The sequence below is a fragment of the Sciurus carolinensis genome, chromosome 5 (genome assembly GCF_902686445.1).
Source record: "Sciurus carolinensis chromosome 5, mSciCar1.2, whole genome shotgun sequence".
Taxonomy (NCBI): Eukaryota; Metazoa; Chordata; class Mammalia; order Rodentia; family Sciuridae; genus Sciurus; species Sciurus carolinensis.
Window position 1 is genome coordinate 139580347 of NC_062217.1, and position 144179 is coordinate 139724525.

Below are 144179 nucleotides of genomic sequence, written 5' to 3' on the forward strand. Positions count from 1 at the left end.
AGGAGAAATGGATAGTAGTATAACGATAGTAAGAAACTTAAATACCCTGCTTTCAACAATGGATAGATCATCAAGAGAGAAAACTAGTAAGGAAATAGAGGACTTGAACAACATTATAGATCAATAGACCCAAAAGACATAACAGAATATTCCATCCAACAGCAGCAGAATGTGCATTCTTTTTAAGTACACATTCTATGAACTTTATTCAGGATAGATTATATGTTAACACCACAAAACAACTCTTAAAAAATATAAGGACATTGAAACTATACATGTATCTTTTTCAACCACAATGGTATAAAATTTGAAATTTGGAGGAAAATTGGGAAATTTACAAATATACATACAAATGCCTGGGGGAAGGGCATAGGGAGGGAAAGGGAGCAACAAAGAAAAAAGGAAAAAAATAAAAGATCTCAAATAAGCAACTTAATTTTAAATCTCAGGGAACTAGAAAAAGAACAAACTAACCCCAAAGTTAGCAGAAGGAGGGAAATAATAAAGGTAAGAGCAGAAATAAATGAAATATAGACAAGAAAAATAAATGATCGATGAAACTAAGAATTGGCTTAGTTGGCTTAGTTGAACAGATCAACAGCAATGATAAAACTAAGAATAAAAAGGAGGAAGAGACTCAAACAAATTGTAAATGAAGAGCAGACATTATAACTGATACCACAGAAACATAATCACAAAAGAACTATAAATGATTATGACAACAATTTGTATAACTTAGAAGAAATGGAAAAAGTCCCAGAAACATAAACCCTACTAAGACTGACTCATGAAGAAATAAAAACTCTGAACAGAATAGTAATGAGTAGAGATAATGAACTGGTAAACAAAAACCTCCCAACAAAGAAAAGCCTAGAACCTAATAGCTTCGCTGGTGAGTTCCACCAAACATTTAAGGAAAATTTCTTTCTCAAACAATAGGAGGGAACATTTCCAAACTAATTTTATAGGGCCAACATTACTGTGATAACAAAAGCCAGACAATGACATTTTTATAAGAAAAGAAAGTTACAGACCAATACAACTGACAAACACAGATGCAGAAAACAAAATACTAGCAAATCAAACATAAAAGCACATTAAAGAGATCATTCACCATGATCAAACAAGATTTATCTTTACAATGCAAGGACAGTTTAACAATATAATCAATAAATGTGATATATGACATGAACAGAATGAAGAATAAAGATCATATAACCATCTCAGTGGATGCAGAAAAAGTATTTGGCATGCTTTCATGATGAAAACGCTCAAAAAGTCAGGTACAGAAGGAGGCACCTTAACATAATAAAGGCCACATATGACACACCGACAGCTAACATCATACTTTAAAATAAGGAACAAGACAAGGGTGCCCACTCTTGGCACTTCTATAACTTAGTACTTGAAGTCCTAGTCAGAACAATTAGGCAGGAAGAAGGCATAAGTCATCCAAGTTGAAAAGGTAGAATTAAAATTGTCTCTGTTTGCAGATGGCATAATTTTATATATAGTAAACACTAAAGACTTCACCCAAAACAGCTTAGAACCAATAAAAAATTCATTGAAACTGCAGGACACAAAATCAACATACAAAAATCCATGGCATTTCTATAAACTAATGATGAACTATCAAAAAATTAATCACATTTGTACCACTCCCCACAAAATAAAATTACCTTGATTAAAACAATTTAATCAAGAAAGTGAAAGTTTTGTACACTGAAAACTGTAAAAACTATGGAAGAAACTGAAGAAGACACAAATAAATGAAAAAATATCCCATGTTTATGGATTAGAAGAATACTGTTAAAATGCTGAAGAGTGATCTTCAGATTCGATCTCTATCAAAAATCCAACAACATTTTCCACAGAAATAGGAAAAAAAAACCCCTATGATTTGTATGGGATCACAAAAGTCCAGAATGGTCAAAGTAATCTTTGGTAAGAAAAGTAAAGCTATGGGCATTGTAATACCTGATTTCAAAATAAATCACAAAGCTATGTAATCAAAACAGTATTATTGGCATAAAAATTATAATCTATATATCAATTAAACAGAATAGAGAGTCCAGAAATAAACTCATTCATTTACAGTAAATTGATCTTCGACAAGGTACTAGGAACACACAAAGGGAAAAGGAAAGTCTCTTAATAAATGGTACTGAGAAAACTGTATATCCACATGCATAAAAATGAAATTACCATATTAAAAATACCAAAATAAAAAAGGTCAGGTCAGAATGGATTAAAGACTTAAGTGTAAAATCTGAAACTAAAATTACTAGAAAAAAAATCAATGAAGGTCTTTTTGACATTGATCTGGACAATGATTTTTTTTTTTTTTTTGCTTGCATAAACCACAAAAGCACAGGAAGCAAAAGCAACTATTGACAAGTGAGATGGCATCAAACTAAAAAGCTTCTTCATGGCAAAAGAAATAGTAAAAAGTGAAGAAACAATCTAAGAGAATGGAAAAATTATTTGTAAACAATACATCTGGAAAGGGTTTCACATTCAAATTATATAAGCAACTCCAACAATTCAATAGCAAGAAAATAACCTGATTTTTACAAGTGGGCAAAGGATCTGAATAGATATTTCTCAAAAGACAAACAAATACATTTAAAAATGCTCAGCATTACTAATCGGCAGGGAAATTAATATTAGTCACTATGGAAAGTAGTATAGGGATTCCTCAAAAAATTATAAATAGAACTATATTATAATCTAGCAATCCCGTTTTGGGTATATATATATCCAAAGGAAATTAAATCAGAGAGATCTGTACTTCCATGTTCATGGCAGTGTTATTTACAACAGTTAAGATAAAGTGTGATACATACATACAGACACACACACTTCATCATCACCATCCAGCCCTTAAAAGGAAGAAAATTTTCTCATCTGGAACAACAAAAATGAAGCTAAAGGACATTATGCTAAGTAAAATAAGCTAAGTGAAGTAGGCACAGAGAGATAAATACTGTATGATCCTCAGATGTAGAATCTAAAAATGCTCAACTCATGGAAGCAGAGGTAGGGATTGTTATACCTCGGAGAAATGGGGAGATGTTTGTTAAAGGGGGTCAAGTTTCAGTTAACTGCAGGATAAATAATGCCTTATCCCTTTTCTGACTGCCATAACAGAATATCACAGACTCAGTCATTTATAAAGAACAGAAATTTATTGGCTTGGCTTACAATTCTGGAAACTGGGAAGTCCCAGGTCAAGGTACTAGCATCTGGTAAAGGCCTTCTTGCTGCATCATCCCATGACAGAAGGTGAACGGGCAAGACAAAAGGGAAGAGGGTGAAAGGAGGAAGAAACAAAAGGGAACCATTGTAAGAAATGTGCACCAAAATAAGAGCATTCATCAATTCATCTGTACCCATGAGAGCCCTTATGGCCTCATCTTCTCTTAAAGGTCCCACATATTAATATTATTAATGGTTATTAAATTTCTGACACATGAAATTTGGGAGTTACATTCAAACCCTAGCAAATAAGTTCTGGAGAGCTATTGTACAACATGGTGTCTATAATTAATAATACTGTATTTATTGTAGGCTTGAAATCTGCTAAGAGTGTATATATTAAATATTCTTATCACACACAAAAAGGAAATTATGTGAGGTAATGGTTATGTTAATCAGCTTGCATGTGGTAATCATTTCACAAGATATATGCAAATATCTTAAAGCATCACATTGTTGGGAGGCTGAGGAAGGTGGATTGCAAGTTCAAGGCCAGCCTGGGCAGCTTAGCAAGACCCTGTCCCAAAATAAAAAAATAAAAAGGGTAGGAATGTTGAGCTCAGTGACAGAATCCTCCTGAGTTCAATCCTGTCCTGCAAAAAGCAAACACAAAATCACACTGTGTACTTTAAATCTAGACCTATTTATCTATTATAACTCAATAAAGCTGAAAAAATTTAAAATTAAACTCCAATACCTGATGTGTATGATACTGTATGATCCTCAGATGTAGAATCTAAAAATGCTCAACTCAAAATTTACTAAATTTACTAATGAAACAAAATTTACTAAAATCTTTCCAGAATGCATTCTATCAAAGAATTATTATAATATAGTAATATTTGCAGAGCCCCAACAAACATTCTCTGTGAACAGTGCATTAACAATATTTGTTGAGCCTATGAGTCAGGAAGTATGCTAGTGTTTTAAAAGCTGGGACCCTTTGAATCTATCCTCAAAAACCTTGAAATGTAAGAGCAAGTACTAGCCCAACATGCTTATATTTGGCTTCAATCTTAAAAAAGAGTGATTATTTCAGTATTTCTAGTAGAAAATGTTCTGTTCAAATGTTGAACAACAGGGAGGTACTTAGTAGGCCTTCAGTAGCAGTCCTCTATTTATAGCCAAATCTACTATGGGTTATAATATCCTACATAGTATACAATGATATAATTTTGAAAGGAACAAATTATACATTCATTTCTGCCATAAATATTTATTCAGCAACTATTCTGTGCTTTGTGGAGAGTTAGGAGATGAATCTGAATGGTTTACTAGATACAATTCCTTAATTTCCCCATATATAAAATGGGGATGAGTCCCCACTCCATAGCAATACTCATAGGTTTCTGAGAATACATAAGCCAATCCAATAGAAGTGCTGAGCACATTCTTTAGTACCCACTAAAGTTCATTAAGTTAAAATGTCCCATAGTTCACAAAGCCCTTTTGTATGTTTTCTCATTTTCCCTCACAACACCATGTAAGGGTAAGGAAACTAACTTAAGAGTGATTTTGCCAAAGCCACATAATTAGTTAAAAATCAGAAAAGCCAGAACTGGAGCCTATTTTCATGGTTCAAAAATTTATTCTTTCCAATAACTGAAGCTGAAACTTAGAAACATATTTTCTAACTGAAAAAGAAAGTTTGTGCCTTTCATAAAGACCACTGCAATTCCTGAAATACTAACCATAGAATTAAGATAGGAAGACAAGACATTTTACTTGATTAGGATTGTGCCTTAAAACAATTGCTTAAACCAGTAGAAATCAACTACTTAACCAGTTTATGGATTAACCAAGACAAAAAAAACTATGGGCTTATGTTCGTGTGTGTGTGTGTGTGTGTGTGTGTGTGTGTGTGTGCATGCACATGTGCAAAGTGTAACAGTAATGTTCTTAGCTACAAATGACAGGAAAAAATTAATATGGATTTAAACAAGATAGGGATTTATTTGACTCACAAAACAAGCAATCCAAATATAAGCAGCCCAATCTGGTGTGGCAGTTCTACGATTTCAGGAATGTTCCTGATTCCTTCCAAAGATTGCAGCACCATATCCAAACATCATATTCTCATGTCAAGAAGAATAATGACAGAAAATGTTTTCCTTACAACACTAAACTTTTACCTCATTGGCCAGAATTATGTCACATGAGCATCCTTCCCCACAAGAAAGTCCAGAGAAGAAACCACTTTTAACTGACATCTTTGCCAAGTTAAATCAGAAGTCTCTTAATAAGGCAAAAAGGAAGAATGAATAGCAATGTCTGCCATACTGATTTGATGTTTTCAGCAACCTTAGAAAATATAAGCAGGCATTTCAATATTTATTGCTGTTAATATGTTCTTCCAATTTAGGTTGTATCTCCATAGCACTGAGCACAAGATGTGTTAAAAATACAGTTTGTTTGACCCATAAATGCAAATATATATATACATATATGTATATACATGCAAGTATATATATTATATATATTTTATATATATATAAAGTTATTTGATGTTTTAGGCTTGTTATCAGAACTCTTTAAGATCTGTTCTCATTACTTTGGTGAAGATTACATATATTCTGAAGAATGACATTAAGAAACAGTGAAGCTCATCAATTAGGGTGCCACTAATTTGGAGGTGTTCTTTTATAGTTGAGATGCAACTCTACAGCTGTGCTGTCCAATTGTGGATATTTAGATATAAATTAAATTTTAAAAATTAAAAATTCAATTCCATAGTCACAATAGCTACATTTCAAGTACTCCAAACCACATGTGATTAATGGCTACTCTGACATAGTAGAAATATGGAACATTTCCACCATTACAAAAAGTTTTATTGAAAGGATTGCTCTATAAGATCAATATTTTTAAGAAGCAAAACCAGGACTAAATCATATGAATGAGTGTAGTTCATCACTCAAAAGTATTTTTCTAATTCTTCCTTGAAAATGGTTTCTGAACCCCCTATATTAGTCACATTAAGTAAACATCATGTTTCATGTATTCTGAGTTTACAGTGTGCCTCCTTAATAGCACATTCCAGGTCATACGCTATTGGTGGGGTTTAAGAAGTAATTGGACATGTGCTTCCCCTCTACGCCATGACTTATTAGGGGAACGAATGACTAAGATGCAATGTAATAGGCATATAAATGGAAGTACATATGTGTTGTGGGAGCAAAAAGAAAAAAAATGATTCTAAAATTAGGACATTATGAAATTCTTTGCAAATTCAGGTGAATGCCATACCAAGAGGTTGGGCTTTTATGGTAAGGACTTTGAAAAACTATTGGAACACTTTCAAGCAAAAGATTGGCAAAAAATATATATGCATTTTCAAGGGGCCATTCTGGTGGCAATTAGAGCAGGTAAGAAAATAAAGGCAAAACATGCTTCAGGCTATGGAAATAACCTGGGTTAGGGATGCCAAAGCCTTGATGAAGTCAATGACAATGGGAATCCAGATAGAGAACTGACTGAAGAGAGTTCTGCTTAAAAATTCAAAGCTTGATGAACATCCACTCTACAATCTTGATTCTATATAACATTACATCATGCAATTTAAAAAATTAATCTTCTAAAGATAAAGATTTATCGCATCACTGGGCATATTCTAAAGAATGGGTTGCAGAGATTCAATATAGCATTTCAGTATGTTGTTTTTATTTTTTTAAAAAGGAAGGAACTACTCGTGTGTGTGTGTGTGTGTGTGTACAGCTAAATAGTTATGGAAGATTAAGATTTTGTAAAGATACAGACCAGGGTATTAGTGCATACCTAAAGTTGGGTGGGTTTATAAGTATTTATTTTCTTCATTTTGCTAATCTGTATTTCCTATTTTTTTCTGTCATGACAATATGTTGCTTTTTTAAAAAATAAATAAAGGTTACTTTTAAAATATGAATTTCAAAAAGTCACAATAATTATATCTAAGAAAGTATTTTCACAATGTTATTAACAATGCCAACATGGCTAACATAAGTATACTATCCCAGGTTTACTACTTTAGGACAACACTCAATTGAAATGCAAGAAAGATGTGTTAAAAAATGAGTTGCACTATTTCATAACTGTATCTCCCATAATAGTTATAAACCATTCTTAAATGATTTGTCAGAGTCTACTTTGCTATTGTTCACCACATTAGTATTACTGTATGTAATCAAAATAGAAGTTATCTACAATTTCACCTATTCCCTTTTAATTTGGTCTTTCATTTTCTTTTATGGAAATGATTTATCTAACTCCCACTGCTACCCTGCAAAACCCTATTCCCCTGAGGTATTTCATCTTCCTAAATTCATCTGGGATACCTCACTGTTTAATGATTCTGGTTTTCCCTCTGGACTAAGAAGGTACAATGCTTCTCCTGTCTCATCTTCATTTATTACAAGGCTAACAACTTTATACTTGGATGCCACACTTAGCAGAGCTGAAAAGCAACTTCTCTACATCTTTGTACAGAACAGTCAAAGCTCTCTGTATGTCCTGCTCCATAAACATCTCTTCTCCCTGCTAGGGTCCCAGAAGTACCACAGTAGCTATTTAGAATGGGTCTCTCCAGCCCATAAGCTCCCTCCTGAGCTATGACTCTAAAGCCTCTTCAATCCCAATCCTGGATCATGTATAAAGGAGGGCTGGGGTGGTAAATTGAGAGCAATATACTTAATAGGAAGTAAAAGCAAACATCAATGAGCTAGTTACAGGTGGTAATGGGCTTGTACAGAAATGGGTTGTCTACTCTGGTGCACTGGAAGAAATTAACACTTTTGACTTGCCTTGTTTTGTCAATATTTAAGCATTTGTTTTATTGAATGTGACTACTTGCACAGACACACTTTTGTTTAGTCTCACACATGAAAAGTGAAAGCATAAGGCATATAATCCAAATGGTTTCTGATCTAAGCACTTTTGTAGCAAATTACTAAATCTAGCTCAAAATAGTAGAAAAGATAATATCTTTCCCCCTAATATTTGTTCTATCAACCCAGCCTCAGCAGCACAGAATATCTTGAATTGTACTAAAAATAAAGGCTTCACTTTATAAAATAACATTTGAGTTGTTATTTTTTCAATGATCAGCATGCCCACCTGCTCAAAGTAGAAAATAAAGGCATGCTCCTCTCTCCATGGGTGAGCATTTCAGATTTAAGATGGAAAGTTCTGAAAAAAACAAAGAAGGTGGATGTTATAAAGTAATGGGTGTATACATCATTTCACTCCAAAAAGAATTTGTACTGAAATGCTTTTGCTGGTTCTATGACATGGATTCCATACCTTTTGTTAATTAACGAGGAAACAGGCGGTGACAACAATTATATTAAAATTAGAAAGTCTTTTCATAATTGAAAGTCAGCTTCTATCATTTTGAAGACAATATGGAATACTATTGTATTCATTACATTGTTTGCTTCAAGATCGGCTTGTTACAGATTCTGGATTTGAAAAACATGCGATTCCATTTCCCCATGCACTGCAACTAGTAGTTATACTAATAACTGCATATAGAAAACAACGGATAAGTCAAAAATCATCTTCGGACTTTGTTTTAGAGATATTTTTCATTCTCATATTTGAATCTGAGCATCCTTAATCAGAAAATTCACTCGACCTTAAGCAATGAAATCTCACCCTAAAAATCCTTAGACCTGAATGTCGAGAAATTCTCTATTTTTAATAGGCAGCACAGTCTTTTCTTACTCCCTCTCTCCTCTCGGATCAGCAGGTGTCTCTACGGCTCCAGTAGACTGAGAAAAGGAAAAGGAGGGGGCGATGAGAACGGAAAGGAAATTGTCTACGTATTTTGGTGGTGGAGGTTGGGGGTATTTTAATATGATTAAACTCTCCAGTTTTAACGTTCTTAACCATATTTCATAATGATCTGCTATTAAGGATTATGAAGCAGTTTGGGTATGTCCATCTGTAACTTATAAACGGAAAGGAACAAGGAATAGGAGGCAGCGCAGGGATGGGGTGGGGGAGAGCGAAATGTAAGCGCGTGGGGACGGGAAGGGAGAGGCGGATTTGGCAGTCATAAGGGGAACGGGAGGAACAGAAATGGAAACTGTGGCCCGGCTGTGCTGCCCCATTGTGTGTGTGTGCAGGGTTGGGGCCCACAATGTCGCACTCCCCTCCTCCCACTCCGGGCTTTTCCTTTGCTGGTCGAGGCCACTGGAGAACGTACAAAGGGTCAGTCGCTAAGAAAGGAAAGGCCATCTCCCGAGGATGCACAGGCTCTCGGCCGGGCGGGCAGGAATCAGCAGGGCAAGCGGCGGTCCCAAGGCGCACACGGCTTTTGGGGCGCTGGGGAGAAGCAGCCCCGTGACCCCGAGCCCAGACCCCTGGGCCCACGGCGTCCGCCCGGCCTCGGTCCCCCTAGGCGCCGCACGTCAGGGCTGTCGTGAAGGCGGAGCTGTGCGTCCACCCGCCCTAGGGTGCCACCGGGGCTCGCCTCATCCCCGCCCGACCCTTTGCAGGGCTCGCCTGGTTGCCCCCGAGTCCAGGCCCTCCAGTGCCGGATCCCTTCCTTGTCATTTCGCGCGGGAGTCTGCAAAAAACATGGCGGCCGGGCGTCGACCGCGGCGTCTCCTCTCTGGGCCCTCGGGGTTGACGAGGTAGCTGCGGCCGGCGCCCGGGACCCGCGATGGGCAAACCTGGGAGGGGCGGGGGAGCCGGGGCCAAGAACTGGAGGGAGCCGCGCGTTGCCGAGTCCGCTAGCCAAACGCGCGGGGGCGGCAGGAGGGGCGGGCCGGTCCGGGCGCGCGGGCTCGGGCGCGGGCTCGGGCTCGGGCTCGCGCGCGGAGTCGCGGACGCGGGCGGGGGCGGAGCGGCAGCGGTGGTTGGAAGCGGCCGCTCAGAGCCCTCTCGCGGCCGCTCAGAGCCCTCTCGCGGCCGCGGCGGCAGCAGCGCCAGCCCCAGCAGCAGTCCGGCCGCCGCCGCCGCCGCCGTCGCCGCCGCCTCGCGCTCTTGCCATCCGGCCAGACATGAGTGAGGCGGATCGGGCGCCTTCGCCTGCCGCGCCGCCGGCGGTGGCGGCGGCCGCCTCTGAGGAAAAGAAAGGGAAGGAACCGGAGCGTGAGAAGCTGCCACCCATCGTGTCCGCCGGCGCCGGCGCGACGACGGTAGGTACGGGGCGGGGGCCGCGGGGAGCCCCGACGGCAGGCGGCGGGAGGGCGGGAGGGAGGGAGGGCGGTCGGGCGAGGGGCGCCCGAGGCCCGCATCTCCTCCGGGGTCCTCGGGCGCTGCCCCGGTCGCTGCACCCTGGTTGCCCTTCCTTGGCCGAATTGAAAGAGTTGCGCCTCGAGAACAGCCCCGAACACTTCGCGAGCTGCATGCACCTTTCACGCTCTGGAAATGCTGGGGGTGGCGGGTTCCGCTGGACCTTTTTGGTTATTTTGGGGGCTTAACCCCCTCGCCCCCTGCACACACACACTCCTCCTCTAAGGGCATGACCCGCATCCTGGAGTGGAATTGTCTGTTGGACGAGCATAGATGTCAGGCGAGCGGGAGTGGGTTTTCCACGGAGGTGAGATTTCGCTCTTTTCTTGGCTTTTCTTTCCCTTTCCCCTTCCCCGATGGAACAGGCTCTGCGGCGAGTTTCCACTTAATTGTGACCTTTCCGTTGCTGTGAAGATAGTGGGAGGTAGATGCATGGATGATGGTTTTATTTTTCATATGGTACAGACATGTGACTTAAGGGGGGAGGCTTTTTGAACCTTTTATTTAAACTCAACTTGTCTATGCTTGACAGGGATGATTTCCCAGCCGGATTTTCGGAAGGGTTATTTGGAGAGCGCTCTCGGGCTTCAAACTACATATTGCCAGATGATGTCATGGGACAGCCCCCTCTATCCCTTTTCCCTATTTGTACTGGTGGTTTTGACTCTGGTTACTTTTGAACACAATAAAAAATTAACCTCTCGTTTTGAGATTTATGTTTGACATAATATTTAAATACTTTTTGAAAGTTTGCCTTGATATATTCGAAGATTATGACTTGTCATGCAACTGTGCGTGACAAAATAGTAAAAGTTTAGTGAACATTATACATTTTTTATTCCTACTTGCAATTAGTTTCTGAAAACCTCCCTCTTAAATGACTAAGAACTTACTAAAATAGCTCACTCTTCTTTAAAGTATTAGTATTGGAATAATGTTTTGATTTGATAGGTTTTTCAAAAATGTCTCAGGGCTGGGAAACTAGAAATTGTCAAAAACAACTTTTTTGTGTTAAGTCAGTGCAGCAAACTGTGAACAGTAATGGTATGCATTTAAAAACATAACTACCATTGATAAAGTGGAGCTGCAATTAGGAATTACCTTGGGAAATGCTTTGAAGGAAATTGTCATCCAACTTCTTAGAGACCTGGTTCTTTCTGGTATGCTAGGTTTTTAAACCTTATATAGGAAGTTCTTAACTCAGTGTTCCAGCAGTTCATTTCTAAGGTGATTTGTTTAAAATAATAAATGCATATGCTTCCACAGTTATGTGAATGGGTTTAGTCTCTGAAGTAGACACCTTTCCCACAAACCTGTTTATTTCATTGTAACTGAATTTGAAGGTTTGGAATAAAAATTTACAGAAATTGATAAAATGTGGATGCAGGTATAATATGTGTTATCTGAGGCCCATAGGGCTTTGGAATTTCTAGGTTTTCAGATTTTAGGAAGGTAATTTGATATATATACCATGTATAATACTCACAGTGAGGCCCTGCTCAGCTCCCTATAATCAAACATGTTAAAAACTGCAGGAAAATGTATGTGTGTTCACCCTAAATCGGATAAAATTAGACTCATGTCAGTTTAGGTCAGGTTCATGCTTTTGCTACCTCAAATGATTTGCAAAAACATTTCCACTTGAAGAATTTGTAAAATTTAGGAATTGTAAAAAAGGGATTATGGATTTGTACTACTAATCAAAAAGAATAGAGTTCAAGAAAAACATTTGTAAATCTTGAATTAAACTTTGAAAAGACGTAAGTTGGAGAAGAAGAAGATGGAATGAACAGAAAAACCTTAGATTCTGAAAGCAGTTTCTGGCAACTTATAAGGACTTTCAGTGTTGGTACCATTGGGTCTTATTTTGTTTTGTTTTGTTAATGACAGTTTAAAAACAGAATTTATGAGTTTACTGCAGATTATGTGTTTGTCTCAAAGAGATTGTCAGAGCTGGAATTCTGAGTTATATGTGCCAGTGAAAAGCCTGAGCCAAGAAAATACATGCTTGGTTCTTCCAAAAGTCAGGAAAGCCAGGATAACTGGGTTGCTGACTGAAGTTTATCAGTGGGTGGGGTGATCCTGATGGGGTAGGGCAGGCAAGGAAAGACAGCTTGTGGCCTGTTAGGTTGTTTTTCAGCCTCCTCCTAGATTAAATAGAGCCTCTGGAGGTTTGTTTAGGAATCTAATTGTCATTAATAACTTTCTTTAAGCCATTTTAGTGATTCTTCCATTTTGTCCCAGGTTAACAGCTTTAACCTAGAGAAGACTCTAAGTTGAGTTTTTTACCTAATTCAAGTGGCCCTGTAATAATGGTTTTTTCCAAAAATCATTGTATCACATTTACAAGAATAAAAAACAATTTGGAGTGAAAGCTCAAAAAAATAGATAGTAGGCCAGATTATGTGGACACATCTTGAAGGTTTAGAAAGGTATGGGTAGGAGAAAGAATACTGGAGAGGGCGGTGATAGATTCTAAAACCTTCTAAGTATAAAGGAAGTTCATTCTAACCAGGAGGTTCCTAACATGGGTGGTCTCATATCTGACCAGAGGGTTACTTTGCTGGCATGTTAAGGTCCTGATTCTCACATCTCACCCTACTGTACTAGTTTTCAACTGTACTAGTTTTCAACCTTTGATGCACATAAGAATCACCTGGGGGAACTTTTTAAAGATATTATTATTCAGACCCAAATACAGGCTTTTAAAATCAAATTTTCTGGGAATGAAGCTGAGGTATTAAAAAACAAAACAAAACAAAACCCTGGTATATCTTAGATTGAAAATTGATGCAGTATGTACTAAATCTGAAGCTCCATGGGTAAAGCCCAGGAATCTGTATTTTTAGCTATAGCCAACCACACCTCACCACACACATGCCTCACAAGTCTGTTCAGTTCATGGAACAGCATTTGAAAAGGACTGGGGAAAGGTTTGGATTAAGTGAATGAAGCATAGCAGAAACCAGGTACAGTGTGGGAATTGAAAGAAATGGCAAAATGGTTCTAGTTAGAGATGCTCAATAGGCTCAAGATAGAGAACCCTCACAGAACTACCAGCATTTGAGATTTGGTCTTGCTATTGTGAAGAGGTGATGCAACTCCACAGAGTCAAGGAGAATAAAGAATTTGAAGTAATATATGTGTGTGGAAAAACTGGTGATAGTTAAGATTTGAGTGGAGGAGAACAATATGGATTAGTTGCTGATACAGATGTTAGGGAATACAGATGTACAATACAGAAGTTAGGGAAAAGTGGTGAATGGGGTAGGAGAAAATGCTCACCTGGGCCAGAAATAACAGTGGCAAATGAGGACAAGTTTTGATTGTTTGTTTCAGTGTTTAATCAGGTGATCAGGAAAAGGTAGATTCTCCCAGGAATGAAGTGGGTTCAAGAAAGAGGTACTTTCAGGGCTGGGGTTGTGGCTCAGTGGTAAAGCACTCGCCCTGGTGAGGCCCTGGATTCGATCCTCAGCACCGCGTAAAAAATAAAATAAAGGTATGGTGTTCGCCTCCAACCAAAAAATATATTAAAAAGAAAGAAAGTGCTACTTTTTACTTACCTCAGAGAGGTGAAGGCAAATGGAAGAAACCAGTTTAGAGTGTGTGCGGGCGCGCGCACGTAGGTCTTCGGGCATATGCTCTCTACCACCAAGCTATGTCTCTAGCCCTAGCTTAAGAATTTTAAAGGGAAGTTTGCCCACAAAGGGATGATCAGGAAACATGTCAGGTAGCTGCCAGGTGAGAGGAGCTTGAGTGAAAGTGTAAAGGGGATTTGATGGGAATTCTGTAATGAGAATGGAAAGTTTGTATACTTTGTTTCAGTTGTATAGACATGGGGTTGATGGGTCTCTTGAACCAAAGTCTAACTACTAAATTATTGAACATCTATTATGTTTAGCTTTGCTCAAGATGTTGCAGAAAAGTTTTTTAAAAAAGGTCCCTACCTCAGGGTATGCAGGGCTAATGCTTGAAAAGCAAAGCAGCATTTAAAATCACAGTGAGCTATGCAAACAATTTGCTCTACAGGAGATCAGAGAAAGGAGATCAGTGTTTGTAGAACTGTGAAGAAAGGCCTTGAAGTGAAGGTAATTATTTAAACTGGCTGGCCATTGAAGGATGATAGGCTTTGGATGGGCAAAAGAAAGTGGGCCAAGTAATCCAATGGGAAAAACAACATGAACAAGCCTTAAGTAGAAAAATTAGAGAGCCATAAAGCAAGCCCAATGGAAGCATGCTGGGAACTTGTGGGAGGTAAGTAAAATTGCATGGGGGCTGGAGCCAGATCACTAGGCAGAGAAATTTGGATTTTTTCCCCCTGTGGTTAATGGGAAGCCATTGGACTTCTTTAAATAGAGGAATAGCATAATGAAATCAGTGGTAGTGTATAGTTAAAGTGGAAGAGAGAGGAAGAAAGTGAAGAAAGGAACTTTGTAGTTCATGCCTGTGGTGATGAGTATGTCCCCTAGAGTAGTGACCAGAGGATGAAGGGTGAAGCATAAGAGATGGAAGAATACACACAATATGGAAACTAGCTAGATAACAGAAAAGAATTCTTAAGGTCTATTAGAAAAATATTTATTTAAAAAGACAGTCCAATGAATAGCATTTCAAATCTGTGTGTGTGTGTGTGTGTGTGTGTGTGTGTGTGTTTAGATATGAGGTGTCCCCCAAAAGCTCATGAACCAATGCCAGAATTTTCAGAGGTAGAATGATTAGATTATGAGGTATGCCTAATCAGTAGATTAGTCCACTGAAATGGATTAACTGGGTAGTATCTATAGACAGGTGGGGTGTGGCTGGAGCTAGTAGGCCACTGGGACATTCCTTTGGGGTTTACATTCTCTACTTCCTTGTCACCATATCCTGGGCTGCTTTCCTCCGAAACTCCATTCTGCCATGGTTTTCTGCTTCACTAGGGATCCAGAGCTATGGACTCAGCTGATTATGGACTAACCCTCTGAAACCATGAGGCTAAATAAACTTTTCCTTCTGTACATTGTTGTTCTTGTCAGGTCTTGTGGTCACAGTGAAACAAAGCTGACTAAAACTCTGTGTGAGTATGTGTGTGTGTGTGTTCTTACCTAAACCCTTCCTAGACAGGTCTTTGGAACAATCTTGCATATGGAAAAACCTGATGCCCTTTGTCCATTGTGTTCTAAATAAGAGGAGAGATAGGAAAGGATGCATATTATGATGACAAATATGTTTTAAAATATTTCAAAAATACATGTGTGCATATGTGTAATAATAAATAATAGCTGTTGAGTACCTACTCTGTGCTAAGCATGTTCCATGTGATCTGTCATTTAGTCAGATAATACAGATAACAACAATCACTCAACAACCCCTTTTCACAGAAAGGAATCTGAGAGTCAAATTACATGTTCCTTACCAAAGGATAAAGTGGCTCATAAGGAACAGAAATTGTTTATAATTGAGATATTTCTGATTTAAAAAAAACATGCTCTTTCCCCTATTCTGAACTCTATCTGTGGTCATAAGTATAAGAACCATGTGGTGCAAAGAACCTCCACTTATAGCAGTATTTCTAATTCAGAAAAAAGGATGTGGTCTAGTAATATATTTGTTCAAAATTTTGTTACCAGAGTTAGAACTATTATGGAAAAGAAATAAATGTTCTGGGATATCTGATCATTTTGGTTTTAATATTATAGTATGAATATATAGCTGAATTCTGTGTACAAATTATCTGATAAAGTAAAAAACTGAAATTCTTAAGAGATAAAAAGGGAGGGCTATAGCTATTTATGTACATACCCTGAGTGTGTTTAATTTTGGGTAGGTTTTAAAGTAAGTTTTGTGGGTTTTTTTTTTCCTAGCTGCAAAGCCATATGCAGTTTTCTGCTCAGTCTCCCATTAATTATTAATCCATGATGTTATCACACAAATAATTTGTATTTAACAATGGGAGAAAGTGGTCATTATAAATTATGAACCAGAGAACCTCCAAAAGTGTCAAACATGATACTGCTTTGCTGTCGTTACTCTCTTTCTATAAAATGAGGACAATAACAAAAGAACCCACATAGGTTCTCTGAGGGTAGGGTAGATTTGAGGTCTAAATTAGTTAATACACATAAAACATTTAGAAAGTCTTGTACAAAGAAAGCCCCTCAAGTGTTAGATGATGTTATTACATGCAAACTAACATCTATAGGTAAAAAGCTGTTTTAAGTCAGCTAGCCCTTTCTGCTTCTGTCCTGTGGCATTGGTACTTCCCTTCACAACCTTTTATATCAAGCCTTAGGCCTTGTGTATATTTCCTTGTTTTTTTTTTTGCAGTGCTGGGGATCGAACCTAGGGCCTTGTGCTTGCAAGGCAAGCACTCTATCAACTGAGCTATCTCCCCAGCCCTCCATTTTTAATCCATCTCCTCTGTGCTATCCCCTACCCCACCATCCCATCATTATACAGAATTAAGGAATGTCACGTACTCTGAACTCTTCAGGGTTGGCTTATATCTGGTTTCATATGAATTTCTTTTTGAAGAGGGAAAAAAAAACTTCAAAGGGTTATAACTACTACTGACAGTAGCAGTTTCTTTTAGCATTGTGTTTGAAAATTAACTTTCTTATTTTTAGAGTTAAGAGAAAGATCAACAGTGGATGAGTGAAGAAGTGGGTGGAGCTGAGAAAGCTCTGGGAAGTTTTGATTTTCCTGTTTTTTTTCCCCCCTCACATTTTGGTTGACTGTGGGCGTAGGACCTCTTGTATGATATAATGTTACACTGATGAGCCTTATATGAATAACTAGTAGTTCTTAAGATGATATTTGTAACAGGGAGGATGTTGAACAACATTTTAGATTTTAGTAAGCAGTCAAAAATATTTTTTGGAATGAATATAATCAAGTGACTATACCTTTTAAAAATCAATATTATTGAATTTTTGCCAATTCAGTTGAATTGAAAAGTCAATCTGAAAGTTGTCTAGTTATAAAAGATTTCAAATTAACTTGATTTTGATTCAGATTTTTTTTTTTTATTTAAGAACAGCAAGAACCAGGCATGATGGCGCATGCCCATAATCCTAGTAACTCAGGAGACTGAGATAGGAGGATCATGAGTTCAAAGCCAGCCTCAGCAAAATCAAGGCTCACTAAGCAACTCAGTGAGACCCTGTCTCAAAATAAAATACAAAAAAGGTCTGGAGATGTGACTCAGTGGTTAAGTGTCCCTATGTTCAATCCATGGTACAAAAAAAAAAAAAGAAAGAAAAAAGGACAGCAAAATTCTTAAATGGTTGCAAAATTGTAACTGCATCAAAGTATGCATTCCAAAAGTAGTATTTACTATAGAAGCATAATCTCTTGAAACAGTTTCATCTTTTTCTGTGTTATAAAATAAACGAATAAAATCTCTAATGCCATCTGGTCTTCCTAATGGTAAATGAACACTGATATTTCTGAACTTCAGGACTAATATATGTCGGCTTAATTATTAGTTATTGCTAAGATCAACTGCATTATGACTTTTTTGGTGACAAAATTTTATGTCACAATTTACATCCTTATTTCATAGTTTCCTATGAAAGGTATGGTTTATGATATTTAAAGAAAGCAATTCCACTTGGGCTGGTGCTATTTATAGTTTGGGAGGGAAGTTCACACCTTGAAAGTAGCTGACTTTTCACATCTTAATAGAAGAATATATGGTTAACACTTTTGATTTGATAACCCAGAATCCTAAAAGGGAACTATGAACAAAATATATATAAGAAAAGAAGATATCTGTACCTAATAACAAGACTAAAACAGTTACTTTTGTGGATTCTAAACACAGTTGAGTTTTCACATCTGATGTGGCCTTGACTGTTAGTTTAGATCAGTTTATTTTAAAAGCTGGGAAGTGAGGTATCTTAAAATTTTAAATTTTAATTTAAAACATATATCCGTGTATTTGTTCACCAGTCTTTTGCTTAGTATCTCAAGAAACTATACACACTTTAGAAAAAGTAGTTTTTGTATCCATCATAAATAGTTCCTGAAATTATTGGTGGATTTTGCAGGCATAGAAAGTCAATTTAAAATATTTTAATCGAGAGACTCTGAGGTAATGAGATATTCTGGCTTTAACCAAGGAAAAATACTTTAGGAATTCATGGGGATATTAAAAATACTTCAACCTGGAATAGTAAATAGTAGCATTGACTCTAAGCAGAAGCTGGCAGTGAATTTAAACTCAATAAGTTCAGTACTGTGAGCAGCATAAACATTTTATGTAGTAATTACAATAACTCATTTTTCATTTTTCATTTTATTTGTTTTATAAGTAGTGGAATTACCACTGCCAGAATGGCCATTAATTCAGAAACTGGCGAGGGGCGATGGGGAATTGAGAAAGACAAACAAACACATGTAGAGAGAGAAAGCTGGGACCAGGTGGAACACTGACCTCCAATGGAGGAACATGACCCAGTGCTAGCTCAGCACATTTATTATATAGGTTTTATCATCAAAAAGTTATTTGTGGGTAAGTTTCTGTAAAACAGGCAGACTGAAGGATGCAGCACTGGCAAGACATCAGGGTTATCTTGTTATGCTCTGAATTCTCTATACCTGGGATCTGGTCCTGAATTCAAGGTCCAGACTGATATAACTCCATGCTTTTGCACACAGTTTCTCAGGCAAGGCATCATCATAGCAACTAGGTAATCTTGATCTGTACCTTTGCGCAGGAAGTTTTCAGTACAAATGCAGCTCAGAGGCGATGAGAGATCATGATCCAAGTCACCACTCTACACATGGAATTGTCTTTCATTTTCATTATGCTTCAAACTTATACCTGAAATAGCTTTTGGCCTTTTTGTCCTTACTTGGTCCAGGCTGCCATTCTTCATTCCCTGTAACTGCTGTCTCAGTTCAGGCTTCATTTCTTGCATTAGAGCTGGTTTAGCTTCCAGTTTTACTCCTTTCGCTATATTCCCTAGACTGCTACTAAAATGATTTTTTTTCTAGGATAGAGATAAAAGTATTGTGTGCCACTGTCTTGCTTATCTCTTTTCAATTTTTTCTCTTACCTTCATGAGTCTGCATTATAAATTTACTAGAGATTGGAACTGATAGTTGTTGAATAACCATTACTTTAGTTGAATTACTTACTTATTTTTTATTATTTGGAGATTTTACAAGTGAACTAACCAATATTCTTTTGGAACACCTTTTATTAAGACAAGGCAGAGGAAGGAAGAGGGAAAGAAAAGAAATAAGTCTTTCTGGATTGCTCGGACATCAGAAGTTTTTCTAAAGTACACTTATTTTTTTTGTGCATGTTTCTTCTGGTTAGGTGAGTTGTTCCTAAAACTATTAAGTATCATTCAGCAGTAGTACATCTATGAAGGTAAAGAAGATAATATCAGCCACAAAGGGTTGTTATGAAAATAAACTGATGTAGTTAACATACCAACCAATGTTAAGCCCTTAATGAGTGATAGCTACTATGTCTGGAGACGCCATGGATATGATAATTTAAGAGTACTGACTTCATGGTCTTCAGCCTGGAGTTTGAATTCTGGCTTCCCAGAATTGAGGTGCAATGCCCTCTGAACTTGGGCATTGCATGTCAATTTCCCCATCTGTAAAATGAGGTATAAATAAATATCTCATAGGAATATAATGTACTAATATAGTAATAGAGATACAATAAGTACTCAAAAATGACTTGTAATGTGTAGTTATCATTGTAATAATTGTTAATAAAGTACCCATTATGTTGTAGATTATGACCCAGATCCTAGATGATACTATGATTCTGAGATTTCAGATTTATATCCCACATCTATTAGAAGACTACTTCATTTCAGTTGGGCAACGTATTTTACTTTTATAGACTGAATTATGTAGACTAATCCTAACATAGAAATATTACCTCAGACCTCACTGAGATGAAATCTAGTCAAGAATCAAGAAGCAAGCAAAAGCAAATAAAACAAGTAGCACAGATAGCAACAAAGTCTATGAGTAGCCAAAGATGTCACACACACAAAAATAAATTTGTATCTATATACTTTACTTATGGAATTATCTCTCAACTTCTCATTCATTGTCCACATTTGTTAGCCAAGTGACTTTTGGTGAGTCTTAGACAATTTAAACTTCCTCATCTATGAAATAAGAGTTAGCTTTTTTTTTTTTTTTTCTTTTGGTACTGGGGATTGGACCCAGAGGCATTTATATTTGAGTTACATTCCTAGCCCTTTTTATTTTTATTTTGAGACAGAGTCTCACTAAGTTGCTGAGGCAAACTTTGAACTTGCAATCCTTCCGCCTCAATCAGTTCCTGGGATTACAGGCATGCGCCATTGTGTCTGGCAAGAGTAACTAATTTTTGAAAGTCTCTTAAGTCTAGAAACTTTTAGATTCTGGGTTCTTTTCTATATTAATCTTTTTAGAAAAGAAAATTGTAGTGGGTTTATTTTAGAGTGCAGAACCTATGCACAGTATTCACTGTCAAACTCTGTGATAAATAAGGAATTTCCAGTGCATCCTGACAGTTACAATTTCTGTGGAATCATTTAAGTATTATAAAAATAAATACGAGTGATTGGTTTTGTAGAAATGTGAATACCAAAAAAAGCTTCACAGTGAAGTTATAGGTTATGCTGAAGTTATAAATTAGCCCAAAGTTTCAGTGTCTGAAAACTGTTGAGGTTTTTTATGGTATAACCTAATGTTGGACAGGAGTGGCTATGCTTCACAGTCACTGAGGTATCCAAACTGACAGATCCTTTAGCATCTCAACTCTTAGCCACTGTTGTCACCATAGAAGAAAAAGAAAAGAGCTGGAAGTTTGTCCACCAGTCTTAAATGCATGGGTTTTTCCTGGCCCATAAATGATAGATATTATTTTTTACTTGTATCCTATTGGAATTTCAGATGACTCTGTAAGAGTGTGGGGAAAATGGGAAGAGCACATATATATTTGGTGAGCATAAGTGCTTCTGCTCCGTGATGTACGAGCTGATTCTAAAAGGGTAAATAGAAGTCAGCATGGTAAATGAAGAAGTAGGACATGAAAAAGAAGCTCTTCCTCTATTGTGAAAGTGAAGAAGTTACATTTAGAATAAAAATGTGGATATCAAGCAAGAAGTTAACTACTGTGTTCTTGAGTCTGGAAACTGGAATATAAATATCTGAGAGCTGAAAACAGGTCTTGAGGCAGCTGTATAATTCAGTTTTGCACTGGTTTCATGATTTTATTTTTATGAATAAAATTTTATTTTTATGAAATACAGATTAATTAAATATGTATTATGAATTTTATGGAGTCGTTATTTTGTGGAAAATGTATTAATGAACAGTTTATGTTTTGTAAAGATCGTTCTGTGGTCTATTCCTAAGAATTCCTACATACTTAGAAATATGTTTTTTAATCCTGATATATCCCAAATATAATCATAGTTCTTAGAAAAAATAATCTCTAAAGGGTTTATTTTTCACCTGAATTTTTAAAGTTGTATCAAACAACAGGAAAGCCTTCAGTTGATCAAACTGCATAGTATCATATATGTGTAAATTATTAAAAATTATTGTTGTAGAGGGCACAAGATAGTATTATCTAAATATTCTTAAATACTATTATAGTTAAAATAACAGTTAACATTAATGGAATGTGTGCTGTGTATGAGAAGCAGTGCTAATTATTTTATATGCATTACCTCATTTAAACCCCACAATAACTCTGTGAGGTAGGTACAATTATTACCCACTTTTTCAAGCTTTATCATTTAGTAGGTAGATTATGTGACTTCTTTGTACTTAAGATAATTTGGTTCTAGCAAAGTAAGTCAATTATACATACATCATTTTATCTATCTGTTATCAAATTTAAATCTGTATTACAAATGTTATTTTATTTCTGCCATAAAATGATTTACGTATAGGTAATAGAAATTATGCTACAATTGTAACTTTTTTTGTTTTTAGGGTTTGGACAGAGGAGACAAAGGCCAGATTTCCACTTGCAGCAGTTTTGTTTCAACTGTTAGCCAGAAGAAAGAAGCCACTGAAAATAGAAGTTCACCTGCACATCTTGTTTCTCCTAACGTCAGGGATAGTAATGGTCAGTATGTCTTAGCCAAAAGTATATTACAGTATTAAACTCTTTAAAAGGTAGATTTTAATTTTCAGAATTGTCCTGGTAGGTCTAGTTAATACAACAAAAAAATAGATAAGCTATGTAAGTATTTGCAAGAAGAAGCAAAATAATTATTTTTAGGTGAGTAAAAAAATGAAATAGAAAACTCATGAATAATAAAAAATAGTGTGATTAGAGAACTATATACAATATAAATGCAATAAATATGTGTATATAAAATACATTTTATATATGTTTACTATACAATGTATAAATATAAATATTTAGTAGATTTCTTATGTTTGAGCAGTTACCAAATAAAAGACTTTATGGAAAATGCATGAGATACTTAGAAATGAACCTAAAAGGAAGTATGCAAAACCTGTAGAGAAAATATAAAAATCTTTCAAAAGATTAAAAGATCGTTTGAACAGAAAGACTTATAAATAATAATAAAGATTTCAGGTTCATCCAATTTATTCCCTATATTTAATAAAATTTTCAACAGTTCTTTGGGGGAAAATTTAACAAAATGATTCCATATTTGATTTTTAAGAATTCTTATCTGAGAGGATATAAGACAAAATAATGAAGGAGTACATTCCTTTGTAGTGCCATTTGTTATAAATCTATACTACTGATAGTTTTGACACCAGGAAAGCCAAATAAATAGAGATAAATCAGCAAAAAACATTTTATGTAAGTGGCATTAAATTATTCACAAAAGTAGAATTAGGTCAACACATTTCTCAAAAATAATGAAGTTAGATGTTTTTAAAAACTATAGAAGTACTAGAAGAGTATGCAGTAGATTTTTTAAAGTGTACATACTTACTGACCCTGTAACTCCATTTGTAGGAATTTAGTCTAAGGAAATAATGTAGCATATGTGCAAAGATATAAGGAAAGAATGCACATTATTCATAATAGTATTTGAAGCAATCTAAGTGAATTGATAAATTATGTTCATCTGTATTATAAAAACTGCTTCTATTAATAAGAATGTGATATGTATTTAAAGTGACTAGGACAAATGCTCACAATACATTGTATGGTACTTTTAAACTGTAAAATTTTAAGAAACCAAATTATACAGTTATTTGTAGAATTTGACTTCAGTATTTTTTTCTTTCATTGAAGAAAACCTTTTATACTCTGAGCATGAAAGGGTGCCCACTAATCTGCTAATGGTTTTCTCAGGGAGGTAGGATTGGGTGTGTATTATTAATTTTGTTTTTATGACTTTGTATTGCTTAATCACAGGAAACATATATTACTTGAATACTTTTAAGTGCCTCTTAACCCTGTAAAAAGACAAAACGAACCTGCAAAGGTTTGAATGCCCCTCACATTCTTGACAAACATCTGGAAGTGTTTAAGGATGTAGTTTCTGGTAGATTATCTGTGTCAATAAGCTACATGTGACATAAATTATTCTTATGCAGATCTTCTCTTTGAAATTGCAAGCTAAGGCTAGACCTATTCTATAGTCTTATAGGTTATTATCTATGTCACTTCATTAATGAAGCTTTGCCTTTGATAACTTCTTTCTTCCTTCTTTATTTACACACACACACACACACACACTGCATCAATTAGGTCTTACTTGAGGTCCCAGTGCCCCTCTGTCACAGTCCCTCAATCCACAACTCAGTAAAACAAACCTGTAATTGTGGTACCATTATAGAAACAGAGAAATAAAGAAAATAAGCCTATTTGAAGTGCAAGAGGAGTTAAGAGAAATGATTTGTTTTAGACATTAACTAGATAATAATTAATGACTTTTGTATAATAATTTATAGAAAACTTTCAAGTATGTTATTTAAGCCTCACAACAATCACATAAAATAGAACAGACATTAGAATCCTTATTGTGTTTGTTTTCTATTGCTGCATAAAAATTTTCACAATCTAGTGGCTGAAGAACAATACCCATTCATTAGCTCTCAACTCTTTAGTTCAGAAATCCAGATGGATGTGACTAGGTTTTTTGCTCAAGGTCTTACAAAGTTGAAATCAAGGTGTTGTTTGGTCTGGGCTATGAGCAAGAATCCTTTTCCAAGTTCCTGCAGGTTATTGGCAGAATTCATTCTTTGCAGTTTTAAGACTGAAGTCCCATTGCCTTGTCTGACTGTCAACTAGGGTAAGCTCTTAGAGGTCCTACACAGTTTATTGCCACAGGCCTTATCACAGGATATCACACAATATGAAAGCTTATTTATTCAAGACTGTCAACAGAATTCCTGTGTTGAATCCCCTTTATGATTTTAGTCCCTGACTTTGTCTTTTTCAACCAGTGGGAGAAAACTGTCTGCTTCTAAAGAACTTGTGTGATTAGGTTTCGCCTACCTAGAGAGTATCTCTCTTTTTTTAAGTTTGCATTAGATTTCAAGGTTAGGACTTCAACATATCTTTTTTGTAGAGGTAGGGGGAAAATTCAACTTGCAACAGAGTTTTAGGATCCTTAAAAAAATTGAAATGTATACTGCAGAGAATAATTGCTAGTCAAAAGAAATGATAGATGACCATAAATTTGGTTTGGACTGTTTATTTAAATACTTTAGCCTTTGATTCTACCTTTGATTTATATCTACTCCATTCTGCCTATATGAATATCTTGATCTCTGAACTTAGCTTATATACTCAAAAGTTTTTGAGAAAACATATTGACTCTGGATATGGTCCACCTACTTGAATTGCTGCCACTTTTCTTTTTCTCTCTCATCTGGGCCAATCTTGTGAAGTTTGGACTTAGCCCCAACCTGAACTCGGAGTATTTGCATATACCACTGGAGATGAATAGACCTTTCAGAGACATCTTTTACATTTTTTACGACTTCTAGAGCCTACTTCTCCTACCTTTTCCATCTGGAAGCTACCTGACTTCAGGTGTGTTTATATATATTCACAAAAATGTTTTAAATAAGACTGAAAAGAGGCATAATAACTTTTAAAGGAAAATATAAAAGAGTAAGAGAATGTAGTGCCACATAAAGAATTCTTTTACTGAATGGGTATTTAGACTAAATCTTCCACATGTAACCAAGTTTATAATTCCTTGATCTTTTGAGAAGCCTTTTTTACTTGCCAGTAAGATTATTTCCTCAAAAATGCATCATTCTTGGCAGTTATTACAATTTTCCTCCTTCTTCTTTGGTACCAGGACCTATGCTGGGTATTCTCTTAACAGCTTGTCTCTCCTTCTGATCTTCAAGTGTTATTAGAGAAGCTGCAAAAGCCCGACGTGGGTTTACCTAACAGCTGAGGGATGCCTTTCCTCCCTGTAGAATCACATGGCTAGGTATGCCTGTCAAGTTGGCTGTCCTTTTAAAGATCTGAGAAATGTAGGAGTTTTACGTACTATAACAGCTGCTAGAGATGATACATCTTCAGAGAAACAATCTAGAAGATAAGTAATGTAGGAGTTGGGGAGTGTGGTGGTGGTGGTGGAGTAACACTATATTTCCTCTTACTTTTTTGTATTTACCTTTCTAAAGTTATTATGCCCCTTTTTCAGACTAACTTAAAACATGTTTAAATGGCACAGAACATATTTAAAAGAAACAAAGCAATTCTTCCTCAAACCTTTTAAAATACCTTCTTATTCTTGGTACTTCCAAAGAGTAGACATGAACTCTGACATTTACCTTGAAGGCAGTGTTTCATTCCCAGCTCAGCCCATTTCGTGTGTACTCTACCAGAGCCCTGATGTGACATAATGAACTCTGCAGTTTTTATACACCCTGGAGAAAGGTGTGTTTTTTTTTGTTGTTTTGTTTTGTTTTTTTTTTGCTACTCTGAAATAGTCAAGGGAAGAACAGGGTGGTCTTCAGCTTAAAGAGTGATTGGATCTGAATGTGGTCCTGTGATATGTTTGCAGGTAAAGTACCACAGGGTTTCACAGTTTCTCTAAAAGCAACTTGAGGGACAGACAGGGAAACAAGCTGTTAGAAGAAACCCAGCACAGGGCTTGCTATCTGCTTACTGTCTGGGGAGAGCAAAGGACTTGCTGCTTTAAGATTCCTACTCTAGAAGAATCTCCAAGACCTCAAATGACCCTATCTCCAGGGTTCCTTGGAAAAATGAACTGATTTTAGACTAAGTCTCCAAAATCTTTCCCTCAGGCAGAGTGAGTACCTTGGATTTGGCTTTTAACTATTCCTAGTGAGAGGTGTATCTATATTTATTGGTGTACTTATCCATTTCTTCACGAATCTGTGCACTCGTTAACTTTTATTTTGGAGAGGGAAAGGGCTATCTTTTTTAGTAGTAAAGTTAATTTGTTGAATATAAAAATGTCTGAAACATACTGTCACATTCTTTCCTGCTGTCCCTTGTATTCTTTACTGTGTTTCTTTATGCAAAGGCAAGCAAATATATGTGTTCCCATTTTCCTCCTTTTCTTAAAGATAAGGTAACTATGTATATACATTTTCTATCACCTTGTTTTCTTTTCAGTTCTTGCATTCAAGATATTTTTGCATCACAATTTTTTTGTGATAATTTTTCACAATTATATTCCATTTTATTAGATGTATTATAATTTATTTACTTGGAGCCCACTAAAAGAAATGAGTCGTATCTGTTTTTTTGTTATTGTAAACAAGACCACAACAATTTTGTTCATCTGTAGGTATATCTATACGATATTCCTGGATGTGGAATTGTTGGGACCAAGAGGAAATGCATTTACAATGTCCTTGAGTTTTGAATCCTTCTGTCTCCAGAACCTAGCATGCATGTAACATGTAGTATGTACTCAGTGAATAATTTACTGAATGAGGAAATTCTGGGTTTCTTCCTGTTTACCTGTTGGAATAAAAAACCCAACTTAAGGCTGTAATGAATTCTGTAAGATAATCCAACATAAAGTATCTATTTCATTAAAGATAACCTTCTATAGAAACGTTTGAATATTTTCATAATTAAATCCATAAAAGAACATTCATTCATGTTTTATGAACACACACATCACTGAACTTAGTAAAAAGTCCATCTCCAAAAACGAGTGAATGTAGTGCTTTACTTGGCTCTGATGGTTTTAGTCTTATGAGTCAGAGGCACCCCCACACACACACTTCTTCCTTTACCTCTCCCACCTTCAGTTTTATTTTTTGCTAAATGTTTGGAAAAGTCATCCTATAGACAGTGATGTAAACACCACCTGTTATGACTAATTCACTCTGGTTTTTCACTGTTTCAGCTTCCTGCCACTATTGAAGTAGTCAAAAGCAGTACCAAATTACTCTACTGATAGAGAAATCCTTAAGATTGTTGTCTATTTATTATCTGCCTAGTACTCAATACATTGTTAGTTATGATATCAAATAAGAATCAAGACTTTAAGTCAGCTACCAATAACTGTGCGACCTTAAACAGCTACTTAGAGGACTTCATTTGCCCATTTATAGAATGAGGAAACTGGGCATGATGAGTTATATAATATCTTCCACATCTAAGTTTTATTTAAAAGGTTAATTTTCCAATTTATTAATTTTACTTAATCCCCCATGAATATGTTTGTTTTCATTTTTTTGGACATTTTGTAGTTTACTAGTTCCAACTTTGTGATAGAATGTTTAAGGCACTGTTTAATAGTGGGAATAAGTTTTGTAACTTCTTAGTTGGGGTTCGAATCCTGGCTCTGTAACTTATAAATCGTACCATGCTAGAAAAGTAACTTAACCTCTCTATACTTATTTTCCTATCTGTAAAACAGTATAGTTAAGAAACTGCCCTGGCGGGTGTGGTGGTGCATGCCTGTAATCCCAGCGGCTCAGGAGGCTGAGACAGGATTGCAAGTTCAAAGCCAACCTCAGCAACTTAGTGAGACCCTGAGCAACTTAACAAGACTCTGTTTCAAAATAAAAAAAAAATTTTAAAAATGGGTCGGGGATGTAGCTCAGTGGTTAATCACCTCTGGGTTCAATCCCCAGTACAAAAGAAAGAAAGAAAAAAGAAACAACCAAGACAAGTAAAAAAAGAACTATCCTATAAGGTTATAAGAATACATGAAAGAAGAGCATTTACAAAGGATCCAATTCCATGCCTTATAAAAGTTAGTGATTATGTAATGTTAAATTGTATTATTTACATAGATTTTATGATTTATATAAATTTATATAATATATATGTAAATTGGGGGAAAGGATTATGATGGGCAGGGTTTCTATTTTACCACATGAGGAACTGATGGCATGGGTTTTTTAAAATTTTAAATGTGTCACACATTTTGAATGTAATCAACATTTCTGTATGTTTCAGTAATAATAAAATTCAAATCCGTGAACTCAGCACTCAAATCAAGAAAAGAACACTACCAGCATTTTAAGAGCCTCAATGAGCCCACCCCAATTGCACTTCCTTATTCTTCTGTCCAGAGGAAACTACTGTTCCCCTTTATATAGTTACCTTGTGAGTGAATCCAGGGAAACAAAGGACACCTACTGGGACATCTGGCAGAGCTATAATTTGATTATGCATTAGATGTCTAGCATCGGTACTCCAGTTTTCTAGGGTACTGTAGGTTAGACCTGTGAGGGAAATGACTGTCCTCAGCTGATTCAGATAACAGAGCAAGAAAAGGAGAAAAGGAACTTGCCCACTGGCAAGTTCTTTATAAGAATAAAACCTGGGCCAGGCTTATTTGTTCATTCTATCTTCAGATGAAAAAGAATAGTACAAAAGGCAGTCAGGATCTTGGTGATAACAGACATCTAAGATGACTAACTCTCAGGCACTCTGTTCTGTTCTGGGCAGAGTGAAATTCATCTTTGGCCACCATGATTCCCAATCCTTTGACTATGATATATGTCTCTGCCTCAGTCTCTTTCACTTACTGTCTGGAAATTTGTGGATCTCTTTTTGTTTTGCAGGGTTTTGAAATTGCACAGTGATGTGCCTTGGCATGAATCTGTTTTTAATCCCATGTGCCACATACTTGGTAGGCTCTCTCCATCCAATAGCTCATGTCCTTCATTTCCAGGAAATTTTTTAAAACTATTTTTTATGACTTGCTCCCTTCTGCTTTTTCTATTCTTTCTTTCTGGATCATCTGTATTCAAAAGCATGACCTTTGGACTTTTGTTTTTCTTTTCTTTTTCCCACTACTATTTTTTTTTCTTTTCTCTTTTGCTCTGTATTTAGAGAATTTCCTCAAACCCCTTCTAGTAAGTATTTTATTTCTACTATCATGTCTTTAATTATCAAGAATTCTCTCCTCAATATTTCCTTCTTATAGCATCATCTTACTTCATGTTTGTTCTGTCTTTTATCCCTCTGAGAAAATCAGTTATATGTTTTTAAATTTTTCTTCTCCCTTCATGTTTTTTGTCTATTTGTTTTGGTCTCTACCTTCTATTTTGAAGGCTTCATCAGAAGTTTTATAATCCTTGCTTTTCTACCTATGGTTAATAGTAGGGGACCAAACAGATGATGGAAGTTGAAGCCTAGTTTGTTGACCATAAGCTTCATTATAGGACAATATGTGTGGGTTTGGGGGAACTCTGAGGTAAGTATCTTTAGTTTTTTTTCTTCTTGGACTCCCAAAAAAGTGTCATATTCCCCAAGAAAGTGTCTTCTAATTTCTTGTTTGGGAGCAGGGACAAGGTAAATGATCTGTTTACTGGGGGAAGAGGGATGGAAATCTCTCTTAACTGATTGATCATTTTCAGTATTCAACTAATTAGTTACTTACTGCCTCATCTCCTGTTACAGTTTGTTCTTGTAATTTCATCTGTGTCTGGTATTACTCTAGTCCAAAGCACCTCTGTTTCATCATCTCCAAATATTATAGATTTCCAGACTTCCTCTGGAATAGGCATGGAGGGGAGAGATAGTGACCCAAGGACAGAAAATGTAGGTATCTAACTTCTTCTTTAGTTTTCACCTTACTTCTTATTTTAGCCTCCCCACTTACACCCACAGATCCAGATTCTGTCTCCTTTAAGAATTCTGCAGTGTAAAACAAGTTACTTTCCATCTTTCCTTGTTGAGGCTTGGTGTTTAGCTGTTTCAGGTCTTTAAAGTGAGTGTTAACAGTTGTCTCTGTTTTCTAGCTTCCTTTTACCTTATCTATCATAATTATAATAAACCATCCCAAAACTTAATGACTTAAAACAATAACAACATTTATTTTATTCACAATTGTGTAATTTGGGTGAGGATCTGTGGGGATGGCTCATCTTTGTTCTCCTGAGCATTGACTGAGGTGACTTGAAGACTGAAGCAGCTAGAATCACCAAGGGCCTGCTCACTCCTATGCCTGACCATTGATGCTAGCTGTAGGCTTGGACCTTAGATGGGTTTAGGGCTAGATCCACCTACATTTGTCCTTTTTGTGTGGCTTCTTGACTTTCTCACAGCATGGTGACTAAATTCCAAGGATAAGCATCCCAAATAAGAGCCAAGAAGAAATGTTATTGCCTTTTAAAACCTAGTCATACAGCATCAATTCTGCCACATTTGTTTATTAGTAGGAAACAATTAAGACTGGCCCATATTCAAAGGCAGGAGAATTAGACTCCATCTTTTTATGGAAGGAGTATCAAAGAACTTATGATCGTATTTTTAAACTACTATATCTGTGAGTTTAATATATAGATCCAGGAAGAGAGTTTTTTTAAATTTATTGAACCTTTTTAGTTATATGTGACAGTAGAATTTATTTTGATATCATTATATAAGCATAGCATATATCTTTTTCTAGTTAGGACCCCATTCTTGTGGATGTACATGATGGTGGGATTCACTGTGATGTTTTTATGTATGTACATAGGAAAATTATGTCAAATTCATTCTACTGTCTTTCCTTTGCCTGTCTCCCCTCCCTTCCCTCCAGTCCCCATTGTCTAATCCACTGAACTACTTTTCTTTCCCTTCCTCCCCCTTATTGTGGCTTAGTTTCCACATATCAGAGAAATATTTGACCTTTGGCTTTTGGGGACTGGATTATTTCACTTAGCATGATAGTCTCCAGATCATCATTTATGGGAAATGTCATAAAGTCATTCTTCTTTATGGCTGAGCAATACTCCATTGTGTATATATACCACATTTTCTTTAACCATTCATCTGATGAGAGACACCTAGGTTGGTTCCATAGATCACCTATTATGAATTGAGCTGCTGTAAACATTGATGTGGCTGCTTCCCTGTAGCATGCTGATTTTAAATCCTTTGGATATATACTGAGGAGTGGGATAACTGGGTCAAATGTTGGTTCCATTCCTAGTTTTGTGAGGAATCTCCATACTGCTTTCCAGAGTGGTTGCACCAATTTTCAGTCCCACCAGCAATGTGTGAGTGTACCTTTTTCCTCACATACTCACCAACATTTATTGTCACTTGTATTATTGTCACTTGTATTCTTGATAATTGCTATTCTTACTGGAGTGAAAATTAAATCTCAGTGTAGTTTTTGATTTGTATTTCTCTAATTGCTAGCGATGTTGAACATTTTTTCATTGTATTTGTTGACTATCCTATTTCTTCTGTGAAGACAGAGCTTTTGACTCTTACTTCAGAACTTTTCTTAACAGCATATAATAGGGCAGAAATATATAACTAAAATGAGGTTTTTAGATGACTTATACATTTTAAGTTTCCAAGTTTCTTCAGTTTTTCTCTTACATATCATTTTATACATCACTGTAATGGGGAATCTTTTAAGCTTTTGATTAATTTATTTAAGTCCTGTCTGTTTTGTTCTTGAGTAATCACAGTTTTTTTTTTTGGTAGGAAAAGGTTATTTTTAAAAACAAACAAAAAATTAAAGCATCAATATATTAAGCCGAGAGAAGCTGAGCTACGCTCAGCAAACCTGTTCCCTTAGCACTCAAGTTGGCCTTTAAAGTTCTTCTTCAAATCCTTAAGAGAAATTAACTTAAGCTTTTTGTTTCATTTTATAATATCAAAATTGAGACCCAAAGATTCAATGACTTGCCTAGGATTCACAGATTTAAAAACTCAGACACCAATAGGACTTTACTCCATTATTTCTAAGGCTGGTATTTTCCATGACATATGAAACTTAGGGTAAGAGTATCTTACCAGCTGCAAACCTTTTTATGTTAAGACTTCTTCTCCAGCAGTAGAGGAAAAGGTTGTCCTACTGAATACTCAATCTACATAGTCTCTTGTTTACTCTGATTCTGCTATTGCCATATGTGCATAGTTTCTGGCTATTCAGTAATGATCTTCAGTGTCCTAATCATGTGGCCAGTTAAAAATGTCAGTCTTCATTTTGGTGACTACAGTTGTGGAAAACAACATATTTCTAGTGTCCAATCAAAAGTCAGACTTTGAAAACAGTGAGCCAGCAAAATTTGGCTAATATTCTTACACCCTTATACGTAGTCCTATTATGATCTTCACATTTTTAGATAAACCGTCAGCCAGCACCACAGTCCTTATTCTTACTTTGGCTTCAAGTGTTTTACTTAATGTTTCTAAGCAACCAACTAAAATTGGCAACAGTATATTAAAAGAAAGGGAAAATGATTACTGCTTATCAATTTAGCACAGAGTGTTCCCAAGTATTGACTGAATGAAACCTAAATGACAGGTTTTCACTGATAAATATATTATTTGCTTTTTTCAGTGTATTACGATATCCTATAGTACAGAAAAAGTTGCATATAACAGAACAAAGACTTGCTTGTTCTATTTATGGTATTAATTTGAGATTTAATTAATCTCCATCACCATAGTTATTGATTTTCTCTTTAAATTAGATTTTAATAAACCATCTGTGAGAATAGGCAGAAAAGTCTGTCTCTGGAAACAATGCTTTGATATTCAGGGACATGAGAGCAGCTGTGAGCTGTTATTTTTCTTTTCTTAATAGCTGAATGTCATATCCTGTAGTTTGACTTTCATTCACTAATGTGAGCAAAGTATTTGCCCTTTCTTTCTGACTCAAGTTTCATTAACATAGTATGTTAACATTCTGCATTATTCTTCAGTCCAAGTTACCTTATGAACCAAAAATAGATCTGGGTCTCTGGTCCTAACCTCACAATATAATCCTCTAGGTCTTGGCATTATTCTTTCTCTTATATAAGACTCTCCCCATTCAGACTCTGCCAAAACCCTCTTCTCTTACTAACTCAGGTTTTACCCTTCTTCTACTTTATCATGGTATTAATAAAAATGTGTGGGTATAAAAAATGTGTATATGTGCTCAGTGAGTGAATAACTTAATTTATATTTGAATAAGTCTGTTTGTATCTAATAGTGGGTGTTTATAGCTGGTTGGGAAAGGTGTGTGGGAAGGGATAGGAAAAAGGAAGAAAAACTGTAGAGGAGCCATAGAGTTAACAATGACAAGACTGGTGTTAAAGAGAGGAAAACAACTATCCATTTATTTCCTTCCTGCTAAAAGGTCCTTTTCTTTCTTATTAATTAAATTTCTAAATATAATCCATAAGATAACATTTGTGGATAAATTGAACTTATATTCAATTTATGCTTACAGTACAAATTACTGATATTTACATATTTAGTAAAGGACATAAAATCAATTATAAAGCATAATTAAGGCCTATTATAAAACATAATCCTAGCAACTCAGGAGGCTGATGCAGGAAAATTACAAGTATGAGACTATCCTGGGCAGCTGAGCAAGAACCTTTCTCAAAATTATATGAAAAGGGTTAGTGGTGCAGATCAGTGGTAGAGTGCTTGCTTAGCATGTGCAAAGCCCTGAGTTTAATCTCCAGCATCAAATTAATTAATTAAATAAAACATAATGAAGAAATTTAATAATATTTTCTCTATTATTGTCATCATTATCCTCTCATCTAAAACTATCGAATGGTGTTTCTCACTGTGGTTCGCAGACTTAGCAGCATCAGCATCACCTGGGAGCATGTTAGAAATCAAATTCTTGTGCCCCACCCCAGCCCTGCTTATCCACAAACTCTGGAGAGGGCCCAGTAATCTTTGTTTTAACAAGCTTTCTGGACAATTCTGAGGTACAGTAAAGTTTGAAAACCATTTCTGTTGTGTGTGAAAAATTGGCCTCTCTAAACTATCTTTTGATATAAAAGTTAGTTTAAAATATACCCAAACACTAAAGAAGATTTTTTTTAGCCTGTTGAAGTTGATAATAGATCCAAAATAGATGCTCTAAGTGGGAAGGAGAGGAAAGAAGGAAGGAAGACCTTATAGCTATGTTACTGTGCTGTGATTATTGATATAGCTGTGCTTACTTAGTTAAAAATATATCCCTATAATGTTAGAATAGAATTAAGTTCTATATATGTACATTTAATTATTGTAGAATTTCAACTCTATAAAATATTGATATTTTCTATTGATTTAGAAGTACTAAGAATATCACTAAACAAAGTAAAAAACTGAGTGGATGGACTCAACCTCTGAGTGGAGAAGACAGATTTGGAAGATAGAATAGAAATTACCAAATTTTAAGAGTAGAAAGAAAGTAGACTAAGAAAAAAAAAATTAAGAGAGTCTCAGAGACCTGTGGTAATACAACAAAAAATGTTACATTCCTATCATTAGAGTACCAGAAGGAGAGGAAAAAGAAAATAGAACTGAAAAGACAGATTGACTAAAAACTTCATACATTTGGCCAGAGACGGTGTGAAATAAGAATCCAACTTTATTTTGTTTCCTTGGTGTTAACCATATTTTCTTGTCCTTCCCTTTTTCTCCTGTAATCTGACATATTTAATATATTGAGGTTTCATAGATGTCTGGTAATGACTCTGAGTTCTCTGTTCCATTAGTTGATATATCTGATCCTGTGTCAGTCAAACACAGTCTGAATTACAACTTCAAAAGTTTGGATATCTGGTGGAACACGATCTCTTTTTCTTCTTTTTATTTTTCCTTTTTCTTAGAAACAGTATGGGTTATTCTTGCTCCTTTGGTTTTCCATATAACTTTTAGAATGAGTTATCAAGTTATAAAATATTGCTGGGATTTTTATTGAATTGCATGGAATCTGCAATTGCCAGGAAAAGTGACTTCTTTATGGTAGCATTTCTAGCCATGAACATGGTGTGTCCTCCTATTTACTTAGGTCTTTACTGTCTCGACAATTTTGTTTTGTCTCTGGGGAGCTTTCATTTTTAAAAATTTATTAATTTTAGTTCAATATAACACCAGGAAACACCCTGACATGATCACAAAAGCTTGGAACACAACCTGCTCCAATTCAGCTCCCAGCACTTCCTTGCCACCCCTCCCTTCCCTCCTCACTCCTTTCCATCAACTCTTCTCTTTCTTTTTCTCTCTCTCTCTCTCTCTTTTTTTTTTTTAATTAGTGTCCTTTGAATGCACCCAGTGCCAGGACCCACTGTGCCACATCCATGCGTGTACATACGAAAGTTCAGTCAGATTTATTCCATGTTCTTCCCTTATTCCATCCCTTCTTCCTCTTCCTCAATCCCTTCTTCTATTCCACTGATTTTTCCTCTATTTAGATGAAATTCCCTCTCCTTTTTTTTTTTTTCCTTTCTCTCTTTGTTTATTTTACCCCTGGCCCCTTATTTTAGATCAGCTTCCACAAATCAGAGAAAACATTCAACCTTTGACTTTTTGGAACTGGTTTATTTCACTTAACAAGATAGTCTACAGTTCTATCCAGTTACTAACAAATGCCATATGTCATTCTTCTTTATGGCTGAGTAATACTCCATTCATTAGTACTTAGTGCAAAGAAGTCAGAATTATATCCTTGAATTTACATTTTTTTCTGTTAAATTATGTTTTCTACTTTTTTGTTGCTGGTATTAGAAGTGCAGTTGATTTTGTGGATTTTTTTTAATCTCTCTACTTTGCTAAACTCTGTTATTTCTAATTATGTGTCTATAAATTCTTTTGGATTTGCCTGTCTATAAAAGATCATTTGCAAGTGACAAATGATATTTCCTATTTTCTAATCCTGTGTTTCTAATATCTTTTTTATGCGCAAACTGGGATCTCCAGAGCAGTATTGAATGAAAGTACTGATAGTGTGCTTATTCTTTTTTTTTTTCCTTTCTTTCTTTCTTTTTTTTTTTTTTTTTTTTTTATAATGGAGATTGAACCCTGGGGTACTTAACCACTAAGTCACATCCCCAGTCCTTTTTATTTTTTATTTCAAGATAGGGTCTCAGTTGCTAAGGCTGGCCTTGAACTTGCTGTCCTCCTGCCTCAGCATCCCAAGTTGCTGGGATTACAGGTGTGTGCCACCATGCCTGGCATTATTTATTTATTTTCTTGCTCTTGTTTAAAAGGGGATGCTTGTAATATTTTCTCATTAATTAGGATGTTTTTCTGAGACTAACTTTATAACTTTCAAATAGAAGATTTTAAAAAATAAAATTTCACAAAATAAAAGTTTTATAGTCTATTTTCTCAACTGAAATGTCAAGAAACTAGAACTAATAATAGAAATTTGAGAATAGTGGTTTTAAAATGTTTTAAATAACTTCTTGATTTCTAAGGTTAAAAAAATGAAAGTAAACCTAAATTTTTCAGAAAAAACAACTATAAGAAGGCTGCATCACAATTTATGGGATAAGGCTGAAGCTATACTCAAGTCATAGCCTTTAATGTTTTCAGTATGAAATAAAGAAGGGAAAATTAATGAAATAATCAACTCCCTGTGTTGGGTTTCTTCATTTAAAATCATGGACATCATTTACAATAAAACTAGCTGATAAACTGTTCACATAAACCCTAAAAGATACCAGGACAGGGCTGGGGATATAGCTCATATAGCTCAGTTGGTAGAGTGCTTGCCTCGCACTCTGGGTTCAATCCCCAGCACCGCAAAAAAAAAAAAAAAAAAAAACCCAGGACAAATCACCAAAACTCTTTTAAGTTTTCCATGTGTTAACTTCTGGGCAGAAGGCATCAGAAAAAAGCCCCCAGGTCTGTGTTTTGGTGGACCTTAAAACAGGAGAGCTTCAGAAGAAACAAAAGCCGTGGACTGGGAAGTTCAGGAGAATGATTTGAGAACAAAGACTGAAATCAGGCATTATTTCATCCAGAGCAGATGAATGCAGAAGTCTCATGCTGAGGACTAAAGGAAGCAATAAAACTCTTGATAATTCTCCAGACTAACTAGTGCTTCCTTCCAATTCAGGGCCCCATACAGAGCTTAGAATAAAATTTGAGCAGCACAAGGATCATGGAGTTTAAAGAAGATGTCTGAATGAAAGTGGAAGGAGGGACATAGGGTCTGGAAATCTCATAAAGCAAAACCACTATATATTTGAATTCTACATAAAAAACGAACGACAGAGGTAAACCAGTTCTTTAAGAATAAATATTATTGAAAGGACCATGGTCAAATTCTCTAATTTTATTTTTTTTTTTTGTCATTGAGAAATATCACACTTTATTTGCTAGGGACTATTTTTTATTGTTTGTTCCATTTAGTTATACATAACAGCAGAATGCATTTTGATTCGTTGTATACAAATGGAGTACAACTTCTCATTTCTATGGTTATACATGATGTAGAGTCACACAATTCGTGTAATCATACATATACATAGGGTAATGATGTCTGTCTCATTCCACCATCTTTTCTACCTCCTTCCTGCTTCCCTCCTCTCATTTCCCTCTACACAACCCAAAGTTCCTCCATTGTTCCCTTACCCTCTGGCCCCCCACCCTTCCATTATGTGTCAATATCCACTTACCAGAAAAAACATTTGGCCTTTGGTTTTGGGGGATTGGGTCATCTCACTTAGCATGATATTCTCCAACTCTCTCCATTTACCTTCAAATACCATAATTTTAGTAGTCTTTATGGCTAATATTCCATTGTGTATATGTACCATAGTTTCTTTATCCATTCATCTGTTGAAGGGCATGTAGGTTTGTTCCACAATCTAACTATTGTGAATTGAGCTGCTATAAACATTGATGTGGCTGAGTCACTTGTAGTATGCTGATTTTAAGTCCTTTGGGTATAGTCCAAGGAGTGGGATAGCTGGATCAAATGGTGGTTCCATTCCAGGTTTTCTAAGGAATCTCCATACTGCTTTCCAGAGTGGCCGCACCAATTTGCAATCCCACCAGCAATGTATGAGTGTACCTTTTTCCCCACATCCTCACCAACACCTATTGTTGCTTGTATTCTTGATAATAGCCATTCTAATTGGGATGAGATGAAACTGTAGGGTAGTTTTGATTTGCATTTTTTTAATTACTAGAGATGATTTAAACATTTTTTCATATATTTGTTGATCGATTGTATATCTTCTTCTGTCAAGTGTCTGCTCTGTTCCTTAGTACATTTATTGACTGGATTTTTGTATTTTTGTTATAAAGTTTTTTTTTAGTTCTTTATAAATTCTGGAGATTAGTGCTCTATCTGAAGTGCATGTTGTAAAGATTTTTCTCCCACTCTGTAGGCTCTCTCTTCACAATATTGATTATTTCCTTTGCTGAGAAAAAGCCTTTTAGTTTGAATCCATCCCATTCATTGATTCTTGATTTTATTTCTTGTGCTTTTGGAGTCTTGTTAAGGAAGTCCAGTCCTAAGCTGACATGATGAAGATTTGGGCCTGTTTTTTCTTCTATTTGGTGCAGGGTCTCTGGTCAAATTCCTAGGTCCTTGATCCATTTTCAGTTGAGTTTAGTGCAGAGTGAGAGATACGGGTTTAATTTCATTTCACTGCATATGGATTTCCAGTTTTCCCAGCACCCTTTGTTGAAGAGGCTATCTTTTCTCTATTGTATGTTTTTTGCACCTTTGTTTAGGATGAGATAACTGTTTTTATGTGGGTTTGTCTTTGTGTCTTCTATTCTCTACCATTGGTCTAACTGTCTATTTTGGTGCCAATACCATGCCGTTTTTGTTACTATTGCTCTGTAGTATAGGTTAAGGTCTGGTATTGTGAGGCCTCCTGCTTCATTCTTCCTGCTAAGGATTGCTTTGTCTATTCTGGGTCTCTTATTTTTCCAAATGAATTTCATGACTGCTTTCTCTTTTTCTGTGAGGTATATCATTGGGATTTTAATTGGAATTGCATTGAATCTGTATAGCACTTTTGGTAGTATGACCATTTGGACAATATTAATTCTGCCTATCCAAAAACTTGAGAGATCTTTCCATCTTCTAAGGTTTTCTTTAATTTCTTTCTTTAGTGTTCTGTAGTTTTCACTGTAGAGGTCTTTCACCTCTTTTGTTAGATTGATTCCCAAGTTTGTTTGTTTTTTTGAGGCTATTATGAATGGGTAGTTTTCCTAATTTCTCTTTCAGAGGATTCATCATTTACAAATAGAAATGCATTAGATTTATGAGTATTGATTTTATATCCTGCTACTTTGCTGAATTCATTTATGAGTTCTAGAAGTTTTCTGGTGCAATTTTCTTGATCTTTTAAATATAAAATCATGTCATTGGCAGATAGTGATAGTTTGAGTTTTTCTTTTCCTATTCATATCCCTTTAATTTCTTCATCTGTCTGATTGCTCTGGCTAGAATTTCAAGGATGATGTTGAATAGAAGTCGTGGAAGATGGCATCCTGTCTTGTTCCAGTTTTTAGAGGGAATACTTTCAATTTTTCTCCATTTAGAATGATGCTGACCTTGGGCTTAGCATAGATAGTTATTACAATGTTAAGGTATGTTCCTACTGTCCCCATTTTTCCTAGTGTTTTGAACATAAAGTGATGCTGTATTTTATCAAATGTTTTTTCTGCATCCATTGAAATGATCATAATATGAACTTTAAGTCAGTTGATGTGATGGATTACACTTATTGATTTCTGAATGTTGAACCAACCTTGCATCCCTGGGATGAACCCCACTTGATCATGGTGCACTCTTTTTAATGTTTTTGTATGCAATTTGCCAGAATTTTGTTATGAACTTTTGCATCTGTGTTCATCAGGGATCTGTGTTCATCATCGGTCTGAAGTTTTCTTTCCTTGATGTGTCTTTGTCTGGTTTTGGTATCAGAGTGATACTAGCTTCATAGAATGAGTTTGGAAGGGTTCCCCCTTTTCTATTTCATGGAATAGAATACTTTAAGGAGTATTGGTATTAGTTCTTTTTTGAAGGTTTGTAGAACTCAGCTGAGAATCCATCTGGTCCTGGGCTCTTCCTGGTTGGTAAGCTTTTGATGGCATCTTCTATTTCATTGCTTGAAATTGATCTGTTTAAATTGTGTATTTCCTCCTGCATCAGTTTGTATAGATCATATGTCTCTAGAAATTTGTCAATGTCTTCAAGATTTTCTATTTTGTTAGAGTATAGATTTTCAAAATAGCTTTTAATTATGCTTTGTATTTCAATAGTGTCTATCATGATATTTCCTCTTTCATCACAAATTTTAATAATTTGAGTTTTCTCTCTCCTGTTAGTGTGCCTATGGGTTTATCAATTTTTTTTCAAAGAACCAACTTTTTTGTCAATTTTTTGAATTGTTTCTTTGTTACAATTTCATTGATTTCAGCTCTGATTTTAATGATTTCCTGTCTTCTACTTTTGGTGTTGATGTGTTCTTTTTCTAGGACTTTGAGATGTAATATTAGGTCATTTATTTGTTTACTTTTTATTCTTTTATTGAATGAGCTCACTGCAATGAACTTTCCTCTTAGTACAACTTTCATTGTGTCCCAGAGATTTTGATATGTTGTATTGGTGTTCTTATTTACCTCTAAGAATGTTTTATCTCCTCCCTGATGTATTCTGCTATCCTTGCATCATTCAGTAGCATATTATTTAGTCTCCAGGTGTTGGGGTATTTTCTGTTTTTTATTTTATTGTTGATTTCTACTTTCATTCCCTTGTGATCTGATAGAATGCAGGGTAGTATTTCTATTTTTTTATATTTGCTGAGAGTTGCTTCGTGGCATGATATATGGTCTGTTTTAAAGATGGATTCATATGTTGTTGAGAAAAAGTGTATTCACTCATTGATGGATGAAATATTCTATATATGTCTGTTAAATCTAAATTATTGATTGTGTTATTGAGTTCTGTGGTTTCTTTGGTCAGTTTTTGTTTGGAGGATCTATCCAGTGGTGAGAGGGGTTTGTTAAAGTCATCTAGTATTATTGTGTTGTGGTCTATTTGATTCCTGAAATTGAGAAGGGTTTCTTTGATGTACATAGATGCTGTATTGTTTGGGGCATAAATATTTACAATTGTTATGTCTTGTTGATTTATGATTCTCTTAAGCAGTATGAAATGTCCTTCTTTATCCCCTCTAACTTTGGTTTGAAGTACACTTTGTCTGATATGAGGATGGAAACCCTGACTTTTTTACTGAATCTATTTGCATGATATGTTTTTTTCCCATCCTTTCATCTTCAGTCTATGGATAGTCTTTTCCTATGAGTCAAGTCTCTTGAAGGCAGCATATTGTTGAGTCTTTTTTTTTTTTTAATGCAATCTGACAGTCTATGTCTTTTGATTGATGAGTTTAGGCCATTAACATTTAGGGTTATTATTGAGATATGATTTGTATTCCCAGTTACTTTGGCTTATTTTGGTTTTTAACTTGACTTGGTTTGATTGGCTTTTCCTTTAGTGTAGTTCCTTCCTTTGTTGACTTTCATTGTTGTTTTTCATTTTCTCCTCATGGAATATTTTGCTGAGAATGTTTTATGATACAGGCTTTCTATTTGTAAATTCTCTTCATTTTTGTTTATCATAGAAGGTTTTCATTTTGTCTAATCTGAAGGTTAGTTTTGCTGGATATAAGATTCTTGGTTGGTTTCCATGTTCTTTCACAGCTTGGTATATATTGTTCCAGGACCTCCTAGCTTTTAAGGTCTGAGCTGCGAAATCTGCTGATATTAGTATTGGTGTCCCCCTATATATAATCTGATATTTTTCTCTTGTAACCTTTAAAATTCTATTCTTATTTTGTATGTTGGGCATTTTCATTATAGTGGACCTTGAGGTGAATCTGTTGTAATTTTGTACATTTCGTGTCATGTAAGCCTCTTGTATTTGATTTTCCATTTCATTCTTCAGGTTTGGGAAATTTTCTGACATTATTTCAATGAATAGATTGTTCATTCCTTTGGTTTTTATATGTGCCTTCCTCAATCCCAGTAATTCTTAAATTTAGTCTTCTCATGTTATCCTGTAATTCTTGGAGATTCTGTTAACGATTTGTTACTACTTCTCTGTGTGATCAACTTTATTTTCAGGATTAAGTATTTTTAATTCATTGTGTGAGGTTCTGCTTTCCATTGAGTTTTTAATTTAATTTATTGTTTCCTTCATTTGATTATTTTTCAGAATCTTTGTTGAAATAATCTTTTGCATCCTGCATTTGCTCTCTTATATCAAGCTTTACTTTGTGAATCATTTTAATTATGTACATTTGAACTCCTTTTCTGACATTTCTTCTACCATGCTGTCAATGAATTCTATTAATATAGTATCTTGTTTTGTTTGGGGCATTTCTTCCTTGATTTTTTTATGTTGTTTGTTTATCTTGCCCTCTAGCAGTTCAGATCCAAGGTATTACAGTATCTACCCTATAGATTTATTGTGTTCCTGCAGGTTTCCAATACCTCACCTTTAAGGGGGAGATCAATATTAATAGCACCCAATGCAAACAATATGCAGCCTTAAACCAAATAGCCACTATTAAGACATTAACAGTATTGTCATAATAAACAGAGATGATATGTTCCATTATTATCTACAGCATAAACAATAGGTTTGCAATAAGGTCTACAATTTCTAATGGTGAACAAAGAAAAGACAGGGAAGGTGTGTAGGATGTGATTTAATGAGTTAGGAAGTGAGAATATAGAGGCACTAGATTATAGGAAGAGTGAAAGAGGACTCAAAAGAAGTTGGTTTTTAGCAGGAGAAAAGAGAGGAAGAGACTCTGAGGAAACAAATAAATAAGAAGAAAATAGAGTGATTAAAAAAAAGAAAAGGAATGTACAATAAACCTGTAATACACTATTCAAATGTCCCTGTCTTCATTAGCCTGATGCATGAAAAGTACTTGATTTCAAAGATGATGGGGAATAACCCAATCAATAAATGGGCTAAGGAACTGAGCAGACACTTCACCAAAGATATACAAGCAGTCAACAGATATTTGAAAAAATGTTCAGCATCTCTAGTAATTAGAGAAATGCAAATCAAATCTACCTTAAGGTTTTATCGCACTCCAATTAGAATGACTGTTATCAAGAATACAAGCAACAATAGGTGTTGGCGAGGATGTGGGGGAAAAGATACACTCATACAATGCTGGTGGGATTGCAAATTGGTGCAGCCACTCTGGAAAGCAATATGGAGATTCCTCAGAAAATTTGGAATGGAACCACCATTTGACCCAGCTGTCCCACTCCTTGGCCTGTACCCAAAGGATTTAACATCATACTATAGTGATGCAGCCACATCAATGTTTATAGCAGCTCAATTCACAATAGCCAGATTGCAGAATGAACCTACATGCCCTTCAGTAGATGAATGGATAAAGAAACTATGGTATGTATACACAATGGAATATTACTCAGCCATAAAGACTAATAAAATTATGGCATTTGCAGGTAAATGGATGGAGCTGGAGAATATCATGCTAAGTGAGATAAGCCAATTCCAAAAAACCAAAGACTGAATGTTTTCTCTGATAAGTGGATGTTTTTTTTTTCTTTTTTGTTTTTTTTTTTTATTGTAAACAAATGGGATACATGTTGTCTCTCTGTCTGTACATGGCGTAAAGGCATACCATTTGTGTAATCATAAATTTACATAGGGTAAAGTTGTTTGATTCATTCTGCCATTTTTTCCCTTCTCCCCCTCCCCTCCCACCCTTCCCCTCCATCTATACAGTCCTTCCTTCCTCCATTCCTGCCCCCCTCCCTAAACCCAACTCCAACCCCAACACTAACCCTTCCCACCTCCCATTATGTGTCCTTATCCACTTATTAGCGATATCATTCTTCCTTTGGTTTTATGAGATTGGCTTATCTCACTTAGCATGATATTCTCCAGTTTCATCCATTTGCCTGCAAATGCCATAATTTTATCATTCTTTATGGCTGAGTAATATTCCATTGTATATATATACCACAGTTTCTTTATCCATTCATCAATTGAAGGACATCTAGGTTGGTTCCACAATCTGGCTATTGTGAACTGAGCAGCTATGAACATTGATGTGGCTGTATCTCTGTAATATGCTGATTTTAAGTCCTTTGGGTATAGACCAAGGAGTGGGATAGCTGGGTCAAATGGTGGTTCCATTCCAAGTTTTCTAAGGAATCTCCACACTGCTTTCCAGAGTGGCTGCACTAATTTACAGCCCCACCAGCAATGTAAGAGTGTACCTTTCTCCCCACATCCTCGCCAACACCTGTTGTTGCTTGTATTCTTGATAATCGCCATTCTAATTGGGGTGAGATGGAATCTTAGGGTGGTTTTGATTTGCATTTCTCTTATTACTAGAGATGTTGAACAATTTTCCATATGTTTGTTGATTGCTTGTATATCTTCTTCTGTGAAGTGTCTATTCATTTCTTTAACCCATTTGTCAATTGGATTATTTACATTCTTGGTGTAGAGTTTTTTGAGTTCTTTATAGATTCTGGAGATTAGCGCTCTATCTGAAGTATGATTGGCAAAGATTTTCTCCCACTCTGTAGGCTCTTTCTTCGCATTGCTGATAGTTTCTTTTGCTGAGAGAAAGCTTTTTAGTTTGAATCTATCCCAGTTATTAATTCTTGCTTTTATTTCTTGTGCTATTGGAGTCCTGTTGAGGAAGTCTGGTCCTAAGGCGACATGTTGAAGCTCTGGACCTACTTTTTCTTCTATAAGATGCAAGGTCTCTGGTCTGATTCCGAGATCCTTAATCCATTTTGAGTTTAGTTTCGTGCATGGTGAGAGATATGGGTTTAGTTTCATTCTGTTGCATATGGATTTCCAATTCTCCCAGCACCATTTGTTGAAGAGGCTATCTTTTCTCCATTGCATATTGTTGGAACCTTTGTCTAGTATGAGAAAATTGTATTTATTTGGGTTTGTGTCCGTGTCCTCTATTCTGTACCATTGATCCACCTAAGTGGATGTTTATACATAACGGTGTAGGGGGAGGTAAGGGAAGAATAGATTGTGTAGAGGGAAATGAGGGGAGGGGAGGGAGCCGGGGGAAGGAAAGATGGTGGAATGAGACATACATTATTAGCCTATGTATATGTATGATTACATAATTGGTATGACTCTATATGATGTACAACCTTAGAAATGAAAAGTTGTACCCCATTTGTGTACAATGAATTAAAATGCATTCTGCTGTCATATATAATTAAATAGAACAAACAATAAAAAAATGATGATGTGTGTGTGGGAAATGAAAAAAAGAAAAAAGAAAAAAATGGGGAAAAAGAGTCTTGAAGGAAAAGTGCACAATTGTTTCTGTTGTAGTTTAGTATCTTCTCTGCTTTCCTTCTCTTCTGATAGGGTTGTCTGGAGTTTGCTGGTAAGTCCACCCTCAGGATAATGACAGTTACTAAGGTGGGAGGATTAGACTTGGAGGTGGGACTCCTGGAGGCAGGACTCTCCTTTGCAGTGTACTCTTGTGATGCAGGAGCCTAGTCTTAGCCCCTTCCCTCACTGTGGACCTCAAAATTCTTGGTCTATAATTTATTCTCTAAATTGTATCTCTCCTGCCCCTTCCCTTTTGAGTTCCTAACCAGGAACCTCTCTCCTCAGAGGTCCTAAGAAATGAGCACAGGGACCTGTATGCCTGTCTCAGAAAGGTGTGCTATACTGGGCAAATCGGGACCAGGTGTTCAAATTTTATAATTTTAATTACAGAGTTTTATTATGATAAAGAGAATAAGGAACTAAGTTAACAGCCATTCAGACAGTTAAAAACACATCAGAAATACATGCCCACAAAAATAGAAGAAAAATCCTATTTCAAAATCTACAAAAATACTTGAAGAATATGATATAATGCTTCAAAGAACAACATAAGTCAGAATTGTAAAAAACTCAAAGAGATAAGGGGAAATAATAAGTGAAAGAATTAGAAATATTTTTTTAAATTAGAAATAAGCCAAAAGCAACACAAAAATAGCTGGAAATGATTTAGTTCGGTGGTTCTGGAAGTAGCACTTTAGATGGGCAAGACTGTGGGTTTGATCCCTAGTACCTCCAAAAAGGAACAAAGAAGCAAAAGTATACAGCCTTAAGAGACCCAAAAGATGAAAAGAAGAAAATGTGTAAAATTTAGAGAGAAATGAAAAAAGAAATAAAAAGAATTTGAGAGAAATTAGAAAATAGGCAGAAACTCTTCAACTTGTGGGTAATTGGAGCAAAGGGAAGGCTGGTAATACTCCATTCCTTAACAAGTTAGTGATTTCAAAGATTATAAGTTTGTCTTTAATAACTCATTAAACCATACATTTGTTTTGAGGCTTTTTCTGTATATGTTTTATTTTACAATTAATAGATTATGATATATATAACAAAAGGACAAGCAGCACCTTGGTGAATATTTCCCCAAAAGAAAAAGTGTTTAAAAATGTCATGCTAATGCTCCAACAAAGAATTACAGAGGACATATATGACTTGCATTTATTAAAAAAACACAAACATTAATGTTGAGCCTCACTAAAGTATTCCTTCAAAGACAACTTTTAGGTGAGGAGGGAGATAGGGAAAAGCTTTATTAAGTACTCACCTGGAGGTAAGGTACAGCCTAACAGCTATTGTGAAATGACAGAGTGGGGATAAGCCCATTAGTAGGTGCACTTCACTATGATAGGTTTTTCTGTTACATGATCCCAGAATGAATACAATACAAAATAGTTTGTTTTCTGTTCATGTTGAATTAGCCTGGCACTTTTTAATTGGGAAGGATTTTGTGACTAATAATATTGAATATTTTCTTATACTTCACAGTAAGAGACCTACCACCAGTTTGCCTTGATGTTAGACAAAAGCAGCGTATCCCTATAGATACATTATCATCTGAAACGAAGGCCCCAATCCTTGCAGAACCTGTCCTTCCTGTCCAGCCCAAAACTATGAAAGATTTTCAGTAAGTTTCAACTCATTCTTCCATATAGACCTAGTGTCATCTGCATGTCAGAACTTAATTTGATTTAATATCTTTGTGTGAGAAATTAATTGAACTTGTGGGTCATTATTAGCCAAGAAAGAAGACAGAAAAGACTAGATGTCTTTTGGAAGGTGTCTAGTGGAAGGTGAAAACCAATGCATGAATTACCGTTTAGGCTTAGATATGTTGTAACAAAAGAAAGGAAATACTTAAGAAAGAGAATCTGAGTCTAAACAGGCAAAAAAAAAAAAAAAAAAAAAAAAAAGTGATGATAAAGTAATAAAATGTTTTCATTTTAAGAAATAAGAATTCAGATACTATGCAATGTTCTATGAAATATGTTACTATTCAGAAAACAAAAATGCATAATTTGAAGGACTTGATGGGAATAAGAAAGCAGAGACACAAAGTGTAAACAAAATCTCCAGAAGTTTGACTATGAAGGAAAGGAAAGAGAGTAATAATTAGAAGGAACATGTCAAGAATAAGATTTTTTTTTAAGTGGGTAAATGGGAAACTTGAAACCGAATTAACATTTTAATCCAGTTAAGAATTGTGAATTCACAAACCATATTTTCATTAACTAACTGGGAGAGATTTTTTCTGTTTCAGTATTTTAAATTGCATATTTGGTGACATACATTTGTATAAAGGAATGCTGTGTCTATCTGAATAATATTTCTATCTATAGATGATAAATATGTGTTTTCATTTTAGGGAAGATATGGAAAAAGTTAAGTCTACAGGAGATTGGAAAACAGTACATGATTTTTATCTCACAACATTTGATTCTTTCCCAGGATTAAATACTATATTTAAGGTAATAATACATGAAACAAATTTTTAATTCACTCTTAGTTTTAAATTTTCCCAAAAAGATATGGCAGTTACCTCATTTTCTACACAATATTGACTTAAACAGCTTTACAAAAAGCATATATATTGATTTTTGAATTATATGTATTACATATTTATTGGTACTATTATTAATATTTGATCCAGTTCTTTAATTTTCAAAAAAGAAAGTTATTGAAATAGTCCTTACACATTCATTTTTTATTTTCAGCAGTTTGCCCTGATAGTTCTTTTTTATCATCAGACCACAAAATAGAAAATTTCACAAAGTAGTATGGTTCAAATAATTACTAAGAGCAGTTCTTAAAATGTTGTATAAATTTAATTCTTTAATTGAATTTGCAGAAAGATGCTACTGCCTCATTTAATACCATTGATGACTCTGGGATTAATGCTAAATTTGTGAATGCTGTATATGATGCCTTACTTAATACTGTGAGTATTATTTATGAAAACATTTAAATAGTATAATTATTTGTTTCTTCTATATTTCAAGTAAATCCACATAAATATTGTAAAATCATCTTGTAGTGTAATTGCATAGAAACTATAGAAAATTATATTTACGGTAATTTTTTAGTAAATACACTTGGAACTCTCAGAAAGTTAGGTCATTTTATTCTCTTATTTTTCTAATTAACTGAGAACTGTACGAAATGCTTGTACATACAGTCTTTGTTTAGAAAGACTTGCTGTCATCATGCTGCACTTATTTAGGAAAAGAAGGTAAGTGATTATATTGGAATTGTACTGATAGATCAGTGGTTCTCAAACTTTAGCATGTATGAGTCATAAAAAGTGCTTATTATAATACAGAGTTTCAGATACTGTAGGTTATTCTGGGTAGAACACAAGAATTTTCATTTCTTACAAGTTTCCAGGATATATTGATGCTTCTGATCCAAGGATGACGTTTTGAGAATCCCAGAGCTGTAGATCAGCCTGTGAAAAATTGATATCCTTTCAGTTCATCAGCATGGTACATCCTCCAATTACCTTCAATTTCTCTCAGTAGTTTTGAATTTTCTTCTGGGTAGAGGTGTTTTACATTTCTTGTTACATTTATTTCTAGGTACTTGATTTTTTTTATGCTACTATAATTTCATTTTTTAGCTGAGACTAATATATGGCAATGCTTTCATGTATTTATCTGGTTACCTTGCTAAATTCACTCATTAATTCTAATAGCATATCAATAAATTCACTTTGATTTCCTATGTACATAATCATATCATTTGTGGAGAAATACAGATTTTTATCTCTTTTCAATTCTTATTTCTTGAATAGTTGTTGTATATATTTGCCTTATTGCACTGGTTAGGATCTCTTATACAATTTCCTACAAAAGAAGTAATAGTAGACTTCTTTATCTTATTCCCAATCTGAGTACCTCATTGTTAAACATGTAAAAAGGGTACCTAACATCATTTGTCACCAAAACAGTGAAATAACTTTACATATTCATTGAATTCAATAAAAATTTTGCAAAACTTTATCAAAGTATTAGCAGTATTTTATAACAGTTGGAATTTTCATATCCCAATGAAGCAAATATAAATGGGTACAATCACTTTGAAAAACTACTTGGTATTATATACTATCACTAAGCATATGCATACACTGTGACCCAGTAGTTCTACCATTATATACACTTCTCTGACTTCTTTTGACTTGGAACGATGTTAAAATTTTAAAATATATCTCAAATAAGTAAACCTAACTATATTTTGAATACTATACCATATTTTAAAAAACTCAGCAAGATAACTTTTACCCACAGTACTTTAGCTATAGATCTTCAATTTAAAAATACAAAAAAAATAAATAAATAAAACCTCTCAAAAATTATAAACAAATTTTCAGCTTTTCTTGTTTGTTTGTTTGTTCATTTGTTTCCTCACTGGTAGGGGTTAACTTTCTATGTATTGTTGAACTAAACAAATAAGTAAACATATTTAAGATGCTGACTGTTGTGTTTCTCACTGTTAGAAAAGGAGATACAAATATGGAATTATGGGATGGTAGAAGGCTAAAAATATCCATGGTTGTTGAATTGAAATTAGTGACATCATGATGAACTTTTTTTTTAATAGATTTAAATGCACACATGTGCATGTATCTGTGTGTCCTAGCCCTATGCCCTGAAAAGGCCTAGAAGCAATAACACCCCACTAGCAGTGAGCACTACAGCTTATATATCTTTACTTCTAAATACCATTCCCAGCTGGGGACAGTGTCACACACCTGTAATCCCAGCACCTCTGGAGGCTGAGACTGGAGGATCGTGAGTTCAAAGCCAGCCTCAGAAAAAGCAAGGCTTACTAAGCAACTCAGTGAGATCCTGTCTCTAAATAAAATAGCAAATAGTACTGGGGATGTGGTTCGGTGGTCAGGTGCCCCTGAGTTCAACCCCTGGTACCAAAAAAAAAAATTTACCATTCCCACTGAAAGGAATTAGAGTTCATTAGAGAAATAGCTAATTTCATGACTGTTGCAGGAAAGTACAAGATGAACCTGTAGTTTCTAGTTTCTCACCATTAGTTATGATGTTAGCTATAGGTTTCTTATGGATGCTATTTATCAAATTGAGAAAAATCTGTATTCCTAATTTGCTGATAGTTTTTATCATTAATGAGTATTGGATTTTTTTTTCTTTTTTTTTTTTTTTGACATTTTTTTTTTTAATTATAAAATTGTAAACAAATGGGATACATGTTGTTTCTCTGTCTGTACATGGCGTAAAGGCATACCATTTGTGTAATCATAAATCTACATAGGGTAATGTTGTTTGATTCATTCTGCCATTTTTTCCCTTCCCCCCCTCCCCTCCCACCCTTCCCCTCCATCTATACAGTCCTTCCTTCCTCCATTCCTGCCCCCCTCCCTAAACCCAACTCCAACCCCAACATTAACCCTTCCCACCCCCCATTATGTGTCATCATCCACTTATTAGCGATATCATTCTTCCTTTGGTTTTTTGAGATTGGCTTATCTCACTTAGCATGATATTCTCCAGTTTCATCCATTTGCCTGCAAATGCCATAATTTTATCGTTCTTTATGGCTGAGTAATATTCCATTGTATATATATACCACAGTTTCTTTATCCATTCATCAATTGAAGGACATCTAGGTTGGTTCCACAATCTGGCTATTGTGAACTGAGCAGCTATGAACATTGATGTGGCTGTATCTCTGTAATATGCTGATTTTAAGTCCTTTGGGTATAGGCCAAGGAGTGGGATAGCTGGGTCAAATGGTAGGTCCATTCCAAATTCCACCAGAAAACTTTTAGATCTCATAAGTGATTTCAGTAAAGTAGCGGGATATAAGATCAATGCACATAAATCGAAGGCATTTTTATATATAAGCAATGAATCTTCAGAAAGAGAAATTAGGAAAACTACCCCATTCACAATAGCTTCGAAAAAAATAAAGTATTTGGGAATCAATCTCACAAAAGAGGTGAAAGACCTCTACAATGAGAACTACAGAACACTAAAGAAAGAAATTCAAGAAAACCTTAGAAGATGGAAAGATCTCCCATGTTCTTGGATAGGAAGAATTAATATTGTCAAAATGGCCATACTACCAAAAGTGCTATACAGATTCAATGCAATTCCAATTAAAATCCCAATGATGTACCTTACAGAAATAGAGCAAGCAATTATGAAATTCATCTGGAAGAATAAAAAACCCAGAATAGCTAAAGCAATCCTTGGCAGAAAGAGTGAAGCAGGGGGTATCGCGATACCAGATCTTCAACTCTACTACAAAGCAATAGTAACAAAAACGGCATGGTATTGGTACCAAAATAGAAAGGTGGATCAATGGTACAGAATAGAGGACACGGACACAAACCCAAATAAATACAATTTTCTCATACTAGACAAAGGTTCCAACAATATGCAATGGAGAAAAGATAGCCTCTTCAACAAATGGTGCTGGGAGAATTGGAAATCCATATGCAACAGAATGAAACTAAACCCATATCTCTCACCATGCACGAAACTAAACTCAAAATGGATTAAGGATCTCGGAATCAGACCAGAGACCTTGCATCTTATAGAAGAAAAAGTAGGTCCAGAGCTTCAACATGTTGGCTTAGGACCAGACTTCCTCAACAGGACTCCCATAGCACAAGAAATAAAAGCAAGAATTAATATCTGGGATAGATTCAAACTAAAAAGCTTTCTCTCAGCAAAGGAAACTATCAGCAATGCAAAGAAAGAGCCTACAGAGTGGGAGAAAATCTTTGCCAATCATACTTCAGATAGAGCGCTAATCTCCAGAATCTATAAAGAACTCAAAAAACTCTACACCAAGAATGTAAATAATCCAATCGACAAATGGGCTAACGAAATGAATAGACACTTCACAGAAGAAGATATACAAGCAATCAACAAACATATGGAAAAATGTTCAACATCTCTAGTAATAAGAGAAATGCAAATCAAAACCACCCTAAGATTCCATCTCACCCCAATTAGAATGGCAATTATCAAGAATACAACCAACAACAGGTGTTGGCGAGGATGTGGGGAGAAAGGTACACTCTTACATTGCTGGTGGGGCTGCAAATTAGTGCAGCCACTCTGGAAAGCAGTGTGGAGATTCCTTAGAAAACTTGGAATGGATTTTTGAAAATAATTTATTTGTATCAATATACTCATATAGTTTTTCTTCAGTTTGTTTATAAAATGAATTACATAAATTGATTTTCAAGTTTTGAACCAACCCTGTATACCTGGAATAAATACCACTTGGTAGTGGTGTTTTTGGTTCAGTTTGCTAACATTTTGTGAAGTGTTTTGCATCTATGTTCATGAGAGGTGGTCCATAATTTTTTCTTTTGTGACACATCTTTCTCTGATATAGATATTAGGGTAGTGCTGCCCTCACAGAATCAGAAAGTATTCTCTCTGCCGCTATTGCCTGGGAAAAGCTGTAAAGAAATTACATCACCTCTTCCTTTAATGTTTGCTAGAATTCACCAGTAACACCACGTGGGCCTGGTGCTTTCTGTTTCTGAAGTTTTGTCAGTTATTGATTCTGTTAGGCCTGATAGGTAGAGGCCTTTTCAGATGGTTTGTTTCTCTTTGTATGAATTTTGTTGTATGTGCTTTTCAAGAACACATCTAGGTTTTTGAATTTGTAGGCATGGACTTAACTCATAATAGTTCTCTATTATCTTTCTAATGCCCTTGTGATCAGAAGTAATCTTTTTTTTTTTCATTTCAGGTATAAGTAATTAATGTGCTCTATCTTTTCCTTTTTTGATTTGTTTGGCTAGAAGTTTATAATTTTACTGAAGTCTTTTTGGGGGAGCATCTAAATTTTTTTATTTTTGTGTTTTAATTTATGGGTTCTCTTTAGTTCTACAAGACAGCAGAATCCATTTTGATATAATTATACAAGCAGAGAATATATCTTATTCCAGTTAGAGTCCCAGTCTTATGGATGTACATGATAGTGGAATTCACTGTGTTGTTTTCATATATGTATATGGGGAAATTATGTCAAGATTCATTCCACTGTCTTTCCTTTGCCTATCCTCCCTCTTCCCTCCATTCCCCGTTACTGAAGTCTTTTTAAATAACATCTAAACATTTGATTTTGCTGCATTTTGAATTTTGATTTTCTCTTATAGTTCCATTTTCAATTTGATTGATTTCTACTCTTTTATTGTCTTTTCTTCTGCTTACTGTGAATTTCATTTGTTTTTTATTTTAGTTTTCTAAAGTGTAAGTTTAAATAATTGATTTTAAGTAATTAAAAAATCAATGTCCAGTCTATACATTTCCTTCTGAGCTCTGCTTTTGCTATATCCCACTAATATTAATAATGTTTTAATTTTTTTACAAAGGTAAACATAAGCTTACCATATGATCCAGCAGTTGTGCTTCTAGGTATTTAGAGTTAAGAACTTACGTTCACCCAAAAAACTACATGCAAATGTTCATAGCACCTTTATTCATAATTGTCAAAAATTAGGAGCTACCAAAATGTCCAGTAGGTAAATGGATAAGCACATTGTGGTGCATCTGTATTATGAAATACTATTAAGTGTAAAAAATAAGCTACCAAGACAAAAAAAGATATGTGGAAACCCTAAATACATACTGCTAAGTGAAAGAAACAATCCTAAAAGGCTACACACTAATTAATCTAACTTTCAGGTATTTTGGAAAAGGCAGGGGTTTGTTGCAGAAAGAGGAAAGGGGGGATGAATAGGTGAAGCACAAATTTTTAAGGTGGTGAAACTATTCTGTATGGTACTATAATGACAGAAAACATGACATTATGCATTTGTCGAAATCCATAGAACAATCAATACAAAAAGTGAACTCACATGTAATCTGTGGATCTTAGTTAATAAAAATGTATTAAATATTGGTTCATTAGTTATTACAAATGTTCCACATTAATGTACCATCCTAAAAAAATAAGGAAAATTATGTAAAGGATGGGTGAGGGTATGTATGGAAACTACTTTCTGCACACCTTTTCTGCAAACCTAAGACTGCTCTAAAAAAAATAGTCTATTACAAATAAAGAAAATGGTGTGAGCCTGTCCCAGAACCAGCTTCCCCCAAAGGCCAAATCTGAGACAATTTGGCTATTAAAATGATCATAACAAATTATAGCCACTGGGTGAAATAAGAATCTTTGAGTCTACACTGATAATAAATGATTGATAGATGACGGATAGAATGATAAATATAGAATAAAGGAAAGAATTATGAACTAATAAAGGTAAAAGGAATAGTGAAGTTTAAAACTTAAGATTTACAATCATAGTAAGAATTGATTCAATCATTATCTTCCTAGTTGATTAGATCACCAAACTGACAGCTGGCATCAATTGCTTCTTTGTGTGACACACTTAGATGCATTGTTTTTAAGTCTTCTTGCCAAAAATATACTTAGGATAAAAATAGCAGGAAAAAAAATTAGGAGATATTCAGCAAAACAAATGACATAAACTCTTAAAATGTCAGCATCTTGAAAGACAAAAAAGCAAAAAACATACAAATACACACAGACTTACATACATAAACACACACACACACTGAGAAGCAGTTTTGAAATCTAATTCTCTTGAGGTAAACGAACTAGGGAAATGTAGGACTGTCAGTGGTGTTGAGTGTCTCTCTGAGATTCATGATCATAAACTTTGTGCTCTTTATTCTACAACTTTCCATTGCTCAGAGCAGTCACTAAATAAGTGGTTGAGCAGAAGTAGTATTTGCCTTCAGGTATGAAGGATCACTGTTAGCAGAGGAAAAGAAAGGAATGATACCTTAAACACACACACAGACACACATAGCATAAAAGACCAGGTGAGTATTGACAAATGTGTCTTACAAGTCATGGTTGTGGTTTGAAGTACTATCTAGATGTATTTCATTTTCATTCTTATTTGAAAAGCTTGTAAATAAGATTGTTAAAAAATATTTAAATTATAAAGAAATGTTATACCTTTTCCGAATATATTGTAAAGAGTAATGGAAAAAATTAGCTTACATTTTTAATTAAACATAATTTGGTTGCACTTAATGAATTGTTAGTTTAAATGTTAATTGTAACTTGTTAGGACTAAATATATTCAAAATATATACAGTCATATTAAATTGGCAGATTCACTACTGTTGGGCATGTTCATGATTTTAAGGTTAAAAGTCAGGAAAAGTGAAATTGTTTTTCAGTTATATATCACTATTTTTGGTAATCAAAGGACCACCATATATATTTGTGTAAATTGTACATTATACATCAAAGGGAGCATTCTCATTGTAATTGTATGTCATTGGTGCTTCCTAGAATTTTCACATGTAAAATGGATCTACTTTGTCAATCCTCAGTCATCAATTCTGATTTTAGTTATTGAAACAGTTCTAAAGTCACCCAAATAGCTAATACTAATTACTGTGCCTTATAATTTTCTTTTACCTACAGCCTCAAGATATTCAGAAGACAGTATTAAAGGGAATCATTAACAGCCTATTACGAGAATGGAAGGGGTAATTGTAACTAATATGTAATAAGTATATATGATTAATTTACATATCTCATATATCTTTAGTTTATGTGAATGTATTTCACTATCAGGAGATACTTTAGTTGAGTTATAATTATAACATGGATGAGAAAGGGATTATAAGCCATTTTCAAGAAAACTGACATAAGATTTGTGAATCTCAGCAGGATCCATACATAGACAGGAATGAAGAAAATCTGTGACTCTTTTAAAATTGAATGTTAAGTGTTTTGCGTATAGATATATGTGGTTTACAAACACTGTGTGGGTGCTAATCAGTAACCTAAGTGAAATAATATGCTCATTATATTTTACTGTGGGCTTCCTGGTAGCCAGAGATAACTTGAGAAAATCAGTTATTGGCCTCAGAAAGAAGAAATTCTTGTTACTTCTCAGTTAACTATCTCAGGACTGAAAAAATGAGGCCAAACTGGGAGCTAGTTCCTTTGAGTATTTTAATAAAAATATCATCAAAAACATCGTAACCTGCTCATACTCCTTGCTGCCTGTGCCTGATAATTCATGTGGGCATAAATGACCCTGCCAGCTACATAAAGTCCTAGGTAGACCAGGCAAGGACTTGGAATTAGAAGTGATAGATTATAAATAGATACTGAGTGGTTGAGAAAGAAATACTTAAATCAAATTTGAGAATAACAAAAGCTTTAATATCAGCGTTTTTTCAATCCAGGATCCCAGTAAGGATCTTGAATTGCATCTGGTTGTCATATAGGTGAAACATATTTAATTCAAAAAGTTACTTCTGGGCTGGGCACAGTGGTGCACACCTATAATCCCAGCGGCTCAGGAGGCTGAGGCAGGAGGATTACAAGTTCAAAGCCAGCCTCAGCAAAAATCAAGACAGTAAGAACTCAGTGAGACCCTGACTCTAAATAAAATAGAAAATAGGGCTGGGGATGTGGCTCAGTGGTCAAGTGCCCCTGAGTTCAATCCCTGGTGCCCTTCCCAAAAAAGAAAGTTATTTCTGGGTATCTGCGAGAGTATCAAATAGGTCTTAAGCAATTGAGAAACACTTAGTAGCCTTGGGAATAACAAAAGTTCTCAGTGAACTCTGATGACGTGAAAATCTAGATTAATATGGAAAAGTAATTTAAATTACTTACTTTTCAGAGATATCCAAAATACGATTCTTTTGATTAGAAACATTCTAGATGCATTCAAAGTATGATTTGATTTGCAGACATTTCTGTACCTGAATCTATAAACAAAAACATATTTTCTTTCTTTAATGAATAAATATTAAGTACAGATTGTCCCTTATTAAAATAAAAACACAAGAATGTAAAATTGAAGATTATTAGACACTTACCTATTTCCAGAGTTAGGATTTACCTCACAAAAAGTTATTCCTTTTAGTTAACTCAGTCTTTAGATATCTTCAGAATCAACCTAGGATAGATACAGAAAAATTTATATTCCAGCATATTAGAGACATGTTGCTATTTCAGTAATAATATTATTTTCATTTAAGATTTGTTGTTTGTTTGTTTTGTGCTTTTCTCAGTTCTTACAGGAACATTTATTGGTCATTTTTAGTTAGATACTAGGAGATTAAAACATTCATCTGTCATCAGTTCTGCTTGTTTCTGTTTCAGCCCAAGAACAAAAGATGATCTTAGAGCGTATTTCATACTTTTACAGGTAAGAGAGAAAAAACTTATTGAAAATTGTCTAATTCAGATCTCAATGTGTACATGTGTAAATGAAATGATGTCAAATGATATCATTTTGGTCAATGTTATTGATGCTTTTTAGAGATGTAATTACTTGTAACCATGGATTTAATGCTATAACAAACAAACATTCAGAAGCTAAAGTATGGAGGATTAAAATTTTAATAAAGTTCTTGACTAGCTGCCATAGTATTTGGGAACAAACCAAATAACAGTACTTCTTCCTTTTCCTTTCAAATCACCTTTCTTTCAACTAGCCTTAATGAGCTCTAGGATGTTATCTTAGCAGCATACTACACTCATTTTATTCTTTAGAGTTTATAAAAATTGTTCATGTATATTAATTCAAAGGTAAAAATATATTAAATAAGATACAGTGCTTAGTTCAATAATATGATGCTATAAAATCAATATTATGCCCAGTAAAAAAGAAAAAGGAAGACAGAGCAAAAAAGAGAAATGGAAAGGGAGATAAAAAATGGTCAAAAGGAGTTAAGAAGAGAGAGCAATAATCTCTGTTCATGATAATCTCATTTTTCTCTGGAGCCATCACTACATGAAGTTATCGAGTAGGGTTATTCCCTAATTTTGAATTGTCCTTCGAGTAAATCAGTTTTGAAAAACACATGGTACTTTCTTGTTTTTCACAATTTGTTTATTTTTCAATTATATTCATTTTTTTACAGGAAATTATGAAATATGCATTGTGGTAAAGTTTTACATTTTGGGAACATTAGTGGAGGTTTTGCTTAGCACTCGTTCAGTGTCCCTTTCACATTTAAAAGTTGTTAGAAGCAATTATGAGATCCCCTCTTATTCTTTGTGAGATATGCAGCTGACTTTCACAATGGCAAAAATTTCGCTACTAACTTTTATTTCACTTCTCTAGCATTTTTAAAATTAAAGAAAACCTGAATTTTTTGTTTAATTGGAAAATAGTGATTGTCAGCATTTATGAAGGCAAGGAACTAGGTGTTTTACATACATTTTCCTTTTTAAATACTCAAAACAACTCTTAAGATAGATACAATTATTCCCATTTTACAGATGAGGAAATTGACAAAGTTTAAGGAATATACCTAAATGTACACTGTTAGTAAGTAGTAGAATTGGCCCTCAGACCTAGATCTTTCTTAACTCCAAAGTCCATGCTCTTCTCACTGTTATCACAGTATAAATCAGTTTCTGATTTATAACTAAATAACAGTATTTTATAATCTCAAATTTAGTTTCAATTTGGACTTTTCAGTTAATTCATTTAGTGTGTTTCCTTTTACATGTTAACAAAATTTTAATACAATTATTTTTAATATCTTTCAGAATCCTCAATTTAATAACACATCTACGTATGTCATCTGTGCTCACTTGCTACGACAGATAGCTACCTTAGTGGAAGCTGACCATCATTTCCTAGTTCACTGGTTTAAAAAGTAAATCATTCTATAATATTAAGAACTTTTATAATCTCACAGTTTGATATTAATAATTTTACAATAAAATATACTTGAATGACTTCAGGTCTTTAGAAATGATGCTTTTATAATTCATAATGCTTCAAAAGCCAATTATAAAAATATACGGTAATACTACAAAAATGATAATTATAAATGTTTTTAGTGTAAGTAACCATTTTGCTTGTATAAGCTGTTGAGAATTTCTGTACACTGCTTTCATTTTTTATATAGCACATTCATATCGTTGGTTTTTCATATATCTCAAAGATGGTACCTGGGTTTGTCCAGACCTTACTATTTTAATGTATGTCCTTTCTTCCTTTCTATTTCCTATATAGTTGACTTATAGCAAAGTTCATCATTATTTACATGGTGCTTCCTCCTCAACTAAAACCATCATTATTAAAATATAGATTAGCCATCAACATCAAGTTGTAGAAGCGCAATACTCTTTTTTCACAGAACTGTATCTGTATTAAGACTTTTCTCCATGATAAATAAAAGCTAAAAAGGCAAAATATTTCCAAAATGAACTTTAAATTCAGTTCTTATTATTCATAATATTCTACAAAGTCATAACAAACACCAAATTAACAAATACTGACTAAGCCAATGCTCCTTAGGAAAATACAGGGTTTCAAATTCCCAGGAGTTTCTAATCACATTTTTGTTAATCAATCAATGCACAACTTAGCTTTATGAATGTTCTGCTTTAAAAACACCTAGACTGTTGATTCATTAACATTCAACTCAGCAGTATGATTTTGTCTGTTTGAAACTTAATCTAATACATATTTTCTCCATAAGGTACATCACACCCTTCTTGTTCATAGGAACACTAGATAGCAATTTGTTACTATACTTAAAGGTATAGTAAAGGTCTTAAAGGTCATTTTGAAATAGCAGTCTCACCCAAAACACACAAAAATATGAAAAACACACTATTAGATTGTGAAAAGGACATTTGTTTACACGATGAGAGCTAAAATAAGAAAGCAGAGCCTAACTTTATTTGACCTCAGCTGGGAATGTGCATGACACTCAAAATTTTCACCATTTTTTGCATGTTCACCAATGAACACAAAAACTCAAGTATTGATTTGGGGGTTGCAATTAAATATTAGCAAGTAGGCAAATTTGCATGTACAAACTGTGAATAATGAAGATTAAGTAACTATTCAAAGTCTTAAAAATTTAATTGTTAACCTTATAATAATATTGGTATTTATTTCTTAATTAAGAAACCATATTCAAGGTAAGATTTTATCTTTTCAAATATTTGGCATCTTAAAAAATAGAATTTGAGAGGCTAGTCTAAAATTTTATGTGTTTAGGATATAGTTTGATATCTTATAAATATATTGCCAAAATTTAAATGTGAATTTTGATTAGAATTATTTCAAAATCTTTACCAGATTATCACAGAAGAGGTTCAAACAATTGGTAGAGAGATTGCTGCAATTTATTTCTTTACGCCTGTTTCCTGCAAAGCCTGAAGAATTTCCCCCTATAGCAAAGTGTTCCTGGTGGATTCCATCAGCATCTAAAGTGTTGGCTTTACTTAGTACGTTTTTATTATTCTATCATTTTCTTTGCTTTTATTAAATCTTAGGGACATTCCTTAAGGATCTCAAGTACTGTAGAATCAATCTTAAATTTTATACCATTCCTGTGAAGGAAAAGAATTATTTTGTTTTGATAATGGATTTCACAGGTAGTTTAGAAGCATGAAAATAGCTTTATACCTTTTACCGAGCAATATTCTGTATTATAGTATTATAATTTGCTAAGTGTGATTCCCGAGAAAACATGAACTTTAGTTACTAAGGACTCTTAGGAAAGAATTCACTGATAGGGAAATATATGAATAAATGGCCATCTGCCTGCTCTTTTTAGTACTTTTATGATCCACACAGCAAGTTTTTTTTTTTTAAAGTAAGAAATTGTTAGCTGCATTTTGACCACAATGTTAGAATTACTTTTTTTCATTTGGAACTGTGGTTGTTTAAAATAGGAGTTTTTAAAAAAGGTCAAGGAAAGCAGCTGGAATTTAAATGATGTTTTATTATTAGAATGAAATTATGTGCATGTTAGAAAAGATCATTATGTTAGAATTTATCTTTACAGATACTGCAAACAATTTGGTTGATCCTCCCCTTATTCCTTATACTGATTTCTATAATTCTACATTGGATCACATTGATCTCATGGAAGAATATCATACTTGGCAGAGCTTTGGAAACTCTCACAGGTAACATTTAATTATTCACCTAAATGAAATACTGTTCAAAATAATGATTGGATTTTAAGTTTATATAAATAAAATATCTATATCTATATATAGGTATATAGTTATAGATATACACACACACCTTTGCATATAAACCTACATAATTTAGATATCCAGCCTTGAAATATCATTGTTATTTGTTAAAGCATTTTCTTTTTCTGCTATATTTTGAATTTATATACATGTTAATTTGGTTTTAGTTTGGTTAATAGCATCTTTTCAAGAAGGGAAAGATCCTGTTCTAGTATGCAGTGTCTTTTATCTTATTGCTCTTTATGCTATCATCTAGCACAGGGATCATCAAATTTTTTCTGTAAAGGACTAAATGGTAAATATTTTCAGTTCTGTGAGCTATACAGATTGTTTTGTTATTTTAGCACAAAACCAGCCTTAGATGATATATAAATGAATGAGTACATTTGTATTCCATATAACTTCATTTACAAAAACAGGTAGTAGACAATATTTATCCTGGGAACATGGTTTCCCAGTGCCCAATCTAATACATTGATCACATAAAGATGTAGACATAAACACACACACACACACACACACACACACACACATTCACTTCTTTCATCCCTTGTTCTGTAGAAAAAGTGTCCATTAGCTACAGTACAAAAGGAACAGATACTACAGAGAAAGGGCTTCCCTACAGATTACTTCAGTAGTAGATTTTCAGAATACCTGACCAAATTTTTTAATATACTACACTTTATATTCACAGTTCTAGTTTGGATTAAACCAAAAAGACTATCCCAAACATAATTTATTCCCATGCCATGAGATATCCAGGACGTTGCCATATTTTAAAGCTGACTGAGTAAGAGATATGGTTTAGATATATATAAACTCAAAACCCCAGATTAGTTTAATTGGTTAGACTTTCTAGGGCCTTCCAAGATATCAAAATTGACCTAGAACACAGAATGGCCTTCTAGAGATGTCTCAGTCCACATCTGAACACTCAGGACTGAACAAAAATTGTTCTGGGAATTCTAGTCAGTCGATGGATGTTTTCTTGGCAAAGTTTGTTTTGCAAAGATAAACTTTTCCCTCCCATTTTTATATAATCTTAACCATAAAATGACTCCCACAGTTGTGCATATTTCAATGACATTGTTTAATTCAGAGCTTCCTCTAACCACTGTGCCACAGCACAGTGTATTAAGAATGAGTTACATAGAAGTTTTGATAATATATCCATCAGCCCTTGACACCACCCTGAACATGAAGTGGGACCTAGAATCTTAACCAGGGCAAGTTGCCTCTGATCATGAGCAGCCTCATCTGTTTCTCTGGGTGTTTCACATACATAGTATCTTTTTTCAAGGGAAAGGTTGAGAAGCAGTGTTTTAAAGTACATAATAAAACCAACACATATCCTGCTGAATTCATTGCATTTTCTTGGATTTCTAAATTTTGGATTGATATTAGTGATTCAAAATTATAATGCACTACTACTGAACAATTCCACCTGTTTATTAACAGCTCTGTCCCAGATCAAAAGCTATCTTCAGTTAACATGAGGCCTATCTCCTTTTTCCGCATGTCTTCATTACACCCAGATGTTCCACCTTACTGTGCTCAGATGGTTTCCAACTATAACTGATAGATTCATTGCAGTCACTTCTGATAGGAGTCTAACTCCTAAAGTGTTGTTGCTGCCATACCCATTCTTTCTAAATGCATTTCTATCTGTGTAGTTTGTGGCTTTTGTACATAAGAAGGACTCTGACCCAGGAGAGACGTAATTTTCATAACTTTTGATAGTAATGTTATGCTTTTACAATTACATACCACTTCCTATCACTATACTATTAAATACAGTATTGATTTTTATTTTTCCTAATTTTTATTTTATTTGGTCTTAAATTTATTACTTTGCTTTTTGTGTACTGTGGTTATTGCTATATTCCTAAGCCTTCTTCATCAACACTTCTGCCTCTTGGTTCTGGTGTTAGCCATGTTTTTCACAGGTGTTCATATATAGGTGACTATATAAACTGAAGTTATTTGTATAAACAATGTACATGATTAGCCCACATTTCAGAAAATTAGATGTAGCGTCCTTTAGAGAATGAAGACACTGCACATCTAGTAATGATACATTCTTCACAAGGCTATGGGAATTAAAAGGTGCACATAAAATCATTTCGTAAATGGTAAAACACAATACAAGAGTAATGTTTTATATTGTTAGAAGGGGTACCTAGATTCCCTTAGTGTAATTTTGCTAAAAATACACCATTTTGCTTTTTCTGTTTTCACTTGTTGAGCAGGTTTTCCTTCTGTCAGTACCCATTCGTTATTTCTATAGCTGCAAAAAAAATCATTATTCAGAGAGACTCAGAACAACAGATGATAAGCATCGCAAGGGTAAGCCAGCTATAAAAACATATTTATGCTGACTATAATCAATATAGTAAATAATTTAATAAGTCAAATGTCTTGTGAATTGTTCTAGTATAATCAGGAAATGTTAAAAGTAAAATTCATATCCTAGTCCCCCCAAAAGTACTTAAACCTGTTCACATGGGAGATAAGACACCCCTCATCAAATCAACTTCTCATTATATTTATAAATATAGCAGAAGATTAAATGTTTCTCACAGATCCAAATTTACAGGGAGCTTATTGAACCTTGTAGAGTTTCTGCTCCAGGTAACCAGCAAAACATCAGTGAAAACTACAGCGAGGAAAGGAGAGTCCTTAAACAAATCACTCAAACCATTGCAACATTTTAAGGTTTTATGAAAATCAGAATCAACCAAAAAATTAGAAAATGTAACAAGAAGCATACATCTTGGAGAACTGAGAAATACGCCCAGAGAAGGCAAAAGCTATTTTATTGGTTCTTAGGAAACCAGAATGCATGGAGGCTTATAGAAGCTAGGATTGTAGTCAGGCTGACTTTAGGCAAATTGTAAAGCAAGATGAAGTTTATCTCTGGGCCTATCCATACCACTCCCTACTACTTTGGTTAGCACAGCACAATAAAGTTATGTACTTTAATAGAAACCAGATGCAATGAATTTTTAATTAGATTTCTAGACTATACATTTACATGCTTGTGTATTTCTTACATAACATGATTGCTCATAACTTTAAAAATTAAAGGGAAGCTTGACTATAGTCTTATAATAGGAAGAGAAGCATAAAGTAACAAGAAATTATTTCTGTGTCTTGTCCAAGAGTATAAAAATAGTCCTAAAGCATAAATTATAATATTTCAAAGTACTATAAATAAAAGAGTTGTTTATTCTTAAGTAATTCATTCCAGAAGGTGAGTATTTTATTCTATCATAGAGGAAGACAAAAGGTTTCAGTGACTGGTTACATCCCAAAGTAGCTTATTACAAGTATGGGTCTATTAGAAGAAATTTTATTACCTATGCCTTCCAAGAAATTCCAAAGTCACATTGTCCCTTTGAAGATTGAGTTTAAATAGGTATATTTAGCACCAGAATTGTTTCTTGAACTTGATTAGATACTGGCTCAAAGATTAATCTGTATAGCTCATTTTGCATTTGTACAGTGTCATGGGCTTTTTAGTCCTTTTTCAATTTGGGCTATTATTTTTTATATTTGTAAGAAATATCTAAAGAATTAGAAGTTTATCTAAATTTCTCTAGCGTGTTTATGTCACTCACACTTAAGACCTTAAATATCATTTTGTGGATATTTTCTTTACTTAAAAAGAGAGTGGCAGGTATACAGTCACAGACTACCTTTCACAGAGCATGGAAGCAAATAAATGAGTACAGATTGAAGAGACAAATGGCATTACGGTTCTTACAGATTTTTCCCAACATTTTAAATTATAAACTGTTGTACTACTTGGAATTAATGACTGATAAATATTTTTGACACAAGGACAGCCTTATAGGTAGTCAGTGTGAGTAAGAGCATATATAATAGTCTACAGTTGCAAAAGGGGCTCCCTGAGTGAGAACAACTTTCTCACTCAGATTGTCTAGAATTCTATCATTGTTGGGTTTCTTTCATTTGGAGCATTTTCTAGGAAATATAAATTCCTGAGGAGTAGCCACTAAGCTTTTCTGCCATTTTCATCCTAGAATGCATTTATTTATTAGGTATTTCCACTGTGAGCACTTCCAAGGAGCTAGACTAGGAATAGAAGACAGGAAAGTATAGGAAAATGTCCATGGCGTAGGGTGCTATCCCAGGAATATAGATGTCTTTGGTAAAGGAGGAACCAGAGAAGCAAAAGTCTTTTAAACCTTCAGCATTGGATAATGGAGCAATGGGAAAGGCTCTGAATTACATAGTTTTATTATGGCAATATACAAAACCATAAGTAACTTCAAATCATATAGATTTAGGGTATTAGAATTTTATTAAAGTAAATTACATATGTGTTTAAAGTATCTGGAATGTTCATCTCTAATCTGTACAAAAATTAATTTCATTGTTACCAAAGAATATGAAGTAGTCCAATAAAGATTATTTAGGTGGATAAATACATAAGCATGTAGGTTTCATATGATAAATGACATTTAGATACAAAGGTGTGTATTTTTAATATGTTGATTTTTATATACTCAGTGCTTATATTTTGAAAACTCCTGAAAAATGAATTTCTAAAATCACCCATATCTCTATCACCCAAGCATAACTATTGTTAACATTTTAGTAAATTATCTTTTAATATTTTCCCTATATTATCTTTAAAAGTTAAGAGACTTGAAACAGTATTATACACATAGTTTTGTTTACTACTTTATTCAGATATGACCTTGTACTGTTTACATAGTTGTTATGATCATTATTTTTTAGTACCTGCATTATATTCTGTAAAGTAGATATGTACTTATGCTATTTCTGAAGTTTTAAAGATAATACTGTGATGAACATCTAATGGTATAAAATATTTTCTGTCTTCAGAATTCCCAGAAGTGGAATTATTAGAACAAATGTATAAACATTGTTAAGGTCTTTAATAAATGTTGACCACTTTTTAAAAGTAGACTAATCGTGCTTTCAGAGTAAATTTAATGTCTGAAAAGCTTAAGAAGTCCAGATTTATAATCAGAAGTACATACATTATTTCAAATGTTACATTTTACATTTGTATTTATTAAACAAAACTTTGGTATTTAGAAAATGAGACATATGGAAACTGTAATGTAACATTCTTTACTATAAGAGATATATTATTTTTGGTCCTCTATTTTGGGCCCCCTTTGATTATCACTGTTCTAAAATGAAGTTATAATAAGGCATTTTCACAAATCAAAATATATATGTAACTGGTCTTATGAATTGTTTATGAGATGGCACAGTCAAGAAATAAGTTGATTTTGACTAATGTGTTTAAATGATATAAATGAAATTATAGTTTTAAGTAAAATTGAAAATGTTTGCTTTCCTATTTAATTAGCAAAGTCTGGTGGATAAAGTATCTCGAAGACAGAGACCTGATATGAATATGTTATTTCTAAATATGAAAGTAAGGCGGACACATCTGGTTAGCGATTCACTTGATGAGGTATAATCTATTCCAAAATGGTATTAATTGATTAAATCTTTAAATTTTACAGTATGTTTTATTACTAAAATCTTAGTAAACTTTTTTATTTTTTCTGATGGTGCTTCCTTAAATTTTGATACAATAGCTAAAACCAATTCTCTATAATTGATACTTTGTATATTTATCTATGTTTTCTTATTATCTAGAATGAATATTGATATTTTGTATACTTATTTGTTTTCTTATTAATTCTCTAGAAAAGGGTTTGATATAGAACACTTAAATTAGTAATTCATGTTTCTTACTATGTGTTCTGAATTCTAGACCCACCCATCTTTGCTACCCGTTCAGTGTGTAGCAAGTCATTTTAACTTCTCCAGGCCTCAGATTACTCATCTATGAAATTACAGGCCTGACTTTACAAGGAATATTGGGCCTATTCAGGTTCACACAAACATTGCTTGCCTATATATGTATTATAAAGTTTCCTGCATGTATATTTCAGCCAGACCTTCATGTAGCTATTAGAAGATAATAACTGATTTAGCTGTGACTTTTAAAGGTTTAATGTTGAAGAAATGTTAAAAGAAAATGAGTTATTGTGTATTGTAGTTGCCAAATGAAAATTTTGGAGACATTTTGATACTTAGAAGCAGTAACCTGGGGCAAAGCACCTGACTTCTTAACTCATTTTCCTGTTCTATAAAAAAAAGAAAAAAATTAACAACACCTAGCTTACAGTGTCTGGCAGATTTGTTGGATGGATGGGTGGGGCTTTGTGACATTGTAAATGAGATGAAGACTGCCTAACATGGTTCCCAGAATTTAAAAAGTTAATTCCCTTTTCACTGCCCTTTGTTCTCCTTTACTATATAATTTCTAAATAGTTAACCCGGAAAGAGCAGACTTGAAAAAGAAGTTGAAAGTTACATTTGTAGGGGAAGCTGGTTTGGATATGGGTGGCTTGACTAAAGAGTGGTTCCTTCTTCTAATTCGCCAGATTTTTCATCCAGATTATGGTAAGGATTTAATTTCTATAGTGTTTCTTCATAATTGTTAAGCATAAAATAGTAATGGTTATTTTTAACCAATATTTTATAAACTTTGTCAGTTATACATTTTGAATAATTATTTAAGAACTATTATTTACATTTAAAAAATTGACTAAATTGGTGATTGAAATGTTAGTTTTGTTACTGGGTATCCTACACAGAATGTATCCAGACTAAAAGTATGCATTTATGAGAAAATATCCATACCTTTTCTGAATAAGCCAAATGCATGAAAATTTAATTTTTCATTGAAATAAAGAATATTCAGAATTAAAAAACAAAGCTGTAGTTTTCACTGCACTATATTTGAAGCCATATTCATTAAATAATGAGTCATTTTAAGAAATGGGAATGCATGAATTATTTTTTAGGAAAAAATGAACCTATGAAATTTAAATTTTATTTAGAGAAATCACCTATGTAATCCTTAGTATCTATCAAATGTATTTTTTCAAAGAAGAGTTTTTAGTGGTTTTCTTATTATTTCTTTGTTTTTTATATTATATATGTAGTTTTCTATATTTTCTATGTAATACAGGTATATATAAAAATATATAAGATATATTGCTAGTGGGAAATAGGGATGATATAGATAAGTTGAAATCTCTGGATAATCCTCATTTTATTTTGATCATACTTTTTAATTAAAATTCTAAAACTATAGTTTTATGAAGTAATCTGTTTAATTCAGTGCTTATCTTTTTACCCCATGTATCTAGTGTCAAGTCAATATACCAGTGAAAAATAAAATGCTGCTTTCATATATGTTATTTACACACATATCAAGGTTTACAAATTTATAGTCTGTTAATGTTTTTAGATGGAAGATGGTTTGTAAAAGAAAATTGCTAAAATGATTTACTTCTAATCGATAATATGTACATTTTTACCACTTTGATTTTTTTAATGAATCGTATGAACAGAACTGTTTTCTTTTTTTCAGGCATGTTCACATATCACAAGGATTCACACTGCCATTGGTTTAGCAGCTTTAAGTGTGATAACTATTCTGAATTCCGATTGGTTGGAATTGTATCCTTTAAACTTTCCACTAGGAGGTGCTAATAGACAAAAGATTTTAAAAGATTTTATTTATTTTGGAAAAGTGTTCTTTTAGTAAATGAAGCATTCTTGTCAGATATATAAATAGATTTTTCTCTCATCTTTATTACATGTAATATCACAGCTATATAGCTTCAGATTTAGGTTAGAAATGAATGATATTTTTCTAAAAATCAAAATAAAAGTTTTTAAAAATATTTTATATATAATCTAAATTATCAGAAATTTAAAACTTTAAAAATTAAAGTATTTTCCATTTATAATACTTTTGTGCTCTTTCATTTTGTGCTTATATCACTCAACTAATAAATTGAAATTGTGGGAATTAAATCTAGCTGTATTATAAAACCCCAAATCTTGAGACATGAAAGAGAAATCCTTTAAAAAGTGAATATAATAGGAATGTATAAAGCATATAATATTATTTTGTAGTGTTTTTAAAATTGTATAAGTCCATATACCATTCTCCTATCTCTGTCAGTTATATTGTGGAGGACATTCTTGCAGGGTGGGAGGTTAAACAAGATGCCTTCTACATTAGCTTTTTAAAGTGTAAGAAATACAACCTTGAAACGAAGGAGGGAAGAGTAAATAAATGAGCAAGCACTAGAGATGTGCAGGGTAAAAAGCGGGGGACTCTCTACCTTAGAAGATTACCATCTAAATAAACAGATAGATGACCACCAATGCAAGGTAGACTGTCCTCAGAGTCAAATGATGATATATACATTAAGTGCCAAGGAGTTCCGAGATGGAAAAAATGAGTATATTCCTCCCAGATAAGGTAGAGATTTTAAATGAAACAGTTACATTTATACAGGACTGGAGAGAGTATCACATTATAATAAGCTGAGAGGATGGCAAGAAAAAAAGGTTGAATTGTGTGGGACCTATTACAGAACAGTGAGTACCATGGGAATTACTAAAGATACTACCAGGAAAAAAGAATTAAGAACCATCTTATTGAGGACTTTGAGTGTCTGTCTTTGTTGCATGCATTGGGATAAATCCTGGAGAATGTATATAGAAATTGAAAGACTGGATGAAAGAAAAGGTAGCAGGAAAAAAAACTACACATTGAGATAGTAAGCTTAATTAAAATTTTGTATATATTGTCATGTCTAAAGATCCAAAGTGTTAAACTTCATGGTTAGAAGAATGCTTAGACTTCTTTTGTTCTGTTACCTACAGTACTCATTTGATGAATGTGTTTCAGCTTCATTGAAGGTCCCAGTCATTGGTACTTCTCACTACATTATGACCGATTTAAATTTCCTGATATATGTGATTGTCACACTTTACATTCTTATACCACAACTTAATTTGGGTGATATTTTGACTTTCTAATATTTTAATAAAGTATTATATTACTTATTATACTTACTTGTTATACTTTTAAAGTAATGCTTTACAGATATAATCATGAATTTGCTAATCTTCTTTTGCAGTAGATATTAGTTTTTATTTAGTCAAAAGAGCATATTAAGTGTGTTTACATGTTATATATTCCAAGTTAAACAATTAAATCTAAAATTAAATTACACTGTCATTATCATGTATATTTATCACACATACACAGAAATGTATAGAAAGACTAATGCCCCCAAAAGTGTGATACTATAGGAAAAATGTGAGATGACAGTGAATTATGCTCCTGTCAGTGGTTAGGAGATCTAACTATCAAAGGTGAGAAGACCTGAAAATTCAGAAGTAATAGGCATGAGCATTGAGAAAAAATACTTGGTCCTATATCTCTAGTTTTTTAAAACTTTTAGAACCAAAAATTTGTTGTTCTATCAGTATTGTGTTTCTTTTACAATTATTTTTAAATATGGTGAGACCTTGGAGTTTACAATAAATATTTTAGTAAAACCTACAATAATAATTGTGAAATGTTTTGAAGATTACATGGAAAGTTATAATACAACAGTGTTTTAAAACTAGAATTGCCTGTATCAAAAAGGGCATTGGAACCAAGAGAAGAGGCAATATAGTATGGTACAAGGTTTCCAGACTCTGTTATTTGTACTACCTGAGTGGCTCCAGCAAAAAAACTGCCCATCTTCATCCCTGCTTGAACCAGAGCAGGTTGATTGAGTGTGAAATAAAATACTGTGCTGCTTCTGCATGTGAAAGTGCCTTGTAGTAAATCCTATCATCCTACTTCCTCATAGTGGAAAACCTGCCTTCAGAATTATAATATTTAAATTTTAACTGAAAAATGCTTAGAATTCATCACCATATTAGATTATCATAACTATTACAATTAGTAATTATAATATTATAGTTAATAATAACTATAGTAGTGTGGTTGTCTTTGTTGCTATTATCATAATTATAGAGGTATATTAGAATACATTTTCAATATTTGTCTCTTTGAACACCTATTAAATTTTATGATTGCTTATGAAATGGTATAGCTATTCCTTATGTTATTAGGAACCTTCATTCTGTCAAAACACAATGAAATATTGTCAGTCTTTCAGTATTTAAGTTGTTTTTAATGATTTACTCGGCCTGTATGTTTAAGTTGCCTTTGGAGTCTATCAAATGAATTACTTTAAAATAACTTTATGTAATAATTGGCAGTTGAAATATTATGAAATTTGACCCCTCTATCAGCAAATGAGTAAGTTATTTCTGTCACATAATTAATAAGTAAAATACAAATAGGCAAATTTATAACATTTGAGTTTTTTTTTATTTTGACGCTGATAAACTCCAAGTAACAAATTCCTTTCACATTTTACTATAGAAGACTACTTACCCTATTAGCTGATCGATAGTGTATAGATATCCATATGCTTATTCTTTTCTTCATGTTTTGTATTTAATTTTAAAATAGCCTGTATGACTATTTCTAAAATGAGTAGTGCATTCTGCAGTGAGTCTTGAATAAACTCTTGCTGCTGCTTATAAAACCACCAACATTTAAATTTAGAAAATTTTATGTTAAATAATTTAAAGAAATGTCTGAAGTTGCTATCTATTGTAATCTTAAATTAGCTTTTCCAGGGAAATCATTAAATTCTATAAACTGAACACCTTCTTTATACATGACTTTTGGTAATCAAGGAATTATACACATAAAATAAAGGGAAAATAAATGAAAGAGAGGAAAGGAAGTATGTGGGACTAATTGTAATGTCAGTTTTGAATCTGAAAGAAGTATATAAGAGACTGATGCATAACTCAAAACTCATTTGTTGTCATGAATTTTATGTTAATGCTTAACATTTAGTATGCATAGCTTATGGGACTAGCTGTTTATAACAGCATCACCTTGGATATTCGTTTCCCTCCTTGCTGTTACAAGAAATTATTGAGCCCTCCCATCGTTCCTAGTGATCAAAATACACCAGTAGGCATCTGCAGTGTTACCATTGACGACTTATGTCAAATTATGCCTGTAAGTATAGATTACTGACATGTAGTCCCTTAATGCTAAAATAATGTCTCTTCTACCTGAATAATCTTTCTCCTCCTAATGCTATTTTATTCTTAAATATGGATTCCCTGTACTTTTTGAAACTCATCTTTTTTTCATATAGCTTCCCCCTTCCTTTTAGAGACTCATCATCACTTTGCAGCATGCCTAAGCTTTTACAGAGTAGAACAGATTTTGAAATCACAGAAGTAGTGAAAACACAGACTACCACTTTTTAGCTTTGTTAACTTGCATTTAATTTAACCTTTCTGTGCTCCAGTTTCCTTTGTGAACAATGAGATGATTTTATCAGTAGTTAAAACAAATGATGACAATTATGCCAAATCTATACCAGCCTAGATTTGTATGGAAAATGTATTTTGTAAAGTATATAAAAAATTCTAACCATGCTGTTATTTATCTTTTTTAAAATAAAACTCATTTTTTTCAGGATACTTGAAAAAGTTTTGGAAATATTGGTCAAGTCGTTCTATTTTAAAGTCCTTATTCATGGATAACTTGAGTTATAACAAAATATAAAAAAAAATTTCTTCCAGTTTTCTGAACTTTTCCTTGGGAGAGGAGGGCATAGTAACTAAAATGTATAAAATACTTAACATGTGAACTGCATATTTTATGTTTAATAGGTGAATCATAAAACAGCATATTTTAATAAGAATATAAATTGAAGCTGGGCATGACAGCACACATCTGTAATCCCAGCAACTCAGGATGCTGAGGCAGGAAGGTCACAAATTCAAGGCCAAACTAGGCAATTTAGTGAGACCCTCAGCAACTTTTGAGACCCTGTTTCAAACTAAAAAAATTAAAAAAAAAAAGACTGGGGATATAGTTTAGTGTCCCTGAATTCAATCTTCAGTAGGAAAAGAAAAAAAGACATTGAAGAAGCTGCAACGTAGAATATAGCTTTGAGTTGTGCTGGAAACCACATTAGAGGTACGCTTAGCTTGCTGCTTAGGAGTAGATCCTGGAGTCACAGTTCTATAGTTTGATTTGTATAACTTCCTCTTACATAGCCTATAATAAATTTTCCCAAGGCTTTGGATAACAGAAATCATTAACAAGGGGCTGGGGACGTAGCTCAGTTGATAGAGTACTTGCCTTGCATGCAAAAGGCCCTGGGTTCAATACACCACATCAAAAAAAAAAAAAAAATCATTAACAAGTATTTTGTATCCTGGAAAATACATCTCAAATACTTATTTTTTAAATCTGAAATAGTTTACTCTTTATCTCACATGCAAGTGAACTATAGTAGATCTATTTAGCTATTTTAGGTAATATTTGTTGATCTAAAAAGATAGATAATAGATTTCTTTTTATAGGAATTGGCCCATGGATTAAGGGAACTCTTATCATATGAAGGCAATGTTGAAGAAGATTTCTATTCCACATTCCAGGTACTAATAGGCATATAGTCTTTTGTAAGCCATTAACTGATATATGAAAAATGCTATTTGTTACTAAACGCTTGCTGTTGGAAAAGATGAACGAGGATTAATCAACACACACAATCCCCTTCTGAAAGGACCTTAACCTGGTAGAGACAGGGAAGCAGTCAGATGTGGTAAAGCAGTCAGTGAAAGTCCTTAAAAGAAAATTCACCAAGGGTGAGCTACTGTACCAGGCAGTTTTACATGTTCCCTTGACTCAGTTACTTTTCCAGGTTTTTTGGTTTCCAAAATTAAGCCTCTCCTGTAGCATCAATACAAGAAGTTAGGAGTTGAATCTGATGAGTTGGACCAAAACACTCTCATTTTCACTATTCTTAAGATAATTGGGAGATGAAAATTACAGTGATCCACATAGCTCCCAAGACCACAGTATCAACCCAATGACCACACAGCTAGATGTATGTTATGTGTTCAGAGGGATGGGACAATAACTATTCTTTTCAAAATTTACAAACCTGTTTATCTAAGCCTGTTATTATATCAACAATACCAATAAATATGCTGTTATGGTATCTCTCATCAGGTTTTTCAAGAAGAATTTGGAATAATTAAGTCCTATAATTTAAAGCCAGGAGGTGATAAAATTCCAGTGACTAATCAAAATAGAAAAGGTAAGCTAGACATTTTTTAAATAAAATTGAACTAATATTTACCATTTACTTTTACTTCATAACAAGTGTAATTGCTTTTCAGAGTATGTACAGCTTTATACTGACTTCCTTATCAACAAATCCATCTATAAGCAGTTTGCTGCATTTTATTATGGATTTCATAGTGTGTGTGCTTCAAATGCCCTAATGGTGAGTTTAAAACTTTAAGCTTTCAATTGGGTTTTCTAAAACTATAATACTGACAAATAATTCCTTAAGTATTTTAGTAAACATGCTTTTAAAATTAGGAAATTTTTGTACATAATAGTTCTCTTATTCTCTAGAGATAAAAACAAAAACCCCAGTCACTTCATTTTTTTTCTCTCCTCTATGTCTTGTACTGTTTGTTTTAGGACTTGTAAAACTTTCCCCAAGAAAGTAGAAGAGACCCATGAACTTAGGACTTAAACAACTGAGGAACTCAAGCACAAAAGCAGAGTTTCCATGTAGTTCCAAGGCAAAAGCCACAACTTCTCACTGATTAAGGAACATGCGTGTAATTATTTTCTGTTTCCTCAAGAGTCACTTAGAAACTCTTGAGTTGCCTCTTACCCATAAGAAATAGTTTATCTTCAGAGTCATGGTAGAGTCAGATTGGTTAGACTTGCCTTGGCTGTGTGAATATGGGTTCGAATGTTATGTTGGAAATATCAGATGGTACCCTTCCTCAAGCTACCCACGACAAATTTCACTGTGCCACTTATATCTCCCTTCAATTTTATGAATGATTGAAATAAGGTCTTTAATATCAGTTATTTTTCTTATCACAGAGAAATGGACCATAGAAGTTACTTTGGAGCAGGAGCAGGGAACTTTTTCCTGCTTGTTTTTAACAACATTTGTTGTTGAAAGTACCTTTGAAAAAAAATTTTTTATCAAGGCCTAAGTTTTAATTATGATACACTAGTGATTATGGGGATGGAGAGAGGGAAAACAAGAATTAAATGGCATATCATGATCCCTGTTTTAGATATTAATCTCTTTAGGTAGGAGACTAACCACCTAAAAAGTGAAACAAGTGAGCACCAAGACAGACTATAAATACCCAAGCTCTTCATGGCACATAAGGTGGTGGTGTGGAATATTGGTAGAAAGTAGGCAGATCAGTAGATGTAGGAACTTTATGATGCTTTGGGAGAAGAGTGATTTGGATTCACGCTAAGTCATTTGCTTGTTTTTATGACAAACTACTAAATTATTGTTTTATAAGGTATAATAAACCTTAGAGTAAAATATCTTGCTTTAGTAGGAAAAATGAAAATGGAAAAGATTTTTCTTTAACAAAAATTATTTGATTTACTGTAAGAAAAATCATGATTTTTGTGATTTAAATCTGAAAATATTTTCTTTTTATTTTAAACCATTTTAATTATGATTTTTGATAATTATTGACAGCTGCTTCGTCCAGAAGAGGTTGAAATTCTGGTCTGTGGAAGTCCTGAACTGGATATGCATGCACTGCAGAGAAGTACTCAGTATGATGGGTATGCAAAAACAGACCTAACTATAAGGTGAGCCCCTTATATTCCTGGTAGGGTGATGTAGAAAAGAAACAAAATAGAATATGGTTTGTTTATTTGTATAACTTACAATATGAATCAGTTAAGTTAGCTGAAATATTATAGTCATACATTATCTTATTTCATCTGTAGAAAGTAATAAGAATATTAAATATGAAATCACTTAGAAATCCCTTTTCACTTATTGTAAAAAGTAACTTTGGTCTATATTTACAAATAGCATTTTAATAGCACTTGTTAGGCTTGGGAGATAGCTCAGAGGTACAGTGCTTGCCTAGCATACACAAGGTCCTGAATTCAATCCCCAGTACTGGGGAGAAAAAAATATTGTCGTGTTGATAAGTAAGACTTGTAAGTTATATATAGAACAACCATGAGTTCTGTACTATCCACTATTGTACTTATATAATTTTATAAAATTGTTATTTATAATAATGTTAGTCAAAAATCTAATTCATACATAGAAAACTCATTCTTTAATTTACATTAGGGACATTATGTATTTGCAAGGAAAAAATTTTTTTTCTCAGGTTACTTTATATTTCTTTATTATGGTCTGCATGATTTTTGTCAGGATATTTCATGTAAATTTCCTTTGGTATTCTGTAGATACTTTTGGGATGTTGTGCTTGGATTTCCTCTTGATCTTCAAAAGAAATTGCTACATTTTACTACAGGAAGTGACAGAGTTCCTGTAGGAGGAATGGCTGATTTGAACTTTAAAATCTCAAAGAATGAAACTTCTACTAACTGGTAAATTTCCAGATTATAATCTTATTTTAATTTATAGGTTCTTTCTAATAATAACATTATACTTGGAATTAGCAGATTCACTTAGTCTGAAATCATTTTCATAGAAAAATCTTCAGAGTAAACATGACCTTGAAATGAGAAAGACTTTAGCTAAAAGTTCTTTATTAGCTTTTGACACAGGTCAATACTAACTGATAGCAATTCATTTCCATGAACTTTTTACTTTGCTAGGTTAAATAATTGCTTTGTAGTCTCTTTTAGAACCTAACCTACTTTGTAGTAGTATGTTGTCTAACCTTCATTTTTACTTAAATATACATTTCACTTTTAGGAAAAATATTAAGTTGGAGTTTCTTATTTATTTGTGGGGGTTTTGGCCTATTATACTTAGCACTAGAGGCACCTCTAGAACAAGTTATCTTATTTTAAAATCTCATGCTCTTTACATAATGAAGTGGTACTGATAATGGCTTTGAATTATTTGCTAGTAGTGTTAATTGGTTAATGCTTATCTACTTACTATTTTGCCTAAATACTTTGTCATTACTAAAGTCAATTTGAATAGATACAAACTCTGATAATAGTCATTTTTTCCCTCCTATTCTATACATTGAATGTTGCCTGAGCCCTGTCAGTTTTTTCTTTCATTTTAGAGCTGGAATCTGTCCTTTGCTTTCCCATTTGCCACCACCCTGATTAGTTAACTTTTTACCTTATTCCTAATTTATTTAAATAATCTCTTTCCTAATTTACCTGCTCAGGTTCTTCCTTGTCTAATTAAATTGTCTTAATTATTAAGTTCCTTTTCCTTAACACTGTTTTTTGATCATGATTTTTTCCAGGGCGGTAATACTTCATTGTTCCCTATCAGTTTAAGTTCTAGAACCTATCAAATAAAGCTCTATAGCCTTCTGTACTACATATCATTTTTATTTCTTTTTATGCTCTGTTTTGCTATTCCCTTAAACACATTCCATGCCTTCCTTCCTCCACACCTTTAAGTTGTTCTCTTCACATGCTTTCTATCTCTCTGGAAGACCCAGTTTAATGTCAGCTTCCTCTGTAAAGCCCAAAGTCCTCATTATTCAGTGAGTTCCTCAAATACTGAAGTAACAGTGCTATTTACTGCATTATATTTTATATCTTAAGTCATTTAGCACCTCAAGACAGAGTCCAAGCCTTATATACCTTTGTGTCTCCATATAGTCCATGCATTAAATGGATATTTAAGCAAACATCAAAATTGTATTTTAAAACTTAAAACAAATGTTTATATATATATGTGTATAATTACTATTTCTGCACTAGATTTATAAAGACCTAAATGAGAAAACTACAAGAGAAGTCTTCTGAGCTTACAGATTTATTTGCTCAACATAAATTAATTTTTCATAATATTTTATATTAACAAAAATATTATCAATTTAATTTGTGCTTGGTGCTGGGAATCAAACCCAGGACCTTGTGCATGATAGGCAAGTGCTTTTCTACTGAGCTACATCCCCAGTCAAATACCCATTTTATAAGATAATCTGAATAGTGTATTTTAATATAAATAGTAGTAAACAATAATTATTAACAATAAATAAATAATGCAACAATACATATAATGTCAATTGCATATAAGCTTTTCTAATTATTATTTTAGTGATTATTTTATCAGCTAATATGACTTAGTCATGAATATACCATAATTCTGACTCCCAGTGGGAACTTCACATAGATTAAATGTAGCTGACTGTCACAGACATATGACATTTCAATCTGATACAGTTGGTGTACCTCAAAAAACAAGGATAATACTCCAGGTAAAAGGGGAGTTTCCATACCTCCTCCCACCATGAAAATACACTAGATTTTTTTTTTTATTAAATAAGAATGTTAAGTGTTTAGGTGTTACAGCACTGGTTTTGAAGTCAGACTGATCTGGGTTTGAATCTGAGGTCTACATCTTTACTAGCTTTGTAGCTTTGAATAGGTTATTTAACCTGTAAACTTAACATCTATTTTTCTTCACCAATAAAATTAAAATAATAACTACTTCTTAGGTTTTTTTGACTCTTAAACGAAGTAATGTATGTAAAAGGATTAGGCACAGTGCTTATCACAGATAAGCACTCAGTAAGTGCTAACCGATTCTGATTATTATTAAATCAGGGGAGCTTTCAAGTTCAGTTTCTAATCATACGAACTTCTTTTAAATCCTCCTTTTTCTGGTGTATTCTCATTTTTATTTGTTGACTTCTCTTGATAGCTATTCTGATGCGTGGATTCATAAAAACTGAAAGAAAGGGTATAAGTTATCTATAGAAATCTGGAATGAAGAAAACAGTGACATCTGGTACAGGGTTGGGGAGCTGATCAAAGAATCCAGAGGCTGACTATTGCATTTGAATCAAGGGCAACATTAAAAGTGTCTCTATTAGTATTCTCAACATGCTCTTTTTATAACTTTTTGATGATTAAGACTGGAATACTTTAACATTGTATTATCTATTGCTTTCTAGGTGTTTTATGTAGATAGCTTTTCTGTTCTTTTAAACAACCTACTTGGATAGTTTACCCTACTGTGTTGATTAAGACTAAGATTTGAAGACATTAAGCAACTCAAAGAAAGTCCCATAGCTAATAAGTGGAGAAAGCAATATTCAAGTTCAGATCTGATTCCAGAACAGACACTTTTCAAATTAAAGGTTCATGAGAGCCAGGGATATTGATTGTCTAGTCTGTAAATGTAGCCCTAGTGTCTAGAATGGTACCTGGTACCTAGTTAGGTACTAAATAAATATTCATTCAATACAGGGATACATGAGTTATGTCTTGACAAAGTAAAATAGATTTGATTGGGTCTGATATATTTTTAAAAATTGTTTAGCATTTTGTGTGCATTTTAAGACAGTATTTTCAAAAAATTATTTTTCCCTAGGTTACCTGTGGCCCACACCTGCTTCAATCAACTTTGCCTTCCCCCCTACAAGAGCAAAAAAGACCTGAAACAGAAATTGATCATTGGAATTTCAAATTCAGAAGGTTTTGGACTCGAGTAACCTAGAAGACTTGAAATATAATATTTTATATGTAGCATTCACTTCCCTCTTATTGTGCCTTTAACCTTTTCACATTTCTGTCTCAAAACACTTTCAAAAAGCTCCAACTTTAAAAGACTGAGGTTTTTTTTGTGATCAATTATGAAATATGTTTAGTGAAGGCATGATTTTCTAAAAACACAGAATTTTCTTGAGTGAGAAAAAGACCACGTGGCAGAAACGGATATGGGTCCAGTCACTCATTTTTTATAGCACTTTATCATTTTCCATAAGTAGTTTGTCACAGGTGTTCCACTGGGAAAACAAAGTATAGTGAAGAATGCATTTATGACATAGTTGAACCCAGTGGCAGATTGTGTGCTACTAGCACACAGTAGCAAAGCAAATAGCTACATAATCTTTAACATAAAGCATGTAGCCATATTTTCATATAGAGGTAAACAACAGTATAATTGCAAATGCAGTTTACAGGGTTTTTTGATATACTGGCTTTGGGTCCTATAAGATTCTTTTCAACTGTTGCTGAAAAGCATGTAAATAATTACATAATAGCCTGAGAATAATGGGATTTTGATAGTGTCATTTATTGCTAAAGATTTATTTTTACAAAGTAAATTCAGGGTTTTAGATGTGTATACAGCTTTTACAAATCAATAAAGATGATTGTACAAGAGTATTTTCAGACTAATTGGATTAAGGTTATATTCTTTTAAGTATTGTTAGTCTGCATGCACATTGGCAGTAACTAGTTACCTGAATACTCTGTAATATTTGTATATTGATCATTTCTTCTTAAGGATCAAGACATCAGAAAAAATCAGATCTAACTTAACCATTGATGAATTAAGTCAATTACAAGCACAAAAGAAAAGAACTTTTATATATATTTTGATTGATGTACAAGACTTATATCTACATTTTTTGATCACCAGTTGTAATGAAACACTAATTTTTGGAAAAAATAGGATAAGGTATTTGACAAAAGTGAATAAAATAATAACATTTGTGTCAAAATGATGTAACTTGGCATAAAATTTAAGTTCAACATTTTGGCCAAAATGTTTGTTTTCCACTGGATTCTGAACATAGTACATTCAAAAGCACCCTTTGTTGTTTGTTTTGTTTCTAATAAAGTAGCATGTAAAAAGAAACTGTATTTTAAGTCACAGTAAGTGGGGATTTTTTAATTCATAGCAAATGAAGCAGTTTTATTAGCATATTACAAATATTTCCAGATCAAGACTTCTCTATTCTTTGATAGCTTTCCTTCAGAAAATTCTGAAGTTCTATTTGCAATAATAATAAAACCAGCATTTAGTACCAGCATATGGTTCATAGGCAAATAATACTTTCCCAAAATTTTTATCTGAGTTTAGGTTATGTTCTTGTTGCTGTGCTTCCTACACCCAACCAGCAGAATTCTTCAAGGGTGGAGGAATTAATCAACTTGTTTTTCAATCGTTCTGAACCCAAACCACAAATCTATTTGAGGAAAAGTAGTTACTTCATTTACTGTTCTCTGAGACAGAAGTGACTGTGTTTTTCTATTTGAGTATACTGTTAAAGGGTGTTTCTTCTTTAAAATCTTGGAAAGCCTAAGAGAGTTAAAGGCATATTGGTTTTGATTTGCTTTGTTTTACTGTTTTTAATCCATATGCAAATAAAACTGCTTCTCTCTTACCCTGCTTGAACTAGAAAGTAAGATGTTTAATGTAGGTTACTACTAACTAATAAGCACAAAAGAATCATGTATAAGAAATCAGATATAAGTATTTCAAGTAAAATGTAAACAGTTTTTATTTGGTAGAAATGACTCATGGAAAAATTGTGTTGGCTTAGTCTGCATGTTTAATGATGTGCTTGTATATTGATAGATTTGTCACTTTTAAGTAAGTACATAAGCAAGCCAAATTTTAAATGATGAAATCCATAAATAACTGGAGAATTTTTGTTATTTGTTGTTACTAAGTTGAAAGTTATAACCATTTATCACTAAATTGCACATTACCCTTATTTATTTATGCTGTTTTTGGTTTACATTGTAATAATACCTCATTTATAAAGTAAAAACCACTACTGTTACATTTTGTTAATTTAAACAGCTAGAAAATTCATGTTGTTACTTTTTTTTATAATCTGTTAATGAATTCATGATTTTTGTATCTGCCACAGTAAATTAAAGCATTACACAATATTTATCAGTATATACAAATGTCTTTTTGTAACAGTCCCCCTTTTTGGTACAAATCTGTATTGTTAGTTCCTGGATAAAATTTTTTAAATATTAAAATAATATAGTTAGGCATAAGTTCATTTTTTGAACACTAGGAAGTTAACTAAAGCCATAGGTTTAAAATATAAATGCAAATACTTTGCACTGCTCTATCCCTTAAGCTAGTAATTAGGAAAACTAAAGAGTTTAGGAAAACTGCTAACATATAACTTCAAAAGACATGGTGTTGACACCAAGTATAACCAACTTCCTTAGCATATTTTGAGTATGAAACAATATATGTCCAGTATGATCACACAGATAACCCACCAAACGAATATTAGTGCCAATGAAGTACACCCAGAAGTGAATTGAGTTTGACATTTTATTGGCCACAGATAGACAACTTCCTCCTCAGAACCAATCCTCTGGCCCTTTCCTCCCTTACCCACATTTCCTAAACCTAGGGAAGAAAAAGGAGGTTATGAAGATGCAAGAAAGAATGTTATAAATGATCCATGTACAAATAAAACTACTTCTAAGTCTTAGGAGTTTACCTCCTCCTGAATAACTTTTAAGAGCTATTTCTTTATTCTGGCTATTGATCCTTTGTTAATTGGGAGTTATATTGCTTCAATTTGAATCCCAAATTGCCAATGACTCATACCTTTGGAAGATAGGTAACTGGACAGAAGAAAGACCAGGGTGGGTTTTCTCAGAGGAGGACCCAAGATCTGTTCACCTCGCTGGCCGTAGGTCCTTTACTCCAGGCTGGAGTAAATAATCATTGGTAAACCCACACAGCCTGGGTTTACCATTCACTAGCTGTTTATTATTCCTTAGATGTGTTTACTTCCCCATACCTCAACTGTAAATAGAAATCATTTGTAAGATGGGATAAATAAACCTACCTAGGGTCTGCAGGGGAGATTGAATGAATTAATGTGTAAAGCACTCACATGGTGCCTGACATAAAGTAAGCAATATTTATTAAAGAATGCAAGACAAATCATGGTGCTATTGTGATAACATCTTCAACCATTGCCTCTGAAGCCATCTGGAGGTTTTTGACTCTCAGACATTGAGTTCAGCTACAGATTAAAGAGCATGAAGTGTTTTCGAGGTTTTAAAATTGCCTAAGAATCTTCCCTATTCTAGAAATGACTTTAGAATTTATCCTAAGTCTCACTAGGCAAAGGTTTTAAATACTATTGTAGATGGGTAACAAGATAGAATTTTAAAACTCAAAAACAAATGAGCAGTTTATTTTAATGAAATATTTCAAATATAGAGAAATTTTTCAGAGATGATCATAATGAAAACGTCTTCACCCTCAGATCTAATAAACACCTTTATCCATTCCCAGCATACTCCCTGTGTTCCCCATTAATCTGTGGTTTGGGTGACTCCTTCCCGCAGCATTTTTATATTTGTAATATACATGTATCTGTAAGTGCTACAAAGTGTCATTATAATCGCATACGTAATATGCTCTACATATCTTTCTACAACCTTTTTTCATTCAATACTCTTTTTTAGATTTATGTAGATGTTCTGAGATGGGTTTGCTGAGGGTGAGGACCGAGGATGCCTACCCTTCTTAGCCTTACCCAGCGCGCTTACCCAGGCATCGGAAATCGAGCTCTGAAGGCACGGATCTAATTTTATTTAGGGTTGCACAGGACATATACAGGCACATTATCCAATCAGGTTAACACACTTGTTAAAGTATAACAGAGTCAGCCTATAGGTGAACTATAGGTCGAGGGTCCAGGTAGTGTAAACAAACCAAGCGTGCCTAAGCAATTCTGCCCAGCAACAGGTCTGAGACAAAGGACTGGGGGAATGGCAAGCTCCTGCACACAGCATGAGGCAAGGCAGCGCAGGCGAGCTCACATCACAGCCTGCTGGGGTGCATGACAGAACAAGGCCTCCCCTCAGCTCAAACTCAGCCTCAACAGCTGCAAAGACCTTCATTCCATGGTGAGTCTTTACCATTACCTCAGTTTCTCTGTTCAGACTGTTTGGCTTACTCAGACAATGGTGTCAGTGACTGCTGTCAGATAAGCTTGAGGAATGTTCCCTACAGATTTATCCCTATTGATTAGTTAGATATAATTCATCTATTTTTGCTGCAGGATAAGATCTTATTAAATGAGCGTGCCACAGTTTCCTGATTCAGCCTTTTACACATTCATGTTTCTGTGTGTGAACCAGAGTCTGAGGCACACTGCACCTTGTTGGGCGTATGTGCACATGAGTTCCCCTGGATTACAGCTCAGATGTATCATTGTGCAATTACAGCATGCACATCTTCAGCCTTATTAGATATTGTCCTCTCCAGATTGGTGGTTCTGGCATTACTTTCTGCCAGCATTATAAAAGAGTTGTCATCTCTTCATGTTCTCATCACTTGTTTCATCAGACCTTTTCTTGTTTCTGTGTTGATTTAGTGTGTTTTAATTTGCATTTTCATAATTGTTAGTGACATTGGAACACCTTTATAAACATTCAGATTTCTTCAGTGAAAAACCAGTTCAGTATTCTTTGCCTTTTTTTTCCCCCCTTCATTGGTTTTTATGAGTTCTTTATTCTGGATACCTATCCTATGTGAACAGTTAGAAACTCTGCTGCTTCAGTTTGAATCCCAGATCTGGCAATGAATGAGTGACTGTGCACAAATTACTTAGCATCTTTTTTATAGAGGGGCCTCAGTTTACCCCTCTGTAAAATAAAATAATACTAAGCTCATAGGGTTTAAATAAGTTTACATATAGGTATATGTAAGTAATATTGTGTATACATATGTACACATATGTGTATGTAATGTATAAGTTCAATAAGTATGTAATATGGTATCAGATTTGTATACTTATAGATGATATATACATAAACAATGAATATACCATATATGAAGGATTTACACTTAAGCCTGACTATAAAAGTATTCTGTATTTACTATTATTACTATTGCTGCTATTATCGTTGCTCATTCATCGATCATGACTTATGCTTGTGCCACCTCAACTTTTAACATTTTCTATATGCCTCTCTGACTATTTCTATTACTAGCAATAATATTTTATTCGGTCTCCTTTGGCTTGTAAACATTGGTATCATTGACTTAACCTTCTCTTTCACCTCTACATCAGCAAGCTGCATCTTTATGTGGTCTCTCAGATTTGACCTTTCTACTCTATCTCTACAGCCTTTTCCTTGGTTCATATCGATCCTCAACATTTCATAGCCAACTGGCCTCCTTGAGTGTGGATTTATTCTTCTATTTATTCTAAGGTCTCAAAAGTTAATCTCTGTAAAATTCTATTTTAATCATGTACCTCCCTGTAAAGAATCTGAGATATATCTCATGCTTATTTGAGCACCTTCCAGTTGCAAAGCCAAGCATGCACTCCACTCTTGGTTTGCATTTGTTTTTGTTTCCCAGTACCAACTTCTGAAAGAATAGGTCCTGTGCTGTATCCTGAACACTTGCTGTTCAGTCTCATTCCTGCTCAGTGTGGGCAGCCTTCTAAGATACTCTTTTTGTTTTTTTCCAACCAACCAGCTCCTCCCTGTCTATCTCAAACCAATTTAAGTCTCCTCCCCACTCCAATCTCCCCAGACCAGATGTCTCCCCTGCCAAAGCTTACCCTGAACCATCTCCACCCCACAAACAAAACATCTAGCTGGAAGGCAAATATCTCTCTTTTCCATAACCACCACACCAATCTTTTCAGACCCCATTTAGTCTTTTCAAATTGTATGCTTGCTTAAATGCATGCACATCAACAACTCAAGAACAGAGGAACTTCCTGTGCCCCACCTAGCACCTCACACAGTGCTGGGTCAGTAAACTTCAATAAAAATCCAGCCTGACTTGTTGACTGGGAAGTGAAACACCAAAATCAGTGTAGTGAACCAGACACCTGTGTGAGGGAGTAGGTCTTTTTTTTTTTAGAGCGAAGATTTTATTTTTATTTTTATTTATTTTACTCAGATCTTTTTTAAAAATATTTTTTAGATGTTGATGGACCTTTATTTATTTATTTTTTATTGTAAACAAACGGGATACATGTTGTTTCTCTGTTTGTACATGGAGTAAAGGCATACCATTTGTGTAATTAAATTTACGTAGGGTAATATTGTGGAGTAGGTCTTTTGAAATTGTAACCTGCTGCACTCACCAAACCTGCTCACACCCTGTCAGGACTTCAGCACATTGGCCTCAGGGTAGCACCTTCTGACACCCCCACCACCTTGCCATCAGTCTGGTCTGCCTTTCCATTCAAACCTCAGAGCCTCTAGTTACCAGGTGACTCATTCATCACAGAAGACAGTGAGAAGTGGCAGCTATTGTGCATAAACTGGGAAAGAAAAAGTAAGATGGATCACAGAATAGCTTTATGGTAATATCCAAATTTTGAGTCCGTGTGAGTATGTGGGTATGAGTATGTGTGCATAAACACATGCATGTATATGTTCTCAAATATTTTATTACACTTCATTAGTAGTAATTAGCACTGAGATTATGCATTCTTTTACTTTTTAATTTTTTTAAACCACTTATCTAGTACCTTGAGTGTCCATGGGATATTAATTAAAGGAGCAGAGATGAATATTTATGGATCACTTATGGTGTATGGGGCATTTTATGTACACAATTTGATGTTCAAGCTAATCTTTACAACATAAAATTGATGTTATTTTTTTCCACATTGCGTGTATTAAGTTGAAACTCAAAGAGACCCAGAGACTTGCTCAAGGTCACAGAGCTCTCAAGGAACCAAGGCAGAATTTGAATTCCTGTCTAACTCTAAACATTGCAATTCTCCATATCACATTTCACCTGAGAGTTTTCCAGAAATTCTCAAGCTTGAACTATTTCTTTAGAAGTAGAAAAATGTTTTCTCACTGTCTAGACCAGAGTTGATCAACATGGGTTCTAGTCTCAAATCTTACAAAGGTTGTTTAAATTTAGATGTTTTCTGTATTTGCTTCCCCCTGCTTCCTTTTTTGTCTTAAAAAAAAAATGATGAGGGCTAGGGATATAGCTCAGTTGGTAGAGTGCTTGCCCCACAAGCACAAGGCCCTGGGTTCAATCCCCAGGCTCACAAAAAAAAAGTTTAAAAAAAGTAAAAAAAAAAAAAAAAAAAGATGGATATCTGTGGAATTTTAAAATAAAGTACACATAACAATAACAATTTTTTTTCTGGGTCAAGAGAAGAGTTGTCTATAATAATGACCACTTACAAAACCACGTCAGTGAAAATGCTATATATCTAACCACCTGGAATATGGAGAAAGCAGTATTTGTGAGGAAATCTATAGCTTTAAATATGTTTATTACCAAAAGGTAAATTCAATGAGTTCAACAAATAAAAGTTCAATGCAAGGTGAATGGGCAGGTAGTGAAGAAAAATAGAAAGAAAAGCATCAATACATAATTGAATAAGGAAAAATACAGTATAATTGAGACATTAACCCAAGAGAAGTCTCCTTTAAAAGGCTGAAAAAAATCAATAAACTTCTAGCAAATTTATTAATCAAGAAAAAAGGAAAAACACGTGAATGTAGAAATGAGATGACAGGGAAAGTCTTGGAGCCCGGGGTTGTTCACTCTGCCGAGGTTGCAATTCTGTCACTGCTTTGAAGAAAATTAAGATGACTAAGAGAAGTTTGGAGGCTGTTTTCTCAACACCCTCCAGAAAATGACTAAGGATTTACCTTTGGAAAGAAACTTACGTTGGCCATACTCATCCCACTGGGGACCCCTGCTTTCACTCTGTCCTTCACCCCAATCTCTCCTCTGAACTCCAGCCCTAGATTTCAGGTGCGTCCGGGCAGTTCTACTGAGGTAACCTGCTCCTCCAAAATGTTGTCACTTGGATCCCACGTCTTTCCCTTTTTCCCTCCTCCTTCTCCCATTCCCCTTTTCCTTCTTTCCTCCACCATTTTTCTGTGGACCTATAAATGACACTATCTTCCTAATTGCCCCCAGGTTAACCTCAGGCAGTGTTTTTTAACAGCTTTCCTCCCCTTTTGTCCTTGAACCCTTGATAGCCTCCCTGAGCTCTGTCAGTTCTACAGCCACAGTGTATCTATTAACACTTCCACTGCCCTAGTTCAGGCCTTGGCCACATGACCATTGTGTGGTAGCTCTGATCCATCTACACATACTTACCATAGCATTGCTCAGAAACCTCCAATGCTCCCCACTGCCAACAATACACAGTCAAAATAAAGCAGCCAGGGACTGAAGGCTCGCCATTGTCCAACTCACTTTGTTCACCTTAGTTCTTATGCATCTCCTTTGGAAATGCTATAATCCTCCTGAACAGCACAAAGGCTTGTCATAAATTCATACCAGGAGTTCCAAGAGAAGTGTCACTAAGAAATTGTGCACCCATCCAAGTTGTCCTTCAAACAAAAAAAAATCAGGTTTGAGCATGCAAGAATTTAGGGAATGTGGCTTTTAAATGCCCATCCCACCACCACCACCAAAAAAAAAGAAAAAAAAATCAAAAGATTTTCTAAAACCCAACTAGATGACAAAAATCTAAGTTACAATTAGAGTACAAGTGGATTAATTCTAAACCTATTAAAACAAAAGTAAACTAAACATTGTGTAGGACTAGTGAAACCCTGTGTATGCAGGGGTCATTGCCATCCTCGGGAGAGAAAGAATGTAGAATTGGGTTGTGAATCCCAACTCTTGAGTCAAAGCTGAATCCTCTACAACTTGCTATCTGTGTGACCCTGGGAACATACCTCAGTGCCTTTGAACCTCAATTTCCTCTCTACCTACCTGCCATCTACCTAGTATTAAATCTATCATCTACCTTTATTTGTCTAGCATCCATCATCTACCATCTCCATCTATCCCTTATCTATCCATATGTATATATAGAATGCATCTATCATCCATCTATCCACCCCTCTCTACGCATTAATGAAAGGATTGGATGATTCCATTGTCAAGGGAATCATGCTCCTTTTCCTACATTGCAACCTTGACCCACAATATAAAAGCCTCTGATTCTTCTCTCCACTCAGGGAGTGGAATAAGAACTTACTTTCTCTCCAACCCGTCATTGCTGCCCCTAAAAGGAAGCAGTTGTTTTTTGATCCATGAGTCTGGTCACACTGAGCCACATTTTAAGGGAGTGTGGACCTCTGTACAGAAAAACCGCTCCAAGCCTTGTTCTTCTCTCTAGTTCTGTGGTAACTGCTAGCCTGCTTGAGTCTAGGCATAGTGAGCACTTGTGGTTCCAGTCACACCTGTCCACTGGCCACTGGCCACCCCCACAGGGATTCACCTTTCTCTGACTCCTCTATTTGCAAATGAAGAGGCAAATGAGAAAAGGAGACAAGTCAGGATAGACTGAAGTAGCAAATAGATGCCCCAAATGCTGTGGCTTTATACAATAGAAATTCGTTCTAATTTTCCTAATAGTTCTGGAAGGATGTTTAGGTGGGGGGTTGGGTACATCTCTCTTCCTCATGATCCCTAGGCTACCTCCATCTTGTGGCTGCACCGGGTCCTAGGGCAGAAGAAAGCAGGCTGGATCTACCCAGGAGGTTCTCAAAGGCGAGGCCCCAGAGCAGCACCCACCATTTCTGCTAACCCTACATCGGAGACATCTATAACAGAGTCCCCGGCTGGATACTCAGGAAGCCGGTGCTGACACAAAATTCGAGAGTACATGAAGTTTTTACTAGGAATCAATACCTAGGAAAAGAAAGGAGAAAATAATTTGGCAGAAGTCATACTGTGACATAGTCCTGACAAAGCAATGGCTAACCTAACCCAGTGGAAAGCTCAGGAGCAAATGTTGCCAGTCACAAGTATCCTCTCCTGGGCCAAAATGGTTGTGCCTCATGCATCATATAAAATGCATCTATCATCCATCTATCCACCCCTCTCTACACATTAATGAATGGATTGAATGATTCCATTGCCAAGGGAATCCTAACGTCCACCAGATGGAGGCAGCCCCTGGAAGGGTGTGACATGGGGCAAGGCAGCCTAGGCTCTGCCACTGAGGCCAACCTGAACTGACAGCCAGTAACTGTCTGCTGATCACGCTTCCTGCAACTGGAGAGCAAGACCTCCTGGGAGGAGGGTCTGGAGGCACACATGCAGGTCTACAGTGCATGGTTATAAAGGAGTCTGAACATGAGATCCAGCTGTTTGCCTAAGAGGGGAAAGCAGAGTTTGATGACAGCTAGCTGTCAGGCAAGACCTCAGCATGAGTAGACAAAGGAGCCCAGTGCTTGGAAGTCCAATGATCTATCAGGTAGTCTGGTCTCCAATTAGACACATGTGCTCACTACATCTGCCAGACCCCTTAATGGAGCAAGGGGAGGGGCACCAGGAACCTAATTCAAGCAACAATATTTGTGAGGTGCCTAGACTGTGGGTGCCTGATCAATGTAGCTTCCATCTCTAGCTTTTGTTGTCAAATTAAGCTTCTTTGAGAGAGCGTATGAACCCTTGAATGATTTATTAAGTCAAAATGGAAGATGAAACACGGCCATTGAGTTATGCAACTGGCCTTGTTTAGGCATGGACCCATCAGCTTTGACCTCCAAGGTGCTGAGAGTCTATGATGGCTTTCCCAGTCCAAGAGAGAAATATGGAGACCTAGAAATGAATTCCCCATGTTGTACCAAGTGACCTACTTTTCTCTTTCGACTGTCACCTCAGAGGTTCCAGTCAAAGGAAAAGTTAAGAAACTCTCTGCACATTGCAGCTGCGGATACAGCTGCCAAGCCCTCCCTGCTTGGGTTCCTCCCAGGAAAGCATTGGGCAATTCAAAATAAACACCAGTTCTGACCACCCAGCAAGGCTGCTGGGTTAGCTCCTGGTCATCCAGAGCCAGTGAACTAGGCATGGAGCACCACCTCTACTCATTGGTAATTCTGAGCAGAGAACCTGTTAAAATGCCAACCTAGGTGGTTGACAGACAGTCAGGTTGTAAAGAAGTTGGGTGATCTGGGCCCATGCCTCCTCCTCCTGCCACCCCTCAGTGGTTCCCACATCCAAAACCTGGCAGAGAACAGATGCCCCACAGAAGGTATGAATTGGCCCTGTGGAAAGTCCCAGTCCATACCTTTTAAGGATCAGAAGAATCATCACATAACTGAGGAGAAAAGACCACCTCAGGCCTGCTCAGGCTCCCACCTGCTCTGTCACCTTGGGCAAGTGACCTCAAAACCCCTTCATAATTCAACAATCAAGTGGGACAAAAAAAAAAAATATCGTCTACCTACCTCCCCTCCTAAAACCTTGAGTTGATGATCGCCGGGATCCACACACATCCTCCTGGAAGTCAATGGGCTCTCTGTGTCATTTTCTTTTTGATTTTGATAAACTAAAAAAATTTCCAGAAAGCCTCTCTGGTTCACCAAGAGAGCCATATGATACTGAGTACTGGGTTTAGTCCTGGTCACTGGGAACCATAGATGTGTCCTGACTCCAGACACAGCATTTGTGTGTGGATCCATTTTTATCCAAAAAAGAGTCACATGACACCGTCTTATATTTTGGGATCACAAGTGACTACAGGTGACTGAAACTACAAAAAGCAAAACAGCTGATAAGGGGGGCCACCATACAGTAGATCACTGGGATCCTGCGGAAGAGAACTAAGAAAACTTTTCGTAATCTTGTGCACATGTGCATGTGTATGCATCTGCAGAGAGAGGAGGGCAGCAGAGGTCTCGGGCCTCACTTTGGTGGTACAGACAGGATAGGCAGGAGGAGGGACTCCATTATAGAGGCCTCAATGAGCACAGAAAGCAAGTAGGAGAAGAGCTGCTTTCTTTAAATTGGGAGTGAGAGTTTCAGGACTCTGGTCACCTGCCCTCTGGCTTGTACTTCCCCTCAAGACCTTTCCATTGACCCTTAGAGCTTCCAAAACCCTATGCAGTAGACAAAGTCACACATCAAATGCAGCCACCACAGAGTGCTGTCCTGCAGAAGAGAACAACCTGCTCCTGTCATATACTTGGCGAGGGTCTGCTTGGCTCATCCTGGGTCCCCAGGCAGCATGGACTTCACCAAATGCTCTTCTTCTTTTCAAGATTTCTTGGCGCCATGTCAACTTGCACCAAGTCCCACGGTGCCATCACTCCTGGTCCTAGGCATTCCCGACACCTCAGTGCCGGATGGCCCAGCACCACCTCACATGATCAGTAGTCTTTCCATCTCATGGTTCCCCCTCTGCCTCTGCTTGCTGAGCCTCTGCATAGCATTTAGGAAAAACCATGTGGACAGAAGGTGGCAATGGCACTCCTGAGAGAGAAGTTGAAAGAGCAAAAGGTGGGAATGGTGGGTCTCTAGAAAGACCCCTTTCTTGAGAGCCAGACTCTCTCTTGAGACTATGACTAGTACTTGGCAGCATCTGCCAGCACATCTGACTTACTTCCTTGCCAACTTCCCCTCTTCCTCCCTGAGTTTTTGTCCAGTTGTTAATCTCTGAAGCATTAGTATTTCTACCCCACTTCCTCCAATTGAAACATCTGTTCCAATTCACTACCCTCTGCCAATAAGCTCCTAGGATCCTTCCTTCCTCAAACTCCAAAATTCCTCCAAGTTTCTCTACAGTCCAGCTCTGAACCCCATCCAGCTCAGCACATCTTCTCTGCTCCCTTGGCATGGAGACACAGAAAACAGAGATGAAATAAGACCCGGCCCTGCCCTTTCAAAGCTCTCCCCCCGGTAGAGATGGGATCTATGGGCACTGGTTCACATGGAATACATGGCTATGTGCATGGAATCCCAAGAAAGGAGTGGGCATTTCTGCAAGTTCATCTGGAAAGACTCAGGGAGGACTGATGGTGAGGGACCCACCAGTTCAAACCTTCTACCTCCAGCTGTGTGACTTTATGCGTACTAACATCTCTGGACCCAGTCTCACTGTAACATAATAATACCCACCTCACAGAGTGTTGGAGACTTAGGGAGATTGTGCCTTCGTCTGGATGCTCAGTCAGCATTAGATTTATTCCCATGGGAGAAACAACAGTGCAGACTCTTTGAAGCCAATGACTGAGTTCAGATCCTACCAAAGGATGTGGCCTTTCTTAATTTGCTTCCTCACCTATACCATGGGAATGATAAAAAGACCCAACTGAGAGAGCTCTTAGGAGGACTAAAGTAAATAACTCAGAAGATGATTGGCACAGGACCTGACATTTATTAAGCACTTAATAAACATTGGGAACTGTCACAGCCTGGGAATTCATGCAGTCTGGGCTGACTGGCAGGTGTCACTCCCTGGCCAAATCCTTAATTGTGGGGGGCAGAGGGTAAGGTTCTCAAAGGGACCACAGACAGGGCAGCCACAACCACCAGCTCCTGGTGAATTTTTTCTCCTGGAGAAAACTCCACCCGAGGTCACCAAGGCTCTATGGAAGTTGCCATTTGCTTCACTGATTTTAAAACCCAGCCTGTCCGTCTATGAATTCCAACCTGTTTGTCTGAAATTTTCTTCCAAATAGATGGCTTACATATTCAACTTTGAGTAATCAATAGCATGATTAATAGTTCCCACAGTGGTTCATTCAGTCACTCTACAAGCAGACTCTGATCTTACCTTTGAGTTCTTACCATAACAGAATAGTAATCTCTGTCCAGTTTACGCAGCATCTTTGCCACACTCTCACACTCAATCCTCACAATAGCCCTGTGAAATAGACTGGCCAAGTTTTTCCCAGAATGGTAAATGCAAATGGCCACTCTAGGTCTTCTAAATTGGTGTTGCTTAGGGTCAGTATCATTGCATGTGATTGCATGTAATTGTGGTTCATGGCTTTTTCATTGTTGTGTAGTATTTCATCGCATGACTGTATTTGACTGTGAATGGACATTCAGGTAATTCCCAATCTGCGGATATTACAAAAAGTGTGTACAAAAGCATCCTTGTACAGTGTACCACCAGAAGAATGAGAAGTTATACTCCATTTATGTGTGATATGTCAAAGTGCATTCTACTGTCATGTATAACTAATTAGATCAATTTTTAAAAAATAAAAATAAATACAAAAGAAAATTCTTGTTTGTGTCTTTTGGAATTTCTGGGTCCTAGGGTGTGCAATTGTTCTGTTTTAGGATATAACGTCAAACTGTTTAAAGTCACCCACCATTCCAGAACAAGAGTTCTATCCGAGCACATGCTTCAGGTGAGGAAAACCAGGGTCCATGGAGGGCAAGTGACCTACCCAGGTCATACGGCCAGAATGGGACAAAGTTGGACAGGTAGCCGGGTACCTCAGGGTCAGATTTTTGTTCTTTATCCCCCCTTCCCATCGCTCCAGCTGCTATGAATCCCCATGTCCAAGCCTGAGCTTTGAGGCTCAGCTTTAGCTGTACCCTGAAGAACTCTCCTCAACACAGGTGGTGGGAATGGATGTGCTTGCTTCCTCTGGGACTGCTGGGGCCCCCCAAATGGGGTGAACCCGACTGAGGTAGAGAGCACTGGCTCCCTTCCCTCCTGCTCCCAAGATGGAGGGTGAGTGCCCCCAGGGCTGGGGAAGGAGCGGGTGAGGCAGAGAGAGTTAAACATCTTCCACCTGCAAGTTCCTTTCACTAAAACGCCTTGTCTTCACAGCAGTGGTTCCAGTTACACAGTAAGACCTCCCCAAAGTAGGATTTTTCATGAGGAGTGGCATTCTGTGCATCTTCCCTTAGTCCAGTTCCCTGAGGGTAGGACTGGGTTTCTTTGTCTGGCTGGGTGGGGATGGGGAAGAATACAGAGGTAAAAACTGCAGGTTCCTCTTCATTATGGAGATCTGGAGGAGAATGAGCGGACAGAAGAAAAAGACTGGAACGGCTCAGTAATACTAATAGTTGCTATCGGTTAGCACCTTTTATACACTGTTATTACCATAAAGGACACATTCAGATCATCACTCATAGATGAAGAAATCAGGGCAGAAAGCCTCAGTGCATCAAGGATCATGCCAGGGGTAGAACTAAACATTTCTTAGCCTTCTAGTCATGCCCAAATTAAATGAGAATAAGTTTTTTTATTACAGGACTTTCCAGAGGTTTTATGATAATAATGTTTATTCATAAAGGGAAAGTTATTTATAAAACTTTTTCCGAACCTTTGTCCTTCTTTCCCCCAAAGCACAATTACCAAGTGAGAAATGTTGGCTTCATCTCACCTACATACTTACATTAAAAATGCCATTTTCTAAGCCCAAATCTATCACAATAAAAAAGATAAAGACTTGAGGGGAAAAAGCAGAAAAAGTTTCAGGAGAAGCAGAGGATGACCTCAACTGCAGGTCATCCTCCAACCCGTGAGGCCTGCAAGTTGGTGACCCACCTATAACACGTGAAGCCTGAGAGTATGGGCCAGACTGTGTGGTACAAAATGCTCTCCTACCTCATATTCTCTTCTACAGTACAATCTTACCATTCCCCCATCAGGAGGCCGAGTTGATTTCCCCTCCCCTTGACTCTCAGTAGCCTTTTGACTGCTTTGACTAATAGAATATGGCAGAAAATGACACAGTGTGACTTCCTGGGTTGAGTCATAACAAATGGGGCAGCTTCTAACTTGCTGCTGGAATATACCTTCGTGTTGTACCACATATGTACCTTGATATATGTGGTACAACATTAAGCTTCCAACTGTGTAAGAAGGTCAATTACCCTGAGGCCGCCATGCCATGAGGAAGCCCAAGCCACCTAGAGATGCCACACAAAGGTCAAGTTACAGCAGCCTAGGCACCAGATGTGTGGATGAAGGATCCCCAAGATGCTTATAGACAGCTGTCAAGTCACCCCAACCTTCAAGTATTATCAGCTGAAGTCATGCAGCAAAGGTTAAGCTATGCCTTTTACACCCTGTCTAAATTCCTGACCCATAGATTCTATAAGCATAATAGAAAAGGTTTCTGTTTTACGTCACTACCTTTTGGGGTGACTGTGATGTAGCAATAATAACGGGAAGAGGGAGTGTGTGTAATATGGGTATGACTGAACATATTTAAATTGAGGGCTCCAGTTGGTAGCAATGTTCTCCTTTACATTGATGGATGATTTTCTGCTATATGATTTTTTTCATTAGTATTCAACCTTTTAACTGAGGATTCATTTATTCAACAATATATACTAAGGTCTGCCTATTTGTAGGATCAAAAGGACAAAGCACAGATGTGTCACCACCTCTGTGGAACTTGCATCCTATGTGGATACTTAGTCAAATGCTAGTATCACACAGCTGGAAATGTTGTTTTCAACAGGAAGGAATAAATGTGGGAGGGAGAAGACAGAAAAAACCCTGACAACCAGGACATAGATATAGTTCTGGCTGCTTGAAGCCATGGAGACAGTAACTCGAATAGTTTGAAGCCGGAAATGATTTTCCAACCAGCTGTGAATTTGAAAATCCCATATGCAGTACAACATTAAGCTTCTATTTTGGAAATTCTTTCATCTTTTTCGGGTGCATCTCAGGGGCCCTTCCTTCCTCTTGGAAGACAGCCAGTTTTCTGCAGAAACTACTTCATCAGCAGGAGCAAAGACGTTTCATATGCAACTCTATAATTCAGAAAACATGGCTTAAAAATTATTCTCTCCTGGGTGAAGAAAGAAATATCACAGAGCAGCATTTCTGTAAGCACCAGTTGGGCAGCTTTGGATGCACTACTTTTTTCTCCCTTTAAAATGACAGAATCCTGGCACCTGCATATGAATGCAGTATTATTGATTTCCTTAAAAGACTGAGCATTCCATTTCTGAGTTACTGAGATTTTTTCCATTGGCACCAGCATCTGTGGCACCAGTGGGCAGCCATAGCATAGTCGGATACCTCTTAGATGTTTGATTCAGTGCATAATTTTTAATTTAGGATTTATGTCAGACGCTATATCAGGGCCCCTGGGGACAAAGTAATGGACAAGACAGCTATCATTCCTCCCTTGTTGCTCACATAGTTACATGGAACTGAAGTTAAACAAAAGTCAGATGTTGGACAAAAATTCTAAGTGTTGTCAATACAACAAAGTTGGGGGGAAAGTGCTGGACACAAGGAGAGATCAGGGAAGTTCTCCCTAAGCAGACAGGTAGAGGTGGCATGGGAGGCAGACAGATGAAAGGAGGGAGGAGAACAGCAGAGCTGGTAAGGAAAAGACAAGACATGATCTAGCCACTGCTTGAGGAATCAAACAAAAACCAGTGGAAGCGGAGAGCAAGAGGGGAGCCGTGCGGGATGAGGGAGGGAAGTCGCTGGGGCTGGATTCACCGGAGCACAGTGAGGAGAAGAGATGGTCTTCAAAGGGCATTGGGCACCGATGCATTTCAACCAGGGAAGTGGTGTGGTCGCATTATTGTCCATAAAGGAAACTCTGGCTGTGAAGTATGAGCTGGAGAGGGCCACAGGTAAGTAGGAAGAGGCTACTGCAGTCGTTCAGGTGAGCCATGATGCTGGCCCTGACTGGAGGAGCAGCAGAGGCAACAGGATGGGAGTTTTGGCAAATGAGCAACTCTAACTTTTGTTGAATAGAACACCGTGATGAGATTTTTCATGGCAATAAGTCCTAGGGTGTCATCTAAGAGGAGTCAGACTAAGGCAAGTAGGTCCCTGGCCTAAAGTGTGAGAAGACGCTGGAGTTTCTATGGCCATCCCAGAGGAAGGCAGTGAGGAAGTGCAGGAATGGGGAGACACTGCTTCAAGGGGAATGAGGAGGGAGCCCAGCAAGACGGCAAGGAGTCGGGAATCCTGGGGAAGCAAAGACCAGTGAGAAGTCTCAGGCGACAGCAGAAATAGAGGGACATTTAAGAACCAGAATGTTTTTGTGGTGCTTTGCTATAGTTATGTGAGTTCTCTACCCATACCCCCTGCTTCCAACTCCCCTGAATGCCTGGAAAGTTGTATGCAAGTAATATTAGAAGGAAATGAAGGGAAATAGGACATGGTCCATCCTGGGTGAGAATTGGAAGGAGAAAGTAGCCTTGAGAAGCTGAGATTGAGACTTTACAAAGGCAGGGAATTGGTTCTAGAGGTGCCCATGGTCACTACCCAGATCACCAGGGCTTTCCACAGTGTGTGGGAAGGGGTTTGAGGCCTTTGTAGTCAGACGCCTCAAGACAGGATGACTTCAGAAGGCAGGAAGACAGGAGACATCCAGATGGCAGATGTTCAGGTAATGTAATATTTTGTCCCTACTGCATCATGTGTGTTCTTCATCCAAGACTCAGTGAAAGAGTGCCCAGGAAGCGTCCTGAGGCTAATAAGATGCCATCCCGTTAAGAACTCTGTGGAATTAGAATGAGCAGACCCATAGGAAGAAGTCAGCTGGAAAGTCGTGCAATCAGGATTTCCATTAGGATAGGATCAGGTACAGTCCGCATTTCTTCCTCTTTTTCCTGGGTGGAAACACCTAAGTGTCAAGGAGAATGAGTAACAAAAGATGCAAACTCTCTTTTTGGTGCATCAAGAGATGGATCTGGGATGACAAAGTAATGAAGATTTAGCAGAAAATCAAGGGGGACTCAAAGGAGCAAGCAGAGAAATGAAGCTATACAAAACTAATTTGATGTGTTTTGGGGAAGCAGAGGAGTGTGGCTAAATTACCCATCACACAGACAAGCCAGAATTGCAAGAAGCAGCTGGTATGGGACAAAAGAAGAAGAAAGAGCCAGGCAAGGTGGCACAAGCCTGTAATCCCAGCCACTCAGGAGACAGGAAGGAGGATTGCAAATTCAAAGTCAGTCAAAGGAACATAACAAAGGCCTAAGTAACTTAAAGAAAGACTGTCTTTAAATAAGAAATGAAAAAAGGGCTTGGATGTGGTTTAGTGGTTAAGCACCCTGAGTTCAATCCCCACTACCAAAAAAAAAAAAAAAAAAAAAAGAAGAGGAAGAAAAAATCTTAGTAATGGCGGTTAGAAGTAGGAAGAGAACCACGGTTAACTGTCTCTGTTGACTGGGGAGATACAAAGGCAAAGAGCTCACAAAATCTTGGACCATAAGAGCTAAATATATTCATTGAAAATGCACAGAGTAATCCAAAAGAAAGAACTGATGCAGAAAGCTAGCAGTGAGTTTAACCTAGTAAATTTACTGGACTTCAGAGATAACACAAAAGTTCTTTGGATATCAAGCGGGGGTGGGGGGAATGATCAAGCTACTTATGAAAGAAAAAAATTGAATTAGGCTTACATCTGTAACTTTTGATGCAGGAAGGAAATAGAGCAATGGATTAAAAAACAAGATTAAGAAATGAGAATTAAAAACAAAAAGTACTGACTAAAATTAGGCAGTAAAAGAGAGTAGAAGTTTATAAAGGAAAAGGAGCACATTAATTTTATTATTGCTCATACTAGGACATTCATAGGTACTTTATGTATTTATTTATTTTGTGTAGCAGGGATTGAACTCGGGTGCTTAACCACTGAGCCACATCTCCAGCCCTTTTTATTTTATATTTGCAGACAGGGTTTCACTAAGTTGCCTAGGACCTTGCTAAGTTGCTGAGGTTGCCTTTGAACTCATGATCCTCCTGTCTCAGCCTCCTGAGCCACTGAGATTACAGTCATGGGCCACCACGATTGGCAATATGTACTTTATAAGTAAATGGAGGAGTAAGTTAGTGAAAAAGGTAAACAATACTTAAAGAATATAAACTATCTAAATGTGGAAAAACACACACATACTTATGATAGAGCTTGAAAATCCCCATTTTGTAACTCTGAATTAAATGATTGATTAGGCAGCAATCATCAATGGTTGAATGCTTTTAAGAAACTAAATGGAAAAAAAATCAAGCTGGTGAGCTCAATCCAAGATGGTGGACTAGAGAAGGCTGCATTCCTTGTCACTCAGTGACTCGGATTATAGCAGAGGAAATACTGTTTCTCTGTGAGGCAGACATTGCTGCCCACTGATCCCCTGCTTTTTAACCCTCCATTCATCATTGTGAGTGCCCACCATCTGCCATCATATCACCCGCCTTTTGAATGCAAATTGCTCTCTGACTTTTGTCATCACCTGCCATTTGCCCACCTCTTGCCTGCCCACTTCTTGCCTGCCCCCCCTTCCTTGCCCATCACCCGTCACATGATGTCCACTTGCTGTTAGCCTGCCAACCACCCACAGACTGCCAGTGGATTGCCCACTGCCTGCTGCCTGCGGTTGCCTGGAAGTCCATTGTCACAGTACCCACAGGTGAGGTACTAGAAGCCTTCAGGGACACTATAAGACTACAGGGTAGAATCTGTACTGCCTCTAGCTCCATACCGCTAGATGAGTTTGTACACAAACAACATGGAAAAACAAGGGAACAAAGTGCCTCAAACCAAGATGTTCTAACAATAAAATCCATAGACAACACGTCAGAACAAGTTTAGAAAATTATGGTTAGATTGATCTTCGAAATAAAGGATTATATTAGAGAGAAAATACAGGATGTGAAAGATCACTTTAATAAAGAGGCAGAGATTATAACAAGGAATCAAGCAGAAATCCCTGAAATGAAGGAAACAATAAACTAAATTAAAAATTCAATGGAAAGTATCACCACCAATTAGACCACTTAGAAGACAGAACTTTGGACAATGAAGAAACTATATACTCTTGAAAATAAAGTAGACCACACAGCGAAGAAGGTAAGAAATCATGAATAGAACTTCCAAGAAATATGAGATAACATGGAAAGACCAAATTTAAGATTTACTGAAATAGACAAAGGTGTGGAGATACAAACCAAAGGAATGCACAATCTTTTCAAAGACAAAATATCAGAAAACTTCCCAAATCTAAAGAATGAAATGGAAAATTAACTACAAGAGGACCCCAAATGTACAAAATTAGAGCAGATGCACACCAAGGCACATTTTGATGAGAAAGACTGACATACAGAGTAAAGACAGAATTTTAAAGCCTGTGAGAGAAAAAAAATCAAATTACATATAGGGGGAAACCAATTAGAATCTCAGCTGATTTCTCTACCCAGACCCTCAACACCGGCAGGTTCTGGAATAACATATATCTAGCTCTGAAAGAAAATGGATGCCAACCAAGAATTTTATATCCAGCAAAATTAAGCTTCAGATTTGAAGATGAAATAAAAACCTTCCATGATAAACAAAAGTTAAAAGAATTCACAGCTAGAAAACCTGCACTATACAACATTCTCAGCAAGATATTCCATGAAGAGGAAATTAAAAAAAAAAAAAAAAAACAGTGAAAACCAGCAAAGGGAAGAACTACACTAAAGGAAAGGTCAATCAAAGGAGAAACAAAGTCAAGTTATAAACCAAAAATATCTGAAATGACTGGGAATACAAATCATATCTCGATAATAATCCTGAATGTTAAAGGCCTAAACTCATCAATCAAAAGACACAGACTGGCAAATTGCATTAAAAAAAAAAAAAAAGACCCAACAATATGCTGTCTTCAAGAGACTCACCCAAAGGACTTAAAATCAGTATATTACAGTGATGCTGCCACATTAGTGTTTATAGCAGCTCAATTCACAATAGCCAAACTGTGGAACCAACCTAGATGCCCTTCAACAGATGAATGGATAAAGAAAATGTGGTACATATTCACAATGGAATATTACTCAGTCATAAAGAGGAATGAAATTATGCATTTGCAGGTAAATAGATGGAAGTAGAGAATATCATGCTAAGTGAAATAAGCCAATCCCAAAAAACCAAAGGGCAAATATTTTCTCTGATAAGTGGATGCTGATCCATAGTGGGGGGAGGAGGAGTAAGGAAGAACAAAGGAACTTTGGATTGTGCAGAGGAAAGTGAGGGGAGGGTTGGGGATGGGAAGGATGATAGAATGAGACAGACATACACGTATGAATACACTGCTATGAATACACTGCTGGTGTGACTCAGAACCATGTACAGCCAGAGGAATAAGAAGTTTTGCTTTATTTGTGTACAATGTGTCAAAATACATTCTACTGTGATGTATAACCAATTAGAACAAATAAAAAATAAATCTAAAAAAAATCAAGTTGGCAATATTTGAAGTTAATGAGCAATCACCAAAAATAAAGCAATCAGACATTATGTGCCCTCTACAGCAATTTAGTGCTATTTTTGAGTTTTTGAGGCATTTTAGGAAAAAAAAACAATCAGGACTTTAGCTCTAATGCACTAGTGTTTGCAGGAAATACAGAGCATACAGGAATAAATAAAAAACCCCTGGGAGAGCAATCAGCCAAATCCAGAAAGCAGAAAATTTTATATGATAAATGATTCCTGGGAAAAGAGCAGAGGTGAAAGGGGTAAACATTATAGATTAAAAGCAAATTAAGTAAAATATAAAATAAGTACTATATGTGGACTCCAGATTCTGATTTGAAAACCAACTAAAAAGAGAAATTGAACTTTCCAACAGTGATAACTTCTTCAAGACCATGTCTCTTGAAGATGCCCTTCGTTTTTCTCCAGAAGAGAAGAGGGAACACGAGAAGCTCTTAACGCAAAGTCCCAGTTCCCACCTCATCAATGTACAGTCCCAAGATGCTTCAAAATCACTGTGGTCTTTGGTCATACATAAGCCTCCCTCATTACTAGGATCACAAGTGTGCACCAACATACCTGGCTTGCATTTAACTTTCTTGAGAACAAGGCAGGATTTAGGGAGCCCATCTGCTGAGGTTGAAACTAGTAAGAAGTCATCATTCATGGATCTTAGATTTATCCACTCTCTTACTTGTTTACAAAAGGCTGAATTGCATAGAGGTCAGGGTGGCCCATGTGTACCTTCTTGAAGGTGGTATTGGGCTCTCAGGAACGCTATTCTTAGGGCCCATATGCAGCAGAAGGGGAACTTGCTCTGCATAAGCAGTAGTTGTGTGTGTTGACTCCACTGTCCTCTGCCAGCCTGCAGGCAGAAAGCAAGGCTTCCAGAAGGATACACCTTCAAATAGAAACAGCACTAAAAACACCCCGAATCGAGATGAGTAGGGAACCATTCCAATAAAATAAGTGATTGAGACAGGGAAATTTGAATACAGATTGGGCATTAGTAATATGTTTGTGTTATTAATTATGTATATGTGATAATAGCATCACCTATGAGTGTGATTGTTTTCATTTTAATTTTTTGAATCTTTTTCTGCTATAGGCATATATTTATGTCTGCATTTATGGGTGACAGAATATGCTTTCTGGGATTTGACTTTTTTAAAGTTTTTTTTGTTGTTGGCAGTGGCCCTTTATTTTATTCATTTACATGCGGTGCTGAGAATTGAACCCAGTTCCTCACACATGCTAGGTGAGCACTCTACCACTGAGCCATAACCCCAGGCCCTAGCACTCAACTTTAAATTGTCCAGGAAAACACATGCACACACATGAACATGCATGCACACACATACACACACTTACACACACACACACACACACACACACACACACACACACACAAGCCCTAGACCCAGATGGTTTCTCAGGGGTATTCTCACAACCCTTGAATTTAATGTAATGTAATGAATAACGACAATGCTACTTAAAGTGTGTCCCAAAGAACTAAGAATGTATTCACTCATTTAATCTTCACAACAACCCTCTGCGGCAGGGATTATCCTCACTTTGCCTCATTTGAGGCCACTGAGCCACACAAACATGAGGAATCTCACCCAAGGTCACATATTTGGAGATGGTAGAGACAGATTTGAAACCAAGAAGTGTAACACAGAGCAAGTTCCCCTTCTGCTGCATATGGGCCCTATGAATAGCGTTCCTGAGAGCCCAATACCACCTTCAAGAAGGTACACATGGGCCACCCTGACATCTATGCAATTCAGCCTTTTGTAAACAAGTAAGAGAGTGGATAAATCTAAGATCCATGAATGATGACTTCTTACTAGTTTCAACCTCAGCAGATGGGCTCCCTAAATCCTGCCTTGTTCTCAAGAAAGTTAAATGCAAGCCAGGTATGTTGGTGCACACTTGTGATCCTAGTAATGAGGGAGGCTGAGGCAGGAGGATCACAGTCGAAGTTCAAGGCCAGCCTCAGCACCTCAGCAACTTAGCAAGATCTTGTCTTAAAGAAACAAAATGGAATGGAGATGTAACAATGGTAGAGCATCTCCGGGCTCAGTCCTCATTACTGCAAAAAAAAAAGAAAGAAAGAAAAGAAAAAGCACATTGAATGCTGAGGTATGCATGCCAAGACTGCAGTGGAGTTCCAGCAACCTCTTGCTAACTCTGCTTTACTGCTTGGAAACAAATCATTTGCCTGAAAGGAAATGAAGTGATGTTGGCCTTATTCCTCTTGGCTACTCTGGTTTCCCCCATTGAGAGGGACAGTAGTCAGCTCCCTGTCAGAAACCCTGGCTGAGATCAAGGGGAAAAAAAACCCAATACAATGGAATACACAAGAAACGGAGGTTCACCTCTCCAAGACGATTTATTTCCTTGGACTGATTCTGTGCACAAAACTCCTGCTGTTAGCTTCTCTTCCCTGGAGTTAAGATCCAGTCAAAAGGGATGCTATAAGCTGATGGTAAGAGTACACAGGTAACTGATGAACTCTTGTTAATTCTTCATATGCACATAGATCTCTTCCTCAATGAACTAAGAGAAAGTAGGAACAAGAACACTGGGGTCCAGATGGGAAGGTTGAGAGGAGATAGAAATCATCAGAAAAGCCTGAGTGTGGCAGCTCGTTGTTAAGAGGAATTTGCCTCTGCTTGGTGCCATTCTGGAGGAAGCGATGACCAGAGAAGATGGGGCCATGTAGACAGTGAATGATCAGCAGAGGATACCAGGAGTCCAGCTCTGAGAAACCAGGAACCGTGAGAAAAGAGAAGCCTGAAAAAGGTTGTAATGGATGCATTTTTCATTTTCGTGTGTCCGGTACATTCTCTCATGCTCCATTCTTTGGATCCTTTAGGGAGTTCCTCCCTATTTCATATGGTCCCTAGTGAGGGAGGCTGTCAATAACAGTGTCTGATCCCTCTTCTCAGTTTAAGAGCATGTGATCCAGGCCAATTAGACTCATCCATGAGGTTGATACATGGACATTGAGATATAGAGGTCTGACTCTAAAAATCACTTACATTAAAAAAACCATTTAATTATCTACCATAGCAAAAGACATGTGGAGATACTGTGTTCTCGGAATGATGCACTGCCTTAAAGATATTACCAAGGTTCTCGTTTCTTTCCACCTTTACATACCACCTTTGAAGCATTAGGGTTTGTTTGTCCTTGTGCTTGTCACAAGATGACTGCCACAGCTCCAGCTATTATCATAACACTCTCCCCTTGCAATTTATTGATTGGAGAACCGACCCACCGTCTTTCTGAGTTGAGTCATGTGACTAGGCATAGCTGCAAGAGAGGCTGGGAAAACAAGTATCAAAGACTGGATTGTATCAATTAAAGGGTTAACACAATAGACCTGAGCCTGCTATCCTTAGGAAAGTCTGTTGACAAGGTTGGGTAGGCTTCCTGGGGACAGGACTTGAATCACGTCTTGAGAGACAAGTTAGCTTTAGATGCTGAAGGGGCGGAAACTGAACCATGCAGCAGAGCAAGGCCGAGAGGCAGAGATGAGATCAGTGTGCTCAGGACTCACAGGGGAGGCTAGCCAAGGGCTTCCCTCAGGGAGAAGGAAGCTGGTGAGTAGGACAAAGAGGAAAGAGATGAGCAAGGAGCCTGACCTGAGGAGGCAGGACTCTGTCCTGATGCAGGCTCGTGGGCAGTTCTGTGGCTAGAGTCCAGCTGAGGTTCCTACAGGGAACTGGAGACAAGGAGAATCACTAGCTGGCCCCCCAACCCCTGAAATAGAGATGGGTTTTAAGGGGATGGAGCAGGGAGAGCCTGTGAGAACAAATAAGGTGGGCAGTTTGGACAGGCATGAATGAGGGCAGGACAGCTGAGCTTGAAAGTAGCACAGACACTGGACGCAGAAGCCAAGAGGCCTGGCTCCAGGACTTTGTGCCCAGGAGACCAGAATCTCTCCTTGTGCAGGCAGAGGACACGCACAGTTGCTCCACATCCCCCACCAAGTCTCACACTGACACCACAGGACAGAGGACGCTTAGGAAATGGCCTGGCAAGGTCCCTCCTGGCTTTGGAAATCCCCAAGAGGGAGTTTCTGTTTCTCCTCCCCCCACCCGTCTCTCCTTCTTAACCACCTCGTCCCCTCTCCTCCTCCTCTAATTTTTTGGTTTCTGGGGAAATAGGAACCACAGTTCCCTCCACTGTGCCCCCAATTCTTGGAGGACCAATCCACTGTCTTTCTGGGCCTACGTGACATCAGGAAGATTCCAAAACATCTCTGCCTGCCCCTTCCACCAGCCTTTCCCCACTGCCTTGTCCCAGAAGCCTGTTCAAATGGAAGGGCATCCAGGGAACACCGTTTCTCTCCAAATCCCCAAGATGCTGTCAACCAGATTGGTTAAAAAGGGGATGCAGTCACATGTGGACTGTGAAGGACCTGCTCCCTAGATCCACTGGCTTCTGATGAGAGGGAGGGCCTATGCTAAGGCCTGTGGTCAGCCCTCGGTCAGCCCTTGCTAGTCCCCTCAAGGGGGCAGTGCTGTCTCTTCTTACACACACACACACACACACACACACACACACACACACACACAGTAAGCCGCTCCATATTAGGAAAAAGTCAGTCATTCTAAATCCCCAGAGATTAGCAATGGACTCTTGCAGCTGAAAATGGGAGTTTGAAAGCAAGAAAACCAGCTTTAACTGCTTTGTTGGGCCATAGTTAAATGAATTAATAAATCCTGGTGCCTGGGAAATCAGGATCTCAAGAATGAGATAGGAGAGAGAGGGGTAGACAGGAGCAAGAGAGGATTGGGAAAGAGAGAGAAAGAAATGGGTTCTGCCTGTAGAAGGCATCTGACCCAGGCAGGCTAAGCTTTCCTTGGTGCAATTGGCCTCCCACAAGAACCATTTCCTATTGCACACAGCAATTTGCAGGGGGATGTGGATTTTCCTGGAGAAGTAACTCAACCACCAGTGGTCTTGGCTGCAAGGGACAGCCTCTCCTCCAGCCTCTCTCGTTTGTAATGTATCCAGGACCATTCGGGTAAGTTAAGAGCTCCTGAACAGCCCACACCTGCAATGCAGGTGACGTTTATGTGAGAACTTTCAAGTAGGTGCACACCCTTGAGGTCTCTTTCCATCGTGCAAGGGTTGGCGAATGTGACCAGTGCCTGGAATTTGCACCCAAAATACTGCTCTCTCTTGAGACTCCCTGCCCCATATATACACACATGTAACGCATTCACATAAACATTCAGATACATAGGGACATATTCACATACATCACCAGAGTTGCATATACATGTACATATAAATGTACATGTACATACAAGTGAGCTCTCTTCTTTCCTATTTTATTCAAAATTTTTATTAATTACAAAGGTGTCAGGCTCTAGATATCACAGAGATAATTTTTAAAGTAATGTAAACCCCTTAATGCAATCAGTGTTAGCAGCTTGTGGTGTATCCTTCTGTATCTTTCTCTATACTGATGAAAAATTATGTAAACATTCATTGAGGATTTTTACATGTACAAATAGGATTATTACTAAACTTATTTTTCAGCAACTTGTTTCTTTACTTTAACACTATATTTTGGGCATTCCTTCAACTCACTACTTATAGATCTCCTTCTAATGGCTGCCCACACACATTTAATCCACATTTACGTAAGCTAACACAGACATGTGTGTGCACGTACTCTACTCCAACCCATACCATCCTAGCCCCAAGGCTATTCATGCTGGCGCTGTCCCCACCCATGGCCCCAGACTGCCAAACATGAGGTTACTGCTGTATGGTTTCCCCCTCACAACCACCTTCCAGACCTCGTTAACCTGCCTCCCACAGATGGTTAAATGCAGTCCACTGGGCCCAGGTTGTACTGCTGAGCTGACTGCTCTTAAAATCTCTACAACTCCATCCAGACTCCCAGGGATAAAAACTGTAGCCTGGGAACTTGGACAAAGCTCAGAGTCAACCACACACTTTGGAGACTGGTGATGGAGGGGAGGTAGGAAATTGGTCAACCAGTGAGAAGTCAGAGATGTCCTGGAGCAGAAGCACACACCTAAGTCTAGGAATCAGAAGCCAGCTCTACCCTATTATTAACTCACTTTGTCACTTCAGGCAATCCTTTACCCTCTGTGGGCCTCATTTCCTCTTTCATTAAGTGAAGGCATTAGCACTGCTGTTTCTAGAGCCCTCCCAACGTAAATACTGGGTTGGGTCAAGTGAGTCTTCCTTTGTCCTTCTCACACTGATCCACCTATGGGACTCTTCTCCAGGCACCCTAGGGCCTGAGGGCCATTGGAATCAAGCTGGTGAGGCCAGGGAAACTGGGCCAGACCAGAGAGGCAGGCGGGGTGGCTGCCATGGAGGTCAGACCCAGACTACAGTTTCCTAGGCCTGGCAAAGCCTCACTTCCTCCTTCTAAGGCAGGAAGCACTCTTGCTGTGCTTTGGAACCATGCTGCCCAGTAATTACACCTGGGGATACCAAACACTTTTTTTGCTTAATTGAAAAACAAAAAGGTAATATTTCAGCAAACTTATGCACTTTCTACCCTGCTGAGTACTTGTCTGAACTTCCCTATTGATCTGGCCCCTTAAGTTTACCATCTGCTATTTACTTATTTCTGTGTCTCCAGGGTCTAGATGGCACCTATTCACTAAGTGCCCAGTAAATATTTCTATGTCTTTCTAATCAACTCTGATTATAAATGTTATACACTTGCATCGATTAAAGAATCCTAACAATAGATAAATGAGTAAACTTAGTAAGTAGAAGATTTTTCCAAAATTCTGTTCTACCTCCCTCCCCATAAATATTCATTATGATTGGTTTGACAACACTCTTTTATACTAGTATTTCTCAACCTTGATGGTTGGGGCCAGAAAATTCTGTGTTGTAGCATGACTGGCAGCATATCCAGCCTCTACCCACCAGATGCCAGCATTCCCCCAGTTGTGATAGCCAAAAATATCTTCAAACATTGCCAAGTGTCTCTAGGGACAAACTCATACACACATCCCATCTTCTAATGTTGTATATACATACCCAGAGTGAGAGCAAAATTGAGAGACAAGCAGTAAGAGAAAGAAAGAGGAAATGATGATAGAGACAAAAGATCAACAACTACATGAAACTAGTTGAATATAGATTTAAATTCCTATTCTCTGATTCCTAGTCTTATAGATTCCCATTCCACAGTCTTTTTTCGGGGGGAGTACTGGGGTTGAATTCAGGGGTGTTTAAACACTGATCCACAAGCTCAGCCCTGTTTTGTACTTTATTTAGGAACAGGGTCTCCCTGAGTTGCTTAGTGCCTCCTAAGCTGCTGGGATTACAGAAGTGTGCCACCATGTCCAACCCAAATCCACAGTCTTTATTTAATTCATTCATTCATTCTTTATTTCACTCATCAAGTATTTATTGTGTACCTATGACATGATAATAACTATGCTTATAGATAGTTTTAAATAATAAATGTCTACTTTCCAGATATTTTCAGCCCCTCAAAATGAAAGAAATGGGAACAAATTATGCCCTAATTCCAATTCTGACTGGTTATTCCTCAGTCTCCTATGAATATATCAGTCCTGTCTCTGATAAGCCCCCCTCCACTTCCATTTGCCCTTCTGGGCTGCCATATTGGGCTGGGAACAGAGAAACGAGTAGAAAAGAGGAGCAAAAAGGGAAATGTGTCAACTGGTTCCCTTAGCCTTCCTTGGAATGGACATCTGGAATAAATGCCATTTGGAAAGATTGGGGTTCTGGATTCTCTCAAAATCACCACACCAGCACTACACATGCCAGCCCCCAGAAAGTACTTTGTGAGTACCCAGCTCCTAGGTATATTTAATCCCAGTCTTGAACAACTGGGTCTCAGCCTTAATTATTTACCTGGGCTGGTCTTTGAGCAGAATCTGTGGCTGTCCTCAAACCAGGTTACTGGCACAAGCTACTGGGTATTGACTGATTCAAAGATAACAGATGAGCAAACAGAAAGCATGTTAATTTTTAATTCCACTTTGTCGATTGATCAGGCTTCCTCTTAGTCCCATAACTGATAATAACCTGGTCAAAAGAAACACACAATCCTTGCCCTGAAATGAAAGTCCACTCACCCGGCCTTTCTGGCCTTCCTGGGCTTTTCATTGCTGCTCCCATATTGGTTTGGCCTCTGCCATGGCAGAGAATTAAGGGACTCAGCTGTATTAACGTGAGACCCAAACATGGGACTCTTAGGAACGAAGGAGGGACATCCAGTGGAGATCTTAGAGATTTGGGCTTCAGAGTAGGGATGGGGCCTCGCTTCTAACAAAGGAAAGAATGTGACAGGGAGAGGGTTTTTTTCCATGGCCTCCAGTTCGTGATAAGTCGCCACCTACCACAGACACCCTCACATTCTGGGGTGACTTTACAACTGTGCCACATGGGGGAAGAAACCAGCAGCAATGTAGCCACCTCATCATTCAAGAACTCTACTGCTTGCTAAGTTCCTCAGCTCACATAGCTGTCATACCATCCTGGGAGATAGTCATCAGTAGTTTCATCATGTGGAGGAGGAAATGAAGGATCACTAGCCCGCCAAATCTGCAGTTTATTTCTCTAGGGGATCCAGTCACCGAACATAGAGATTTGTCACTTTTTTTCCCCTCTTCTTTTTTTTCCTTTTGTCTTTTGAGGTTGAAACAGTCTCACTTTGAAAACCTTGATGAATACAAGATAGGTTAAGAAAAATTACAAAAGCAATTTTTCCCATCTGGCATGGAATATACACTTTTTTATTTTTATGCGATTTGTCCACTCTGTCATTAACTGCAGAGAAAACATTCTAAAATTGCCCTTTGCAGCCATAAGCCATTTATTTCCCTGAGGCTGTTGAACTAAAAGAGAGAGAAATGAAAAATGTGGCCAGAGCTTGAATGAAACTCAAATGTTAGGCAGAGATTCACTGAACAGAAATTCAGAAGAAAAGAAGAGATGAAAACACACACACATGCATATATATCACACATGTATATATATATCTCACAACTTCATTCACAGATGTTGGCAAAGTGACTAAAAAAAGAAAGGAAACTTTGTTCAATGTTCAGAGATGAATGTACCAAATTATACAAGCCTCACCAAATTTAAGAACTGGAAGGAGACTAAGAAATCAATAAATGCGGGCTTGCAACCTGTTTTGGATGAGTTGTTTTTTTTTTTTTTTTTTTTTTTAAGCTCCCTAAATTTTATGATCACCAGAGACATAAGTCTTAGTGTGGCTAGAAAACAAAGGGTAGGATTTTCCTGAGCATGCGATACTATGATCTGGTGGTTTCAAGGTCTTCCACGTCCCTTATGGCCTGTAGTGGCATTTCTGTGGAATATCAGTCCCATGGGTTCTTCTTTCCAGTGGTTTCCCTGGTCACCCATGTTGGGGGAAAGCTATAAGTTTTATCCTATCTTGGATGTTTGCAGTGTACATCTACATAGTAAATGCCAATGTGCTGAATGAAACACCCTCCCATTTAAAAACTTACTTATCATTAATTTTGTATAATCCAAGCCTACAACCTTATTTTATATTGTATCAAATAGATTACAGCTGCAGCCCTGACTCAGAATTGGGATAAACAGTAAGGACTGTTTGTGATACTCCACAAAACAGATATTCAGAGAGGTAAGGCAGGTTTTGGAGATTTTTCCTCACATTGTTCTACTCTAGCATCCTCAATGTCAGCCTCATCTTTATCCATCATGGGTGGCTGTTAGAGGCATACACTCAGATATGATACATGGCAGAGGAAAGAGAGAGACCACTACTGCATGTAGCTTCTCTCAGGAGACAAGAAACTTTCCCATAACCCCCCTGGTGTCTGTTCAAGTTTCATTGGCCAAAATCAAGTCACATGTCCCCTTCTGGGGTCAATCACAGACAAAAAGAATGGCATTTTCCTCTGAGCAGACCCTGTCTAAGTGGAGGTGGGTCATCTTCCTTGAAGCAATTGGCTGCAAGGAGTCTGAATAGGTTCCTGAACAAAAACTTTTTTAGGAAGGCCAAGAGGAGACTAGATAGGCATCCATCAATGTTCACTCACCACAGACCCCTTGTTGTACCTAATACCTTGTGAAGGTTAATTTTATGTGTCAAGTTGACAGGACCATGGTCAAGTATTTTTTCTGAGTGTGTCTGTGAGGGTATTTCTGAATGAGATTAATATTTGAACTGGTGAACCTCATCCAATCAATTGAAACCTGACTGGAACAAAAATGTCAATTAAAACGGAACCCCTCTTGCTGGACTGAGCTGAGACATTGGTGTTTTCTGACATTAGAACTTGACTGAAATATCAGGTCTTCTTGGTTTTCAACCCTGCTTGTCTTTGTACTAAAACTTACACCACTAGTTCTCATGGTTATCAAGTCTTTCAACTTGGACAAGAACTACACGGCAGATATCTTCAGTCTCTAGTCTTCCGACTGAAGCTCTTGAGACCTCTCAACCTCTAATTCTTTAAAATTAAGTAAGTCCGTAAATAAATAAGTAACCAATGGGTTCTGTTTCTCTGGAAAATAGAATCCATAGTCTGTTTCTTTTATTAGTACACAGTTATTAAGTTCTAAGTCCCTCAGAACTTGGGCTCCTTTGGAAAATGCTGGAAAGTTTTCTTGGATAGAGTTCAAATTCACTGATATGGTTCCACACTGTTTTCTAGCCTTACATACTGAGCTCCTAGCAAACAAAGTGCTCATTCAGGCTCTTATTTTCTTGCATGTGCTATTCTAGTTATCCCTTTCCCATCTGTCAAATGCCTGCTTAGCTTTCAAGCCCAGTTCAAACATTATATCTCTGCGAATCTTTCAATGAACATCAACTTTCATGCATACAATCCACCCTCAATTTGCTTAAAAACCATTAGACTGGGTCCTGACTCTGAGACTTACTAAGTGTGGAAACTAGGGCAAGTTATTTAACCCCTGTGCCTTTTCCAGAAAATTGAGACCATTTAAATCCCTAGCTGACAGATTATTATCAGAATTAGGTGAGACAATATCAGCAAGAACATTGAACAGTACCTGGTACATAGTAAGCATTCAACAAATGTTAGGGATGAGCCTAGAATCTCACTACACTTTGCACACTCTCAGTGAAAGTGTACTCCTCGCAGTAATAAACTGATTGTACATCTGTTTCTCCAACTAAATCAGGAGCTCTTCAAAGACAGGAATCTCCAGTTGTTCCTCCAAACTTAGCACAATACATGGCACTTGGCTGTGATCAACAAGTGCTTGGTGAATGAACAGCTGAATGATCTTCACACCCAAGGAAATTAAAATCCCAACAAGGTGAAATGAATTGCACATCACGTAAGTGTGAGAACTTGGAATCTAGGTTTCCCAGTTTCTGAAGCCAGGGCCTCCACATTGAACCTAGGAATTGCTTTCCACTCTATGACCATATTGCTATCACTCCACTAAACAAACCTCTTCGTTGAGCATCTCCTATGTGATAGACACTCTACTGGGGAATTGGTGATTATAGGCTCAATCTATACCCTCCAGGCAACCGGAGCCTTTCCCTGACCAACAACTCTGGCTGACCTGTCTACCTCCAGACTACTGCCCCCACCACCATCTCTCCAGGCACCATAAGAATAATTCTTGGACTTACATGCTCCAAAAGTCATATCTTTTTTCAGGGTCCATGGAGTCCATATTCCTGGCCTGCCACCACAGTAGTCAATCCATAATTTAACTTCATTTTACTCACATGGGCTCCTATCTGACGACTGTTGAATTTAACCCTTCTCACTGTAGACTTAAGATTTTTCACAGTCCCTCAAACCACTGAGAGACTCATGTCTATCTCTACCCCTGTGCTCAACTGGTTCCTCTTATCTGAAAGATTCCTGTTTCTTAACCCATTAACTGCTGTGATCTACTTCACTAGCTTGGTACATAAATAGTCATACTTTTTCTTCTGGATATCATGTATGTTTCTATTTGAACAATACTTCCCTCTTTTTTCCAAAAATTTGTCAAAGAATCCCAGGGTTTTTCTAAGTGTAAATGAGATGACAACTAGAAATTTTAATCTGTTCATTCCTGCCATTGCTTCTTGTTGTCTCGTACTATAAAGCTCATCTGCACCATTGTAGGACATTTTTCTGCCTTGTGGTTCTGCCCAGATCCTGACCCAGGTTGCAGATTACAGCACCTCAATTAATGCCTGTGTACTGAGTCATGTCTCCAAGCCTGATTTCAGTGACATCTACAACCATCATTATTAGTGTTTGCGTTGAGCCCAAGTCACAAAAAGCCAGACACCTCTTTCCCTTAAAATTAATTAATCTCTAGAAATATGAGAAGAATTTTCCAAGGTCCTGGTCACTCCCAATCAATCAGATTCCCCTCACTTCCCAACTCTGTGAAAGGAGCTTATACTCCTTTTCTTTCCCAACCAGAAAAAGCCTGAGCTTTTCTTACAGATGGATCCAACCTTCTTCAGAGTGCTGGAAACCAAGGGGAGTAGCAGCTGCTGTTAAGCCACAAAAGACTTCACCATTACACCTTTCTCTCAGGCCAACAGGAGGCTGTATTTGCTTAACTAAGAGACATCCTTTGAGTGACTCTATGAATCAAGATGACCAGCTGAGTCAATCTTCTCAGAGACATGCTGACAGCATCCTACTCTTGAGTTGTGGGAGTTTTAGCTTTTCCTTTACACAGGAAACTTACTTCACAGTTGTTCCACACCCATCCTTCAAGGTCAGAGAAAGTCCAATAATGACCCTCTCTAAAATTTCTATAGTGTGTATGTATATATGTGCATATACCATATACAGATATGTGAGAGAAGGCCAGTTGGCCCAGGACATGTTGAGACCGACTGCCTTATAACAGTGACTCTGGCAGATGACAGATACTATTGATTCCTTCTCCTGAATTCTACATTCACTTGGAAACATGCAATATTTCCTTCATGTAAGTCCCTCTGAACCAGGGAAAGTTTTATTGATATTCAGTATCTTCCCTTCTCACTTCCAATAACTATTATTTTTTAATTTTATTTATACAGACTGCATTTTGATTCATTGCACACAAATGGTGTACAACTTTTCATTTCTATGGTTGGGCACGATGTAGATTCATACCATTCGTAAAATCATGCATGTACATAGGGTAACAATGTCTATCTCATTCCACTGTCTTTCATACCCCTACCCCCTCTTCCCTCTCATTTCCCTCTACATAATCTAAAGTTCCTCCATTCTTCTCTCACCCCGACCCCTTCGCCCCTATAATATATCATCATCCACTTATCGGGGAAAACATTTGGCCTTTGATTCTTTGGGATTGGCTTATTTCACTTAGCATGATATTCTCCAATTCCATCCATTTATCTGCAAATGCCATAATATAATTCTTCTTTATGGCTGAATAATATTCCATTGTGTATATATACCACAGTTTCTTTATCCATTCATCTGTTAAAGGGCAACTAGGTCCCCAGTACCATAAAAAAAATATATATATATATATAAAGGGCATCTAGGTTGGTTCCACAATCTAACTATGTGAATTGAGCTGCTATAAACATTAATGTGGCTGTGTCACTGTAGTATGCTGATTTTAAGTCCTTTGGGTATAAACTGAGGAGTGGGATAACTGGGTCAAAAGGTGGGTCCATTCCAAGTTTTCTGAGGAATCTCCACACTGCTTTCCAGAGTGGCTGCACCAATTTGCAACTCCACCAGCAATGTATGAGTGTACCTTTTTCCCCACATCCACACCAACATCTATTATGGTTTGTGTTCTTGATAATAGCCATTCTAATTGGAGTAAGATGAAATCTTAAAGTCCAATAGTTATTTTTTACCAATATTATTTAGTGACTTCAGAAGAGATGGTCCACCCAGAAAGGGCCCAGTTTCACTAACCCAAACTGGGGCTGGGCAAACTCACTGGCCAGACTGAGGAATGAGTGAAATGCCTACAGCCAGGCTAAGCTGGCCTGAGACTTTATAGCAAATCTACAAATTGCCTTTCTGCATATCACACACAGCCTGAAATTCCTCACAAAGTCGTAAAATTTAGCTCTAGAAGGGTCATATGCTTCAGATGATTCATCACAGATCAAGTTTGAGAGAGAAGTGGGGATAAGGAGCCAAGTTTTAGGGTTTAGTTCTCAGACCAAAAAAGGAAAAGGTCTGAATTCCATTGGTGGCTAGAAGTAGGACTGTGAGATTTGTGTTACCATAACAAATACCCAAGTTGATCAGCTTATGAAGAAAACAGATTTATTTTGGCTCACAGCTTTGGAGATTTCAGTCCATGATCCATTCATCCCATTGCTTTTGGGTCTGTGGTGAGACAGTATATCATGGCAGGAGCATGTGGCAGAAAAAAACCCCACTTATCTCATGGCCAGGGAAGAAAGGGGAGTGAGGAGGGGGTCAGGGTCCTACTATCTCTGTCAAGGGTGGCACTCCTCATGACAAAAAGACTTCCCACTCTTTAAAGTTTTCCCCACCTCCTCATAGTGTCACTCTGAGGAAAAAGCTTCTAACACATGAGCCTTTGGGGTTTCCAAACCATAGCACTATCCAATGGTGAAAGAGGTGGCCTCCTGTTTGACAGTGTCCTAGGTAATGTTATCATTGAAGAACTGACCAAAAGTGAAATGAGAATCATTTGTTGCTGGGTGTTAAAATACATGCCTATAATCTCAGCGACTCAAGAGGCTGAGGTAGGAAGATTGCATGTTCAAGGTTGGTCTGGGCAACCTAGTGAGACCCTATCTCAAAATTTAAAAAATGAAAATAAAAAGGGCTGAGGATATAGTTTTGTGGCAAAGTACCTGTGTGTTAAATCCCCATTACAAAAAATAAAGTAAAATCATTTGTCTCCTGGAGGGACCACTCGTTCTCTTGTTAGGAGCCAGTTGGCAGGGGTAGGTCAATCACACTGCACACTTCGGTGGGCTCCCTCCTAGCAGTGGGAGGGCTGCAACCAAGCTCTCCTCTAAATGGTAGGTCCCACTGATGCCCTCACAACCCCCAAGATTGGCTGGCGTTTGTGGACTGAGAGTGAGACCCTGCCTGGTTGTGCTCTAACACAATGCACTGTTCTGAAATCTCTGCGCCCTGACAAGGTGATCCCCCCGCAAAAGAACACCTGGAGCAAGGACTGATCAAGGGCTTGTAGACCTCAAGCTTCCATGCAGCCTAGACAATACATAGTCGGAGGTCATTTTAGCTCATGGACATCATCTGGGGAATCAGGATAGGGCAGCCTTCCAAAGCATTCAAGGAATTAAAAGAAAAATTCCTTGGGAAATAATGAATGGATGGTTCCCAGGGCAAGATGTCAGTATTAGGAGAAGAAGGAGGATTAAGAAGTAACGGTTATTGAATGTCCAGTATGCAGTGGCTGTTTTCATACATTATTTCTCCTAATCCTGAAAAAATGCTAGGAAAGAAATGTGACCTCTCTGCACTTGACAAATGAAGAAAGATATAGAGCTAGAGAGCCAGTAAGTAGCAGGGTCAGGGTACAAAGTCAGCTCTCATTGTCAACACAGCCCATGTTTTTCTCAATTAAATTGAAATCTAATTAAAAAGCAACACAGAAAGACATTAAATACCGATTATGACCAAGTCATAGAACTGGGCCCTGTGGGCAGAAACAGTTATGAACAAGACATAAAGGCCCTGCCTCCCGGGCTAATGGAAGCAAGACCTATATTTACAGTGATTAGAAACGAACAGCAGCTCAAATAGTCAATATTCATAACTGTTCCACCCCATCTTGCACCCTCCTCCCCTCGGTCACTAGGTCTGCCAGGCTGGGGGTGTAGATCAGTGATAGAATGCTTGCTTAGCATGTGTGAGGCCCTGGGTTTGATCCCCAGCACTGCAAAACAACAAAACAGACAAATAAGATGACCGGACTGGCCTCTTGCTTTGTACAAGTCTAGCTCGTTCCTGCCTGGGAGTCTACACTGGCCTTTCCCCTTGTTTCACTTAACCTTCCCAGGGACCCGGTCACCTTCTCAGAGTCCTTCTTCAGCCTGCTTTTCCCCTTGTGTATACACCCCTCACTTCTATTCCTCTTTCCTGGCTTTATTTTCTGAACATGTAAGTACAGACTTTGAGGTCTTATTGTCTGGATTCCAATCCTGGCCTCACCATTTTCTAGTTGTGTGATTTGGAGTTCCTGAGCTTCAGTTTCCTATCTGTAAGCAGATAATTGTCCATAGCTTACTAGATTTTTGTGAGGACAAAAGTGGAGCAATTCATTAAAATACCGCAATGACTGGCACAAGGAAGCTGTTGAATACATGATGGTCATTGGTAATATTTATTTGTTTACTGTGTCTTCCCCATAAAAAGAAAAGGCAGAGACTTGGTCTATTCACCCCTAGATCCTCAGAGCCTGACATACATAAGCTTCATTAACCCATGAGGCAAGAATTGTCACCATCCTTAATTTAAGACCAGATTCAGAGAGGGAAAGTACATTTGCTAAGACCACATAGCCAAAAAAAACAATGAGCCAAGACCAAGCAGCTCCAAAAACAGATAGTGGCATCCATTGTGCTACACCATGCAGCTTCCAAGACAGGGACACCAGGAAAGTGCAATGAGCTAGGGACAGGTAAAGGACAGGGGGCACATGAAGGATGGAGAGAATGGATTGCTTTGTGACCTGTGATTTAGGTGTCTAGGAAAGGCTGGGTGGAAGAGCGAGCTCCTGAGTGGCTCTCTAAAGAATAGAGAGCATTTAAAGGTGGAGATTGAGGAGAAAGCATTTCTGGAAGAGAAAAAAATGAGGAGGTAGAGGGCAGCCATGAAAACAGGAAAGTTCTGAATAGATTATCTTACCCAGAAGGACAGGAATGCCCCAGGGCATGACAGAGTGAGTCACTGCTGGCCATTGATATCTATCTGAAATGTTTTGTAAGGGGTGCTAGAGAGATGGAATTGGGTAATGCCAGTCTCTTCCAAGTCCAGAAGTAGAGATGGCAAGTCACCTTGGAGTAGACTTTTGTATTTAGGAAAAATCACTTCAGGGTCTCCTTGTCCAGAGAATGGAAAGAACAGGGAGTGTTTCCTGTGGTCTTGCCAAAGCTGCCCCCATGGCCACTTCTTAGTAGAGAAGGGAGGTCAGGAGAGGAAGAGAAGCAATTAGCAAAACTTTCTGGGAGAGAAGGGACCCCCAACCCCAATCCTCTTTCCAGGGCAGAAGGATAGAAGCAAATAACCCTGACTATGATTCAGTCAGTAAGAAAGGAATTCAATGGCCCCAGCAGGATCTTGCCAAGAGAAAAAGGGAGCTCAGCTCATACCCTGAGTTTAACACTAAGGTAAGGCAGTTAGTGTGGCACAAGGTGAGGACAGGGGACATAGGGTCCCTGGGAACCCAGCTGCTTTGGAAGCATCCACTGAACACAAGAGAGAACTAAGAGCTCTGTTCCTGCATCCAAGAGTGCTACCCTGCTGTGATCACTCAGAGCTCTCTCTGGAAAGATGTCCATGGACAGTGAGGAACACCATGACCAAAATATGATGCTGGGGAAGACAGAGCATCCTAGTTCTCTCTGCCTTGACCGGGAAATGGTATTGATAGCCACTTGGGAGTTTTTGGTGGATTTTGAGGGAGATGAGCTTTAATAAAGGGGAGATATCAAATTTTCTTCTATGAAGAGCAGAGAAACTAGAGCAACAGGAAAAAAGAGATTTAAATGTAACAATATTAAGGTTGACCAGAAATTAGCAAAGTCATCCCCCAGCCGCACAGTGCAACAATAGTGCAGGTCATAGAACTGGGAGAGGGAGGAGCCTGAGAAAAAGGAGCTTTGGCCACAGGAATGTGTCCAAGTGGGCCCAGGATGAAGAACAGTGTCCAGACAGGAGGAAGGGGCAGGAAAGTAGCTAATGCTGCAGTAAGTCTTCATCTACACACAGGACCGCCCTGCGCCAGCTGGTCCCTGTCGCTCTACAAAGATTGTAGAGACATTTAGAAGAGATTTAAATTGCCCCATAAGGTGCTTGCCTGGCATGTGTGAGGCACCACACATGATTTGGTTCTTGGCGCCACATATAAATAAATAAAATAAAAGTCCTATGACAACTAAAAGATATTTTCCCAAAAAAATGCCCCACAAGGAATTTAAGTTTCACGTAAGGTAGATTCTTCTAACCCAGATGACCTAGCAAAGTCCCAAGATCATATTCTATGAAGATAAAAATAAAACTAATAACCCTGATTCTCAATGGTCATCAGGGAAGTCTGGGGGCAGGCCAGTGGATATTGAACATTTTTAGTCATAGAACTCTTCATTTGAATGAAATCTTACACAGAATCCCAATATCAAGAGAAAGATGAGTGATTTGGAGTGAATCAGGAGCTGATTCACTGAGCTGTGGACACCAGCTGTGTCCACACCCTCTCAGGAGTGTCCTCACCCTCTCAGGGGCCTCTTAGGAATACCTAGGACTCCATGACATGCAGTTTAAAACTGCAAGAGTAGGAGATGTGTCCCAGCAGAATAGGGTGATCAACAAGTCCCTTCTTTCCCAGGAGTCTTTGCTTCTAACACAGGTATCTGAACCAAGTGACTTCTGGAACAGGTGAGAGAATCTCTATCCTTGACCAGAATTGGCCCAACCAGAGTATCAGGACAATGTCTCCTGTGTAGCTCTCATGTCCATATGAGCATTCCCATGAAGGCAAGCCAATGACCAGTGTTCCATGGCTCAACCATTTCTTAGAACTAGTGCCTAGCCTGCATAACACCCTTCAGTGATGGGCAAACTGGAGTGGTGTCATTTCCACACATTAACACCTCCTACGGCCAAGCTTGTCTTGAACTTCCTATCTTCAGATAGGAAGCCTCCATATTGCCCCACTGTGCCAAGTGCCAGAGATGCCATCCTAGGGTGACTGAGGAGGCCAGACTCTGCCACAGAATCATCAGAGATGAAGGTGGCAAACACCAAGTTTAGAATTTGTCATTGATAGACACTCAATGGATACTTGCATAATGAGCAATAAAAATCAGAAGATTAGGATTTATTCTGTCACAAATTAAGTTTTGACTTAGGGAAAGTTATCTCTCCTCTTTGGACCTCAGTCGCTCAATTGTAAAATTAGACATTTGGACCATAAAAGTTGAACCATTTAAGTTGTTCTATGATAATAGGGATTCCTCAAAAAATGAAATGTTTTTTACTAAAAATATTTTAACTCCCTGAGAACCCATTCATCCTTGTTATTTGGGTATAAATTGGGGTTCTACATTAATTTTTTTTTAACGTGGGAGTGATCTTATTAAAAATGGTTGAGACTACTGAACCAAATGATCTACAGTATATCACATCAAACATATAACTTTCTTCAAACTTTATTTCCTTTATTTATAATCTATAAAGTCATCCCCTAACTATGCGGTGCACCAATATTGCAGGTGATGGGGGTGAGATGGGGGTGGGAGAGGGAGGGGCCTGAGAGAAAGGGACGAAGAAGTCAAACAGAAAAAAAAAAATGCATTTGATTTCCACTTAGTTCCAGCTCCAGGTAAAATGGTGAAGGAAACCAACATAGGTGCAAAAACCTTTGCTGAAGTAAATCATATTCAGAGCCCCAACATATATAACAGATACAAAGTGATGCTAAACTAGGGGGAGAAGGATGAGTGCCACATCCCCATATACCTCTCACTACACAGCAGCCCCTGGAACACCTTCACACAGAATCTTAAGAGTCCCAAGGAACATCAGTTCAAGACACCAGTATTAATAACCTCTTGATCCAGATTCTTTCCTGTGACTCTCTTGTTCTAGTCCTGTGACTCTCTTGTTCTAGTTGGGGGGGCCGGGCATGCATGCATGTGTGCACATGCACTTGCTGGGGACCAACGCAGGGCCCTGGGCATGCTAAGCAAGCACTCTGCCAATGAGCTACACCCCAGCCTGTTCTAGCCTTAATGCCAGCATCTCCTAGTTCCAAATCTGAAGAAACAGCACGATTCTCTGTTCCTGGCCCGAGGTTCAGGCCTGCCTGCCTCCGCCCCTGTCTGTTCACTCCCCCAATGGTGCCAAAACCCCCTCCCTTACCTATACCCCATGCCTTGAAAACCATTACTATTACCCTTCCAAAGCTCCATGCCCAAAACTGTGAACAACGCTGACATCTTTTGCCTCTGCTGGCAAGAGGGTAAGCCATGCCTGTGATTCAGAAGTCTCATGACAGGCCCAAGACTCTGCCTCTGTGCCCAGGCTCCATTTCCTCTCTTCTCATTAAGTGCTTCTTTCTGTCATCCAAGTGTCAGAAGGGCTGGCTTGGTTGCAGTGGTGGGAGGCTCTCACTCCATCCAGAACCCTTGGTAACTCTCCAGGTAGTTAATGAGGACCCTGGGGGACACTGGCAATGCCTTGTGAATATTAAACAAAGTGGCTTTTATTCTGGCTGCTGTGCTGCAATTTCTTCCACACAATGAAGGGGTGGATTGTGCTGCTGGTAGGTGTGTCTGAACATCCCTTAGCCACCTCAACTCCAGACCTGTTGAGTTGCCTTTGACCTGTTGAGTTGGTCTTCTGTTAGGATGTTTCTGGCACAAGAGAGATTAGATCTTTATTTTCAGACTCTCATAACAATCAGAAACACCCCTCTCGATCAGCATTTAAAATGCTGTACCATTTGTCAAGAAGTCCTGTCTTTATCTAGGTCATTTGTTTCACTGTTTTCTGAGCCATTCTCTGGCTGCTTGCTACTCAAAGAGTGATCCGGACCAAAGACATCAACTGGAAACTCGGGAGAAATGTAGATCATTAGGCCCCACCCCACACCACTGCATCAGAACCTGTTTTAACAGGATCCTCAAGTCACTGCGTTAGTGGAGACAACTGTAAAGTAGGAGTGACATGGCCAATGGTAAGAGCCCAGTGTCTTAAAGAACATTTTTTGTGGGAAGTACTGACCTAGCAGTTGGAAGACCTGGCTTCCTACTGAGTTTCCCACTCCCTCCGAATGATCTTGGTTAAGACACTTAACCCTATAGGATCTTGGACAAACTGGATGCCTGACTCCCCAGGTGCCTGATTTCAGGACAGGAAAACAAAAGGGAAATTGTTTTCTCCAGTATACTGAGGATGTGGCCTTATTACCAAACACTTAACAGACCATTGAAATCAAAAAGGATGTACAATTAGTAAGTGTCAAACAAAAATAAAATAAAACTAAAAGATTGGAAGATGAACTTCAGAGTAGCTACCAAGGGTGTTTGTTTGTTTGTTTGTTTTGTTAACTATCTTCCAGTGTTTGTTTTATCATATTCAGTGTCTCTTTGTGGCAACTCACCTCATTCTGTCACCCGAGGGCATCTTTTATAACTGTTATGGTTTGGATATGAGGTGTTCCTTGAAAGCTCATGTGTGAGACAATGCAGGAATGGTCAGAGGTGCAATGCTTAGTTATGAGAGCTAAAACCTAATCAGTGGATTAATCCATTTGATGGATTAATAATTTGAATGGATTGAATCCATTGATGGATTTATAATTTGAATGGGTTGATGTGTGGAACTGTAGGTAGGTAGGGTATGACTGGAGGAAGTAGGTCACTGGAGGATGCTCTTGGGGATGATATTATCCCTGGCTCCTTTCACTGGAGTCTTCTCTCTGTTTTCTGGCTCTCATGAACTGAGTAACTTTTCTCTGCCATGCCCTTCCACCATGATGTTCTGCCTCATCTCAGGCCCAGGGAAATGGAGTCAACCAACCATGGACTCAACCTTCGAAACTGTGAGCCCAAATAAACTTTTCCTCCCCTAAGTTGCTCTCATCAGTGATAAAGAGCTGACTAAAACCATAACCTCTTTGTACTTGAATGTTTTCAGCTTTCAACATATAAATAATTATATTTGCCCAGCCCATCATACAGAATTGTGCTGAGAAACCACTGAGACAATCAAAAGTATAATGGTCTGCCACATATGGTGCGAATGGACAAAGCCTTTCTGGGAGGGACTGTTGGTAAAGTGAATTTCTTAAATCTTTAATTCATGTAAACCTTTGCCAGCAAATCATATGCTAGGCATAGACCCTGGGGAGGAAGAAATTAAGGAAGAGTATAAAGGCTGGTAATCCCCACAGCATTGTTGGCAATTGCGAAAAAGTATAAACAACCTAAATGCCCAACAACAGGGAACTGGCTAAATAAACAAGTAAATCATGTTAACCCCCATAACATAGAATTTTGAGTCAATTGTTTTCACAATTCTGAAGACGAGTAAAGATGTCTCACCAATTAATGGAAACATACTGAATGTGGTATTATGAAATAGGATTGAATTCCAGTTTGAAAATGAAATATTATAGGAAAAAGACTGGAAGCATCCACACTATGACAAAGTGAATTATAATGAGAATGCATTACAATTTTCAAAAGGAAAAAGTATTTTTTGAGAAAGCGAGGTATACCAGCATTCCCTACGATCAGAAGCACTGTTTTCATCATCACTATCACTCATCAGTGGAGAGTATGCTCCGGCCAGGGACAAGGAGGCCCCAACAACAGGATCCACGCTGGCCAAACCGCTGCCCTCACACCCCCATTTGAACAACTTTAAATGATATGCCGCAGCATCTGCAGGGGGTGAGGGGAACAATCTCTTAATTCAGGGACTCAGGAGACAGGGAACTAGGGAGGAAATCATAAATTCTTCCAGGAAGACAGAAACTGAAACCCAGAGTCCTACAAAGAGAACGGCGGCATAAATATGTGGTCAGGCCTCCTGCGAGGACCTCAGATCCAAGACAGGTACGGAGCCATGCAGGGAGGGGGCAGACAACATTTCTCCTGTCTGCTTTGGCCTAAAGCAGCGAGACCAATTTTCCTGCCAGATGTTCCCTCCAAACCCCAAAGGCAGGTGATTTGTTTTCAAGAGGGAAAAGGAATTTGAAGCTAAGATTCTTCATTGAAAGGAAGTCTGTCTTCTTCATTTACAACACCTCCATCTGGAACAGCAGAGGACTAACAGAGACAGGAAGGCTGCTTCGTCCTTCCACTATAAATCTTAGCCCTTGTGGCAGCGTCAGGGCAGCAGCAGTGGCAGAAGGGACACTCTCGTTGGCAATCATCTTGACAGGGCAGCAGCGTTCACAGAGGCAGGAGGAGTAGCACTAGTCCGTGTCTGGAGTGTTGCCTGTGTGCTTTCATTTCAATCTCCATCACAACTCCCTGAGGGAGGTAGTATTACAAAGGAGAAAACCCAAGCCCAGAGAGAGCAGCCGGCCCACTGTCATAATTAGGAAGGGCTGGTGGCTGGACCCAACTAGGTCTAGGGACTCAAAAAACCCTTCCTTCTACTATAACACATTAGAAAACTCAAACACTCCCAGTCTCAGAGATATTATCGAAAACCTAATAGTGAGGGACTGATTCTGCCCTTGTTTGGCATCCATATATGACATAGTTGGTTCTAGAATAATCTACAGGTTCAATTACACTCAACAAACACAGCATGCTCTGTTTTTTGTTTGTTTGTTTGGTTGGTTGGTTTGGTGTTTATTTGTTTTGTTTTAACTCATGGTCTTTTTACATCAATAGTTAATGAGGCTCTTAAAATATTTTCTCTCCACTTCACTAAAGAACCACTTAACTTTCCAAGTGATATTATTCTTCTACTGGATAATGTACCAGCCAACATTCCCTGAACTGACTGTCACCAAGTGGGTGGTTTTCCCTGTCTTCCCCTGTGGAAACACTATTTAATATAAGATGAATTCACCCTGACCCTATACAAGAGTGTTCAGCTAGAAAAGGATGAAGAGAAATTTTTTCTCAGTTTTTATGGAATGATTTGATGTCATGTGTCCTAGTGATCAAACTGTGAATGAATTAAAAGACATTTCTGCAATGACCTAGATATGATGAACCTATCTACATATCCAAGGAATCCCCATCTCTGCTGAACCAGAAATGTGTGACTATCTGGCTCAGAAGAGAAGAGTCTCCAAAAGGCGAATGCTCTTATAAAGAAATTTCTAATACCTAAAGAGGTGTGTTAGTCAACTTTTTATCACTGCAGCCAATACCTGAGAAAATGACTTTGAGGAAAGATTTATTTTGGTTCATGATTTCAGAGGTTTTGGTCCATGGTCGTGTGGCTCCATGGCTATGGGCCTATGGTGAGGCCCATCATGGCGGAGAGGCTGTGGTGGAACAGAGTTGCTCATATCAAGGCTGCAGAAAAGCAGAGAGAGTGAGGGGAAGGGGTCAAGAACAGATAAAGTCCTCAAGGACCCACTCCTTCTACTAGGTCTTACCTACTATAGTTTCTACCACCTCGCAACAATGCCACCAAATTATTAAGAGTTAGAACCCTTATGATCCTATCACTTCCCAGATCCCTACCTCTGAACATTTCTACCCTGGGGACCAAGTCTTCAACACATAAGGGACATTCCAGATCCAAACTGTCACAGGAGGTACATTCACCAGATGCCTTCTATGTTTCAGGCACAGTTCTTGGCACTGGAGTTTCCATAGGAAGCATGTTAGACAGAGTCCCTACGCTCGCAGAGCTGAGAGAGAAGTGGGAAATGCATCAGGAATTCTGACAACCACAAGTAACAGAAAACCCAGGAAGCAGTGCCTTTCGAAAAGTAGGGTTATTTTTCACCATAACAAAGCCTATGGGTAGACAGCCCAGAGATGTTGCAGCCGATGAACGATGTCATCAAAGTTCCTAAGTGTCCCTTCCACCTCAATCTTCAACATGATGGTTTTTCAGTTTTGTTTATTTCATGTCTCAAGATGGTAACCACAGCAAAGGATTTCCAAAAAGTCCCTCAGCAGACATCTTAGACTGTGCTTAGACTGTGCTAGGGTTTGGAACTTTAGTGTCCCCTACAATTTCATGTGGTAAAGTCTTACTCCCCAGCATGACCCTGTTGTTTAAGAAGTGGGGCCTAGTGGGGGGAGGCTTTATATCCATTGAGGATGTATCCCTCTCAAAAGGGATATTGGAACCCCACCCCATTTCTCTTCCTCTTTCCCTTCCCAGTCTTGAGGTAAACAGTTTCAATCTGCCACATTGTGCTGCCTTGCCCAAAGCAACAGGGACAATGGATCATGGACTGAAACTGTGAGCCAAAATAAACCTTTTCTTTTTATAAGTTGATTGTCTCAAGCATTTGTTATGGCAATGGGGAATTGGCTAGTCAAACTACATTGGCCAAAACAGTTACATGAATCACCCTTAGCTATCAGAGAGGCTGGGAATGTGAATATCCAGTGAGCAGAATTATAGTCATTGACTTTGACTAACCAGAATTCATCCTTAGCATCCAGACCATTACCCCCCTAAACAAAATCAGGGGTATGTGTTGAGGAGAGGGATTGAAAGTAGCTGCCTAAAACTGTCTATCACAATGAGTAAGATTGAAACCAACATGAGACCTCACTGAACTTTGATGCCTAACGCTGTGAACACTGGCCATCCCGGCTTCACAACAGCCTGAAAACCTTCCTTGGGACCCCAGGCAAGCCTCACTTAGGGGTGGAGGTATAAAACCAGGGGCAGAGGCAGCAATAGTTGCTCTGGAATCAGTGACCGCAATGTTGTATGCTTAGTGACAATTGTCTGTATCTGTCCCAGTTTTACAACCTGTCTGATCACTTGGAATCTAAAGGTCCCTTTGTTCCCTGATGCCACTGATAATTTCCTAGAATTAGATATTTAAGAGTCTTTTTTTTTTTTTTGGACTGTGCGCTTATAAGAAATGCCCCCTTGTCCTTTTGTAGGTCCTTGCTCTCTGCAAAGAAAGAAAAATAAACCTAAATGGCTACCATACAAAAAATGGGCTAAACAAACCATGGCATATCTTTCTCATGAAGTGTCACATGACACTTGCAGACAACAAGGCAGTTTTGTATACATGGCTATGGAAAGATCTCCACAGTGTTTTGTTAAGTGAAAAAAGCAAACTGCAAGGCAACACAGAGCACACAGTATCTTGTATTGCTGAGATAACCTTTGTGGTGGATGCAAAATGTGATCATAAATTCTGTCATATAACTCCCTCAATCCCTCTCTCCTTGAATGTAGGCTGGATTTAGTAATCCACTTTTTATTTTTAATCTTTCTTTCTTTTTGGAGTGGGGAGCACTAGAGATTAAACCCAGGAGCTCTTTACCACTGAGCTACATCCCCAGTCATTTTTAATTTTTATTTTGAGGCAGGGTCTTGGGAAGTTGCTGAGGGCCTTTCTAAATTGTTGAGGCTAGCTTCCAACTTGAAATCCTTCTATCCCAGCCTCCCAATTTGCTGGGATTATGGGTGTGCACCACAGCACCCAGACTTAATGATCTACTTCTAACAAACAGAATAAAGTAGTTGTAGAGGTCTCAGAGACAAAGTCATAAAATGTACTGTGGCTTCCTCCCCACTCACTTACTCTTATGATGCTCACTCTGGAGGTAGAAGGGGATGTTTGTTACCATATCTTAAGGACATTTAATCAGTCAACAGGAATATCTATGTGAAAGGAACCTGAAGACTCCTGCCAACAACCATGAGTGAACCATTTTGAAGAATATTCTACACATCCTTAGTTAAGTATTCAGTTGATTGCTGTCTCTACCAACATCAAACAAAAGAAGAGATACTGAGTTAGAACCACCCAGCTGCTTCTAAATTCCTGGTGCACAAACACTGTGAGATAATAAATATTTGCAGATTTAAGACACTAACTTCTGGTGTAATTTGTTTGCAACAATGAATAACTAGTATGGTCATATTTCCATATATCATAATAAGATGTAAGCCCTTACTCTGTGTTAGTTACTGTCTTAAAAATACCAATATCCCATCTAATCTTCAAAATAACCCTGTAAGGTAGGGACTAATATCATTCTTATTTTATAGAGGAGGTTGAGAAGGTACAGAGAGGCAACTTAGTTTGGCCAAGGATGTACAGCTATTTGAACACAGGCAATCATATAGTGATTATTTGAAACTTTGTATACTATACTATGCTATAATTATGTGTGTATTGTATATTGTGTGGTATATGCATAGAAAACTACCAAAGTTGCATATAAAACTGTTGACTATAGTTACTTCTGGGAGAGAAGGTAATATTGGAAAAAAGATGGGGAGTTTTCGCTTTCCTATTTTGTATTGTGTCATTAAAATTTTGGTTGAGCTAACAGATGTTTGCTATTCAAAAAATGATGTATTTGAGAAAGAGTAGACGCATATGACCAAGTGCACATTATCAGCCATGGATTCATTTTGGAGGGAGTCAGAATGGTGCTTGTGTGGATAAGCTGGAGGGGGGCCACTTCCTGCTCCTGTCCCCTCCAGCCCCACCAGTCAGGGACTTCCTCCTTTTCTCATAGTCCATGGTACAGGTAAAAGGCATGTTTCCCTGAGACAAAGAATTCTCTTAAGACATGCCCACAGATCCTGCTACTTCCCCAGAGTACATGGTGCCAGTACGATACATGGCATCCCATCTGGATACCGTAAGTAGAGCAGTTATCCACGTCGCAGGGAATCTATTCTCAGTCTGGGCCTGAGAACAGACTCTGAGAGCAAAGTGCTTGGGTTTTCTCTCCTTGTGGCTGGGACGGATCATGTGATCAGTGTGTTCCCTGATACTATCCTTGTCACCATGGGGAAGACAGATTTAGTGTCAGGTCTGTGAGAGACCATAGTGTCACAAGAACCTCACCGTGGCGAGGTTGCCTCAAAAACTCCAGGACACTGGTCACAATCTAATCCTGTCTATTTTTACAGGTTCAGTTTGTGGAGTGGTGATAAGAGTTATCTTTCTGATGCAAGACAGGATCAGATGGGCCTGCCGGGTAGTAAATGGCCTTGAGCTTCTGATATGTGAGAAGTCACACCACCACCACCCTCTCCCCTCCCAGATGGCTGCTGTGTGGCGGGAGGCTCACCCAGCTTGTAGGCACAGGGTGTCCTTTGTGAGAGCCAGACAACTTGTAGAGGGAGCCCAGGAAGGGGGAATTTTCCTCGCTTCAGAAGGAAAAGAAGCCAGGGCTCAGGTAAAATCTTGCCCAAGTGTTACCATGGCTGTAGCAACAACCACAGCAGACCTCAGTAATCAATCCCAAATTATCCATGGGAGACCATCCCTGGAAACCACTACCAATCAACACTAGTTGCTTCCTAGGATGAAATCTATGAGCCATCCTCCGGCCTGAGAGACTGAGAAACACATTAAATAGAGACTTGATTAGGAAATAGGGTCACGTGGTACCAAGTTCAGAGGACGGTAGGAAGCTTAGAGAGCCTGGATGCATTGCAATGGCAGAGAGGAACCAACAAGGGCTAAATGCTGGGTTGGGGTCATTCAAAAGAGTAGATGGTGCCGTCATGTTCAAGACAGAGTTAGAAGGACCGCCTCTGTTTCATGTGACCCTAGGTAAATTCCTTCACTATTCTGGTCCTCAAATATCTTACCTATAAAATGAGTGACCACTCCTAGTTGTGACAGACAGTAATTCATGTTATTTTCTATAGCATGGATTCTAGTGACTGCCACCAGCAGTGCACATAGTTTCCTCTTTAGAATCTTGTGAAAGAAACTGATAGTCATTTCCCAATATCCTTTCCTCCTTCTTCATCAAAGAACTCTAGTTTTCAGCTGAACAATAGCCGCTCAGCAAAAGGCTGAATTTCCCAGGCTGCCAGCAATGTTCTATCTGATGAGATATAAGAGGAAACCTCATTGGGGAACTCTGCTTAAAAGGGAAAGACTGATGAATAAGATAGTCTCTGCCTGCATAGACTCCAGTTGGAAAGAAATAGGACCACATAGGAACTAACAAATGCATGATAAAGACACGAGAGCCTTTGACGTTCATCAATTGTGCCAGATGCTTTATGCAGCCTTCTGGGGGGAAGAAAGCAATTGAAAAAGTTTTAATTTATCCATTCAATAAATACTGAGTACCATGACATTCCAGATTCTGCCTAATTAGTCAAATACAATATTTTATCTCAACAGTCACTCCCAACCTAACAAATGCACAGTGTTGGTCTAACATTTAAAAATCATATTTCACATTAAAATACAGATTTTTCAGCTTCTATTGAATAACGGAAGAGATGGCAATGTGGAATTTTCATTCCCACTTGAAAAGCATTTGCAGGAGCTGAATGACAGTCTTCTTTCAGGGGCATTGTGCCCCAGTTTGTGACAACTGCTACCACCTTAAGCCAGACTATCCATTCTATGACTTCCTGCCTGGATCTTAGGGCCTTAGGGAGGGCGAGTCCTGCCCTAGAAGCTGAAATGTGAAGGAGGTCGTGTGTTCCCATCATCACTAGAAACAATATTTGAGAATATTAGAAAACTAAACTTGAATTATAGTAGGTTCTAAAATCTACTTCAAGTTGCTGTGTTAATATTTAAGGATAAGGGAGAAGGAAAGAGAGAAGAGATGAAGAGGACCAGTTCAAAAAACAATAAAATCGTATCTTGGCTTTTAAAAAGGGAAGGTATAAAATTCTTTCTGCTTTTTCTATTTGGCGGCCTGGGTCATAGACATAATGGTGAATCTCTCGCAGTCACTTTGGACATGAGGATAAAGGCCATACACACCCTAGAGATATGGATCGGAGATGAGGAGTCAGAGTCCCTGGTGACTTCATGGAACAGCCACAACTAGTGCTATGTGACAAAATAAAACCTTGAGGGTATTTTGTGAGTTCCTGTCTAATCCTGCTGATTACAAAGTTCAAGCACAAATCTCAGGTCTAACTGCATGATCTTCCTTGGGACCCCTAATTTCCTGCAGGTGCACAATTGAGATGCAACTCAGCCAACAAGGAATTTTCTTATCTTTGAAATGAGAAAAGTGAACTAGAAAATCTCCAGGGACCTTCCCAATTGATTACGAGTACCCAGAATGCACAGCACATGATGACTCCCTAACTGACTGACACTTAGGGATCACAGCAGCATCAATAATAGCGTAAGGCATCTAGAAAGGATTCCTGGAGGTGGTAAGGCTGTTTTACCCTTGGTGGCTACAGCCTCCTCCTCCAGGTAGCTCCTTTATGATAAAAAAAACTCCCTCATCCCTTCTCAAGCCTTTGCCCTTTCCAACAGGGTGCTGATGCCCATCACTGACCCGACCTCATCCAAACCACCTAGTCAATCAATCATTCAATCATTCAGTTGGTCAGTCATCATGAGGAAGGACTTACTATGTCCTGACTCTGTGCTGAGCCTCTACTCTGTTCTACCTTGACCCAGGGAATAAAGTGAGGAAGGATTTGGGGTTACAGACAAATGTAAGAAAGGCTATAAAATCCAGGTCCCAATTTTACTTCTGCCATCCAGTTAAATTCTAGGTTACAATTCATTTCTCCCAGGAAACTAACCATGTTCCCCCAGTCCCAGGCTCAACTGGGGCATGCATAGCTCTGGTGGTCTGCCAGAAGAACAAGAAAACATGGAATAAATACAGTGCATATTTCTAATGCATCAAGATAATATAAAAATTGGAAGAGAGGATGAGTTAAGTAATAAAACTTATCATTGGCTTAAAACATTAATGTAGATTGAACTATGAACAGACATAATAGAAAGCAAAGATGGTGAGAATTTTTTGAAAGAAATAGGATTCTAAGTGACAGACATTCATCTTCTTGGTCACTATGGGAACCATGTGAGGAGATTCTGAATGCCCATTCATTCAAACCCCTGGTTCTGTTACTTGCCACTTGATAATTCGGTGTCCTCAGGAAAGTATTTAACCTCTGTGTGACTGTATTCTTTTCTACTAAAGGAAAGCCTGTTGTTAACCTTGCTAACTATTTGAATGTAAGGGGCAGAAGTGATATTGCCTGGAAATGCTTAGCATGGAGAATCAGTAAATATTCATTTTTATAAAGCAATAAATGCTTAATGTCAAAAATAACAAATAACAGTTGTGTGTTAAGCACCTACTATGTGCTGAATACTGTGATAGGTATTAGAGAAATACGGAAATACAGAAAGTAATACCTTGCAATTAAGTGCCTACTTTTTGTCAGGCACTGAGCCAAGACTTTCACATACTTTTTGATTTAATCAAAAACCAAAAAAAAAAAAAATATGCAATCCAGTGCTTTCAGGTACAAGGAGGTGTGCAGAGAGCACATATTGCTTGTTGCTTAGAACTTCATTTCATTGGATCATCTTAATTATAATGATAATTTGTGCTGTCTGAGAGCATCTTCTCAGGACCCTTAGAATCCATGCCCTTTTTTACAATGCATTCTTTTTGTTCTTAGGCAACATGTGCTGCCAATGACAAAATAAAGGGGCTAGAGACAACCTGAGAGACTGACAGTCACCAGAACTCCACCACCTCTGAGGGACTTAGCCACCGTGTCTGACCTAAGGTGATACAGGGAACATGCTTGCACCTGGGCTCTAGAGTCAGACCACAGGTCACAGTTAGAATGGAATGACTAAGTAACCGAGCAAGCCACTTGACCTCTTCCCAACTCCATTTTTTATTTGTAAAATAGGAGTAAAAATAGTTCCTTCCTCACAAGATTGAATGTGTTGCTTATCTGTTAAGCAGGACAAAAATAGTTGCAACCCCATACAATTGAATGAGGTAATACATCTAAGCCCTTAGCACATTGCCTGGGACATGAAAAGTGTAAAATGGTGAGGTAGTGGCTGTTAAAATAATAATTATTATTAGCTACTTACTGTCCTGGGTAACCTTGTTCCAGAGCTAGCACACTGGTTTGTTCTGCTACTAGGTATGATTCATCTCCTGTCATCTTCCATGGGATAAATATGAAAAACCAGTGGGAGTCAGTGAAACATGGAAGCAAATTAGTCCTCAGCCAGAATAATCCATCTTTAGGGATAATAACAGAACCACCCCTTGCTGAGCAGGTTCTGTCTGGGCCCCCTTCAGAGGAAGCCATCACTCTTTATGAACCCCTTTATTCTTCCTCCAGAATCTAGAGGGAAATGTCTCCCCTGACTTCGATAGCCATGACCCACTTACGCTGTTTCTCTGGGTAGCGACCTTCAACAGAATGACATCATCTTATATGATACCTCACCCACACGGTTTGTCCATTCTAATTCTTTTCAGGGAATTTATGTGTACATCTGTATGTTTTCCTTTTTTAGCCCAAATGAGCTAACTGTCTTTAACTTATTAGGATGCACGTCAGATATTTTTACTGTTGAAATGCTTCAGAGACACAAAATCATTCTCCTTCAAAAACAGAAAAGAAAATCATTAACATGCTTTTGTTCCAAAGATCCTTTGTTACCAGCAGAAATCAGGACCGGGTCCCTGGAACACTGCAAATGCCGAGATAAGCAAGCAAATAAAAATGTATTAAAAAGAAGGCCAAGGTTCAGAAGTGTAAGAAAGTTCCCAATGGAGAGTATGGGAAGGACGAAGTGCCACCAAGGTCTCTTGGCATCCCTTCTTTTAAAAGCACACGAAGGGAAGCTGACTGACCCCCTTGTAACCTGTCCTTGAGATTTTAATTGTTGCATGTAGGCTCAGCCTGAGTTACATAGCCGTCTTTTTGTAAGAATGAAGTCTTTTGTCCCTTGTGGGAAACAGATGTTGTCGTTTGACGTGCTAGAGCACATTAAAATGGTGGAGCACTCCTCGAGCAGTGATCCTGACATTTGTCCTTATCAACCCCCACCATTCTTTCCTGTTCTGACTGCCTATTTCCCCTTCCTCACCTTCAGAATTGAGGAAGAAGTTGCTGGAAAAAGAGCTCATGGTAGGAGGCTCTTGCACAAGTGAACTGACATTGGACATCTTAACACTTCTGGGCTTCAGTTTCCTCTTCTGCAAAAAAATGTTGGACCCTATGGTCCTAAGGCTGCTTCATTTATCTATAATCCTGCTCCTGCTGTAGGCGTGCCAGGCGCTAGGACACCACAGGGACCTAGACAAGGTCTTGCTCTCATGGAGCTTCTGTTGTAGTCATGAAGATAACAGACAAAATATCTTTGGACAATTAGGAAACCATGAAAAAAAATAATAATGATAGTCAGCACCTTGGGTGGGGAAAGAGGAGCCACTTTTGATAGGATAGTCAGAGAAGGCCTGAAAGGAGACAACAGTTAGCCTGAGAACTGAACCAAGAGAATGAGTCCTCCATGGGCATTCTAGGGGAAGAGAGCAGAAGGAATCATTACAAAAGTTGTAGAATCTTCTTTGGGGAAATGGTCTGGGTCTCTAACACAGGAGCCACTGAGCTAGCCCACATGAGGACATGCTGTCTTTACATACACTCTGATATGATAGACCCTCCAGGACCTGATACCAGGCATAAGCTCTCTTCTCCCCTGCAAATATTCATGAGTGCCTACTGCACGCAAGGCTCAGCACCTACATCTCAGAGCCAAGTGTCTGGAGGCAAAGGGAGGCATGCACACTGACCTTTCTGAGCAGCAATGACAATGATAAATGAAGGGGGATTTGGATTCCTGCCCTTGACTATAAGAGGAAACAGGCGAACTGGAGCTCATGTTCTGAAGCTTAAGTTTCACCCACTGTGCAGTTTCTGGAGCCGTTTTCTGCTGAAGAGCAGGGCAGGAATTTGGTCTTAAAGGCTGCTCTACTGGACTTACAGCTACTCAGCTGTTGTACCAGATCTCTGAGCTGGGGGCACCAAGGTAGCCTCGCAAGGTAGCATCTTTTCAGGGCCGGCTGACCTGGCAAGCATAGAGGCAATTGAGGCAACAGAAAAGGCCGTGCTAGCAGTCAAAACACGTGGGTCACAGTCCTAGCAGTGCCCACAGGAGTTGGGTAACTTCTCCAGCCATCATCATAGAAACAGTGAGGATGTGCCCAGGGTCATAATATTTATCCTCCCACACAGCATCCATTTAACCCCCAGAATGACCCATTGGGGGGAAGCACCACTATCATCCCGAAAATACAGATGAGGCTCCAAGAGGTTTTGTAATGTGCCCAAGGTCACTCAATGGCAAGGTGGGCTAATTTCAAGTTGCTATTTCATTCTCTTAGAAAATCCTCAGTGAAATGGTAATAGTAATCACATATGTTCTACCCTCCTGAGGTTGGTAGGAGACTCAGATGAGATGAGAAGGTGCTTTGTAAACATTAATGAGCTGTTCCAGGGTCTGCTGGTTCTTGCACTGTTCCTAGCAGCACTGCTGTGGGTAGTTTCCTGTCCCCCACCCCCACACACACCTACTGCCACCCTCCCTCTCCAGGAGAGAATGCCCACCCACAACACTACTGCAGCTACTCTGAAATTCCTGTGCGTGCTGCCCCCGGGGACATCCGTACATGCCCCCATAGCTGTGCTTCTCCAGAACAGCAGTGGCCCTGTCCCCAGCCTTGCTGGGAAGTCTTGGCTCCAGGCCATTAGGGTGGGGAGGGCACGTGGAAAATGAGATGTTTTTCTATCTTGGGAAGAAAGCCAAACTGCAGTTCACTGGAATTCTATAAATCATGCACCCAGAGAAGATTTAGTTTACAAAGAAAGAGGGGGAAAAGAATCCCTTACTATTTGCTTAGGGATCTGGGTTGGCTGAGCCAGAGCCAAACCCCACATATTTGGCCTGACTTGCTGTGTTTGCAAAACAGCCCCATGTTCCAGGAGACGGCCCAGGAGGCCACAAAACAGCCAGGATTCACTGCAGGCCTCTCTCCAGCCTGTGTCCCATTCCCTTGCTTCAGCCTGGGTCTGTGGCTTGGCTTCTTGGGCCTGGAAGCTTAAGGTTCAGGGGAAAGGTGGGCCACTGGGATCTCTCTCTGCACAGCTATTTTCTTAGTCCCTTCTCTTTCAACCCCCTGAAACCCAAGTGTCAGGAGAGCTGACCAGAGGACAACACCTCTGGGGAGGCTTCCCTACCCAGAGACTTTGTCAGGGCTCTCCCCTAGGGGCTCCCACAACACTAAGGCCATGCCACGAGCTGGTCTTCAGTAGGCTCCTAGAGGGCAGGGACCCTGTAGGCTTTACTAACTGTGGTATCCTCAATGTGGTATTTCAGTGAATGACTGCTACCTCTGGTCACCTATGGATCAGCCTGCAGCTTTTCCCCAATTCAGATCCTATCGGGAGAAGAGAAACATCCTGGCTGTGTTGGTACAGTGTTGTATTTTGGTTCTATCTCTCTAGTCTTGTCTTCACCCTTCCCAGTCTCCACTAAATGGAGTGGCCATTCTCATCCTTTTGTTTTTGCCCCAATGCTTTGCTCACCCTGACTCCTCAGCACCCCATCCCCTCACTCCCACTCCTAGTCAGGCTTAAAGAATTCGTCCAATCTCCCTCCATCCAGAAGGTGCTTTAACACCACCCCACCCTCCAATAGCCCCCCTGCCCATTGGTCAGAGATCCGTTGTCTTGGGTCCCATAAAAACCCTGCCATCCTTATCACACACTGACTCCAAAGATTGGCTTAGGGTGCTGTCCCGGCCCCCCGGACTCCAGGCTGCTGGGAGCAGGGGACCTGTCTTAATCATCTTCATCCCTGGACCTTAGTGCGTGACAGGTTGCAGCTGTTCGGTACATGCCTGTTGAATTAATTCATTAACATGCAGATGATAATAATAGCCTGCGATGTCATGGGCCAGAGTGTGAAAAAGATTTCAACAGATGCTATGAGTAAAGAGGAAGAAGCAATTGATGTGGGCTGGCTCCATGTGGGTGGGGGAGGAGACCGAGTGGGAGTGGAAGGAGAAGCTGACGTGAGATAAAGCACAAAGGCAGGATGCAGAATGTCCACAGGGTAGCAGGGGGCAAGTGAGAAAAAGGCCAGGCTTTAAAAAACAAATCGGATCATGGCCAGCTTTGCTTAAAATGCCAGTGGCTTCTCCCTGTGTTTAGGAAAAGATCCAAACATCTTATTGAAGCCTAAGGGTCACGTGGATCTAATTCAGCCTTTGGGCTTTGGAGAAAAGGAAACTGAGTCCCACAGTGATTTTTTTCAGTGAGGCTGATTTTTTTAACCTTTAAAATTTTTCAGCAAATCATATGGAACATTTTTACCACAAACGTATTTGCCTTTGTTTTGAAATCCCTAGTCCAATTTTCCAGAGCTTTTTTTCTTATGTGAACCAAGTCCTGTGAGCCTGCCTTTATGTAACACAGTTGAGCTCTTTGTTTTTTCCATCATGACCCATTTGAAAGTTGCCCTATTTAATGCTGCAGGAACCTATTCTGGGGTTGTTTATCTTTTAAATTGCTATGAGACCTTAATGTTACAGCCTTCAGTCGGGGTCTCCAGAGAACAGCAGGAAAAGAAGGGTGATTTGTGTTTTCCTCCCCTAGATGCAGAGGCCCCTCCTCCTGCCAGGCACTGGATCAAGGGTGACTTGGATGTGTTCCTGCCCACATGGAACTTATGGTCTGGGAGAGGAGAGGGGTGTACTCAGTACCAGGTGATGATTTTTGAGACAGACACTGTGCTGAACACTTTGCCTCTTACACTCCCCAAAACTATACACAATAAATATTATAAATGAGAAAACTTAAAAATGAGAAAACTGCAGCTGAGAGACAAAAGACTCACCCAAGTCTAGCACCAAGTAAGTGTCAGAGTGGGAACTTGAGCCCAGGAATGTCCCCACCACTGCGCTTTGCCTCAGTCTAAGGAAAAACAGGATTAGCCGTCCAAAGGAGGAGATTGCTTTAAACGTTCCAAGAAAAGATGCCCCACAACTCATCTAGCTCATCCCTTCCCTGCTCCCAACACCCCAAATGAGGTCAATGCAATAGCTATGTGTGCCAGGCATTTTTGCAGACCTATATTTACCATAATAACCTCCTGGAAGGCAATTCAATTCCATTTTATAGTGGGGGTCTTTAGAGATACCCAGAGAGTCTAAAGAATTTATTCTGTGTCACGAAGTTAGAGGCAGAGTCAATATTCCAACCTTGACTATCTTGGTACAAAGTCTTTTCCTCCACTGCTCCCAGATTTGAAGAAGGAATGAGCATCAAGCTGTTCAGTTTATTACTTATAACTCCAGGAAAATCACTAAGAAAGGACCTTGGAAATTGTGCTGTACAGAGGAGGGTTCATCCTGAGGCAGGAACTTATAGACATATATGGAAGAGTTTTAGTCTCCAACAAGGCTGACAGGAATGGTCCCTGGAAACTGAGCCAGAGTTCCTGGTGCATCACTGCAAAACTCAGGAGCCTTTTCATCTGTCATCACCAGCCCCCAAACCCCCACAGGACCTGGGCCAAAGTCAAATTACCCAAAGGCATGACTGATACCAAACCCATTCTAGATTAAATGAAGAAGGCTGATCATACAGTCAAAGAAACCAACAAAAAATAAAACCCTGAACCGGAAAGACCCATCAGGGGCCATCCAAGATGGGAGCCCACCAAGAGTGCCAACAGAAAGGTTAGAGCTGACAGAGTGAGGGTGGTTCCACCCGCCTGGGACCTGACTCAGAACAGGCTGGTGTTTATAACACAGAGTCTCTTCATAGTCCAAGAAAACTGAATGTACTCAGGGCAGTGGAGGTGCAGTCAGAGAGAAGGAGAAAGAAGGAAGAAAAGGGGAACAATTTAGACGGTGCCTTTGACCTCACCATGCATTGCACTCCATGAACATATATGCCCCTGAATGAATGTGAGAAGGAGGTCTGCTATCCCTCACTGAGATGGGTCCCGTAGCAATGACTGCTCTTAGAGCCCCTCATGACATTTTAGGTGACTGTTCTGTTTACAGACAAGTATTTTCCATCCATTAGAACATCTTCATGCAAACCAACCAGCTCCTCCAGGGCTCATCTAAAGAAAGCGCAAAATAATGGAATGCTAGAAATAAGATCTTCGTGGAGTGCTAAGTGAAATTCTGCAAAGGGTTACTTTCTCTATGCAGAGTCCTGGGGAATTTTGACTGCATAAGGTTTTAATCTTGTGTGCTGTCTTTGGACTCATCCCCAGGTTGATGAGACTCCATTGTCTGGATGCTTGATGTCATGGGGCATCTTCCAAAGGCTCAGGCCCAGAGCCTGAAATCTGGCATGAACTGATATATGGTTCATGAAAAGTGGTTTCATTTTAAAAATAAAGACAGCTAAGTTCCTTACCACTAGCAATTATAGTGTGGCAGGCTAACCCAACTGGGGAATGTATTTGTAGAAAGAAAGAAAGGCATTTTCTTTTCCCTTCTCCTTCCTCCTTTATCCCTTTACTTCAAGAAATCCAAGACTCTCCTGCACCTAGGGAGAGTATAGGAGACTTTGTGTACTACAGCCTAACCGTGTTGGGGGATAGACAGGGCTGGAACAGATGGAGGTAGATTTTGTTGTTGCTGTTGAATTTAAATGATTTTAACTGTTAAATAAAAATGGTACATATTTATGAGGTACCACATGAGGTTTTAATCCATGTATACGTTGTATTGTGTTTAAATCAGAGTGAACATATCTATGTCCTCAAATATTCATCATTTGTTTATGGTGAAAGTAGTCAAAATCCTTTCTTGTAGCTTTTTGAAATATGCAGTACATTATCATTGCCTATAATCACCTTGCTTTGCAATAGCAGACCAGAACTTCTTACTCCTACCTAACTATAACTTGTACCCACTGACCAATCTCTCCCCATCTCTCCCTCCTCCGTCCCCTCAAGCTGTGTTAGTCAGCTTTTCCTCACTGTGACCAAAATACCCAACAAGAACAACTGAGAGAAGGAAAAGTTTATTTTGGTTCTTGGTTTCAGAGGTTTAATCCATGATCAGCCAAGTCCATTGCCCTGGGCTCAAGGTGAGCTAGAACATCATGGCAGAAGAGCGTGGCAGAGGAAAGCTGATCTACTCATGGGGCTAGGAACAGAGAGAGGGGGCAAGGGGCCTGGGAAGATGAACCTTCAAGGAATACCCTTAGTGACCCACTTGCCTACAGTGACCACCCAGTTAGTCCATTCAAACTAGGATGGACTGATTAGGTTATAGCTCTCATAATCCAATCACTTACCTCTGAATATTCTTGCATTAATACAAGATCTTTTGGGTGTCACCTTATATCCAAGCCATAACACCAATCTCTGGTACTTACCATTCTACTATCTCTGGTACTCTACCAATCTCTGGGATTTACCATTCCCAACTTCTATGAAATCAACTTATTTTAATATTCCACAAATGAGTGAGATCATGCAATCATGTGGTACTTGTCTTTCTGTGCCTGGCTTATTTCACTTAACATAATTATCTCCAATTCCATCCATGTTTTTGCAAATGACAAGGTTTTTATCTTTTTCATGACTGGATAGTATTTGATTGTGTATAGGTACTACATATTTCATTCATCAGTTGATTGACACAAGTCATTTACACTTCTTGGCAATTGTGAATAATGCTACAATAAACATGGGCATGGCAGATGTCTCTTCAACAGACTGATTTCATTTCCTTTGGACATATACCTAGTAGTAAGATTGTTTGATGATATGATAGTCCTATTTTTAATTTTTTAGTAATTTCCATACTATTTTTCATAACAGCTATGGTAATTCATGATGGAGGTAGACTCTTATAGAAGAAATTTCCTAGAGGGAGTGAACAGTGGACAACAGGGCGGGAGGTATCTGAGAGGTGGAGACCTATACTCTACTCTATGCTGTGTCCCACAATGCCCTGACCTTGGGTGGGAGGTGACTGCAAGATGCCTCTGAAGGCTAGGCACTAAGCACAGAGAGTGGCCTTGAGAAGTTCCCTGTGATCAAGTCTATGATCAACAGAAAACTTAAGGTCTACAAGGTAGAATAAGACCAGGACAGTTGGAAGTCCCTTCCAAGAAGCACTGGTGTGCAGATGGCAGAAGGTCACAGCACCAGACACCTCCAAGGAAGCAAAAGAATAATTCAACAGTGGACCTTCCATGAGCTACAGTCCAGGTGCCTCCCACGTGTTCCCATAGCCTGGAATCTTGTAATCACCCTTCTACTCTTAACTTTAATGGGAGGAAGAGAGGGAGCCCCACTAATAATTAATATTGAATTTCTCCTCTACCTAAAGAATAAAGGCAGGGTACTCAAGCTGTTTTACTGTCAGTTAAAAATATGAATGAGTATATTGTTTCTTAAACCTGAGTTCTGCTCTGTAGTTTATTCCTGGATATTATTATCATACCTAACATTAGCAGAGGTTTGTGCTTCCATGTGCATAAAGTTCCTGACCTCTGGATACTTTTTATCCTTTGGGACATGGGTATGGAAGTGTTCATGTTCTTTGAGTTTATCTTCAAAAGTTGGGACTCTTCCACAGCAGCCTTTGGCAACATTTGCTATTATCTATTTCAACCTCAGAGAGAACTGAGTTTCTTTAAATAACAACATTGGAACTCCCTCTCTGTGAACAAAGGGCATAGATTACCTTAAATTTGTGGCCTGAAATAAAATAAGGGTTCAGTAGATTTTATTGGAAATAAAAAATAAATAAGTCAATAAATAAATTGATTAAGCTGGGTGGTTTTTTTCCATTAGTAGATTTATATTTTAGGTTTACAGAAAAAATTAACAGAAAATACCAGGAGTTCCCATCTATTCCTTCCCAGTTCCCACTCCCACCTAACCCCACCCCTGCCACATACAGTTTTCCCTATTGTTTATATCTTGCCTTGATGGGACATTTGTTATGACTGGTCAATTAATATTGACACATTATTATTCATGAAAGTCCATAGAATATAACCTCTATCGAGCTTTCCAAATGTCATGTCATGTATCAACCATTACAGTATCATAAAGAATAGTATCACTGCCCTAAAAATCCTGTGGTCTATCTATTCATGCCCAACTCCTAACTCTTTTTTTTTTGGGGGGGGGGGTGCTGGGGATCAAACCCAGGGCCTTGTGCTTGCAAGGCAAGCACTCTACCGACTGAGCTATATCCCCAGCCCCCAACTCCTAACTCTTGCAACCACTGACCTTTTTAATATCTCTATAGTTTTGCCTTTTCCGGAAGGTCATGTAGTTGGGAACTTCATGTAGTATGAAACCTTTTCAGACTGACTTCTTTGACTTGGCAATTATGTTGTAGTTTCCCTCATGCTCTTTGTGGCTTGCTATCTCTGTGTTATTGAATAATATTCCACTGATGTACCATGATTTTTTATCCATTCACCTAATAAAGGACATCATGGTTGTTTCCAATTTGGAGCAATAATAATACTGCCAGAAGCATTTGCATGAAGATTTTGTGTGGATATAGGTTTTCAGCTCATTCAGGGAAATATGGGGGAGGATGATTGCTGGATGGTATGGTAAAGACTGTGTAGTTATGGAAAGCCTGGTTTTTTAATATTTTCTAGTTGTAGATGGACACAGTATCTTTATTCTTTTTTTTTTTTTTTTTTTTTAATGTAGTGCTAAGGATGAAACCCAGTGCCTCACACGGTACAAGGCAAGCACTTTACCACTGAGTTATAGGCCCAGCCTGGAAAGCCTGGTTTTTAAAAACCCTTTCTAGCCGGCATTATCTCATAACATAGAGTAAGTTATGAGCTGACTGCCCACAGTGGCAAGCCAGAAAGCAGGCCCCATTT

General features: G+C 37.6%; 1 protein-coding gene and 1 long non-coding RNA gene across 2 annotated transcripts; one reads left to right on the forward strand and one right to left on the reverse strand.

Moving 5' to 3' along the window:
* Positions 1 to 3166: 3166 nt before the first annotated feature.
* LOC124984432 (uncharacterized) lies at positions 3167 to 10026 on the reverse strand. Its single transcript, XR_007108672.1, has 4 exons — positions 9909 to 10026; positions 8887 to 9002; positions 8347 to 8418; positions 3167 to 3263 (listed from the first exon to the last, which is right to left on the reverse strand). It is a non-coding gene; the product is annotated as an uncharacterized LOC124984432 (long non-coding RNA).
* A 129-nt stretch (positions 10027 to 10155) lies between these two features.
* Positions 10156 to 82599, forward strand: Hectd2 (HECT domain E3 ubiquitin protein ligase 2). Its single transcript, XM_047554385.1, has 22 exons — positions 10156 to 10376; positions 22420 to 22555; positions 47433 to 47571; positions 48310 to 48412; positions 48793 to 48882; positions 56406 to 56470; positions 58104 to 58149; positions 59502 to 59611; positions 61051 to 61199; positions 61763 to 61886; positions 64208 to 64304; positions 67330 to 67437; positions 68032 to 68074; positions 68307 to 68438; positions 69415 to 69503; positions 72784 to 72942; positions 74307 to 74381; positions 74959 to 75046; positions 75129 to 75235; positions 76481 to 76596; positions 77215 to 77358; positions 80285 to 82599. The coding sequence occupies exons 1-22, from the start codon at positions 10239 to 10241 to the stop codon at positions 80403 to 80405; spliced, it is 2379 nt and encodes a 792-aa protein (XP_047410341.1). The 5' UTR covers positions 10156 to 10238; the 3' UTR covers positions 80406 to 82599.
* The last annotated feature ends 61580 nt before the right edge of the window (positions 82600 to 144179 follow it).

Bases quoted from the DNA above. Each gene is read 5' to 3' on its own strand.
- Hectd2 (XM_047554385.1), top strand. From the start codon at position 10,239: ATGAGTGAGGCGGATCGGGCGCCTTCGCCTGCCGCGCCGCCGGCGGTG. The intron at 58,150-59,501 runs GTAAGAGAGAAA...AATATCTTTCAG, and splicing joins CGTATTTCATACTTTTACAG to AATCCTCAATTTAATAACAC. The intron at 61,887-64,207 runs GTAACATTTAAT...CTTGTTGAGCAG, and splicing joins AGCTTTGGAAACTCTCACAG to GTTTTCCTTCTGTCAGTACC.